The sequence below is a fragment of the Rhinolophus hipposideros genome, assembly GCF_964194185.1.
Source record: "Rhinolophus hipposideros genome assembly, chromosome: 8".
Lineage (NCBI taxonomy): Eukaryota > Metazoa > Chordata > Mammalia > Chiroptera > Rhinolophidae > Rhinolophus > Rhinolophus hipposideros.
The window spans coordinates 245,185-389,363 of record NC_138054.1 but is presented as its reverse complement, the minus strand read 5'-3'; positions in this window follow the sequence as shown (position 1 = coordinate 389,363).

Below are 144,179 nucleotides of genomic sequence, written 5' to 3'. Positions count from 1 at the left end.
TAGTGAGCTGAGCAGACATCTAAGAAAAACCCTCAGCAAGGTAAGGGCAAAACAAACATAAAACAATGAAAATAAACGTAATAATTCATTAGAAAACAAACACAACACAGAGATCCAACAACGTCAAAAGTCAGAGTCCTAACATGCTGACACAACTAAAATTGATCAATACTGGGGCAATTAATCAAGAAAAAGAAAGAGAAGGTTAAAACATGCGGTATCAGGAATGGAAAATGGGGCCATCCCTATAAATTCTACAGATAGTTAAAGATCAAAACATCATAAAAGACTATTACAAACAACTTTAGACCACTACATCTGATGATTTCAACAAAACACAGAAAGTCCTAAAAACAAAACAAAAGCCACTGTGTCAAATGGTAACAAGAAGAAACAGATATTCTTATAATTATTTTAAGAATTATTCACATAATTATTAAGGACTTGAATTCTTATATAAAATTTTTCTCACGAAGCAACCCTCCAGGCATGGATGGCTTCACCAGCAGATTCTACCATATATCGAAAGAACAAATAATGCCAATCTTAGAGAAATTCTTCCAGAGAAGAGTAAGAGATGGAACAAACAATCATTTTATGACTAACATAATCCTGGTATCAAAACCTGATTACAAAAGAAAATTTTATGTCAATCTCACTTATGAACATAGATGCAAAAATCCTAAGCAAACCGAGTCTAGTAAGATATAAAAAAACTCGATACCTTACAATCAAGTCAGGTTTATGCCAGGAATGCAAGGCTGGTTTAAGATTAACATCCATATAATTAACATACTAACAGGATAGATAATAAAAATGATGTCATCTTAATAAATGCGGGCAATACCTTTGATGGAGTTCAGCATCTAGTCACCCAAAGAATTCTTAGCAAATTAGAAAAAGAAAGAAATTTTTCACTTTGATAACAAGTACGTATCAAAAAACTATAAAAATCACCACACTTAACAATGAAAGACTGAAATCTTTTCTCTTCAAAAGGGAATAAGACAAGGGTACCTGGCCTGCCATCACCACCTCTATTCACTCTGCCAGTACAGTAAGACAGAAAAGGAAATAAAGGACACAAAAACTGGAAATAAAACTGTTACTATTTACAGTTTCTATGATTGTGTATATACATAATGCAAAGAAACCCCAGGAAGATTATTAGAATCCATAAGCAAGCTTATGAGCAGGGTTTCTTGGATGCATGGTCAGCACATAAAAATCGATTTTATTTCTACGTAGCAGCAAAAACAGACTATAACAAGTATTTAGTAGTATACTATTTAAAATAGTGTGAAGAAATCTCAATTACCTAGGAATAAATCTAACAGAAGATGTGTAAGACCATCGACACAGAAAACTAAGGCCTTACTGAAAAACAAAAGGTCTAAATAATTATATGAACGTGGATTAAAATCTGAATACTACATAAAGATGTCAGTTATCCTTAAATTCATCCACAGTTTTAATTTAATCTAAATCAAAATTCCAACAATTTTTATGTCTGAGTATCTTGACACGCTGAAATTAAAATATATGTGTAAAGGGCATGGGCTGAAATAACCAAGTGACTTTGAAGGAACAAGGTGGAAAGACTTGCTCCAGACTTGACACAAAGCTCTGGACAGGAAGACGGTGTGGTGTGTTGTCCTGGGGTGAGGAGGGTAGTAAACCGATGGGACAGAAACAAACCCCAAAGAGACCCAAGTACACAGACACACTAGGTTTTACAAAGGTGGCCCTGCAGGAAAAAATGTTCCCTGCAGGGAAAGAATGTTTTCAGTGAATAGAGATGGGTTGATGGAATAGACATGAGGGCACAAATAGGAAAACCACCTCCTAGCACCATGGATTCAGGTTCACGGAGGGTTGAAGCTGGGTACTGAAGCTGCAGGAAGACATCCCACGAGAGGGTCCCACGTCCTCAGGGAAGGGAGACTCACCACACAGGACACAAGCATCACTATCCCTGAAGGATAATAGCACCGGGTTGAAATGAAGAGCTTGTGTTCATCCAAAAATCTCACTGAGGGAGGGAAAAGGCAAGCGATAGGGTAGAAGGAGTCTGTCCCCCATAAGGAAGACGGGCTCATCCCCGTGTCTACAAGGAACCCTGTAATGGGCAGGGACAGGGCCAGGGAGAGGTGGACGGGGACGTGATCAGGCATTGGTGAGAGCACCCCCAGTGTGCCGTGATGTGTGTAATCTGAGAAGTCCAAGTAAACCCCAACCAGACACCCCCACATGGTCCAGAACGGCTGACAGTCGACTCAAAAAGGTGACAAGGACTCAGGACAGGGAGGGAGGGGAGCAACAGCCAAGTACAGGCACAGCTTCCAGCCGCCCTGGAGTCACCTTGGCCTCATGGACACAGCAGAGATCTGGGTGCTGAGGACCCACTCTGCACATGGGCGGTCACCCCAGAAACACTCGCGTGCTCCCTCCTGAGCGCACTGAAGGGGGCTCAGGCAGCTGGGCTCAGCACGGCCACAGTGGAAGAGCCACACGCCCCTCACCCACATGGCGGTGTACGGCGGTGGTGGGCTCCCAGCATGGAACATGTTCATACACAGGCTCCGCCAGCCCACACAAGGGGTCACTCACAGCAGAACCCAGACTCTGGCTTCACAAATACAGAGGTGACAAGCACAGTGGTAGGCCCTCAAACCACAGCAAAGGCAGACCCTTCCCGCAGGGACAGAGAAGAGAGTAGCCGCCACATCTGGCCTGGGTACATGTGGGAGCCAGCACCCCAGCCAAGGCCGGGCTGGGGCAGGAGGCCAGATGAGTTCTGTGAACTGCCGTCCTCCAGCCTCATGCAGGCATGGAGGCTTGCAGCTGACCCCGCACCCAGAGGCAGGTGGGACATCTGGCATGGTCACCCAGGAGCTCTGAGGCCACAGGCAGAGGGGAGTGGTCATGGCAGAGGCGCTGAAGGCCAAGGGAACTGACACGTGGGACAGGTGTGCAGACAAAAGGGCAGCCACCTGTGAGAGCTCAGTGGGCCGAATCATGGTACTGAGGTCTTGTGGGAGAAGGCCTGGTGGGGCCCAGAGTGGGGGTGGGGCTGCGTGGAGAAAACTCCCCGGAGATGAACCCATGGCTGTGTGGCCAGGTGGGGGGTCCTGGGTGGGGAGGCAGGAGTCAGCTGTGCGGCAATTCAGGCAGAAATTAAAGAGGGCTCACAGAAAAGGGCCGGGGAGAAGAAGACCCTGGCGCAGAGGACCTGATAGCCAGGAGGCAGACGCCGACCCCTAGGACATGCAATGCCAGGGACAAAGGACACAAACCAGAGCTGCCTGGCAAGCAACAGGAATCAGGACCAGGGCGCAGCGGGAAAGGTGGCCGAGGGGCCGTCTCCCCTTGGAGGTGGGCCCTGCCCCGAGGAAAGGAAAGCAGTTAGCCCAGGAAGGGAGCAGGTGGACGCCTGACCATGGGGGCAGGGCAAGAGGAGAAGGACAGGACTCGGACTCGCAGCCTGAGCAGGCTGCCAGTGACCATCAAAGGCTGAAGGCACAGGCGTGGGACACATGGGGCCCCCAGAAGCATCAATGGATCCGGGAAACTTTACCTCCCAGTGAGGCCACCTCATGCCTCTCCCACCACATGCCCTCCCCTGGAACCTGGCCACCTTGGTGACTGTCTCCACCACTGACTCCTGAAGTCACAGCATGAAGGGCAAGACTCCTGTCACCAGGTTCTCTCTGGGGACCTGTAACAGGGAACCCTGAACTGAGAGGTGAGGGGCCCCGCTTCCTGAAGCCTGCATTCTGGAAAGACCCCCCACCCCCCCCAGAGAAAGAGGAGCCCCCGCTGTGCCAGCCAGCCAAACCTAGATGTGTGGCTGAGCAGAGGAGCCTCAAAGCCCACGCAGCCAAGGCCAAGGTCAAGGCCGGGCAACAGAGAAGTCTCACAGGCTGAGCCCTGCTGGGCGGCAGATTCATGAGCAAGGCGAATGCTGTCACTGTCCTAACCCCTGGTTGGGGGTGGGCTGTTGTACAGCTTTAGAAAACCAGAGCGGGTGGGGAGCTGGGAGGGACTGAGGGTCAGAGAGAGGATGGCGGTGGGGACCATGAGACGCACACGGTCCTTAAGGGCAGCGCACGGCCCAGGGCTGCAAGCTGGTCAGACGTAGGGGGCGCCTGAGTTAACACTGAGTCTGGGGCAGGACTCCTAGGTATTAAGCACTCCTCCCCTAACCCCCCGCTGATTCCAAGAGAAGATGAGACAGCGGGAAGACAGGGCCTAAACAAGGCCACCTGAAGGAGGCTGGCTGTTTTGGGACATCCCCACTGGAGTGAGAGCTCCCCAGGGTGGAGGCCACACCGGCACCTGGCACCTGGCACCTGGCACCTGGCCCCTGGCACCTGGCAGGTGCCCAGCAGACATCTGTTGAACAAATGGGTACAACAGGGTTACAGGATAAGATCTTGGGAAAAGTGGTCCAGCAGGAGATTACGCAGAGCCCACATGGGGCGCCCCACTTATCATGCCAAGAAAATCAGGGACGAGGGACACACTGGGGACATGCTAAGACAACACGCCCTGGGAGAGGAGGACAGAGGAGCAAAGAGGGGCTCCAGGTGGTTTAAATTTTAGGCTTGAAAAAATGTAAGGACCCATTCTTCCCTTTCACACATCTAACTGAAAAAAAAAAAAATGGTGGCGTGCCCGGGTCTCACCTGGGTAAGCTCACACATCCCGCTGCTAAGGACAGCTCAGGTTTCTGAGCGTAAGGGGTGACAGAGACATCCCAAAGTGGTGCCAAAGTTAGAGAGCCACTCTTTTCTTATACTCTGAAAGACTTGAATTTCTTCACCAAAGAAGGGCCTGCATTTGCTGTGGCGGGCCAGCCGCCACGAATCGAACGGTACCTGAAAGGGGGAGTGGGAATGAAAAAAAAGAGACACACACAAGAAATAATGCGGCCGGTCTCCAGTGATTCTGAAGCGCCTGATTTAATCACCTTCACCAATATATACCCTATGGCTACATGCAGTTTAACAATCACAGGTATGTATTACCTCACAGAAAGTAAATTTTCAACTTCTACAAAGAAACTACAAAATCACTACAAAACTCCCCAAAGTAATTAACAAGACAAAGTCTACCAATTATTCTGATAGCCATCAGTTATCTGTATCCGGGAAACTGGCCGTTCCCACTTCATTCCTCAGCAGCTTGCAAGCTCCCTGGAGGGACAAGCAGAACAATGCCTTAGGACTTGAAACAAGTTAATCATGAACTAAGCCAGGCCGCAAGTTTCCAGAGAAACAAGAAATCATGGCTCCCCACAATTTGCACATTTAGTTAAGTCGCAAGTCACAACTGAGCTGTCATTGCATGCCATTGTACAGTTACAGGTAAAATACAGAAGCTGAGAATAGTGTTAACTGCCATATCAGGGACTGAGTTGTGGAGACAGTACGCCACGTTCCTGCGGGGAGCTGTCCTTCCCCCACATGTGGTGCTTGGGGGCTGCCAATGGATCAGAGACCCTACACCCTCCCCTGTGACCACAACAGGTCCAATTAAAGCCATCGCCAGGAACTGGCATTCGGATGCTGCCCAGCAGGTTCCGTCTGTGAGTGGGCATGCCATGATGGCAGATGGTGTGGGTCCTGACCCCGTGGCTGCCTCTCCACCCAAAGAGGATGCTGGCCTCCCCAGGAGGGCTGACCAGTAGAGAGGGCCCGCTCCTTCTTTCCCAGCAAACACCCATTTATTTAAGCAACAGGACTGGGTGGTTGTCCATTCTCCTGCTTAGTCCCAGTGTCGGCCTGGCCCAGGCTTTGCGGGTTTAGGGGGACTCGGCATCATGTCCAGCACCCTCGGTCCAGAGTGATTTCCAGACGACACCAGGCTGGGCTCAGAGCCTGGACCTCATGACCCGAGGGGGACCTGATACTCAGGGTGCAGGAAGCCCCTTGCCTCAGGACTCCCAGAGGGCATGTCTTGTGCTTGCTCCCCCCCCCGACCCCCTGCCCACCCCAGCAAATGAATCAGCTAGAAATAGGCCTGGCTCCAAGTGGGTGCCACCTCTCCCCAGGGAGATTGGAATTCTCACTCTTCTACAGGGAGCCGATCTGCTGTCACCCTACCCCTTAACCCTGTGGGAGACGCTCCCCTAAGGACAGTCTTCTCAAACCTCAGTGATGAGTGGTTTTAATTTTCTTTATGACATTCACACATTTTCCACCATGAGCATTTATAACCTTGTTTATACTTGAAACAGTTTATTGCAACTTTAAAGGAGTCAGGTAGACTTCTTCCTCTAATCTCTATAAAGATGAGGAATATTTTACTGTAGCCCTTAAATTATGGTACTTTTCTGAGCCATAGATCCCTTTGGAAGCCATTAAAGCCACAGAGCCTTTCCCAGGGAAACTGCATGCCCTCAGGTGGCATGCATTTTGCAGAAGCTCCCAGGAAGTTCACCTGCACCCATCACTCATCACTGTGATTCAGACTATGTGATGGGAACAGGGGCTGGTACCAGAGATGGGATCATGGAATTCAGCTGAAGGCATCTCCAGCCTTGCTGTCTGTTTCACTGCCCCCTTCATTCCTCCCCATTTCCTGCCTGAGCCAAACTCTCCCTCCTCAGCCCCATCACCCCATCCCCAGATGTGATCCCAGTGCACTGGAGCTCAGGTCAGTGTTTACTGATCACCTCCTAGGGGCCAAGGGCTGGTCTGTGCTCTGTGAGAACCCCACCCCACCAGCCCAGTTGTCAACCTCTCTCAGAGGTTTGCCATGGGGAGTGCTGGAAGGTAGGCAGTGGGGGCCATGGGAACTGTGTCTTTATATCAGCGACCCGCAGGGTCTCCTGAAGTATCCAATAAATGTCAGGGGAACCAGCCAATGAGTGCACAGGTGATGACAGCATAGCCGCTCATCCTAAAAGGTGTCTGAACCTCAGAGAACACAGATGCCTATCAAAATAGGAATCACGGCAGAGAAGCACGGATGGATTTTCTCCCCGGCCTTGCACGGCTTCGTTTGCATAACCGGAACCGCAGAATAAAGGGCTCCCGCGGAGGCCGCCTGCAAGGGGGCGCTGCTCCCAGAGGCGTGGGAAACGTCCCGGCGGCCGGCCTGCTGGTCCTGACTGCGGGTCACACGCTCACAAAATGCAATGAGAAAACACACCTCTCCGGGCAATGAGAAAACACACCTCTCCGGGCAGCTTCGATTTGCGCACTGCGGGCCTGACACTGTCTCCTGGACATATTGGTGACATCTGTGCCCACCGAGAGGAGCTGGGTCCCGAGAGGGGCGGCGCAGTCCTCGACCCAGGACCACGGGTCATTGCGGGCCCCTGCACACGAATGGCCCTTTCTGCGCCCGAGGGCCTCCTACAGTCCGTGCTGTCGCACAGCGGCTGCATTTCCAACCGCTTCAGCCCTAATTTCCCCATCTGGCTGGCAGCGCGCACCCCCACGCAGGGGCTTCCGTAAACAGAGCATATGGAGCTGACAATGAGGGGCCGGTCGGAGGCCGCGCGGAGCGGGGACGAAAGGGCTGCAAGGGGCACGGACGGGAAGTCACAGCGCCCGGCTCGGGGCCCAAGTATAAACCCGCCTTTGCACGGCGGTCACTTCCGCCCGCGTCCCCCGAGTCCACAGACCGGCGCCCGAAGTCACCCGAAAGCCTGGCATCCTCCGGGACCGGGCGGAGCCGGCCGGCGGGGACCCTGCGGCCCTGCGGGAGCGCCGGAACCGAGCCACGCGGCCGCTTACCTCCAGACCGCGCGACAACAGCGCCCCCGCCCCGAGCCGGCCGGGAACGCGCAGGGCGCACGAGGAGGCTCGGAGAGCTCTGTCTGCCTTACAGGCCGACCCCGTTGAGGCACCGAGGCCAGCGGCGCAGCGCGCAGGGCGCTGGAACCCCCGCGGGATGGCCCTGCGGATGAAGCTGGCCCTCCGGGAACCCTAGGACAGCGGGCCGTGTCTCCGCGGCCCCGCAGGACGCAGGCGGACAAGGGTGACGGCGGCCGGAGGACCAGCAGGCGCGCGGACTGGCCTCCCGGGTGGGGCGGTCAGCGGCGTTGGCCTATCCCAGGGGACGCTCGGGCCACCAGGGACACAGGGCTGCAGAGGCTCCGACCCCATGGACTTGGGCAGATCAGACGGGGGAGAGGGGGATGAGCCACACCCCAAGTTCAGAGTCACAGGGGCGGGGCCAGAGCACTGAGCACTTGAGTGGGGCACCATATGAGGAAGCAGATTTGTGTGAGACACCATGCACCATGCACAGCTGGGCTGCCTTTCCCGGAGGTAGGTAGCAGCTGCACCCCCACCTCGACCCACACTCCAGCTGAGGCCTTCCTTCTTCCTCCGGAAGGACGATGTGGGCATCCTCTGGTTAACTGTGTGAGAAGCGCCATCCTGTAAGCCTCTTCCAGTTTCTCCTCTTGCCCCTTCCCCACAAGGCTGGCTTTGCAGTGGGGAGAGGCTGTGTCAGCTTTCAGCAGAAGCTACTTGTTCAGCAGGAGGTGGAGGGGCAGGATGATGGGGAGGTACTGGCCTGAGTGCTGGGTCTTGGGGTACAGGGGTCTCCCTCTGACCCGCCCTCCCCGCACTCCTCTCCCACCCCTTCCCAGGACCCCTCAGTGGAAGAGCTCTCCTCAGGCGGTTGAGAGGCTCAGCCTCCTAGGGGAGGGTGATCTTTGGTCATTTCCAACTTCATTGCTATGGTTCCCTTGAAGCTGGCCAAGGAACCCCCACCCAGGGTCTGTCCTCACCATCCTGGCTGCAGATCGCCCACACACCACCCCCAGGTGTCCTGCTGGCAGCATGTCCCTTGAGACCCAAGTGCCTGTGGCAGGGCTCAGCATGTGGGAGCACAGTTTCAGGCTTCACCTCAGATCCCAGGCAGGTCAGGGAGACTGGCAAAGGCAGCAGAGGAAGTTGGGGTGCGGAGACGGGGAAGGGGCAATGGGTGTTGGCTGTCCACCAAGGCACCAGTCCACGAGTGAGAGGAGGTTGTTTCCTGCACTCAGGCAGCCAGGGAGAGGCAGGCAGAGGGCGGGCGGCTGGTGCTCAGCCCCCATCCCACCCCACAGTGGGCCTGGGATGTCTCCACCCCTCCAGTTTCCGGTGCTGCTCAAAACTGGCCCGAAAATGGGCTTCTCATTCTGATGGCTCAGAAAAGTCCCACACTGCAGAGCCAGGTGAATCTGAAAAGATCTGGGAAAAGTCTGGGAGAACGGGAAGCTCAGGTGTGTCTCCCAAGTCCCCGCTCTGCCGCCTCACGCTTCTGCTGTTTAGGTGGAAGCGAGGCTTCTGTGTGTTTCCACAGGGCCCTACGCACTGCTGTGGCCAGGAACTGACTATCAACAATGCAAATGAGATAAAAGCATCACTGTTATGTTCCCATCATCGTATTAGCCAGGTGACTGTTTAGTCCACTTTTCAGAACCTGCACAAGCGCTCTGACATCAACGCGGTGATTTTGCCGATGGTAGAAGTGCAGTGGGAGGTGAGCACTAGGCTTCAGAAGCAGAAATGTTACAGGAACGGGGCCACCTGGGAGCAGGGGCGAGGTGTGGGGAGGAGGGTGCTGGCAGGGCCCTGAGCCAGCGGGCTCAGCACCCGGGCCCAGGACGAGGGTGGAGCCTGGGCTGCCGCCCAGTGTTTCAGACCTGGGGCTCCCTCTGCTTCTCGACTGTCAGTGGCCCGAGCTGGGTTTGCTGTGTGTCCCCTTGTGCAGACTCCTGGGGGTCTGCGAGTCAGGTTTTATTGTGAGTTCAAGGGTGTGCTGTTTCATAACGGAGTCAGTCAGTCCACACTTAGAAAATCACCTACAATGATGGCACAGGCTCTTACCAAGCTGGGGAAGTCCCCTTCACCATAGAATTGCGCGGTTTATCCTGGGTCGGCAGTCAGACTCGCCCTGCCTGCTGGACACTGCACCCTGGCTCTTGGTCCACTGAGACGTGGATGACCTCCCTCTACCCTCTGGTTGTTAGAACCAGCTCACAGTGGGCGGGTATGTGTCTACACCTTGGCCACACAGAGGCTTTGCAGGTAAGCTGGAATCATCTGTGTTTGTAGGGCACTTTCCTGGCGCCCAGGGAACAAAGGAACACACGCTAGCAGTTTAAACCACAGAAATCCTCGCATAGCTCTGGGGCCAGAAGTTCCAAGTCAAGGGGTCAGCGGGCTGCCGTCCCTCCAGAGGCTCTAGGGGTGACCTTCCTGTCTCCTCCAGCCCAGGAGCTCCAGGTGTCCCTGGGCTTGTGGCCTTGTCACTCCAACCTCTTCCTCCATCTTCAAGTGCCCCGTATCCCACCCCACCCCACCCCACCCCACCCCCATCTGTCTTCCTCCCTGTGTCTCTCACAACGACACTCTCACTGGATTTAAGGCCACCTGGATAATGCAGGATGATCTCATGTCCAGGTCCCTAATTATATCTGCAGAGACCCTTTTTCCAAATGAAGTCACATTCTGAGGTTCTGGTGCTCTGTCACCCCAGTACAGATGCTCTTTTTGGTTCTCCCGCTGGTGGTCATCCCTGCCCAGCAGCCACTGCTGTCCACCGGGAGACGCCCCTGGCTGCTCCCTCTGGCTTCCTGAGTAGGTTTTGTGTCACACAGTTGGGAGCATGTGTGCCAGTGACTCAGGTGCGTCGGGCAGGAATGGGGTCCCACACCGGCTCCCTGCCTGCCCTCCACTAAAGGCCGCCTGAAAGCCAAAGATTTAAAATTTACTAAGATTGATTGCAGGTTTATTGCCATTAAGAATAATTTTTATTATTTTGTAGAACACTTTCTAAAAAACTGAAGAATTTCTCTAAAAGTTACTTAAACTCATAAAAGTACCAACATTACTAACCAACAAAAGTAAAAACGTTGCCTTGAAATCCACTGAAACAACCATGGCTACTTTATTCTAGGAGAAAAGCGGATTTAAAGTGGACATTTTACTCAGTTTGGAAGCCATATTTTAAGGGACATTCACAATTAGGAGAGCATGCCCATGGTGGGGGTGAGGGGGTGAGGAGAACATCTTGGGAGTCGCAGGCCCATCTCCTCCTGAAGCTCTGAATCTTCAGGTGTGGGCCTCTGGGGACTCAGTGCAGTGCTTGCTTCGGGCTCATCGGAAACCCTGGAGGCAGAGCCGAACTCCACGCTGTGGATCAGAGATGTGTGGGTCCTGGTCCGTCCCTGGCCTGCCTGGCTCGATGGATTAGTCCAGCAATGATACACCTGCTTTGGCATCTGGCTGGGCTCGCACACCTCGGGATGCCCTGTGCCTCCTCCAGCTCCTTTGGGGTGAAAAGTGGGAGGACATCACAATCGGGGCCTTCTGGCTCTCTGCGAGGGCATCCCTGGACGCTGTGATAGTCCATTCTGGCTGCAGCCAAGCAGAGTTCAGGAGCAGAAGGTATCAGCAGCTGGGCTGGCACAGGCCCCCCAGGCTCCTGCAGAACAAAGGAAAGTCACTGTGAGTGCCACGAGGGAGGGTGCAGGGGACTGTCAAGCTCTGGGCACACGGGAATAGAGCCTGGCCCTATTTACAACTGAGACCAAGGCCAGGTTCTTGGCACACCTTGCCGGAAGGCAGGGCCGCTCCTGGAGAGAACACCTGGGTTTACCCACAGAGCCCACTCACAGCTGGGTTGCAGTGGCATTCCCTATTGCACTCCCCCTGCCCATTGGGATGGGTGGCCAGGGAGCTTGAGGAATGATGTCTTCCACACAGGTGGTTTTCTGTTCTTATTGCGAAATAGGTCACATATGCAGGAGAAAGAGAGAGTGTATGAAACATACATTAACACAAGAGAGTGACAGCCCATGTGAGCACGCAGGGTCTCCTGTGTGTCCTCTGGTCATCTCCCTCTCCTCTCCTCCCCTCCCCCATGGCCAGTACAGGAACTGCCCCCATTTCCACAAATGCCAAGAGGACCACTCTCATATGACATGCCTCTCCAAAGCACACACCTTGTCTCTTACCTGGCTGAAATGCGAGCACACATGTTTCTTGCTTCTCCCATTCCGTGTTACGTCCTCTCATTCCAAAGTGCTGCAGCATTTCATCTCATGAATGTCCAGTTTGCTTGCCTGGACTCCTCTGCCGGGCGTCTGACCTGTTCCCAGCTAGGGTCTCATGAACAATGCTCAGGTCTCCTGGTGCATTCAGGCAAGACTTTCTCTGAGACTCACTCCTGGATGGGAAGCCGGGGGCCTCGGGCAGCTGGAGTTCAGCTGCAGGACAGGCTGCTGCTGGGTCTGCAAAGTGGTGCCTCAGTCCCCGCTCAGCATTACCTTGCATTTCCCTCTAGCCCCCTTGCCAGTGCTCAGGACACTGAGACTCATTCTGCTCGTGTGCTGGGCGTATCATGGACCTAGTGTGCTTTCAGGTAGCCTTTCCCTGATTACTCACACATTTCAGCGCTTTTTGTGTGTTTCTTGGCCCTTCAGGTTAGCTCCTCCATGAAGTCCCCATTCAATTGTTTCTTATTAAGGCAATATTTTTTATATATTCTGGGTGACAGTCCTTTGTCAGTTATGTGTTACAAACATTTTTCCAACTTTTGGAAAAAAAAGTTTTCACTTTTTAATGGCATCTTTTGATAACCACAAGTTCTTCGTTTTAGTGTAGTCTCATGCATATCTTCCTTTACAGTTACTGTCTTTAAAAGAAAAAAAATCTTACTTAACAAATCCTTATAGACCCAGAAGGCATGGAAATATTTTCCAATATTATCTTCCAAACACTTGTATACATTTTCCTTATGTTTTTGTCTTTGTTGACTTGGAATCGATTTCTGTGAGCAGTACTTGCAGGGTTCTAATCTCATTAATGTTTTTCCCATGTGGGTACCAGATTGTTCCAGCAGCATTTATTATGAAATCTATCCATCCCTACTCACCAATCATGTCTGCCAAAAATTCAGTTTCTGTGTGTTCATGGACTTTCTTTTTTTTTTTTTTTTAATTAATTTTATTGGGGTGACAATTGTTAGTAAATTTACATAGATTTCAGGTGTACAATTCTGTATTACATCGTCTATAAATCCCATTGCGTGTTCACCACCCAGAGTCAGTTCTCCTTCCATCACCATATATTTGATCCCCTTTACCCTCATCACCCACCCCCCACCCCCTTACCCTCTGGTAACCACTAAATTATTGTCTGTGTCTATGAGTTTTTGTTTCTCATTTGTTTGTCTTGTTCTTTTTGGTTTATATACCACATATCAGTGAAATCATAGGGTTCTCTGCTTTTTCTGTCTGACTTATTTCACTTAGCATTATTCTCTCGAGATCCATCCATGTTGTCACAAATGCTCCTATATCATCTTTCCTTAACGCCGAATAGTATTCCATTGTGTATATGTACCACAACTTCTTTATCCATTCATCTATCGAAGGACATTTTGGTTGTTTCCATGTCTTGGCCACCGTAAACAAAGCTGCAATGAACATTGGAGTACACGTGTCTCTATAGAGAAATGCTTTTATATTTTTGGGGTAGATACCCAGGAGAGCGATTGCTGGGTCATATGGTAATTCTATTTGTAATTTCTTGAGGAACTTCCACACTGCCTTCCATAGCGGCTGCACCAGTCTGCATTCCCACCAACAGTGTATGAGAGTTCCTTTTTCTCCACAGCCTCTCCAACACTTGTTACTATTTGTTTTGTTGATGAAAGACATTCTGACTGGGGTGAGGTGATATCTCATTGTGGTTTTCATTTGCATTTCTCTGATGATTAGCGATGTTGAGCATTTTTTCATATGTCTATTTGCCATTTGTATATCCTCTTTGGAGAAATGTCTCTTCAGGTCCTCTGCCCATTTTTCAATTGGGTTGTTTGTTTTTTTGTTGTTGAGTTTCATGAGTTCCTTGTATATTTTGGATATTAGCCCCTTATCAGAGGAACTGTTTGCGAAAATCTCCCATTCAGTTGGTTGCCTCATTATTTTGTCAATAGTTTCTTTTGCTGTGCAGAAGCTTTTCAGTTTCATATAATCCCATTTGTTTATTTTAGTTTTTACTTCCATTGCCTTTGGAGTCAAATTCATAAAATGCTCTTTGAACCCAAGGTCCATAAGTTTAGTACCTATGTTTTCTTCAATGCAGTTTATTGTGTCAGGTCTTATGCTTAAGTCTTTGATCCATTTTGAATTAATTTTGGTACATGGTGACAGATAGCAGTCCAGTTTCATTCTTTTGCACGTAGCTATCCAATTCTGCCAGCACCATTTATTGAAGAGGCTGTCTTTCGTCCATTGTATGTTTTTAGCTTCTTTGTCAAAAATTATCTGTCCATATTTATGTGGTTTTATTTCTGGGTTCTCAATTCTATTCCATTGGTCTATGTGTCTGTTTTTCCGCCAATACCAAGCTGTTTTGATTATTGTAGCCCTGTAGTACAAGAAAAATCAGGGAGTGTGATACCTCCAGTATTGTTCTTTTTTTTTAATATTGCTTTGGCTGTGTGGGGTCTTTTGTGGTTCCAAACAAATCTGATGATTTTTTGTTCTATTTCTTTAAAAAATGCCATTGGGATTTTGATGGGGATTGCATTAAATCTGTATATGGCTTTGGGTAATATGGCCATTTTAACTATGTTGATTCTTCCAATCCATGAGCACGGAATGTCTTTCCATTTCTTTGTGTCTTCTTCAATTTCTTTCAAAAATGTCTTATAGTTTTCAGCATATAAATCCTTCACATCCTTGGTTAAGTTTATTCCTAGGTATTTTATTCTTTTTGCTGCAATTGCAAAAGGAATTGTTTTTTCTATCTCTTTTTCTGAGATTTCATTGTTGGTATATAGGAAAGCAATGGACTTTTGTACGTTGATTTTGTAGCCAGCAACTTTACTGTATTCATTGATTGTTTCTAATAGCTTTTTGGTGGAGTCTTTAGGGTTTTCTATGTATAGCATCATGTCATCTGCAAAGAGTGACAATTTAACTTCTTCATTCCCAATTTGGATGCCTTTTATTTCTTTCTCTTGCCTGATAGCTCTGGCGAGGACTTCCAACACTATGTTGAAAAGCAGAGGTGATAGGGGACAACCTTGTCGTGTTCCTGAACGTAGAGCAAAGGGCTTCAGCTTTTCACCATTAATTATGAGGTTAGCTGAGGGCTTGTCGTATATGGCCTTTATTATGTTGAGGTATTTTCCTTCTATACCAATTTTAGTAAGTGTTTTAATCATAAATGGATGTTGTATCTTATCAAATGCTTTTTCTGCATCAATTGATAGAATCATATGATTTTTGTCCTTTATTTTGTTTATGTGATGCATCACATTGATGGATTTGCGAATGTTGAACCATCCTTGTGCCCCGGGGATGAACCCCACTTGGTCGTGATGAATAATCTTTTTAATGCATTGTTGTATTCGATTTGCTAGAATTTTGTTTAGGATTTTAGCATCTGTATTCATCAGAGATATAGGTCTGTAGTTTTCTTTTTTTGTGTTGTCCTTACCAGGTTTTGGTATCAGGGTAATGTTGGCCTCATAAAATGAGTTAGGGAGTACTGACTCTTCTTCAATTTTTTGGAAGAGTTTGAGCAGGATTGGTATTAGATCCTCTTTGAAGGTTTGGTAGAATTCACTGGTGAAGCCATCTGGTCCAGGACTTTTGATTTTGGGAAGGTTTTTGATGACTGATTCAATTTCCTTACTGGTGATCGGCCTGTTAAGATTTTCCAGTTCTTCATGATTCAGCCTTGGAAGGCTATATGTTTCTAAGAACTTGTCCATTTCTTCTAAGTTATTAAATTTGGTGGCATATAGTCCTTCATAGTATTCTTGGATAATCCTTTGTATTTCTGTGGTGTCCGTGATAACTTCCCCTTTTTCATTTCTGATTTTGTTAATTAGTGTCTTCTCTCTTTTTATCTTAGTGAGTCTAGCCAAGGGTTTGTCGATTTTGTTAATCTTTTCAAAGAACCAGCTTTTTGTCACATTAATTTTTTCTATTGTCTTTTTGTTCTCTATTTCATTTAGTTCTGCTCTGATTTTTGTTATTTCCTTTCTTCTGCTGACCTTGGGTTTCGCTTGTTCTTCTTTTTCTAGTTTTTTAAGGTGTAACATGAGGTTATTTATTTGGGATTTTTCTTGTTTCTTGAGATAGGCCTGTAATGATATAAATTTCCCTCTTAAAACTGCTTTCGCGGCATCCCAAAAATTTTGGTAGGATGTATTTTCATTGTCATTTGTTTCTATGTATCTTTTGAGCTCTCCTCTAATTTCTTCTTTGACCCAGTCGTTCTTTAAAAGTATGTTGTTTAATCTCCATGTATTTGTGTTTTTTCCTGCTTTCTTTTTGCAGTTGATATCCAATTTCAAAGCTTTGTGATCAGAGAATATGCTTGGTATGATTTCAATCTTCTTAAATTTGCTGAGGCTGATTTTGTGTCCCAATATATGGTCTATCCTTGAGAATGTTCCATGTACACTAGAAAAGAATGTATAGTCTGATGTTTTAGGATGAAGTGCTCTATATATGTCAATTATGTCTAATTCATCTAATGTGTCATTTAGGGCTGCGATTTCGTTATTTATCTTCTGTTTGGATGATCTATCCATAGCTGTCAATGATGTATTTAAGTCCCCTAGTATAATTGTGTTTTGGTCAATTTCTCCCTTTAGTTCTGTTAGTAGTTGCTTGGTATATTTCGGTGCTCCCTGATTGGGGGCATAAATATTGATGACTGTTATGTCTTCTTGTTGTATAGTCCCCTTTACCATTATGAAATGTCCATCTTTGTCTCTTGTTATCTTTTTCACCCTGAAGTCTGTTTCATCGGAAATCATTATGGCTACACCTGATTTTTTCTGGGTACCATTTGCTTGAAGTGTCAATTTCCACCCTTTCACTTTGAGTCTATGCTTGTCCCTGTAGCTGAGATGTGTCTCTTGTAGGCAGCATATGGTTGGGTTTAGTTTTTTGATCCAATCTGCTACTCTGTGTCTCTTTATTGGTGAGTTCAGTCCATTTACATTTAGGGTGATTATTGATATGTGAGGATTTCCTGTCATTCTGTCTTTAGTTTTCTGGTAAGGCTGTGTCTCCATTGTTTCTTTGCCTTTTTGTTGTTGTCTGTTATTTCTGTGTGGTAGTATTCTATGATGTTTCCCTCTGTTTCTTCTTTTATTACAGTATATATTTCAGATTTGGATGTTTTTTGAGTGGTTACCCTTGAGTTTATGTAAAAGAAAGTTTGATATTTAGAGTATTCCAGTTTCTTCAGTACGCTTACTTTCTCTATTCCCATATTCCAGTTCAGGCCTTTACGCTCCCCCTTTTTATGTTTCGGTTGCCACAAGTTGTCCCTGTTGATGGTGGTCTAATAGCCTCCTTTAGTATTTCTTGTAGTGCAGGTCGTGTATTAGAAAATTCCCTCAGCTTCTGGATGTCTGGAAAGGTCTTTATTCCTCCTTCATATCTAAAGGAGATCTTTGCTGGATATATTATTCTTGGCTCATGATTTCTCTCTTTCAATAGTTTGAATATTTGGTTCCATTCCCTCCTAGCTTGTAGAGTTTCTGCTGAAAAATCTGATGATAATCTAATGGGCTTTCCTTTGTAAGTTACCGTCTTCTTTTCCCTGGCTGCCTTGAGGATTCTTTCTTTATCATTGATTTTAGACAGCTTCAATACAATGTGCCTTGGTGAAGGCCTGTTGGGATTGAGGTAATTAGGTGTTCTATTTGCTTCTTGGATTCGAGGATCCAGTTCTGTCCACAAGTTTGGGAAGTTCTCATCGACGATTTGTTTGAATATATTCTCTGTTCCCTTCCCTCTTTCTTCTCCTTCTGGTATGCCCATTATTCTTATATTGCTCTTTCTGATGGAGTCAGAAAGTTCTTGTAGAGTTCTTTCATTTCTTTTAAGTCTCAAGTCTCTTTCTTCTTTCCTCTGTGTAAATTCCAGGTTCCTATCTTTGATGTCACTGATTCTTTCCTCCATCTGGTCAACTCTACTACCTAAGGTGGATATTTTATTGTTAATTTCTTCTATTGAGTTCTTAATCTCCAGAAATTCTATTTGGTTCTTTTTCAAGATTTCAATCTCTTTTGTAAAATGCTCATGGTGTTCTTTGATTGTGTTTCTGAGTTCATTAAACTGCCTTTCTGTGTTTTCTTGCATCTCGTTCAGTTTTTTCAGAATTGCTATCTTGAATTCTCTGTCATTTAAATCACAGAGGTCCATATCTCTAAGTTCCTTTTCTGGAGACTTTTCACTTTCTTTCTGAGCTATCTTGTTGCCTTGGTTATTCATGGCAATCACTGATTTACTATTTCTCTTCCTAGACATCTACAGGAGTGTCTTCTGCAACAGGTTGATAGGTATGCGAAGAGCTTTTGGAGTTCCAAAGCTCTTTCTGCACCAGATTCAGAGCCCGTTTGTTTCAGCAGTTCTGTTTACTCCTGCAGGGATCCGCCCAGATAGGTGGGGCCAGGGGCGGGGTGAGTTGTGAGAGGTGGCCCAGAGCAATGGCGGCGACCACCACCACAGCCAGTCCTGCTTCCACAGCTCCCTCCCCTTTGCCGGAACTAGTTGAGCTGCGAATCTGTGTCTGCGGTCCACAGTTCTCAGAGCAGCAAATATTCTGTCCTTTGATCCGACACTGCTACTTTATCGCTTCTAGCACCGGGCAGGTGGGGGCGGGGCGAGCTCTGGGAGGGTAGGGAGGGGGCGGCTAGTCTCCGTGCCTAAGGCTTCCGTTCTCCGCTCGGCAGTGAGGGCTTAAACCACCGATTTCAGCCCTCTTCCCTCAGTCCTTGCTCCGAGGTCTGCCGTGAGCAAGCGTTGGGTTCAGCCGTGTTATATGCTGCCCCCTCAGCCCTGTGGGCCGTAAGCGGAGCCCTAGCAGTCCGAGTCCTTCCCTCTCCCGCAGCAGCGGAAGATCCGGGAGCAGCGGGCTCCGAGCACTGAGCTAGGTCTGTGTCCTGCGCCCGCGCGGCTCCGTCTCCGCACTTCTCCTCTCCCTCCTCCCCCGCTCGCGCGATTCACCCACCTAGAGGTGAATTCAGTAGTCGGCCTCTTCGTCTTGCCTGTCTGCTGTGCAAGGAGTCCTTTGTGGAGTTGTTGTTGTCCGATTCGTTGTAAATTCCAGGGGAGCGTTACAGAGGCTCACCTCACGCCGCCATTTTTTTTTTCTCCTCTTCATGGACTTTCTATTGGCATGTCTCGTCCCCCTCACTGGTCTCTACGTTGCTTTCTGCATGAATACCACCCTGTTTTTAACGAACCAAGCTCTGAGGAGGTGGTCAGCCAGGTCTCCATTCATTGCCCTTTTCTTTCCTGAGCATGTTGGCTTAGCATTACATATGCATTTTAGATTCAGCTTTCCAAGTTACACACGTGTGCACTTGTGCACACTTGCACAAGCACATCCTGAGGACGGCGGTGGGGCTGGTTTCATTGACGTTGCATTGACTGGGAAATATGCTATCCTTCCAACGTAACCTGTACTGCATTGACGTTTACACATCCTTCCTTTGTTTAGGTCTCTCTACATTTTATATAGTTTTCTTCAGGTTTTGCATATTTTTTGTTAGGTTGATTCCTAGGGATGTTATTACTTTTTTTTAATATGCTGTTGTAAATGGTATATTTTTCATTTTCTAACATTTGTTACTCATATGTAGAAATGTCAATTTCCTCCTCATTCTTAAAAGATACATCATGTATAGAATCCTAGGTTGGCTTCCCCACCACGCCGACAGTCTGATTCAACTACATTCTGGCTTCCATTTGTGTGAATGAATTGAGTTAACCACTGACTCCTTGGAAGAGAATGTCTTTTGTCACTGGGTATTTAAAGTACATACTTTCTTCAACTCAGGGGTTTGTCAGTTTGCTTATGATGTCTCTACAGTTTGAGTCACCATTCTTAGATCGTTGGAATTTGTGAATCTGTGACTTGGTATCTTATAACAGTGTTGCCAAACTCTCAGCCATCATCTCTTTAAATATTGTCTCTTCACAAAGTTCTGAGTCTGGGACCCTGCTAACACATGCCATAGATTTCACATTCTATCTTCACTCACTTTCCTTTCTGTTTTGTATGTCTTTGTATATCTACTGAAATCATTTCTTCAACTCTAATTTCTAGTCCACCAATTCAGTTTTCAACTGTGACTCATGTGTTTTTAAGTCCATAAGTCAACTTTTTAACTTAAGCGATATTTTAGGCATTACTATAAGTTCTACTTGGTTCCTTTTTTGAATGTGCTTGGTAATTTCCAAGTAGTTTTCTTCTGCTATAGTGCCGTTGATTCTCGGCATAGTGCTTTGTTTCCATGTGCAGTCAGTCATTTTTTAATTAAAAGCTGCTTTTTTCCTTTGTAGTTTTATTGGTGAAAAGTCTGATGAAAATGCAGCCTGGAGACCAGCTCCCAAAATGGTGTCGTGAAGTGAGCCTCCATAAATCTCCCCTGAAATTTACAACTAATCGAACAAATATAACTCCACAAAAGACTCCCTGCACAGCAAACAGGCGAGACGAACAGGCCCACTCCTGAATTCACCTAAAAGTGGGCGAATCGCGCGAGTGGGGGAGGATGGAAGGGAGAAGTACAGAGATGTTGCCGCTCGGGCCCAGGACTCAGACCTACCTCAGTGCTCCGAGCTCGCTGCTTCCCGGAACTACCGCAGCTGCGGGAGAGGGAAGAACTCGGACTGCTAGGGCTCCGTTTATGGCCCACAGGGCTGAGGGGGCAGGATGTAACATGGCTGAACCCAACGCTCACTCACGGCAGAGACCTCGGAGAAAAGACTGAGGGAAGAAGGCGGAAAACGGTGGTTTAAGCCCTCACCACCGAGCAGAGAACGAAAGCCTTAGGCACTGAGACTAGCCGCCCCCTCCCTACCCTCCCGGAGCTCGCCCCGCCCCCATTAACCCGGTGCTAGATGAGGAATGGTAGCAGTGTCAGATCAAAAGAACAGAATATTTGCTCTTCTGAGAATTGTGGTCCGCAGACACAGATTCGTAGCCCAACTACTTCTGGCAAAGGGGAGGGAGCTGTGGAAGCGGACCTGCTGTGGTGGTGGTCGCCGCCATTGCTCTGGGCCACCTCTCACAACTCACCCCACCCCTGGCACCACCTATCTGGGCGGATCCCTGCAGGAGTAAACAGAACTGCTGAAACATACGGGCTCTGAATCTGGTGCAGGAAGAGCTTTGGAACTTCAAAAGCTCTCTGCATACCCACTCGGACACTGCACCCTGTGACCCAAGAGAACTATTAACAGAGAAGCCCGTTTCCCAGGGAATCCCCCCATTGTGTGAGAAGCTGGAATAGTGCAGAGAAAACATAGCACTACCATGTGAGAGAGAGAAAAAAAGGCTGCAGTCAGAGAAAAAGTAAGACATTCTACCAACAAGTATTGGAAAACAAAAGGAAGACCTCTTTCTATCAACCTGTTGCAGAAGCCACTCCTGCAGATGTCTAGGAAGAGAAATAATAAGTTAGTAATTGCCATGAATACCCAAGGCAACAAGACAGCTCAGAAAGAAAGTGAAAAGTCTCCAGAAAAGGAACTTAATGATATGTAAATATGTGACTTAAATGACAGAGAATTCAGGATTGCGTTCTGAAAAACTTCAAAGAGATGCAAGAAAACACTGAAAAGCAATTTAATGAACTCAGAAACGCAATCAAAGAATAACATCAGCATTTTACGAAAGAGATTGAAATTTTAAAAAGGGAACCAAATAGAATTTCTGGAGATTAAGAACTTAATAGAAGAAATTCAGAAAGAAATAACCAGCTTAGGTAGTAGAGTTGACCAGATGGAGGAAAGAATCAGTGACATCGAAGATAGAAACCTGGAAATGACACGGATGGAAGAAGAAAGGAACTTGAGACTTAAAAGAAATGAAAGAAGTCTACAAGAACTTTCTGACTCCATCAGAAAGAGCAATATAAGAATAATGGGAATACCAGAAGGAGAAGAAAGAGAGAAGGGCACAGAGAATATATTCAAACAAATTGTCGATGAGAACTTCCCAAACTTGTGGACAGAACTGGATCGTCAAATCGAAAAAGCAAATAGAACACCTAATTACCTCAATCCCAACAGGCCTTCTCCAAGACATGTTGTATTGTAAAAAATCAATGACAAAGAAAGAATCCTCAAGGCAGCCAGGGAAAAGAAGACAGTAACCTACAAAGGAAAGCCCATTAGATTATCATCAGATGTTTCAGCAGAAACTCTACAAACCAGGAGGGAGTGGAACCAAATACTCAAGCTATTGAAAGAGAGAAATTATGAGCCAAGAATAATATACCCAGTAAAGATATCCTTTAGATATGAAGGAGGAATAAAGACCTTTCCAGACATATAGAAACTGAGGGAATTTTTTAATACCCGAACCAGCACTTATTTTCAACATCATATTGTAAATACTTGGTTCCTTTGGCTACATTCGTCATTCTGTACAGAAAAAGTATAACTATGTCTAGGCCCAAAAATTGGAAAAAAAGAAATCGTATTTTGTATGGTATATATTTTTTATTTAGATTTTCTCTTTTCATTAAGAGTTTCAGGTTTACAAAACAACATAATGATTAGACATTTACACCCCTCGGTGATAATCCCACCGAACCTACAACCCCTTTGACATTGTACATAGGTATTACAATACCGTTGACTATATTCCTCATGCTGTGCTTTATATCCAGTGACTATATAATACTTAATTATAGTTAACATTCAATATCATTTTATATTAGTTTCAGTGCAGTGGTTAGGCATTTATATAATTGATGAAGTGATCCCCCTGATAGTTCTAATACCCATCTGACACAACAGCCAGTTTTTGCAACATTATTGACTATATTCCCCATACTCTATCTCATGTCTCTGCGACTTGTCTGTGACTACAAATTTGTACTTCCCAATCCCTTCATGTTCCTCTCCCATCCTCCAAACCTCCTTTCATCTACCAATCATCAGTTTGTTCTCGGTATCTATGAGTCTATTTCTGTTTTCTTTGTTTATTTTTTGTTGTTGTTCTTTAGATTCCACATATAAGTGAGATCATATGGTATTTGTCTTTCTCTGTCTGACTTATTTCACTTAGCATTATATCCCCTAGGTCCATCCATGTTGTTGCAAATGGTAAGATTTCATTCTTTTTTATAGCGAAGTAATACTCCATTGTATGAATGTACCACAGTTTCTTTATCCAATCATATATTGATGGGCATTTTGGTTGTTTCCATAGCTTGGCTATTGTGAATAGCAATGGAGCAAGCACATATTTTTTTGAATGAGTGTTTTGGATTTCTTTGGATAAAAACCTAAGAGTGGAATTATTGGGTCATAAGGTAGTCTATTTTTAATTTTTTGAGGAACCTCCATATTGTTTTCCATAGTGGCTGCACCAATTTGAAATTCCACCAACAGAGCACAAGGATTCCCTTTTCTCTACAATCTCACCAATGCTTGTGTTGATTTATTGATGGTAGCCATGTGACAGGAGTGAAGAGGTATCTCATTGTGGTTCTTATTTGCATTTCTCTAATGATGTGTGATGTTGAGCATCTTTTCCTACATCTATTGGCCATTTGTATGTCCTCTTTGGAGAGATGTCTATTCATCTCCTCTGCCCATTTTATAATTGTATTATTTGTTTTTTGGTGTTGACCTTTATTATATATATACATATATATGTATATAAATTTTAGACATTAACCTCTTATCAGATATATCATTGGCAAAGATCTTATACCATTCGATGGGGTGTCTTTTCATTTTATTGGTGGTTTCCTTTGCTGTGAAAAATCTTTTTAGGTTGATGTAGTCCCATTTGTTTATTTTTTCTGTTGTTTCCCTTGCCCAAGGATGTAGATCAGTTGAAATATTACTAAGGGTAATGTCTGAGAGTTTATTTCCTGTACTTTCTTCTATGACTTTTATGGTTTCAGGTCTTACATTTAAGTCTTTAATCCATTTTGAGTTTATTCTTGTATATGGCATAAAAAAGTGGTCCAGTTTTATTTTATTTTTTTGCATCTATGCGTCCTGTTTTCCCAGCACCATTTATTGAATAGACTGTCTTTACTCCAATGTATATTCTTGTTTCTTTGTCATAGATTAAGTGATCATATAGGCATGAATTTATTTATGGATTCTCTATTCTGTTCCATTGATCTTTGTGTCTATTTTTTTTTTTGGCCAATACTATACTGTTTTGATTACTATGGCCTTGTAGTATAATTTGATATAAGGTAGCTTGATGCCACCAGCTTTGTTCTTCTTTCTCAGGATTGCTATAGCTATTTGAGGTCTTTTATGGTCCCATATACATTTTAAGAATATTTGTTCTAGTTCTATGAAAAATGCCATTGGTATTTTGATAGGGATTGCATTCAATCTATAGGTTGCTTTGTGTAGAATGAACATTTTAACTATATTAATACTTCCTATCAATGAGCATGGTATATATTTCCATTTATTTTTATCTTCTTTAATTTCTCTCTTCAATGTCTTATAATTGTCTCAGTACAGATCTTTTACTTCCTTGGTTAAATTTATTCCTAAGTATTTTTTTGGTGCAATCATAAATGGGATTGTTTTCTTAATTTCTTTTTCTGATAGTTTGTTATTGGTGTATAAAAATACAACTGATTTCTTATTATTAATTTTGTATCCTGCTACTTTACTAAATTAATTTATCAGTTCTAATAGTGTTTTTTTGGTCAAATCTTTGGGGTTCTCTATCTATAGTACCATATCATCTGCGAATAATGACAGTTTTACTTCTTCTTTTCTTATTTGGATGCTTTTTCTTTTTCCGGTCTGATTGCTGTGGCTAGGGTTTCCAGTTATCTATGTTGACCAAAAGTGGTGAAAGCAGCTATCCTTGTCTTGTTCCTGATCTTCAGGAGAATGCTTTCCCCCAACATGATATTAGAAGTAGGTTTGTCGTATATGGCCTATATTATGTTGAAATATGTTCCCTCTATTCCCACTCTGCTGAGAGTTTTGATCATAAATACATGCTGGATTTTGTCAAATGCACTTTATATATCTACTGATATGACCATGTGATTTTTATTTTTCATTTTGCTTATGTAGTGTATCACATGAATTGATTTGCAGATATTGCACCAGCCTTGCATATTAGGAATGAATCCCACTTATTATAGTGTATGGTCTTTTTAATGTATTGCTGATTTTAGTTTGCTGATATTTTGCTGAGGATTTTTATATCTATGTTCATTAGGGATAGTATAGCCTATAGTTTTCTTTTTGTAATGTCTTTGTTTGGTTTTAGAATTTGAGTAATGGTGGCCTTGTAAACTAAGTTTGGGGACCTTCCTTCTTGAATATTTTGGAATAGTTTGAGGAGAATAGGTATTAATTCTTTCTTGAATGTTTGGTAAAATTCACCTTTGAAGCCATCTGGTCCAGGAGTTTTGTGTGTTGGGAGCTTGTTGATTATTGATTTTATTTCTTTAGTAGTAATTGGTCTGTTCTAATTTTTTGTCTCATTTTGATTCAGCCTTTGAAGATTTGTGCCTTCTAGGAGTTTATCCTTTCTTCCAGCTTGTTTAATTTGTTGGTGTATAGTTGCTTGTAGTGATTTCTTAATTTTTTTATTTTTTATTTTTTTGTATTTTTGTGGTGCACATTGTCACTTCTCCTCTTTCATTTCTGATATTATTTATTTGGGTCCTCTCTCTTTTTTTATTGATGAATCTGGTTAAAAGTTTGTCAGTTTTGATTATCTTTTCAAAAACATCGCTTGGTTTCATTTGTCTTTTACGTTGCTTTTTAGCCTCTGTTTTGTTTATTTCTGCTCTGATTTCTATTATTTCCTTCCTTGTACTCACTATGGGCTTTGTTTGCTGTTCTTTTTCCAGTTCTCTTAGCTGAAATTGTACACTGTTTATTTGAGATTTTTCTTATTTCTGGAGGTAGGCCTGCATTGATATGAATTTCCCTCTTACAACTGCTTTTACTGTGTCCCATAGATTTTTCATTTTCATTTGTCTCAATGTATCTTTTGATTTCTTCCTTGATCTTATTGTTGACCCATTCATTAGCTAGTAGCAAATTATATAGCCTCCATGTGTTTCTGTATTTTTCAGGGTTTTGGTGTTTTTTTGTTTGTTTGTTTTTGTGATTGAGTTCTAGTTGCATACCTTTGTGGTCAGAGAGGATGCCTCATATGATTTCAATTTTCTTGAATTTATTGGGACTTGTTTTGTGGCCTAACATGTGGTCTATCTTGGAAAATGTTCCAGGTGCTCTTGAAAGCCTTATGTATTCTGTTGCTTCGAGGTGAAATGCTCTAAAAATATAATTTAAATCCATCTGGTCTCCACCCCTCCTACAGGTCTCAATGTGGCCCCTTCTTTATATCCTTATTTATTGCAGATCTATTCAGCCTGTCTTCAGATGATTCTTGAGCTTTTTTTGTTTTACAATTTATTTGTAGTTTTGATGTGATCCTGGGAGGCAGTAGACATAGCATTTACCTAATCTACTATCTGGGACCTTCTCCTGTTAGAATAAAACAAAAAACAGAAACAAAAAAAAATCATCTTAATAGTAGCCTACAGTTTTCTAGGAACTCTGTAGCTTTCCATAACTAGACAAAATTACTTTCTATTTTTTTATTAAGATGGTATACTAGATAATGCCAATCATGGTCAACTACCTTCATTTTTATTCCATTTTTATATACTACTACAGCAAAACTCACTATTTTGGGGTGTGACTGGAAAGTATTTTTTTTTTTAGAAAAAAGTTAAGCATATAGATTATAGAATCATAGAAAAAAAGAACAGTTTTGGCTTCAAGCAAATGCAGTAACTTTTAATGGCTAACCTGTTTCTAGGTTAAAATCTCAATGGATTTACTTTAATTAACAGATTGATGAACTACATTTGTACTTAGTAGCATCTACATTGGTTTAAGCAGTAAGTCTTTTATAAACCCATACAATTAATTTGTTAAAAAACGGTAGAACTAGATTTAGAATTTTAGTGTTAATAATGACTTTGGAGATCATTTGGGGGAATCATCAATTTGTTTAGCAAACCTATTCTTCATATGGAGTGAAATGATGCATTTCAGTCCAGCTCTATTTGAATGATCAAATATCCAAGATTATGCTGCATTATTCAATATTAAAATATAGCAAATGACTGATTTTGCCAAGGGCGTATGTATGTATATTCATATTTTTATTCCTGACATGGAACATTCACTGTATCAACAAAAAAGAATTTTTCTTACAGTTAAATTATAATTTCAGAGTAGCAAAGAATTATTTTTAACCCAAAATAAAAATGTATGATTCCCCCCGTGACTTTTAAGTATCCTTATTTATAGTAAAAAAGGTAATTTTTCATAATTAAAAAGAGTTATTTTTTAATATCAGTAAAAAGTCTTAGAAGTGTTGAAAAACTTTGAGTTTTCAATATTTTTTCTTGAAAATATTTTAATCATGCAGTACTCAATATATGTTTAGGGAGTATAGAAATTAATTTTGATTTTAGTACTTCTGCACAATTTTTAGTCTAATTATTATTCAGTTAACCAAAGTTTACTTAACAGAATTCCAAGTAAGCAGTTTTGAACTTACTTAATAAATTCAGTTACAAATTACTCCAAAGAACAAGATCTCTCCAGTTAGGTATTTTCATGCCCACTACCTATTGGTGCTCCGATAAAACTTCTTGCTGTGATGGGAATGTTCTACCTCTGTGTTCTCCAAAATGGTAGCCAATAGCCATGTGTGGCTATCTAGTGCTTAATATGTGCCTAGCGTAAATGGGGATTTGATTTTTAAATTGTTTATTTTTTTTGTTTACATTTTTATTGGGGAATAGTGGGGGACAGTGTGTTTCTCCAGGGCCCATCAGTTCCAAGTTGTCCTTCAATCTAGTTGTGGAGGGTGTAGCTCAGCTCCAAGTCCAGTCACCATTTTCAATCTTTAGTTGCAAGGGGCATAGTCCACCTTCCCATGTGGGCAATCTTTTGGTTGAGTGATCATGCTCTAAACAAATTGAGCCACCCGGCCACCTCTCCAGAAGCTCAGCGGCAGCTCACTGTCTTTTAATCTAGTTGTGGAGGGCGCAGCTCACTGACCCATGTGGGAATCGAACCAGTAGCCCTTCTGCTCAGAGCTGGTGCTCTAACCAACTGAGCCATCCGTCAGCCTCTAAATCGTTTTATTTTAAGTAATTTAAATTTAAATTTAAATAGTCACATATTGTTAGTGACTACTTTATTAGACAGCACTGATTCCAGACTTTCATGTTCCTATCTGGAAATTCTATTTTATGCCATGAGTTCAGCTAAAAGATAGCTATTGTCTAATTCCTGACCTTTCTGAGATATTTTTAAGTTCAATAGCAATGAATTTTGTGTTCCAGTATCCCTTCATTATGATACTACCATTATTAGTTAAATGAATAAAAATGTTCTGAAACAGATGGTCAATACAAAACAATTTACTAATTTACTAATCATTGTTAGATCTTCATTAATTGTTCCAATAAACATTTGGCAAAATGATTGAGAACTGACCACCACTCTACTCATTAATTTGAGCTGTATCTGTTTCATACAAGAAAAATAAATAAATAGCACCATGAAAAGATGTGAAGTATCTGAGATCTGCATTCAAGTTTACAAAATAGGAAAATGCAAAACAAAAACAAAGCTAAAAAAGAGCCCTTTAACCTATGTTCTAACTCTGTTTGGGGACAGGGTCCAGAAGGTTCCCTGGGTTATCTGGTGACTGAAGAAATACCAATAAATAATCACATAGCAAGTATTTACTGAGCACTTTTGGTGTTCCCAGCATCGAATTAGGTAATGTGTAGACATAAAAGGAATTTAAAATATTTATTTTCTAATAAGTTTGCTATTTAATGGAAAGAAATTATATAAATAATAGTGATTGAATTTTGGAATGTATACATGGAAATAATAAATCCAGATGAAACAGGCTGAGTAAGAGAAGTAAGTGCAAGTGGAAGGCTAAGACCTTAGAGGAAAAAGGATGATTTGTGTGGATACCACCCTAAATAAGTCACACAGTCATATTGTTTCTAATCTGAATATTATATGACTATTTTTATTATGATTATGATGATTATGAACATTTGTTTTTCAACTGGAATGACTTCTGGTAATTAAGTTAAGCATCATTGCAATTGTCAGTGTAAATTGTTTAGCTGGGACACAGGGCAGTGCATTCTTTCTTGGGGTTTATTACCACGTGGAGGAAACTACGAGGTGTAGTTGATGGATGATTGTGAGTAGAGTCAAAGTTGATTTCCTGTCAGCTTTTAGTATCTTACTCTTTTCTCTTTAAATTGCATATACCGGGGAGTGACGTCATAGGAATGGCGGCAGCCGGGCACATTTTCTGAGTTCTCCTCCGGATTTTATTACAAACAGGACATATAACCCATCAAACAACTCTTCGCTCATCACGCAGAACAGCTAAGAGACTCCTAAGAGACTCGTGTAAGGATTACTTGAAGCTGCGCAAATTGGGCGAGCAGGGGAAGAAAGAAGGGAGCGGAGAGGAAATGCGCGGTCGCGCGGTGGAATCAAGCCGGCGGCGGCGGCTGCGGCGGTAAACTGCAGCTCTAAAGACACAGGGAGATATAGAACACGCAGAACAGCGGGGAGACTCGTGGAGGAATTTACCTGAAGGTGTGCGCGGATTGCAAGCAGGGGAGGAGGCAGGACAGCGAAGTGGAAGCGCGCGCCCCCCCACCCCCACCCCCGCGGAGCCGAGGCCGGCGGCGGCCGCCGCCAAGGCGCCAGGACGACGGAGCGCAGACTCGTGGAAGGTTTGCTTTGGAGTGCGCTAGTTAGGCAAGCGGGGGAGGAGAGAGGGGCGCAAAGTGAAAACACTAACCCCCCAGCAGCGGAGCACAGGCCGTACAGCATCAGCTGCGCTGCGCGGCTCCCAGGTCGGAACGGAGGCTCGTGGAAGGTTTGCTTTGAGGTGCACTAGTGGAGCGAGCGGGGGAGGAGCGTGCCCACGGAGGCGGGGGAAGGGAGCACCCGGGGCTCTGGAGTCCCACGGGAGCCCAGGGTCCAGCGGAGAGCGTGGGGTCCAGGAGGTGGGCTCTTTCCCTGTGTCCCGCGGCTGATCGCTCCCGCCGGGGCAGGCAGCTCGTGGGCCCTAGGGCAGACGAGGAACTGAGGCGCCACACCTGGGCCCCTCACTGCGCTTTTCGAATCCTCCCCCCGCCCTTCCAGAGACTTAAACTGACCCCTGAACTGAAGAGTAGTGTCAGATTACAGAGGGGCGTCTGTGCTCAGGCGCTGGGAAGATTGGCACCCGGCTCTGACCTTCGGAAGAGGCTGGGAGGAGGGGATTTTCGCTGGACGAGGAGAGAGGAGACTCCCACACCCCCAGCCACCACCTTTTCAGGCCTGCGGGAGGAGTGTGAGTGGCTGGCCTGGGAGGGAGGAGACCCCTCCATCCCCAGGCCCCACCCTTTCTGGCTGGCCTGCGGCGGGGCAAGGGCAACCGCGGAAGCAATCCCTGAGTTCAGCAGTAAGCGGCAGTCGCAGCTCCCGGCTTTCAGCAGCTTAGAGATCTCCCGCCCGCCCCCTCCCACTCATCCTTGGAAGGAGGGCCCTAAGACTCAGGAGTACTGGACACAGGGCTGTTGGAGCTACTCTCAGCGTGCATTTGTGCAGGAAAGGACAGAAACTGCATGGTCTCTCTGAAAACTGTCATCCAGACCCCTCAGCCCCTCGCATTTAAATCTACACTCCCAAATTCACACTGGGCACCAGGTGACTAGCGATGCCTGCGCACTAGGCAGGGAACTCTTTGGCACAGCGGAGGACAACCTGGAGATCACCTGGTGGGCTTAAGCCAAGACTGGTGTTGCTTTCTGTTTTGCTTTGCTTGGTGGTTTTTATTTTTATTTTATTTTTTTTATTTCTTATTTTTTATTTTTTTTTTATTTTATTTTTTTTTCTTTCTTTCTCTTCTTTTTTTTCTTTTTTCTGCTTGTTGTGATTTGCTTTGTTCTGTCTTTATTTCTTTGATATCTTTGCCTATGTTGAGTGGGGATTGTCGGTTGTATTTTATTTGTGAATGTACTTGATTTGTTTTCTTTGTTGTTGTTGTTGTTGTTGTACTTGGTAACTTGATTTGTGCTGAAACTGCCCTACCAGGGCCCAGCTTAAGAGGCACAAGATTCAACATATCCAGAAGCCAACTCTGGACCAAACCAGAGTACTACCGGGTTTGACCTACAAGTCACCCACGGAAGGAGGGCCCTAAGACTCAGGAGTACTGGGCACAGGGCTGGTGGAGCTACTCTCAGTGTGCATTTGTGCAGGAAAGAACAGAAACTGCATGGTCTCTCTGAAAACTGTCATCCAGATCCCTCAGCCCCTCGCATTTAAATCTACACTCCCGAATTCACTCTGGACACCAGGTGACTAGTGCTGCCTGTGCACTAGGCAGGGAACTCTTTGGCACAGCGGAGGACAACCTGGAGATTACCTGGTGGGCTTAAGCCAAGACTGGTGCTGCTTTCTGTTTTGCTTTGCTTGGTGATTTTTTTTTTGTTTGTTTGTTTGTTTGTTTGTTTTGTTTTGCTTTTTTGTTTTTTTCCTTTTGTTTTTGTTTTGTTTTGTGTTGTTTTGCTTTGTTTTTCTCTTTTTTCCTTTCTTTTCTTTTTCTTTTTTTTCTTTCTTACTCTTCTTTTTTTTTCTTTTCTTTGCTTGTTGTGATTTGCTTTGTTCTGTCTTTATTTCTTTGATATCTTTGCCTATGTTGAGTGGGGATTGTCGGTTGTATTTTACATGTGAATGTACTTTATTTGTTTTCCTTGTTGTTGTTGTTGTTGTTGTTGTTGTACTTGGTAACTTTATTTGTGCTGAAACTGCCCTACCAGGGCCCAGATTAAGAGGCACAAGATTCAACATATCCAGAAGCCAACTCTGGACCAAACCAGGGTACTACCGGGTTTGACCTACAAGTCACCCATGGAAGGAGGGCCCTAAGACTCAGGAATACTGACCACAGGGCTGGTGGAGCTACTCTCAGCGTGCATTTGTGCAGGAAAGGACAGAAACTGCATGGTCTCTCTGAAAACTGTCATCCAGACCCCTCAGCCCCTCGCATTTAAATCTACACTCCCAAATTCACTCTGGGCACCAGGTGACCAGCGCTGCCTGCGCAATAGGCAGGGAACTCTTTGGCACAGCAGAGGACAACCTGGAGATTACCTGGTGGGCTTAAGCCAAGACTGGTTCTGCTTTCTGTTTTGCTTTGCTTGGTACTTTTTTATTTTTATTTTTATTTTTATTTATTTTTTTTTTCTGCTTGTAGTGATTTGCTTTGTTCTGTCATTATTGCTTTGATATCTTTGCCTATGTTGAGGGGGGATTGTTGGTTGTATTTTACATGTGAATGTACTTGATTTGTTTTCTTTGTTGTTGTTGTTGTTGTTGTACTTGGTAACTTGATTTGTGCTGAAACTGCCCTACCAGGGCCCAGCTTAAGAGGCACAAGATTCAACATTTTCCAGAAGCCAACTCTGGACCAAACCAGAGTACTACCGAGTTTGACCTACAAGTCACACACCCAGAGGGAATTCTCTGAAGGCACAAGAGCCCATAGAGGCCAAACCTCATTTAAGTGGCCAACCCTCACCCAGCAGAACACCCTGTGGTGAGCAGAGCCAAGTTTCACAACTAGACGGCCTAGGAGTTAAGCCCACCTACTCACAAGCAAAAAGCAATCAAAGTTCTTCTTGAAGAGGACGATATACTAAACACACGAGCCACCTGTGGAGCACATGCAGAGAAGAACGAAGTAGTCCAAGTCAAATATAAAAGACACATACTACATAAGATAACCCAGCAAGAACTAAGAGCTCTAGGGGATCTTCCTACTACATCAAAGCAAGCACAGAGAGTCAGTCAGAATGGGGAGACAAAGAAACATGTCCCAAATAAAAGAACAGAAGAAACCTCCACAACTGGAACCAAACGAAGCAGAGGTAACCAACATGTCAGAGACAGAGTTCAGAACACTGGTGATAAGAATGTTTCAGGAGCTTAGAGAAGACATAAAGAAGGATATAGAAATCATAAAGAACAACCAGTTAGAACTAAAAAAGGATGTAGAAATCTTAACGAACAACCAGCTAGAACTAAAGAACACAATTACCGAAATTAAGAACTCACTTGAAGGAATGACCAGCAGGTTAGATGAAGCAGAGGATCGAATCAGCGATTTAGAAGACAAGTTAGCAGAGATCACTCAAACTGAACAACAGAAAGAAAAAAGAATAAAAAACAATGAAGATGGGTTAAGAGACCTCTGGGATAACATCAAGCACAACAACATGCGCATCATAAGAATACCAGAAGGCGAAGAGAAGAAGCAAGGGATTGAGAACATATTTGAGGTAATAATGTCCGAAAACTTCCCTAACCTGATGAAGGAAACCAACATACAAGCCCAGGAAGTGCAGAGAGTTCCAACCAGGATAAACCCAAACAGGCCCACACCAAGACACATTATAGTTAAAATGGCAAAGCTTAAAGACAAAGAGAGAATCTTGAAAGCAGCAAGAGAAAGGCAGAAGGTTACATACAAGGGAACTCCCATAAGACTATCAAATGACTTTTCTACAGAAACATTGAAGGCCAGGAGGGAGTGGCAGGAGATACTCAAAGTGATGGAACACAAAGGCCTACAACCTAGATTGCTTTATCCAGCAAGGCTATCATTTAAAGTTGATGGAGAGATAAAGAGCTTCCCAGAAAAGAACAAACTGAAAGAATTTATGACAACCAAGCCAGCATTGCAAGAAATACTAAAAGGACTTCTGTAAATAGAAGAAAGATGAAAACAATTTACTACAAATCTAAAAATGGCAATAACTATGTACCTATCAATAATCACTTTAAATGTAAATGGATTAAACGCTTCAATCAAGAGACATAGGGTGGCTGAGTGGATAAGGAAACAAGACCCTTGTATATGCTGTATACAAGAGACTCATTTCAGATCAAAAGACACACACAGGCTGAAAGTGAAGGGTTGGAGTAACATATTTCATGCAAATGGAAGCAAAAAAAAAGCTGGAGTTGCAATACTTATATCTGACAAAATAGACTTTAAAATGAAGAACGTATTAAAAGACAAAGATGGGCACTATATAATAATAAAGGGATCAATCCGACAAGAGGACATAACCCTAGTAAACATCTATGCACCTAACACAGGAGCACCTAAATATATAAAACAGGTACTGATGGACATAAAGACAGAGATCAACAGCAACACTATCATAGTAGGGGACTTCAACACACCTCTGACAACAAGGGACAGGTCCTCCAGACAGAAAATCAATATGGAAACAACAGCCTTAAATGATACTTTGGAGCAGTTGGATTTAATTGATATTTTCAGAGCATTTCACCCCAATGCTGCAGAATACACGTTCTTCTCAAGTGCTCATGGAACATTTTCTAAAATAGATCATATGTTAGGACACAAGACAAGCCTCGATAAATTTAAGAAAATTGAAATCATACCAATTGTCTTCTCTGACCACAGTGCTATGAAATTAGAAATGAACTACAGGGGAAAAAAACCAGGAAGATACACCAATTCATGGAGGCTGAATAACATGTTGCTAAATAATGAATGGGTCAAGCAGCAGATCAAAGAAGAAATCAAAAGATATCTTGAGACAAATGAGAATGAGAACACGACGACCCAAAATCTATGGGATGCTGCGAAAGCAGTCCTAAGAGGGAAGTTCATAGCACTGCAGGCCTACCTAAAGAAACAAGAAACATCACTAATTGACAGTTTATCTTCACACTTAAGGGATCTGGAAAAAGAACAGCAAAATAAACCCAAAGGGAGCACAAGGAAGGAGATAATAAGGATCAGAGCAGAAATAAATGAAATAGAAACCAGAAAAACAATACAAAAGATCAATGAATCCAAGAGTTGGTTCTTAGAGAAGATAAACAAAATTGACAAACCTTTAGCCAGACTCATTAAAAAAAGGAGAGAGAGGACCCGAATTAATAAAATCAGAAATGAAAGAGGAGAAGTGACAACAGACACCACAGAAATACAAAAAATTGTAAGAAATTACTATGAGCAACTATATGCCAACAAATTTGACAACCTTGAAGAAATGGACAATTTTCTAGAGGCGCACAACCTTCCAAAGCTAACTCAAGAAGAAACAGAAAGCCTGAACAGTCTGATTACCACCAGGGAAATTGAATCAGTAATCAATAATCTCCCAACAAACAAAAGCCCTGGACCAGATGGCTTTACAGGTGAATTTTTCAAAACGTTCAAAAAAGAATTATCACCTATTCTCCTCAAGCTCTTCCAAAAAATCCAGAAGGAAGGAAGACTCCCAAACACTTTTTACGAAGCCACTATCACCCTGATCCCAAAAGCAGACAAAGACACCACAAAGAAAGAAAACTACAGGCCGATATCTCTAATGAACATAGATGCAAAAATTCTCAACAAATTATTAGCAAACAGAATTCAGCAATACATTAAAAAGATCACACACCATGATCAAGTGGGATTCATACCTGGTATGCAGGGGTGGTTCAACATCCGCAAATCAATTAATGTGATACACCACATTAACAAAATGAAAAATAAAAATCACATGATCATATCAATAGATGCAGAAAAAGCATTTGATAAAATACAGCAACCTTTTATGATAAAAACCCTTAAGAAAGTGGGAATAGAGGGATCATATCTTAACATAAGAAAGGCCATATATGACAAACCCACAGCTAACATCATACTCAATGGGGAAAAGCTAAAACCATTCCCCCTAAGATCAGGAACAAGACAAGGTTGCCCACTTTCTCCACTTCTATTCAACATAGTACTGGAAGTTCTAGCCACAGCAATCAGACAAGAGAAAGAAATAAAAGGCATCCAAATTGGTAAGGAGGAAATAAAATTATCATTATATGCAGATGATATGATTCTATATATAGAGAACCCTAAAGACTCCACCAAGAAACTATTAGAACTGATAGATGAATTTAGTAAAGTAGCAGGATATAAAATTAATATTCGGAAATCAGTTGCATTTGTATATACCAATGATAAAATAGCAGAAGGAGAAATTAAAAAAACAATTCCATTTACAATTGCTCCAAAGACTATAAAATATCTGGGAATAAATCTAACCAAAGATGTAAAGGATCTGTACTCAGAAAATTATACAACACTGAAGAAAGAAATGAAAGAAGACATAAATAGATGGAAACACATTCCATGTTCATGGATAGGAAGAATTAATATAGTTAAAATGTCCATACTGCCTAAGGCAATATACATATTCAACGCAATTCCTATCAAACTACCAACGACGTTTTTCACAGAAATAGAACATATAATCCTAAAATTTATATGGGACCATAAAAGACCCCGGATAGCCTCAGCAATCTTGAGAAATAAGAACAAAGTGGGAGGTATAACGATACCTGATTTCAAACTATACTATAAGGCTACAGTAATCAAAACAACATGGTACTGGCATAAAAATAGATACATAGACCAATGGAACAGAATAGAGAGTCCAGACGTAAATCCATGCCTATATGCCCATCTAATCTACGACAATGGAAGCAAGAATGTACGATGGGGTAAAGACAGTCTGTTCAATAAGTGGTGTTGGGAAACCTGGACAGACACATGCAAGAAAATGAAGCTGGACCACCTCCTTACACCATATACAAAAACAAATTCAAAATGGCTTAAAGACTTAAATGTAAGATCTGAAACCATAAAATATCTAGAAGAAAATATAGGAAGAAACTTCATGGACATTACCCGGAGTAAGATTTTCACTGATATATCCCCTCGCGCGAGCGAAGTAAGAGAAAATATAAACATGTGGGATTACATCAAACTAAAAAGTTTTTTCACAGCAAAGGAAACCATCAATAAAACAAAAAGGGATCCTACTGTATGGGAAAAGATATTTGCCAATGATATATCTGATAAGGGATTAATATCACAAATCTATAAAAAACTTACTCAACTCAACTCCAAAAAAACAAACAACCCAATTAAAAAATGGGCAGAGGACTTGGGGAGACATTTCTCTAAAAAGGACATACAGAAGGCAAGAAGACATATGAAGAAATGCTCAACCTCACTAACCATCAGAGAAATGCAAATAAAAACCACAATGAGATACCACCTCACTCCAGTCAAAATGGCTATTATCAATAAATCAACAAACAACAAATGCTGGCGCGGATGTGGAGAAAAGGGAACGCTAGTGCACTGTTGGTGGCACTGCAGATTAGTGCAGCCACTATGGAAAACAGTATGGAGGTATCTCAGGAATCTGAAAATGGAACTACCCTATGATCCAGTAATTCCACTCCTAGGCATCTACCCGGAGAAATCCAAAACTCCAATTCAAAAATCTGTATGCACTCCTATGTTTATTGCAGCACTTTACACAATAGCCAAGATATGGAAACAACCGAAATGCCCATCGGTAGATGACTGGATTAAGAAGCTGTGGTACATTTATACAATGGAGTATTACGCAGCCATAAAGAAGAAAGAAATCTTATCATTTGCAGCAACATGGATGGATCTAGAGAACATTATGTTAAGTGAAATAAGTCAGAAAGAGAAAGACAAGTACCATATGATCTCACTTATATATGGAATCTAAAGAAAAGACTATGCGAATGAACTAATCAGAGACAGTTTTGGGGACGCGGAGAAAAAAACCGAGAGTGGTTAGATGGGTGTGTGGGAGGGGGTTGGGGATAAGGGGAAAGGTGAAGGGATTTGGAGGCAGCTGGTGACCACAAGATGGCCTCGGGGTTTTTTTTTGTTTGTTTGTTTTTGTTTTTTTTTTGTTGTTGTTGTTGTTTTTTGGTTTTTTTTTTGTTTTTGAAAATTAATTTGGGGAAGGTATTCTATAATGTTGTGGAGATTTTGTTGGGTATCCGATGGGCATGCGTCCTGTTTGGGAGACCACCTCAGGGATGCTGTGGATACCTGATCATGGCATTGGACACCAGAGGCTGGACATTAATGAATGCCAACTATAATTTTATATATATAATGTGATGGTTCGGTGTGGGGTCGGAGGGATGGTGGATGGGGGGAGGGGGGTTCACAGTGTGAGGGATATGGATGATGAACGTCTAAGTATTACCTTGTTTTGTACACCTGAAACTAATAAATAAATAAATTTATGAAAAAAAAATAAAAATAAATAAAAAAAATAAAATATAATCCTAAAAAAATAAATAAATAAATAAATAAATAAATAAATAAATAAATAATAAATTGCATATACCATATTTCCCCGAAAATAAGACCGGGTCTTATATTAAGTTTTGCTCCAAAACACGCATTAGGGTTTATGTTCAGGGGATGTCATCCTGAAAAATCACGCTAGAGCTTATTTTCCGGTTAGGGCTTATTTTTGGGGAAAAACGGTAGTAGTATTGATTGTTTTGGCATTGGATTCTATTAGTTGTAACACATGCATAGGTTTTTGCAATTATCATCTCACCATGATATAGATCAATTGGAACATGCCAGATATGCCCTGTTGTTGATTCTTTTAATTTATTTTTTTTATTATTAGTTTCAGGTGTATAAAACAGTGTAATAGTTAGACATTTACACCCCTCACAAAGTGATAATCCCCTCCCCCAATCTACTACCCCTCTGACATCGTATATAGGTGTTACAGTTCTACTGACTCTATTCCTTATGCTGTGCTCCACATCCTGTGAATATATATATATATATATTGTATTGGTCGACATTCATTATTACTCAGCTTCTGCTTCAGGTGCACACTGCTGTGGACGGTGTAGGTGCCTGTTGTTCATTCTTAATCAGACCCTCTCCCCAACCCTTAAGCCCTGGCAACCACTGATGTTTTTCTTTGTTCTAACTTTCCCCCCAGAATGTCATATCAATGGAATCATATGGTAAGTAACTTTTTGAGACTTACCTTTTTCACTCCACCAAAAGCCTTGAGGTTCAAATTAAGTACAGCAGTAGTTCATTCATTTTTATTGATGAACTGAATTCCTTTGAATGGATGCAGCTCAGCTTGTTTATTAGTTCACTCACTGAAGTATATTTGGGTTATTTCCAATTTGGGGCTGATATAAATAGTGCTGACATAAAATATTCATGTACATGTTGAAATTAAAAATATTTGCTCTGAAAAGAACAGTTATGAGAAAGGACAAGCCATGGACTAAGGGAATATATTTGGAAATCACATTGTATTCAGAATACAGAAAGTTGATTCTTCTTGAATTATATTAAAAAGGGTTTAGGGAATTTGAATGGTAATGTTAAACCACACAGGATTACATTTTGTTCTGAAATGAAACAATAATAGGAGCGTTATAATACAGCTATAACAGTAATGTAAAACAGTATGGAAACTGGAAAGACACCTAAATACAGGAAGGCTAGAGTTTGGTAGATGTTTATCTATGAAAAAGTGAAAAAGGACTAAGATATTTAATGCAAAATTTTAACAAGGGAAGAAAGAGGTCATTGCATTTATAGGGCTGCTGCCCATATTTAAAATATGAGAGTATCTGAGCATGAGCCTGGCATTTGGAGAGCTTTAGATGTGGGAAGCCAGGTCACAGAAGTGGTTAACCAAAAGGCCATTATTCACAAAATATGTAGGCAGGAAGGACATGTAATTTCTTGGTTGTTTTAAGCTGAACATGTTAATAAATACCAGAGAACGGAATGCAAATTTGAGCAGAATTAAATCATAAATCATCTGAAGCTTATAAGGGTAGTGAGGGAGGAATATTTTCCTGTGATTCCCCAAATGATGTAGATGATGTTGGATCTGCCAGCAATTACTGGGTGTGGGCCCGGATCGGGTTTCGTGAGACCGAAGAATGGAAATGCGGACTTAGGAGAGGCAAAGAGTTTTAAAAAGAAGATAGTTTATTGAAAAAAGAGTCTGAGCTCCTGAGCGGGCGGGAGTCCCAAATGGGGGTGCCCCATGACTGAGGCAAAAGCTCTTACTTTTATACCTTCCCTTGCCTGCTTGGGGAATGGGAGCTGTTTGAAGAAGGGAACTGAAGAAGGAACTGGCACTTTCTAATGAAATTCGTATACCAGGTTTGTTCTGCTTGCCCATCCTAAAGGAATTAGCAACGTAACCCACTCTTATCTATCAGATCTATTCCATTTGTCAGGCCAAAAGGAATTTTATGATTAACCTTAAGGCCTTGTTATATTATGTTGTGGAACAAAGAAGTGATTTCAAAACCTGGAGTTTTAGGATATGGCTGTCTTTTGTTTATTCTACCAGGGACCTCCCTGTCTACCTAGGGACCTGCTAACTATCCTGTATCAGTAGGTGATGGTAAAGGCTTTAGGAAAGAAGCATAAAAGGGTCTGTAGAAAGAATAGTAAATGAGGAGGCATTTACAAAAGAGGTGGAAAGAAAGGACAACTAGGTGGTAAGGAAAAATAAAAACAAGTGGTAGTTTGTGGCAGTGGGTATTTCTAGACACAGCAGTCCCTTTTCTGTGTTCTCTCCTAACTTCAAGGAAAGCAGCAGCTGTGCATAGAGAAAAAAAGAAACATTATTTTCAGAAGAAATTTTCTTGGAGAAGTTTGATGCTGGTTATCACATTCCTTTTCCAGATGTTTTCTGAAATTGAGCTGTGTTCAGTCCCTGTGTTTTTACTCTGATATGCTCTTGTAAATCCCAATGTAAAGTAGAGATTTCTAAAGAGAAAAGCATTTCTCCATAAGGATCTGTGTTATAATTAGTGATATCGATTAACTTGTGTATGACAAAAAAATATGTAGTTAAAACAAAGTAATAGGTGATAAACAATGAAATTTAATAAACATTTTTATATGCTGTTCTGGGGCTAAGTGCTTTGTGAACTCCAGTTATCATTAAAAATAGTAAATACATATTTCATATATATGTATGTATCTATATATGCAAAACAGGAGAAAAACATTCTTAAATAAGGGACTATCAGGAACAAAAGGACTGGTGGAAAAAGCATCAGAAATTTGAAAGGGCATCAGGCAGACCTGTATTTGAGTCCAAATTTCACCTCTTGGACAAAAAAAAAAGGAATCTTACAGACTGAATTTTCTCCTATGTAAAATGAGGGTGAAAGTACCTACTTCCTAACTTGTTCTGGAGATTAAGTGAAATAAGAGTGTAAAGAGCCTAGCAGAATGTCTCACACAGAGCAGTTTCCTGAAAAAATAGCCAATGATGTTTTCCTTCCCTGGCTTGTGGGGTACTGCTCTTGCTAAGCAACTGTAGCACTCCTCAGCTGCAGAGACTAAGTGTTCTAACTTTATATTTCCATATGTTGAACCACCTTACAAATAGTCTGCACCCATACTTTTTGTTGGGGTTGTTAGCAGATGTGCTTCTTCAAACTATCCATCTTCCACAAATTATGGAACACTCTACTTCAGAGGGAGTCCACATTAAAGGCCCTGCCCTCCATCCCCATGGAAAATCAGTCATCTCAAGACACAGAAGCTTTGGAACTCAGCAAAGGGTATTAGAGTCCTGTGAAACTGCTATGGTAATTCATGCCTGTGAGGCTTTCGTCTCCTTGTTGAGTTCATCTAGAAAACCTCCGCTTCCTTCCATCTCTCCATATGTGTCTCGTCTTCAGATGCCAGATCAAGGACCCTTTCTCCTTGAAGCATATTGTTACCATGTAACGCCTTGTCTTGGAATTTTCACCATACGGTCAGGATGACACAGCCCAGCAGGTATGCACACATACGTTATTCATGTGTGCAGGTGGATCCAACTGAAGTTTGCATAGACTTTGAAATTACTTGCGTGGCTCCTCTCAAGGGAAAATCATGCAGGTCTCCAAACAGATAAAGTAATTGTGGTTCATTTAATTATGTAGTCAGGTAGCTGGAGAAGATTAACGTTGCTCATTAGACAAAGTCCTTGAGAAAAATTCCTGAGCAGTTTCAGATAACAAGGAGGAAGACGGCTGGAACATCCCAGGCTATCTGTCTAAACTCACAGTGTCTTGTCAACCTCTCTGATCTCTTAATTAGACTTCTTCATTTCACTAACAGGTTACCATTCTGAAATATGTCCAGGACAGAACTGCAGTTTACTCTCTCTACTGCCGCCACCCCTGTCCAGCTTCCACCATCAATCACCTGGAGTATAATATCCTCTCAGTCAGAGGCCCTGCTTTCAATCCAGTGTTCCCTTCAGTTTATTCTTCACAGAACATCTGGAGAAATCTTTCTCAAATATGTAATTGTGTTCTCAGTCCTCTGCGCTCGGTTCTCCTCTGACTTCCTATCTCACTCCAAGTAAAAGCCAAAGTCTTTATAATGACGTCTAAGCCTAGAAATTTTAAATAAAGGGACTGTTTTATTTCTGTTTCTTCCTCAGTGTTATGCCTTCTCTGAGGCACTGGCTAACCAAATAAGAGAATGACCTAGGTATGTAAGGGAATTCAGAAGAAAAAAACATTAAAAAATATTCTACCCTGTAGTTTACCCCTGGAGTGCTATGGTATTACATCTGCCATTGTGTCATACTGAATAATAAGGTTTATTTAAGAGGAGCTTAATCAGTAATCCTGGAAGCAGAAACCTTACACCTGTTTCCTGAAATGATTACAGAAAATCCTTTAGTAGGATTACAGTTAATGGATCGAAGAAACATTTAGGAGATATTAAAAAATTAGGGTTTGTCCTTTTCCTCATTGTTTTAGAGATCACAGAACTTTAGCCCTAGAGGTATGCTACGACTTGGCAAGGAGAGAAAATAACGTAGGACAGGGATGTAGCCGGGGTCGGGGAAGGTCTTTAATCCTATAGTACAGCCTCCTATAAAATGGTCAGGAAGAAATCACTGTATCTAAGCATGAGCTGCAATCTGTACTCAGGCTTGGCCCGTGTTCGTGTCACAGTGGATCTACTCCAAGGCGGTAGTGGGGTAAGAGGCATCTTGCGGGTTTGGGGGAGGGGCAATCGTGGCTCTGGTTAGCTACATGATGGTGGCTTGGACTTGGAAGGTATCCGAGTTATAATAGGACCCCACCTAGCGGAGACTGGGGTGCAAAGCAGTGGAGATAATAGGAGTGACATAAGGTGCCAGGTACCAGCCAAATTGCGGTTTAGATAGGCCTCCAGGTTTTGTGTTTGTTTAGTTGTTTTGCTTTGCTTTACAAGGCAAACTAGACGGCAACCAAATTCATGAAGGCGAAACTATCATGGGGAAGGAGGAAAATAAATACAAACCCCATTGGTGTTAAAAAAAATGCTAGGATACTTATCAGATGTTAGATAATTTACACATCATAGCTCATCATAAGCTTTCCATTAAAGTTACTCAGAGGTTTCCCCCAGGCATAGCAGGCTTGGGGCAGGGAAATAAGTTTCAAGTCTGACTGAGGACACACCGCTGGACCTAGTCAGGCAGGCCTACTGCAGGCCTTGGATAGACCTGAAGTACAGGTTGGGGGCCGTATGTCCCCACAGCTGGGAGGAACCACGAAGGCAGATTGACAGTTTCCTAAATTCAGTGTTTCCCAGCTGTTTCGCTGTTTCAGGGTGTGCGCAGTATCTACCTGGGTCTGCTTCTTCACGGCCCCGTGGACTTGCTGGGGCAAAGGGAACTAAAGCAAACATGAAGTCATGCTGTTTGCTGTGCAACAAGCAATAAATGCCCCAAATCCATGCAGACCCGTTACGTCCTTGCCAGGCGAATCTGTGGAAGTGCGGCGGGCCCCTGCGCTGCTACTCGGGGAACCTGGACTGCTTGCCAGGCAGGAGGGAAAAGTACAAAACATCCCTAGGTGTGCCCTTCTTTGCCTCACCCAAGTCTATTAGTATGATAAGAGTTGCTTCCCAAATCTGGGGATTTTGACAAATGTGAATGTTCCAGGAAGTGCTCCTTAAGAGAATACAGAGGAGTTATTCATTGTCTCCAGTTATCTGTATTTGGATAACTTGGTTATCTAAGTTGGTTTGGCAGACTTCTATGTGGATGTTTTCCTGTTCTTGGTTATCCTTTCCCTCTTCCCTGCTACATTACCAGACAAAACTGGTTTCTGTTATTTAAAAATATCCTTAAAGGTTGATTTTCCAGAACTGAGCTTCACATATTGGGAAATTGAAATACCTTGTCTGACACTTGATACATTTTCTAATTGCATATGCTTCTGATTTGCTATGGTATGCTCCATTTTATCAGGTGAAGCAGCATGTGGACAGACACTGCTCTATAGGGCACATCTCTGAAGGCGACCAGCCAGGAAATGGGAAAAGCAAAATCAGTGTCTTCAAAAATCATGATCTGTTGTAGAAATAACTCGTTTTATGCTGAGGGGTCTAATGGGTCAAATTGATCTTTGAAGCATTAGGAAGGGATGGAGCACACCTTACCAACTTTCCTAACAGAGCTTCAAATGGACAGAGAATAGTTCCAAACTAAGGCCCTTGATAAAGATTTAATAGGGATTAAAAATAATGTATAAGTTACTACGTGGACAGAAATAATAGAATTCATATTCAAACTCAAAGAAAAGTTCACTAAAACTAAATCACAGCAAGTATTTCAGTTCTCTTTAGTATTAGAGAAGCATGAGTGCATGCCTCCTTGGGCGTATTTGCCAGTTTTCGATGGAGAACTATGTACTAAAATTTAAAACAAGGCATAGCACATGAGGCAAATACAGAAAACTAATAACTGAATATAATTAAATACGCACTGGATGAGAAGAAAGTAGAATACATAGAGATTCATTATAAAATAACATGTTAAAGAAAATTATTATTCATGGTGAGTAGCTGCTAAAGTAATGTCATATATGTTGAGAGTAACTGTCCAAGTTAAGTGCTAACAGCAGTAGAGCCCCCTCTGTACTATTAATATCGATAGGTAAGTGACACAATTCTGCACATAGCATTAGTAAATAAAAGTAGCACCACATTTCTTTAGGGAGGAAAGCAACAATTATTTTCAAATTGGAAGGAAGCCTTCAGTTCATTTGGGTCAATGGTAACTGCTCGGTTTCACGCATTTAACATATTGGGACCCTCAAGGGATAGCTTGCTGTCCAGAAAGACCAAGATGATGACACAACAAGTCTATATTGAATGCAGATCTCACAGCTTTCTCATTCCACCTCACCTGAGGGTTTCAGGCTCTTGGTCCATCTTGCCAATATCCAAAAGTGTTTACATTTGGAAACTTTAGCTGGCTTCTTGTTAATTGGAACTCAAGTAACCTTCCAGCTTTGTTGTATGCCTTTTTAAGTGAACTGGAAATCTTCAGCAGCTATGTCACTTATTCTTCAGAGAAAAACTGTTTGTGTTAATAATGAGAAAATGCCCCCATCTATTGTCAATGTATTCATTTTATTAACACATTGTGCCCTAAAAGATTTCTGAGTAAGTTCTTCTATTATTTAAATTTTACCCGGGAAGGACTTTAGTGCTGTTTTAGCCCCATTACATAGTCTATTCTTTTTTAAAAATTAAATTTATTGGGGTGACAATTGTTAGTAAAATTATACAGATTTCAGGTATACAATTCTGTAAAACATTATCAATATCTCATTGACAAAACATTGTGCGTTCATCTCCCAGAGTCAGTTGTCTTTCCATCACCATATATTAGACCCCATACATAGGCTACTCTTAAGAGCCATGATTTTTCTGAGATTGACAGAAGTGGATTCAGAAATGCCCAAGCTAGATTTTTCCATGGAAAAAAGACACTTCTTTTCTTTACAATGTTATGAAGTACAAAAATACCTATATATCTGATAATAGGAAATAAGGAGTTTTGAAAATAACTCTTCCCGGCTTTAACGAAAAAGTCTTGGAGATAATAATACTCCTGTGAATTTTTTCCTAATAATATTTTCAATAAGTAAAGTGCTGTTACTAGCAACTTAATTCACTCAGTAGAGATTTTGTCACCTTCTGTTACCATATTGGCTCTTATTTCCCTGGATAATAATTTTTACTTCATGCATATCTAAACATAGTTGGAGCTCTAAGGACTAAAAAGTCAATAGCCTTAGGAATATTAGCTAGACAAGTCAAACATTTTGGATACTGACTTGTTTTTACATAATTTGTTTACATTTATCATTACAATGGCTCTAAAGTAGGTATTATTTTAATGCCTAACAGTGAACAAAACGCAGACTCAGAGATACTTTACCAGGCTAAGTAACAGACACTGGATTCAAGGTCACATATTCTGAGTTCAAGTCCGATGCTCTTTCCACGATTTCTTAATATTCCATAATAAATTGGAGCTTTTTGGGTGTTGCAAGCCATGTGTCTTTATTTTTTTATATAATTTAATTTTTTTATTAAAATACAGACAATTTGCAATATTATATTAGTTTCAGGTACATGCAATAGTTATTCAATGTACATCTACACAAAGAAGTGATCACCACACATCCAGCAACGATCTGATACTGTACAATGCCATCACCATATTATTACTTTATTCCCTCTGCTGTACATTACATCCCCATGACTTATTTGTTTATACCTGCAGATTTGAACCTCTCATACCCCTTTACCTTCCCCCCCCTTTAAAATTTTTCAATTACAGGTTGATATTCAATATCATTTTATATTAATTTCACATGTATAGCATAGTCATTAGACGTTTATATAATTTAAGAACTGACCTCCTACTAGTCTAGTATGTGCCTGGTACTATACATAGTTATTACCATATTATTGACTATATTCCCTATACTTTACATCCCTGTGACTATTTTGTAACTATCAATTTGTACTTGTTAATGCCTTCATCTTTTTCATCTCCCATCTGTCACTCCAATAAATCTAGTACCCATCTGACACCATACATAGTTCTTACAATATTACTAACACCATCCTAACACATACTAACACCATATTACTAACACCATGACTTCAATATTACTGACAATATTTCTTATGCTACACCCTACAACCCCATGACTACTGTGTACACAACCAATTTGTACTTCTTAAACCTTTCCCCTTTTCACCCTTTCCCAAGCCCCCTCCCATCTGGCAACCATCATCAAGATGTTCTCTGTATCTATGAATTTATTTCTATTTTGTTTATTTTATTCTTTAGATTCCACATAGAAGGGAAATCACATTACCTCTGTCTTTCGCTGTCTGACATACTGCACTCAGCTTAATACTCTGCAGGTCCATCCATGCCGCCACAGATGGCAAGAACCCATTCCCGTCCCCGGCCAAGCAGTATTCCATTGTGTATATACCACTTCCTCTTCATCCATTCATCCACCGACGGTATCCCAGGCGGCCTCCACATCTTGGCCATTGTAAACAATGCTGTAATGAACATATGGATGCACAGGTTCCCTCGAAGTAGCGTTTTGGGTTTCTTCGGATAATTACCCAAAACTGGGATTACTGGGTCCTTCTTTGTATCTTGTTATAACCTTTGCTATGAAGTCTATTTTGTCTGGTGTAAGTATTGCTAGCCCAGCTTTTTTTGTTGTTGTTGCCACTTTCGTGAAATTTCTTTTTCCCATCCCTTTCTGTCAATCTGTGTATGTCTTGTGATCTGAAGTGAGTCTCTTGTAGGGAGCATATGGAAGGGTCTTGTTTCTTATTCATTCAGCCACCCTATCTTTAGATTGGAGCATTTAATCCATTTACATTTAAAGAAATTGTTGATAGATATGTAGTTACTGTCATTTTATTCTTCTTTTTTTTTTTTTTTTTTTTGTCTTAAAGAAGTCCTTCCAACACTCCTTGTATTGGTTTGGTGATGAGAATCTCCTTTCGCTTTTTCTTGTCTGGGAAGCTTTTTATTTGTCCTTGTATTCGAAATGATAGTTTTGCTGGGTAAAGTAATATTGCTTGTAGGTCCCAGGTTTTCATCACTTTGAGTATTTCCTGCCAATTCCCTCTGGCCTGCAAAGTTTCACTGAGAAATCAGCTCACAGTCTAATGGGAGCGCCATTATAGATAACTAATTGCTTTTCTCTTACTGCTTTTAAGAGTCTCTCTGTCTTTAACTTTTGGCATTCGAATTATGATGCTCCTTGATGTTGGCCTCTTTGGATTCCTTTTGTTTGTGACTCTATGCACTTCCTGGGCTTGTATATCTATTTCCTTTCCCAGGCTAGGAAAGCTTTCAGTCATTATTTCTTCAGATATGTTTTCAATTCCTTGCTCTCTCTCTCTCTCTCTCCTTCTTCTGGTACCCCTACTATGTGAATATTGATACACTTGATGTTGTTTCAGAGGCCCCTTAAACTATCCACACTTTTTTGGATTCTTTTTTCTTTTTGCTGTTTGGATTGGGTGTTTCTGCTGCCTTATCTTCTAAATCACTGACTCTGTCCTCTACTTCATCTAATCTACTGTTGATTCCCTCTAATGTATTCTTCATTTCAATTATTGTAGTCTTTATTTCTGACAGATTCTTTTCAATGTTTTCTATCTGCATTTTTATGTTTTCTACCTCTTTGTTGAAGTTCTCCCTGAGATCATTGAGTATCCTTATAACCAGTGTTTTGAATTCTGTATTGAATAGATTGCTTGTCTTCATTTTGTTTAGGTCTTTTTCTGGAGCTTTGTTCTGTTCTTTCATTTGCCACATATTTCTTTGTCTCCACATTTTGGTTGCCACCCTATGTTTCTTTCTATGTAGGGCTGCTATGCCTCCCAGGCTTAGTAGAGTGGTCTTATGTAGTAGGTGTCCTGTGGGACCCAGTGGTCCAATCTCCCTGGTCACCAGAGCTGGATGCTTCAGGTGTGTCCCCTGTGTACAGTATGTGTGCCCTCCTCTTGTAGTTGAGACTTGATCACTGTTTAACATGTCAGTGAGAGAGATTGACAGGTTGTGAGGACTGGCTGTGACTACATTGGAGGTGCTGTTGTGCAGGTGCAGACCCTCCAGAGCAGGATTCACTTCAGTGGGGTTCAGGTGCCTGTCCCATCTGCCTTTTAGATGTGTCATCCTTGGAGGTGACTACGTGATGCCCCGGCTCAGTTTAAACTGGTCACTGGGCCTGCCAGCCCCAGGGCCTTCAGGGAAGGGCCCCATGGCAAGCCAAGTTCAGCCAAAGTCTGTGCACTTCCTGGAGCCACCTGGCATGAGCTTCCAATCAACCCGCAAATGGCCGCCACCTGCACTGTACTTGGAGGTGCCTTGAGAGGCCAAGCTGCAAACTGACGCCACCTGCCACTAATGTCAGGCTTAGGACTGCTCGGCCACAGATACGGGTCATGCTGAAGCCAGATGTTGCTTGTTTGGGTTTTGTGAATCTTTAAGAGATTTTAGGAATGTCCATGGCATGAGCCAAAGTAGGTCATTTTAATGGAAAAGCAACTGGAAGTAGCTTTGGTGTTCCTGAAAGTTGGGTTGGGTGGGGTTTCAGAATCACCAAGCAAATGAACGGTATTAGCCACTTTGATGAGACTCAGATGGGACGTCTGTGTGTGTCTGCATGCAGGGAGGGGGAGGGCTGAACAAACAAATAATGGCTTTCGCCTGCTCTTCCATCCAGGAGAAAGCAGCCTCTCCAGCTTTCAGTCTGAAGCCAGACAACTCAGTTCTTCCCCATGTGTTCTCAGTACCTTCTGAGTTGCTATTCCAGTGCTGGAGCTCAGAGCCAGTGATTCCGTTGGTGGAGAAGTCCATATGTGGTCCCTTTAGGAGGAACGCCTAGCAGTGCAGCTGTCCTCTGTCTCAGTCATATCTCCCCCTGGTTTTCACAGCCAGAAGTTATGGGGACTTCTCTCCCCGGCACTGGAACTCTGGTCTGGGGAGGGAACCCTTCACTCCTCGGGAGGTGGGGAACCTGTGCAGCTGAGATATCCCTCCCAATTTTTAATTGTCATATGTTTGTGTGGGACCAGCCCATTCCATATTTCTGGTCTCTGCCCCTCCCCTCCAGGGAGAAGAAGCTTCTCTCCATTGTTTTTGAGATAATAAAACCATAAGAGATGATTTTCTGCCACAATTTAATGAATATTTTACAGGAGAAAAATTTCCAGCTTGTGGAGTGTGAATCAAGGCTGAATAGAGAAAAATGCAGCTCCTGAGAACAGGGAACAGGAGAATGTGGTAAATTATAGCAAAGTAAATGCCAGATCTTAAGATGACATGGAGAGTTTCATGTTCTTAAGACATTTCTGGTATCCTTGGATAGGTCTTACTGCCTTTCTTTATAGAAAATCTTCCTTTGTATTGTATTGACTGAAATCTTGCTGTCACTTGTTTTGTTTCTCCGATGGACAGTGTCCAGAATTAACGTAACCCCTCCCCCACACAAATGGTGTTTTGTACGTTTAAAGGCAGTAACTCTGATGACTCACCTTTATTTTCTGAGATTCCTGCTGGCTTTTGAGTATCATCGTTCTGGCAACTTTCCTCTGAATAGTTCAGCTTTACACACACTCTCTCAAGTATGTTGCTCAGAACTGAACATAGTAGTACTACAGCTGTGGTCTGGCTACAGAGAGAGCAAACAAGTCTGTATTTTCTCTTGTTCTATTGTCTGTCCATTTCTATTAATGCAACCTAAGCTTTTAATGGCTTTTTCTAGTAGTCGTAACATACACCTGACTCATTCATTCGAACAACATTCATTGAATGTCTACTATGTACTGGAGTCTCTTCTAGGCAAATAAAACAGTGAACCAACCAGCCAAAAATACATATTAGAGAAGGATATTTAAAGAAACTCCTCACTCTTTTTCATGATATCTGTCATTAAGCCATTCTCTGCATCTTGAAATATTGTAATTATTATTTATCTGAAAGAAGGACTTTGCATTTTTTAAATGAGTTTCATCTTGAAATGTATATTATTTTAACCTTCTGAGATTTTTGTGAAATTTTTATTCCATTATCCAATGCATTTACAATGACTTGGCTGTGTGAGTAAAAGTGATAAAATGTGTATCTTTATTCACATTAGGGATTAAAATGAATGGGAAAATGTTGAATGGGAAAAGGCAGAAGACAGAGCCATGTGGCATTGACTACAAAACTCAAGAATGATGCGTAACACATTATTCTGTACCCTTTGGGCGTGAACAATTAACTACATATTTGTCCTTTTGATTGAACCTTCATCCAACTTATGTTCTTGCCATGTCTGTGTGTGTGTGTGTGTTTGTGAGTGTGTGCGAGTGTGCGTGAGAGAGAGAGAGAGAGAAGACAGGATATCAGAAAAGACTTTCCCAAATGCGTTACTAAAGACTTGTTAGTCAAATTTTGAAATAACTTTTATATGAGGCATGATGTTCTGTGCTTGTCGCAGGTCAGAGCAGATGGATCAAGAGGATAAAGGACATGAGGAAGTAGTTCTGTTCCTCGTTTCTAGGCTAAACATCAGCTAATCTAACTACAGTCGCTGACTCCTGAAAGGAGCAAGACCGGACAGCTTATTGTCCAAGGGACTAACCAGCTCAGCTTAATGCAGCTACTGCTGGCATCTAACATTAAACCAGTTCAGGAAGTGAGATGAAACCCAAGCAGAGGTCAGTTCTTGGGAGTCAGGGGTGTGGGCGGAGGCCACTTTGATTCTCTGTAGAGTTCTCTAACCTGGAATTAGGATGGTATAAGTGAAAATGTAAGTAGGCTTGTTTTCTAGGTTTGTGTTTGGGGCAGAGATATGGTCTTATTGGGGTGCACAGAAGGTCACCAGTCAAAAGTAAGAAGCTATGCCATAGGGAGAAGCACTATAGTATAGCCTGGCTCAACTCAGAAGCAAAGAGGGAAGACAGATAAAGTGGAGAGTTGCTCCTAAGTGAAGTGGAAAGAACTGGCGAAAGGAGACTCGGGACACAATGTGACTTTGGTCTTTGGATCCGAAGTATTAGAGTATGGGGACTAAAGATTTTAGTTTGAGTCAATAATTATTAAGGTCAAGAAAAATGAATCCTTGTTCCATCCTAGATGCAGCAGGGAAGACTTAAAGGTAAATATATTATTATAACATGATATAAGCATTATAAAAATTATGTAGGGAGCACCTAATACTGTTACAATAATGTCACATCAGGAAAGAGGTGACTCTGGGATTGGAAGGTGATGATCCGATAATAGTTGTTTTTGGTAAATGGGGACAAAATTTGGAGGGATCAAGACGGAGAATTTTTTGGCGAGCAGACAGAATTTATTGAGCACCAACCATATATCAGGCATTGTATTGGGTACTGAAAAATACAGTGATAAATGACACTATGTACTTTACTCAGGGAATTTATAATCAAGCAAAAAAGTAATTGGGAATGTTGTGTTTCGGGTGAATGATGCATGGGAAAGGGCTGCAGTCAGGCCACAGATGGACCAGGCACGGAGGCTGAGTTTTAACCTGCAGACAACAGAAAGCTGTGAAAATATTTTTTAATAGAAGTTCAATAGGTCAAAATTTATAATATAAAAACATAATTTCTGACAGTGCAGAAGATAAAGTAAAGGAAAAAGGGTCTGAAGGAATTTTGATTTATGTCTTAAATCTTTTTATTCTCAACAACTTGAGAAATGAGCTGTGACTTGGGGGAAAGAGTAGGCATGGAAATAAGTCAGCTTTTATTCATTTGTAAGAATGGTGAACATGATTCATAAGAAATAAAACTGACATACTAGCTTAAAATAAACAAACCAAAAATTTAATATCTCACATAATTTCTGAAAGTCAGAGATATGAGAGAGGCTTAGATGAAGGGATCTTGCTCAGGGTCTTCATGAGGTTGCAGGAAAAATGTTGTCCGGAGCTTCAGTCATGGTAAGGCCTGACTGGGGCTGGAGAATCAGTTTTGCAGATGGCTTATGCACATATCCTTTAATTAGAGGCCTCAGTTTCTAATTGGATGTTGACAGAAGGCCTTCTTTCCTTAGTTTCTACCATGTGGAGTGGACCTCTTCTAACAGCAGCACATTTACATGCCCACCTCCAGTAATGCAGTCTATCATTTTGCACGTTACTGGTGGACAGAATTACTGGTGGACAGAATCCATCTTTGCCCCTTGTTGCCTTACAGCTGCCAAACCATTTGTTCCCCCAGGCTCTTCCCAGGATTTCACAAGGGAGTGCCTCAGCAAACTGAGGCCTGATGAAGAGATATCGGCAAAGCTCCTTTGAGGGGAAGTCTCAGCAACCTGAGGCCCGATGGAATTCTATCGGTCCCTCCCCTTCAATGGATTCCTTAGTGATGTGCGTGTGTGAAGGCAAAGTTCAGGCTAGAACACAATGGGAACTTTTGGAGAAACAGCCATCAGGCTGCGTAACACACAGATTTTGAGATTAACAATCATTCCCTCTTTAGAAGTTTACCGAGACATCATCAAAATGGTGGCATGACGTGAGCCTCTGGAAATCTCCCCTGGAATTTACAAGAAATGGAACTATAACTCCACAAAGGACTCACTGCACAGCAGACAGGCAAGATGAAGAGGACCACTACTGAATTCATCTAAAGGTGGGAGAATTGCGGAGGCGGGGAAGAGGGAAGGGAGAAGCGCAGAGACAGAGCCAGGAGAGCGCAGGACGCAGACCTAGCTCAGTGCTTCGAGCTTGCTGCATCCCAGAACTACTACGGCTGTGGGAGAGGGAAGACCACAGACTGCTAGGGCTCCGTTTATGGCCCACAGGGCTGAGGGGGCAGGATATAACACAGCTGAACCCAACGCTCACGGCAGAGACCTTGGAGAAAAGACTGAGGGAAGAAGGCTGAAAACGGTGGTTGAAGCCCTCACTGCCGAGCAGAGAACGGAAGCCTTAGGCACTGAGACTAGCCGCCCCCTCCCTACCCTCCCAGAGCTCGCCAAGCCCCTGCCTACCCTGTGCTAGAAGCAGAACAGTAGCAGTGTCAGATCAAAAGAACAGAATGTTTGCTGTTCTGAGAACTGTGTACCGCAGACACAGATTCACAGCCCAACTAGTTCCCGCAAAGAAGAGGGAGCTGTAGAAGCAGGACCGGCTGTGGTGGTGGTCGCCACCATTGCTCTGGGCCACCTCTCACAACTCACCACAACCCTGGCCCCACCTATCTGGGTGGATCCCTGCAGGCGTAAACAGAACTGCTGAAACATACAGGGTCTGAATCTGGTGCAGAAAGAGCTCTGGAACTTCAAAAGTTCTCTGCATCCCCACAGGGACTTGGCGTCCTATGACTCAGGTGAACTGTTAAAGGAGGAGAAGCCCGTTTCCCAGGGAATCCACACATTGTGTGAGAAGCTGGAATAGTGCAGAGAAAACATAGCACTACTGTGTGAGAGAGGAAAAAAAACGCTGCAGTCAGAGAGAAAATAAAACATTCTACCAAAAATTATTGGAAAACAAAAGAAAGACCTCTTCCTATCAACCTGTTGCAGAAGCCACTCCTGTGGATGTCTAGGAAGAGAAATAATAAATCAGTAATTGCCATGAATAACCAAGGCAACAAGACAACTCAGAAAGAAAGTGAAAAGTCTCCAGAAAAGGAACTTAAAGATATGGAAAATGTCACTTACATAAGAATTCAAGATTGCAGTTCTCAAAAAACTCAATGAGATGCAAGAAAACACAGAAAGGCAATTTAATGAACTTAGAAATGCAATCAAAGAACAACATGAGCATTTTACGAAACAGACTGAAATTTTTAAAAAGAACCAAATGGAATTTCTGGAGATTAACTCAATAGAAGAAATTAGGAACACAATAACCAGCTTAGGTAGTAGAGTTGACCAGATAGAGAAAAGAATCAGTGACATCGAAGATAGAAACCTGGAAATTACACAGATGGAAGAAGAAAGAGACTTGAGACTTAAAAGAAATGAAAGAACTCTACAAGAACTTTCTGACTCTATCAGAAAGAGCAATATAAGAATTACGGGCATACCAGAAGGAGAAGAAAGAGTGAAGGGAACAGAGAATATATTCAAACAAATCGTTGATGAGAACTTCCCAAATTTGTGGACAGAACTGGATCATCAAATCCAAGAAACAAATAGAACACTTAATTACCTCAATCCCAACAGGCTTTCTCCAAGGCACATTGCATTGAAGATGTCTAAAATCAATGACAAAGAAAGAATCCTCATGGAAACGAGGGAAAAGAAGATGGAAGCCCATTAGATTATCATCAGATTTTTCAGCAGAAACTCTACAGGCCAAGAGGGAGTGGAACCAAATATTCAAACTATTGAAAGAGAGAAATTATGTTCCAAGAATAATATATCCAGCAAAGATATCCTTTACATATGAAGGAGGAATAAAGACCTTTCCAGACATACAGAAGCTGAGGGAATTTTCTAATACATGACCTGCACTACAAGAAATCCTAAAAGAGGCTATTCAACCACCATCAACAGGGACAATTTGTGGCAACGAAAACACAAAAAGGGGGGAGTAAAGGCCTGAACCGGAATATGGGAATGGAGAAAGTAAACGTGCTGAAGAAAATGGAATACTCTAAATATCAAACTTTCTTTTACATAATCTTAAGGGTAACCACTGAAAAAAAAATCCAGAACTGAAATATATACTGTAATAAAACAAGAAACAGAGGGAAACATCATAGAATACCACCACAGAGAATAACAGACAACAACAAAACGGGGAAATATACAATGGAGACACGGCCTTACCTGAAAACTAAAGATAGAATGACAGAAAATCCTCACACATCAATAATCATCCTAAATGTAAATGCACTGAACTCACCAATAAAAAGGCCCAGAGAAAAAAAATTGTACTAAAAGGCACAGAGTAGCAGTTTGAATCAAAAAACTAAACCCAACCATATGCTGTCTCCAACAGACACATCTCAGCTACAAGGACAAGCATAGACTCAAAGTGAAAGGGTGGAAATTGACACTCCAAGCAAATGGTACCCAGAGAAAATCAGGTGTAGCCATAATGATATCAGATGAAACAGACTTGAGGGTGAAAAAGATAACAAGATACAAAGACAGATATTTCATAATGGTAAAGGGGACTATACAACAAGAAGACATAGCAGGCATCAATATTTATGCCCCAATCAGGGAGCACCAAAATATACCAAGCAACTACTAACACAACTAAAGGGAGAAATTGACCAAAACACAATTATACTAGGGGACTTAAATACATCATTGACAGCTATGGATTTATCATCCAAACAGAAAATAAATAACGAAATAGCAGCCCAAAATGACACATCAGATGAAACGGTCTTAATTGACATTTATAGAGCACTTCATCCTAAAACATCAGACTATACATTCTTTTCTAGTGTACATGGAACATTCTCAAGAATAGACCATATATTGGGACATAAAATCAGCCTCAGCAAATTTAAGAAGATTGAAATCATACCAAGCATATTCTCTGATCACAAGGCTTTGAAATTGGATATCAACTACAAAAAGAAAGCAGGAAAAAACACAACTACATGGAGATTAAACAACATACTTTTAAAGAACGACTGGGTCAAAGAAAAAATTAGAGGAGAGATCAAAAGATACATAGAAACAAAGGACAATGAAAATACATCCTACCAAAATTTTTGGGATGCAGCGAAAGCAGTTCTAGAGGGAAATTTCAATCATTACAAGCCTATCTCAAGAGACAAGAAAAATCCCAAATAACTAACCTCACGTTACACCTTAAAGAACTAGAAAAAGAAGAACTAGTGAAACCCAAGGTCAGCAGAAGAAAGGAAATGACAAAAATCAGAGCAGAACTAAATGAAATAGAGAACAAAAAGACAATAGAAAAAAATTAATGGGACAAAGAGCTGGTTCTTTGAAAAGATTAACAAAATTGACAAACCCTTGGCTAGATTCACTAAGATAAGAAGAGAGAAGACACTAATTAACAAAATCAGAAATGAAAAAGGGGAAGTTATCACAGACACCACAGAAATACAAAGGATCATCCAAGAATACGATGAAGGACTATATGCCACCAAATTCAATAACCTAGAAGAAATGGACAAGTTCTTAGAAACATATAGCCTTACAAGGTTAAAACGTGAAGAACCAGAAAATCTAAACAGACCGATCACCAGTAACGAAACTGAATCAGTCATCCAAAACCTTCCCAAAAGCAAAAGTCCGGGACCAGATGGCTTCACTAGTGAATTCTACCAAACCTTCAAACAGGATCTACTACCAATCCTGCTCAAACTCTTCCAAAAAATCGAAGAAGAGTCAGTACTTCCTAACTCATTTTATGAGGCCAACATTACCCTGATACCAAAACCTGGTGAAGATAACACAAAAAAAGAAAACTACAGACCAATATCTCTGATGAATATAGATGCAAAAATCCTAAACAAAATTCTAGCAAATCCAATGCAGCAATACATTAAAAGGATTATTTATCACGACCAATTGGGGTTCATCACTGGGGCACAAGGATGGTTCAACATCCACAAATCCATCAATGTGATACATCACATAAACAAAATAAAGGACAAAAGTCATATGATTATATCAATTGATGCAGAAAAAGCATTTGACAAGATACAACATCCATGTATGATTAAAACACTTAATCAAATAGGTATAGAAGGAAAATACCTTAACATAATAAAGGCCATCTATGACAAGCCCTCAGCTAATCTCATAATTAATGGTGAAAAACTGAAGCCCTTTGCTCTACGTTCAGGAACACGACAGGACTGTCCCCTATCACATAGTGTTGGAAGTCCTTGTCAGAGCAATCAGGCAAGAAAAATAAATAAACAGCATCCAAATTGGGAATGAAGAAGTTAAAATATCACTCTTTGCAGATGACATGATGCTATATAGAGAAAACCTTGAAGACTCCACCAAAAAGCTGTTAGAAACAATCAACGAATCCAGTAAAGTTGCTGGTTACAAAATCAACGTACAAAGTCCATTGCATTCCTATATACTAACAATGAAATCTCAGAAAAAGAAATACAAAAACAATTCCCTTTGCAATTGCAGCAAAAAGAATAAAATACCTAGGAATAAACTTAACCAAGGATGTGAAGGACCTATATGCTGAAAACTGTAAGACATTTTTGAAGGAAATTGAAGAAGACACAAAGAAATGGAAAGACATTCCATGCTCATGGATTGGAAGAATCAACATAGTTAAAATGGCAATAATACCCAAAGCCATATACAGATTTAATGCAATCCCCATCAAAATCCCAAAAGCATTTTTTAAAGAAATAGAACAAAAAATCATCAGATTTGTTTGAAACCACAAAAGACTCCGAATAGCCAAAGCGATCTTAAGAAAAAAGAACAATACTGGAGGTATCACACTCCCTGAGTTTAGCTTGTACTATAGAGCTACAATAATCAAAACAGCATGGTGTTGGCGGAAAAACAGACACATGGACCAATGGAATAGAATTGAGAACCCAGAAATAAAACCACATAAATATGGACAGATAATTTTTGACAAAGAAGCAAAAAACATACAATGGAGGAAAGACAGCCTCTTCAATAAATGGTGCTGGGAGAATTGGATAGCCACGTGCAAAAGAATAAAACTGGACTGCTATCTGTCACCATGTACCAAACTTAGTTCAAAATGGATCAAAGACTTAAGCATAAGACCTGACACAATAAACTGCATAGAAGAAAACATAGGTACTAAACTTATGGACTTTGGGTTCAAAGAGCATTTGACTCCAAATGCAATGGAAGTAAAAGCTAAAATAAATGAATGGGACTACATGTAACTTAAAAGCTTCTGCACAGCAAAAGAAACCATCAACAAAATAAAGAAAGAGGCAACCAACTGAATGGGAGAAGATTTTTGCAAACAGTGCCTCTGATAAGGGACTAATATCCAAAATATACAAGGAACTCATGAAACTCAACAACAAAAAATCAAACAACCCAATTGAAAAATGGGCAGAGGACCTGAAGAGACATTTCTCCAAAGAGGACATACAAATGGCAAATAAACATATGAAAAAATTGTCAACATCACTAATCATCAGAGAAATGCAAATAAAAACCACAATGAGATATCACCTCACCCCAGTCAGAATGACTATCATCAACAAGACAAATAGCAACAAGTGTTGGAGAGGCTGTGGAGAAAAAGGAACCCTCATACACTGTTGGTGGGAATGCAGACTGGTGCAGCCGCTATGGAAGGCAGTGTGGAGGTTCCTCAAAAAATTACAAATAGAATTACCATATGACCCAGCAATCCCTCTCCTGGGTATCTACCCAAAAAGTCTGAAAACATTTATCCATAAAGACACGTGTGCTCCAATGTTCATTGCAGCTTTGTTTACGGTGGCCAAGACATGGAAACAACCAAAATGTCCTTCGATAGATGAATGGATAAAGAAGTTGTGGTATATATACACAATGGAATACTATTCGGAGGTAACAAAAGATGATATAGGAACATTTGTGACAACATGGATGGATCTTGAGAGTATAACGCTAAGCGAAATAAGTAAGACAGAAAAAGCAGAGAACCCTATGATTTCACTGATATGTGGTATATAAACCAAAAACAACAAAAGAACAAGACAAACATAGGAGAAACACAAACTCATAGACACAGACAATAGTTTAGTGGTTACCAGAGGGTAAGGGGGTTTGGGGAGGGAGAAGAGGGTAAGGGGGATCAAATATATGGTGATGAAAGGAGAACTGACTCTGGGTGGTGAACACAATGGGATTGATAGATGATGTAATACAGAATTGTACACCTGAAATCTATGTAATTTCACTAACAATCGTCACCCTAATAAATTAGAAAAAAATTTTGTGCTAAGAGGAAACGTATTTCTAGAAATTATGAAATATGTTCATAATTGCATCAAGCTAAAGAATCCTGGTGTAGCTGCAGGATTGGTCACTTAGTTTTCACTGCTGATTAAGATGGACATTTGAATTGTTTATGCCTCTGCTATTGTTAAGAGCGCTTCTGTGGATTCATGTATCCGCCTTCAAAACCTGTTTTCAATTTTGGGGATATGTTTCTAGAAGTGGATCTGTGGAGCCACATGGGCATTTTTTGTGGGGTGGAAATTTCAAAGTGTTGTATGCAGAGGCCACACTATTGTAATTTTTCACGTTCAATGTTTAAGGGTTCTAATTTCTCTACATTGTTGCTGCCGTTTGTTACTTTTAGTTTCTGGATTATAGCCCTTCTGGTACATGTGAGGGGGTATCACACTGTGGTTTTCATTTGCATTTGCATCATGGCTGAGGATGTTTAACATCTTAGTCATTTGCAGGTCTCATCTGGAGAAGGTTCCATTCAAGTCTATTTTAAAATTTTAGTCATTTGTCTCTTTTTGTTCTTGAGTTGTAAAAGTTCTTTGTCTCCTGGATAACAGACTATTATCAGATATATAATGTGTACCTCTTTGGTTCCATTTTATGGCGTGTCTTTTCGCTTTCTGGATTGCTTATTTTGATGCATGTATGTTTTTAATTTTGAGGAAGTCCAATTTATCTTTTTATGTTGTATGTGCTGTCATATCTAAGAAACCATCGCTAATCCAAGGTCATGAAAATGTATTTCCACATTTTGTTTGAGAGTTTATACTTTTACTGCCTATATTTAAGCCCTTCGTGTATTTTAAGTTTTGTGTGTGGTGTGAGGTTGGGGTCCAATTTCATTTCTCTTCATTTGGATGGTCATTTGCCCAGCACCATTTGTTGGAAAACCTTTCTTTACCCAGTGTCAAGTTGTCTGCCCTTTGTGGGTCTGGACATGGCCCTGCAGCCATCACCCTGCATGGGAGCGGTACAACTGCGGCTGAGTTTTTATTTGACATCAACAACATGTTAGGATATAACATGCGTGCATACATCCACCTGAAACCTTGACTCCGATGCTGAAATATGGGCTCACCTTGCCTGTAACTACTCATCCTGAACTCATGAAATACCTAAATAATGTGGTGGAACAACTGAAAATTTCATTATAGAAGAGTTCAGTTCAGAAACTGGTGGCAGTCCTCTCAAATATTGAAAGGGGTGAGGTCCTTAAAAGATAATTGATATTGATTGTGACAAGACTGCCAAAAATGACAGTACACTCAGAGAAAAGGCTCAGAAAGCTCTCCAAAATGAAATCAGTTCTGTGTTCAGACAGATCACAGCTACAATGACATTCCTGCCACTATTGGAAGTTTCTTGTTCATTTGATCTACTGATTTATACAAATATTAGGTTGTGCCTGAAAAATGGGAAGAGTCAGGACTATAGTTGATCACCAATTGTGAGCACTTCTGCCTTCCTGCCTCACTGCCATAATCCAGAGTAAATCGCATGGTGGCCTACAGACTCCCTGGTAATGCCTGAAGATGAGAACACTAACGTAAATCCTCAGAGGTGCTTCTCCTGAAACCAAGCCAACTGTAGTTCATATATTTTATAGCTTAACTTTTAGATGAGGGAAAACTTAACATACTTTACAGGACTGTGTATGATTGTCCCATTTGGGGGTTATCTGTTTGACTTTCCAAGGTGTTGCCACAATTTTTTGCACAGTGTTTGAAAAAGGGACCCAGCAGATTACTTTGGCTTTGTAATGTTAATTCCTTGAAGGTGGTAACTATAGATAGGAAAAGTTTTGGTATGAAACGAAATGGCATCCCAAGTCACACTTTTTGATCAAGTGACTTGACTCAGAATACAGGTAGGGAAGTATTTAAATATGAAACACAACAAAAGAAGTCTGAATACTCAGAATCTTGGTTTAGGTCCTAAAGTATCTGATAATACATAGGTAACAAAATATTGCTACTAAGTCCTTTAGCCATTTATTTCATTTTTATAGTAACCATACTGAAAAAAAATTTCCAATTATTGGATTGTAATTTATACAAATTACACTTACAAAACTAATATTTCTAATGTTTAAATTCCAGTCATAGAACACTTTTAAAAATGTCTTTCTGGGGGTGACCTGTTAGCTCACTTGGTTAGAGCGTGGTGCTGCTAACACCGAGGTTGCTGGTTCAATCCCCACATGGGCCATTGTGCCATTGTGAGCTACTCCCTCCTTACCAAAAAAAAAAGGAAAAGAAAAAATAGAAAAAAACATATTTCTGTGTTTTATAAAATAAAGCTGTAAATGACAATGATACGTTAAATATGTATGTTAAAAAAGACATCTACTGACATAGACGGACGGGTTTAGTTCTGGGTCCTCAATACAATTCATTGATCTCTATGTATATTTCTATGCCAGTGTCACCATGTTTTCCTTACTGTGGCTTTGTACTAATTACGAATTACGTTTGGGAAGGGTGAGCCTCCAACTTGATTTGGTTTTTGAAGATCTTTATGGCTCTTTTCTTCCCTGGAAATTTGCTGTGAATATTAGGATCAGCTTGTGCATTTTTCCACAAAGGCATTGGGGCCTTTTCACAGGAATGACACTGAATCCTTACATCGCATCTGTTCTGTTGCCATCCTAACAATTTCCATCACCATGAGATGGCCTCACGTTTATGTAGGTAGTTTCCTTTAATTTCTTTCAGCAAACAAAGACATTATGTTTTGTAATTTTCAGTGTAGAAGCCTTGCACTATTCCTAAGTATTTTATCAACGTTGATGTTCCTTAAAATGGAATTGTGTTCTTAAATTCTTTTTTAGATTATTCCTTGCTTGCATATACAAATAAAACAGATGTCTGTGTATTGATATTTTGTGTCTTGACGTTGAATTACTTTACTAGAAATAATAATATTTTTGTTGATTCTTTTGGAAGTTATGTTTATAAGATGTGACGTGTCATCTGTGAATAGACAATTTCAGTTTTTTCTTTCACAGGGATGTCTCTCATTGTTTCCTAATTGAGCTTCTGGTACATTATTGAATGACAGTGGTGAAAGCCAGCATCCTGTTCTTGTTCCTGATTTCAGGACTAAGCCTGTCAGCTTAAACAATGAGCCACGAAGCTTGCTTAAGTATTGCCTCATGTTCTTGGTCACACTGAAGAAACTTCCTTTTATCCCTACTTTCTTGAGTGTTTCGATCATGAAACAGGATTGGGTTTTGTGATCATGGGTTTTTCCTTCGTACTGTTGTTGGCTATTGCGTGGTTGATTTCAGTTCGTTGAACAACCTTTGAATTTCTGGTGTAAACACAGTTGCTTACGGTGCATGATTATTTTAATGTGCAGTTGGTTTCATGGTCCTGTTTTATGGAACATCACTACATCTTTATAAGGGACATAGATCTGTATCTTCTGGTTTTGCGACCTTCTTCTGATTTGGCTGCTTAGGGGCTAGTAGTGTCCTACGGGGCTGAGGGGCAGTGTGGTGCTGAGTCAGGGATTAAAGTTAAGATTATGGGTTACAGTTTGGTTATGGTTTATGTGCATTGTTTCTGGCTACATGTATGTTATATGGTTTATGGGATTGATTATGGATTACATTTATGGTTTATGGTTTTGGTTATAGTTTATGGTTATAGTTATGGTTATGGGTATGGCTCATAGTTTGTGGTTTCTGGTGATAGTTTAGGAATATGTTGAGGGTTTAGGTTATGGTTTATACTGTTGGTTATGCTTTATGGTTGTAAGGTTTTACAGTTTATGTTAAGGTTTAGATTTAGGCTTAGGGCTAAGGGTTTAGTGTTTAGGTTTTAAAGGTTAGGTATTAGGTTTGGGGTTAGGGTTAGGGCTTAGTGATGTGGAATCTGTTGCTTTCTCTGGCCCCAGTCCAGCACCTCAGCTTCCAGGGAACTCTTCTCAGTTGCTTCCGGAACTACCTGACATATCAGAATCGAGACTTACTGGGTGGGGACCGATCTCAGGGGAACTTCCGAACTGCTTTGTCCCCTTTCCTTCCCTGTCCCAGGAGAGGGAACTCCAGAGCAATGTGACGAGAATAAGCGGGAGGATGAGGTCCTGGATGGCTCATTGGTTAGTATTTTCTTTATTTTAGGGTCCATTTTGTTAATGGAAATCACCCATTTCGACGCAATAGGTGTATCTTACTTTAGTTTTACTTTCTCCTCTCTTTCCAGAATTGTTACAATCAACGTACACATGTTGATGCATGACTGTTCACTGAAGTCTGTATTTTATTCAGATTCCTGCTTTCAGGCCCAGTCTCAGTGCTGACACCTCTATCTGTTAAAGCCCACACCAGACAGGTTAATGGTGACAGCTGGGGTACCTGGTGAGTGAACTGGGGTGTTATGATAGGAAATGAGACCAGAAGAAGAACATGAGGCCTGATAAAGTCGCAACACTGTGCTGATGACAGAGACTTTACTCTCCAGCCCAAGTGAAGCTGCTGGTGGTTGTAGGCACAGGAAGTGACGGGGTTAGACCCCTACCTTAGTTAGAAAGATGGAGCTGGTCCCAGTGTGCAGGTTGCCCTGGACGAGGGAAGGACGGCAGCAGGGAGACCCGTGAGAAGAGCGGTGAGAGGCGCTCTGGCCTGAGCTGAGACAAGGGCCTTGAATTTGGAGATGAGCAGGGTTTGAAGACCAGGGAGTGGCTGTGGTGAGCGCTGCCCTGTGGACGAAGCTGGCACAGATGCCAGAGTCAGCACTCAGGGGACTGGCTGTGTGGACACCAACAGGAGAGCTCATTCTGCCACCAGGAGACTATCTGCTAATAGTCTTTCTATTTGCTCATAGATCCTTCCAGCCCATGGAGGTAGAGAAAGGACTGAGAAGGGAAGAGGGAGGGGAGTGAGGGCCCATCTCCTGTGGGGCAGGAGCTGACCTGCATCACCTCACTGATCTCACAGCCACCCCGAGAGGGAGCCGTTATCCCCACCTGACAGGTGAGGACACTGACTTCCCATGTCTTTGTCTGAAGTCACACAGCTACTACTTGGAGGAGACAGAAGCCAGCTCTGCGCCTGTCTGAGGCTCAGGCACCCCTCCATAGGGAAGGTGTCACACCAGACTCCATTCTGAGCAGCCAGGAAGCTCTTGTCAGTTGTGACCTCAGAGGAAGGAAAGATGGGGAGAAGCAGACCCGTGCTCGTGGCTGAGGAGGAAGAGATTTTAAAAGGCCTGAGCACAGGCATCACATAGCTGTGGGGGAGTCGTTGTCATAGGATTTGGTGCTGCTTGTGCTCCTGTGAAGGCCCAGGCCACCACCTCACTCCCCACCTGCCTGCCCTGGTCCCCATCCCCAGCTGCCTGCCGTGGTCCCACCCCAAAACCTGCTTGGGTGAGTGCATGGCAAGCTGGACCATTAGGTCATGTGCAGATTTTCTTTTGATAGAATGACCATGATGCACCCCAGCGCTGCAAGGACTCTTTGTGTCCAGTGTGTGCAAGCTCTGTTGGCCCATCTTAGCCCTTTTTGGTCCCGGTTCTGGACTCAGATCTGTGTTAGAATCACTCTCCCGTTTAATTACCTGTGCATGGAGATTATAATTGTTTCTGCCTTTTCGGGAAAATGGGAGCAGTAGGTGCGTTGAGGCCTGTGAAGTTCCTGAAATAGTATTTATCTCACAGTGAGCTCAAAAAAACAGAAAACTTTTTTGGGGCTGCTTGATCTACCTTCCTCTGCCACGGCTTCAGATGTTACTTCTATTCAACTGGCTTCCGTACTTTATCACCTCCTCAGACGTCTTCATTCAGTTTTATCTCCATAATCATCCCTGGTTCTTGGCTGTTTTCATTTACATGGACCATTACAGCCTAAACTAAAATGTCCCAACCTGAGTTAATTCTCCTCTCCCTAAATATCTACCATTTCATGTTGACTTTCTAATTAGAGGCAGTTCCATTCTCCCAGTCACTCAGACTAGAACTTACAAAGCTCATTTCCTCCTTCTTCCTTCCTTCCTTCCTTCCTTCCTTCCTTCCTTCCTTCCTTCCTTCCTTCCTTCCTTCCACATCCTAATCATTGCCAGCCTCTGCAGACTTTGCCATGTCAATCTATCATGGTTTTGCAGAAAAACAGAACAAATAAGATATGAAAATATAGAGAAAGATTTATTTTAAGGTTTGGCTTATGAGACTATGTATGCTGAGAAGTCCAAAATCTTCAGGGTGAGTTGGCAGACTGGAGACCCAAGAAAAGATAATGCACCAGTTCCAGTCCAAAGCCTTTCTGCTTGATGCTGTAAACTATTGTAAATATTGTGAAATAGTGTGATTTCAAGTAATGTGTCTGTGCAGATGTTTCTCTGCAGTGGAGAGGTTATGCTTTCCCCCTTCTCTCCACTTATTCTTAGAATAGAATGAGCTGATGGTTTTTAAAGTAGGTGTTGATAAGTCAGAGACACCCTATAATTCAACATAACAGAAAACAAAATGCCATAATAAATCAATTCTTATTTCCCCAAGTTGCTCACACACTGAAGTGCAGCAAACTTAGTTAGAAGAGCATGAACTGGCCCAGGAGCCCCTGTGACATTGGGAGGATGACTCCTCAGCATCTTTACCATTCCCTTTTCTACCAATCGTATGTTGTAAAGACTGGTTTATTCATTCAAACGTTAAGTAATTTAGGTAAACTTATACACACAAATCTGCTAAGTGTTCTGCAATAAAAGCTTATGTTTGCAGACCTCTCCCCATTTCCCAAAGCCCTTTCTAGAGTACAGTATATACTGTATTTGATTTTTGGTTAAGGATTCAATCTCCTCATTTGTTACAGGTCTATTCAGATTTTCTATTTGCTTGTGATTTAGTGTTGGTAGGTGTAGCGTTCCTTGAAATTTATCCAAGACCATTTGTGGTTTTTAAGAAATTCCACATGCAAGGTTATTTCCCACTGCGTACATACTCTGTGTAAACATGATTGTAAATGGTTTTGTATATGCCATCTCATGTATATGTCGAAGGTATCTAGCCTTCCTCCTGTTAAATCTAGGTTGACTTTAATTATTTTTCTGCAATAAATATTCTCATATTGTCCACACATTTTATATTAGTTCCTAAGGATAAACTCCTAGCTGTAGAGTTTCTGTATAACTGGGTCTATAAGCACTTTTTCCTGCTCTGACCACGTTTTTCTGAGAGGATGCCAGGAAGGCGCTTAGGTTTAAAGTTCAAGTTACCAGTCGAGCAATGAGAACAATGTACGCAGACAGTTTTTTTCAGTATCTTTCTATTTCAATTCCACTATCCAGTAAATTATCTGCTCAATAGATGGAAAAATATGAGCATAAATATTAGTTTCGTCTAATAGCAATAAGTCTCAAGTACAACTTTATTTAAAGAAGTGTCACCATTATTTTTAATATGTTCACTCATGTAAGGTCTAAGTATCATCATCAGAACAATGAATGACACCTATTCCAGAGGCCTAATGCTGGAGTCCCCTCTCTCAGAATTCCTGCAGTCTCACATGAAGAAGTGAAAATTCGAAAAGGAGCCACTCTGGGCTAAGTAACATAAAAGATTCCCCCCAACCCCCTTGAATGAGAAGAGAGTAGGCTGGTGATCAGAGGAAAGGTTGGCCTTTTGGGCCAAACCAAGCCCCGCCTCCCCACCCCAGTAGTATCTTGTCATGGGAAACAATCAGTTTGTTCTCTCTCATATATAACATATATGAGTTCCAATGAGACTACTGGCTAGTCTCGTTCTCAGAAGGCCTGGAGTCTTGTACTTCTCTCCCTGAGTATGGGATTTAATTCACAGAGACTAAGGACTCAAGAGCCATTTAGCACAACCCTGCTGCTGTTCTGTGGTCATCAGTGTTTGGTGGTAGCTTGTGTGCGTGCCAAACCTTGGTAGAGTTCATTCAGCTGCTGTTTGTGCAGACACACCACCAGTCCCTTTGGGCCTACTGGCACCCAAGATGCTTTTCTGGAAGCAAAATCTGACCCAGGCCTAAGGCAGCCTCCTACTGGGCCCCCTGGGTTGCTGTGTTGGGTTCACAAGAGTAGCAGTGAGACCCAACTTTGAGAGGTCAGCATGTCTCAGAGTTGGCTTTGCTTAGCACAAGTCATGTGTGGCTTTTAGAAATACCTCCCCTTACACTGTTAACATTCCTGGGCTGACCCACTGTCTTATGAGCCCCTGGTTTCCTGTTGCTTTGGTTACAGTAAAAGCAGCAGTCATTCTGGGCTTCAGGTCAGGCCTTTTCCCAATCCACCGAACCTTACTTCCACCATGAGCTGGATTTCTGGGTGATACAAAAACGTGAGACACTTAGATAAATGTATCGAAACGAGGATAGTCTGTACAGTGAGAAGTATAAAATGTCACCCTTATAACTCATAAGTTAGGTAGTAAGACAAACTAATAAAAAGAAAAAAAACACCCAAAATATGTTACCGGATGCTTCACTTAAAAGAATACATTGGCTTGACTGTCCATGAAAGCCATGTAAAGAGGCTCAGCATTCATTAGTCACTAGGGAAATGCACATGAAAACCCAAGGAGATAGTACTTCACAGCCAGTAGCACAACCAAGATAAAAAATGTAATAATTGATGAGTACGGGAGCGAATAGAAACCTCATCCATGGCTGACAGGATTATGAAATAGTGCAGCCTCTAAGGAAAACAGTTTGGCATGTCTTTAAAAATGCTAAACCTACAGTTATCATATGATTCATCAAGTCCATTTCTTGAATTGAAAATCTAAGTCCGTGTAAAGAACAGATGTCATGTATAATAATTCACAACATGTGACTGGATAAACAAATTGGGGTATCGCCATATAATGGAATTCTACTCAGCAATAAAATGTAACCAACTAAGATTACTCGACTGCAAGGTTAAATCTCAAAAGCATTCTAAGTCAAAGAAGTCAGACACAAAAGAGTACACACTCTGTGACTCCCGTATATGCCATTCTAAAACATGATGTATCATGACAGCAGATAAGTCCATGGTTGTCTGTCCATGGTTGTCTATGGCTGGGGGTGGGAGAGCAACGGACTTCAAACAGGACCACAGTGGAACCACTGGGAGCGATCTGTCTGTTGATGGTTGTGGTTCCATGAGTATTCATTTGCTAAACACTTTAAATGGACCCAGTTTGCTCTCTGTAAATTGTACCTCAGTAAAGCTGATTTTAAGAAATACTCAGAAAACCAGGGATTTGGGGGAAACAAATCTTCAGCTCCAAGTGAATGCTAACAAGTTGTACTCATCATTGCTGATTTTAAAAACTACAGACAGCTGACTATGAGGTACCCCATCTGCTGAGCCCTTTACTGCATTAGGTTATTGCCATCTATAACCCTATGAGGAACACAGCATTCTCCCCCCTCTAGTTAAGGGAACTAGAGTTTGGAATTTTTAAGTAATTTGCCAAAATTCACATAGCTAGTAATGGTGGAACTTTAAAAATAACTAGTTAGTGTGTGCCTGGTGTCAATACTATAATGCCTGGCACGTGTTATAGAGTCTTATAAAACTAACTATTCAAATTGAAAAAGTAAATATGCCCTACCATCGTTATTCTTTCCAGACACAAAAATCACTCAGACCTCCCTCAAACACTGTCCTGTCTCCCTCTGTCATTGTGTTGATGATGTAATGACTTAAAATGCAACGGCTACTAAGTTGAAACTAGAATTTGAAGGGAAGAAAGTAATTATGTTTAAAACATCGTATGGCATGTGAGTTACACGCACCATCTCATTTAAATTTCACAGTAAATCTGTTCATATGTATTAACTTCCACTTCATGAGCTCAAAGTGACCCTCCCAGGCTGCACAATAAGAAATAGAGGGGCCAGGGTCACACCCAGATCACTTGGCTCCAGAATCCAGAGGCTGCACTGTTTTCTGAGACTCCTTCCTGCATCCACATCTGGCTGAGCATCTTGGTGGTTTCCTAAGAGGAATGGAAAAGCCCTGAGGAATTAAAAAACCCCAGCATCACAGTGTCCACAGCTATAGGCACATGGGGGGGTCAAAGTATCTTCTTAACATTCATCCCTTCATTAAGCACACACTGATGAAACCCATGGCATTGGCTTTCCTGTTACACGGCAGGAAGTGAAAAAAATTGATTTAGTTCACTTTGTCCTTAGCTGAGTTCCAAACTATGTTGCTAGTGTCTCAGCAGCTGTACAGGAATCAGGTAAAAAGAAAATAATGGTGCATAAAAATAGCTATTGGTTGCAGTTGGTAAGTTACTCCAAGAATGAGATGAATTTAAGAGATGGATGGCAAGGGAATAGAGATTCCACAGATTCTGGGCTTCACACAGTTTGAAAGACCAACTGCTTTTACGTCCACTAGCAATTACATTTTAGCTATTTTTAGTGGCAAAGGTCCCTCATCACACAGCCCCATGGAAAAAGATTCGATTTAGGGTGTATCACCTTATAAATAAATGAATTCTACCCTGCCTGCCTGTTATGCATTGAATTGTGTCCTCCCAAAACTCATGCTTTGAAGTTATATCCCCCAGAGGGGGATAAAAGGACCAGAATGCGGCCTTTTTTGGAGAAAGGTTCTTTACAGAGGAAATCAAGTTAAAGTGAGGTCATTAGATCACCAGTCCAATACCTCTGTTGTCCTTATTTTTAAAAAAAGGGTAAATGTGGACACAGATACACATAGAGTAAAGATGGTATGAAGACACAGGTAGAAGACAGGTCTACAAGTGAAGGAGACAGGCCTATAACACATCCTTCGCTCACAGCCCTCAGAAGGAAGCAATGCTACCAACACCCTGATTATGGGCATACAGCCTCCAGAACTGTGAGACAATACGTTTGTTTTTCAAGCCCACACTCTGGTGGTTGTTACTGCAGGCTTAAGAAACTAAGGCACTGCTTTATTTAACATTGCAGCTACACCACTGGCACTGCCAATCCCCTTTACTTGGTTATTTCTATTTTTTCCATACCACTTGTCACCTTTAAAAAAATCAATATCTAGCCTCATCATGGCATTGTACACCAGAAGCTAAACATTAATGAATGCCAACTATAATTTTTTTAAAAAATCAATATCTATATCATTTATTATGTGTTCTCCTGCCTCAATGAATTTATGACAAGGAATATTAGTTACCGATGTATCTTCTGTGCCTAATAATCGTGGCAGGTTCATACTTGGCATTCAAGAAATATTTCTCAAGTGTTGAATGAATCAATGAAGAAATCAACATTCATCCAGTGAATCACAAATGGCGAGGTGTCATAACTTTATCACCAACCAATAAGTAAAGACATAGTCATCTTTTAGCAAAGAGGAAAGGGAGAGGGTAGTTATTGGGTAATGAAGACACCGTGCTTGCTGGGCACATGGAGATACATCCTAACAGACAAACCACAATACACATAAAGGATTGTATATGTGGAAGTGGATGATCAGAGTGTAAAATGTGCATGCAAGACCAGAGGAATGAAAATAACCAAGACCACTTTGAAGAACAATAAAAAGTGTTTTGACCTACTACTTGTCAAGGCTTACCACAATGTTGTAAGAACAAGATGGTGATGTATGGGCCTAGCGTAATTCACCAGGAGTTGGCAAACTGTAGATCATAGTCCAGATCTGTCCTGCTGTCTACTATATTTCCCACCCATACAGAAAAGTTGAAAGAATTTTACAGTTATCATTGATAATCTGAAATTTAAGACATTTGCTGGATTTGCACCTATTATTTGTATTATTGCACTGGATTTGCAAAAGCAATAGTTGGTAAAACTATTGCCACTCATTATGCATCAAGGAAATGGTACTAGAGTTGATTAATTAGTAGCTATGTTATTCTTCATTACCACATTCACAGTTTTAAGAAATATGACATATTTCACTTCAGAATGTCCTTAATGGAACATTAAAAAATAATTTTATTCAATCTGAACTTTTGATTACCTGTTTTATAATAGCTGTGTAACAAATATTCTACAATTTATATTTAAGTTGTCTCTGGAAAGAGCAGTTGTGTGATTAGATTTGGAAGCTCAACTTTGCATGAAAAAAAAATTCATGCAAAATAAATAAGCATTGCTTGGCAATATCAAATTAGGCTTCAAATGAAAAATATAATTTTGGAAAAGTTGTATCTGCCACTGTGAATGTCACCGCTTCCAAATACTTAAGACTAATGATATTGATGGATATGAATATTCATGTTATAAAATGAAATGTGTCAACATTTAGGAGATCTGCATAGGTCATTGAACCCATAGTTTTGCAAATAACCAATGCATAATGTTACAAAATCATGCACGAAACATTGATTTAAAGTGCAAGTTAGACCAATGGACTGTGATATAATACAGCAAAAAAAAATTTGCCTGTGTAAAAAAAATGAAGACCCTTGCCCAAGAGTGGAATGGGAAGGACCTGTAGGGGGAGCTCTCACTGCTACATGGATGGCAAAGCTCTACAGGAAGAGCCCCTTGGTTATAACAGCTCTCCAAACTCCTAGAAAAGAATCTCCCCTTTTCTGCTGGGGACTGGCAGCACGGCTTTCCATGGCTGCACGTCCAGGGTGGCAATTTTCTCTTTTCCCCCAAATAAACCTTTTTTGGGGGTCTGTTGGAGGAATATCTAGTTGACTTTTTAAGGTCAACACCTGTATGATCTCAGATTGTACACTGCAACTAAATTATCCCTTGTTCAGCTTGTACTAGCTAAGAGCAACATCCACAGTTACTGGGTAAGTATATTAAACTACCTGTCCTTTTCCAACTACATACTTGGGTGTGTCCACGTTTCCTTTATACAATTCCACAAAGACAACATGTCGATTGAATGAAGAAACAAATATGAGAATCCAGCTGGTTGCTATTAAGCCTGGCATTTAAAAGATTGTCTTCCACAAGTACCATATGATCTCACTTATATATGGAATCTAAAGAAAAGACTATGTGAATGAACTAATCAGAGACAGTTTTGGGGACGCAGAGAAAAAACCGAGAGTGGTTAGATGGGTGTGTGGGAGGGGGTTGGGGATAAGGGGAAAGGTGAAGGGATTTGGAAGCAGCTGGTAACCACAAGATGGCCTCAGGGTTTTTTTTGAAAATTAATTTGGGGAAGGTATTCTATAATGTTGTAAAGATTTTGTTGGGTATCCGATGGACATGCGTCCTATTTGGGAGACCACCTCAGGGATACTGTGGATACCTGATCATGGCATTGTACACCAGAAGCTAAACATTAATGAATGCCAACTATAATTTTATATATATAATGTGATGGTTCAGTGTGAGGTCGGAGGGATAGTGGATGGGGGGAGGGGGGTTCACAGTATGAGGGATATAAATGATGAACGTCTAAGTATTACCTTGTTTTGTACACCTGAAACTAATAAATAAATAAATTAATTTTAAAAAAAATTAAAAAAAAATTAAAAAAATAAAAAATAAAAAATAAAAAAAAGATTGTCTTCCAGAACAATGGAAATGTAAATGTGGATGAGATGATTGTTGAAAAACTATCAAATTACTCAAAATCTTTTAGGTTAAAAAATCGCTTTTTTTATAGGAGGCCTATTGAGGTATAATGTCTATATTCCATAAAATTCATCATTTTAAAGTGTATCATTGTGTCATTTTCAACATAATCGTTCCCCTTTAGTTAGATGATACATTTCTAGACCCCCAAGTGGATGCCTGGTACCTCAGATAGTACTGAAGCATACATATGTATTCACCTAAGGGAAGAACTTTATGGCTTTTCTTTGGTGTATCAGAATTGCCAGCATCACTATTCTTGTATTTTGGAGCCATAATTAAGTAAAACAAGGGTCGCTTGAACAAAAGCATTGCAGTACCATTGCAGTCTACCTGATAACCCAGGTGGCTAATATACAGGGATAATATATATAGTGTGTATGTTGGAGAAAGGTATGGTTTACATCCTGGGTGAAACAGTACGTAATGTCACAGGATATCATCATGCGTCTCAGGACATTATGCATTTTAAAACTTACAATTTACTTAGTGGAATTTTCCATGTAATAATTTTGGTCCAAAGTTGACCACGGAAAGTGAGAAAACATGGATCAAGGGGACCCCGGTATTCACACAGTTGTGCAAATATCACCACTGTGAAATTCCAGAACATTATCACCACTCCAAAATGAAACCCTGTCGCCATTCACAGTAACTCCATTCCTTCCCCTATGCCCTGGCTACCATTACTCTACTTTGTGTTTTTATGAATGTACCCCAGAGAAGACATAAGCCCTCATGGTTTTCTTCATAATATTACTCCTCCCTCTCATGAAATTTTCCCTAGAATGACCCATACACTCTACCTCATTCATCATCTTTCACATACGCCTGCCTCCCCACCAAATGGACAGGCACATACATCCTCGTTTTTAGTGTCTCCAGATATTCAGAGCACCCCCAATAATCAATCTCTACCGCACCACATACACTCTCAAACTCAAACAAAGGCCCGTCTCCCTTATTCTACTCTTAGTGTCACTGAACATCTCTAGGGGGACAGCAACATGAAGAGCATGGCTAAGAGTCTTCTTACACCGCTTTCAAACCCTGTCACAGGCCTTGCCCAGGCCGAGGGAAACAAAGACCGCCACAAGAACCAGTAGAGCTCCTAGTGTATAAGAAAGTGAGGTCCATGCTCCCGCCCTCTCAGGGCCTCTAATCATTATCATTTTGGGTCCTAGATTTGGTCCCCACCTCCTCCGCCTTTTCTCCCAATTCCTCCAGAGACGACTCCAGGTGTTCACAAATGGAGCTGTCCATAAAATGCTTCACTTACAACATTACCAGCACATCCCATAATGCCCACCACCTCGGATGCCCCCGTTTCGCTCTAAGCAGCTAAGGAAGAGAGAAACGCCGGCCCCTCTCATTTTTAATAACAAACAAGGCGGGAATGGTAGGTCTCCGAATGTTACAGACCTTGACTTCATGTTAGGTCTCTGAATGTTGGGTCTCAGAGAAGTTGACTTAAAGACAGAGCCATGTCCGCTGCCCTGCACTTGTAGAGAGAACCAAACTTTCGATATATCACAAGATGCCACAAAACATTTTGCCACAAAACAACTTCAAGCTACTGGCTTGAAGTCAATGTTTTTGTCAAACTAGGCTACCCTGTCAGCATGTCCCCTATAAAACCCACTTCTCTCCCTCCTCCGGGCCTGCATCTATCCTTTAGACATGCCTCCTGGGAGCAAGCCATCTTTTACTCATCCCGATAAACGCTTGCTCTCTTAGAATAAAAATTTCTTAACTTGAGAGACCATGCGTGTTCCTTTACGGGCTGACCTATCATTTGGTGCCGAAACCCAAAGAGGGTTTAGGCCAGAGAATGCAAGATATCCCTTTCTCTTTCTCTTCTCCCTCCCCCCATGCTTGATCCACTCTCTGGCTTCCCTACTGGACCTGCCATAAGGACGCATTTCAGGACTTTCTCCCTTCCCTTGCTGACATCCCAGACAACAGCAGGCCAATTTCTCGCCTGGTGAGTGAAACCTCCTTCCGTGTCTCAGACCTTCTGTCTCTCCCTCATTGTTCTAGGGTTCCAGGAAGATCCCAGCGCCAGACCAGAAGGTTCCTCTTGCCGCAGGGGCCCAGACCCTCCCAGTCTTGGGGACGCCCAGTTTGAGAGTGATCTCTCATACTTGTGTTCATGGGGTTGAACACCGGGATTTAGGACCCCTCAACCTCTTATTCTCCCCTTAATAGGAAACTCCTTCCTCACCTTTCTCACTCCATCTATTGGGACCATGGGGATCTCACATTCGGTCCATGTGAAATCTACATCCTTTGGTTGTCTCCTCCACAGCTTACACCCTCAGGCTCAACTTACAGGAGATCCAAAACACGTGACTTATACTTTTACTACAACACTGTCTGACCCCTATCTAACTTCTGCAACCACAAAGGAAAATGGTCACAAATTCTCTATGTCCAAGGCTTCTTTACTCTTTGAGCTCAACCCTCCCTGTTTGGTTAAAAGTCTCCACATCTCTCCCCAGGAAAAAAAAAATAAAAAACGCTATTGCTTGTGTTCCTGTGAGTCGATTGTAGATCTTAAGCTCCTTTTGAAGTAGACAGATGTGTCACTCTGCCAGGACTGATAACTACTCATAACTAACCCCAGTCTTCTACAGCTCCTGTTAATACCTTTATCGTAAGAGCTCTAGTTTTCCTCATTACTTACAACTGCCTGGGATGCACTTCTCACTGTTAGGGACCCGACTTTAGTCCCTTCTCTCACCTTTACTTGTTCTACTTCTCATTATCCTTGGACTAACCCTATTTGGACCTTGCCATGTTAACATTCTTGTCAAGTTTATCTCTTCCAAAATTGAGTCTATTAAAGCTACAGATGACTACTGTGTGAGGTTTCCAGCCCATCCCCGTGACGGACTCTATAACCACTTTCTCCCCTTGGGTCAGAAATTAAGTTCCAGTTCAATGCCACTAACTTAGTTCAATCCATAGACTAGGACTCTCAAATTTTTGGGACCCAGTCGTTCCACTATCCCCCATTCCTCGAGGGCAACCGTACTTAACCTTACTTGTCACCCTGGCTTTCACACAGAGGACAGGACCCCGGCTCCCTTGCATCACAAAGGAGGAACCCAGGGAGAAACCTCACATGGCAAGGAAGCCCATCTCTTTCTTAATAGATGTGGAGGCCACTTTCTGTGCCCTCCCTGCATTTTTAGGGGCTACTCATCCCTGCTATTTCTCCGTTGGTGGGATTGATGGCTTTATCGCACAATGTCGAACTATACCAACCCTAACAGGCTCACTTCATAATTCGGCTATTACCACTCATTTCTTGTACTCCCCCCGGTGGCCCACACTCTAAATACAGAATCTTCTTTCATTTTCATCTGCCCAACCCTGGTCCCATCTTTCTCCTTGCTCTCTCCCTCCCTAACACTCTGATAGAGATCCCCTTACAGCCATCCCTTGTAGTTCCAGTTCTTTGGGACACCTTCTATGATTACACATGACAGTCCTGTTGAGATTTGGCTCTGTGATCTATTCTCGTTTCCAAACCAACTCCTGTACCCTTCTTTCTCGCGTCCCCACCCCTTTCCTGAACCTGCTCACTTCACTGTCCTAGACCTCAAAGACAACAGTCCTTCAAAGGTTTTTGGTTGAGCCCTGGTTTTCGCCCAGGCCTAGCTTCTGTCTAGCTCCTCTCCACCTCTCCCCGAACACGCCCCTACACTACGTGGATAATCTCCTTTTGTTCAGTCAGTCTCACTCTGTCTCTGCCATATCTCTACCCGTCTTGTGTCCATTGCCAACACGGGCTACCTGCTATCCCCAAGCAAGGCACAAATCTCTACTTCCTCTGTTGTCTACTTGGGTGTTCCTCTCACCTCCACCCCTGTGGCTATCATGGCCAACGGTATGTCCAAAATTAACTCCATACCGCACCTTGGGCCTCCCCCTTCCTCAGTCCTTTCGAGCTCCCTTATGTCGATCCTTCCTTCCAGACAACCTCATAGCTAATAGCTCAACAATGATCGACTACCTCCTAGCCATCAGCCTCATTCCGCAGATCCATGGGGAGTATGCACACTGCATTTTTCCCCGACCCCAAGACACTTCCTCGGTTTTTCTCACATTCCCTAAGCTCCAGGAAACTTGGTCCATCTCAAACACCTGAACCTGTCAGACTTTGACAAACTGGGAAAGAGCCTTGCCACCATCTTCTCACCACATCCACAGCAGCAATTGCTGGATCACCCCTCCTGCTTTCATTTGTCTCAGCTGCAAAAACAGCTGAACCCCCTGTCCTGCCACTCCACCCAGGCTCCATGATATGGCACCTGATTTCCACTCCACCTCGTTTTGACTTTGTAACATCCTGCAGGAAAAACTCAGAGACTAACGAACTGTGACCCCTACCCTCTCCTCTTTTCCTCATTGTGTGAACCACACAACTCCAACCTCACTCCAGCCCCTTCTTCTCTCCCCCTCCAAATCCTCTCCTTTATCTCTACCTTTCTCCTTATCTCTACTTGTCCATGTTAGAGCTCCTTTTCTTTGATTCCATCACCTTATTTTCAACCCAAAAAGACTTGAGTCCCATTATTATCTTCATTATATGACTCTTCCCTCTCATAACACTTTGCCTACCATTACTCCTTATCTCTACCCGACTCACAAGCTAATTCTTCATCTTCCACATATGCTTGCCTCCTCACCAAGTGTACTTACACCCTAGGTTTCCTTTCTCCAGATATTGAGATCACCCCCAACAGTCAATTTCTACCTCTCCCCACATATACTCTCATGCACCAAAGATGGTCTTTCTCCTTATCCGCTTTTAGTGTCACTGAACATCTCTGTGGGAGTAACGAAAGGAACAGCAGGGCTAGGAGTCTCCTTACATAAATTTCAAACCCTGCCACAGGATCTCACCCAGGCCCAGAATCACAGACACCACCTCAGGAACCAAGTGGCGATCCGAGTTTACAGCTAAGAGTGGCTCTTGATTTGTCCTCCTCATAGGGCCTTTAACTATTATCTTTTTTGGTCCTAGCCTTTGTTTGGTCTTTGCCTCTTCCACCTTTTCACCCAATTCCTGCAGAGCCAACTCCAGGTGTGCACAAATGGAGCTGTCCATAAAATGCTTCACCTACAACATTACCAGCCCCTTCCACAATGTCTCCCTCCTCTCACCACCTTCATTCAGCCTGAAGAAACTATAGACACAAGATGGCCCCTCTACTTTTTAATAACAAATAAGTCTGGAATGGTAAATCTCTGAATGTTAGAGACCTTCATTTAATGTTAGGTCTCAGAGACCTTGACTTACAGACAGAGCCATGTTGGCTGGCCTACACAAACAGAGCCATGCTTGTAACAACAAACAACACTACAAAAGAGCTATTAGCTTGCTGTCATTCAATATTTCATGTTCAAACAATGCTATCCTGTCTTCACAGCCCCTATAAAAACTTCCTCATCCTGTCTTCAGGACTGGAAGTCTCCTTTAGACATGCAGTCCGGATTGTAGCCATCTTTTGCACAGCCAATATACTGTTGCTCTCTTACAATAAAGCTTTCTTAACTTGCCTGACCGTGTGCATTCCATTTCAGGCCAACCTCTCAAAGAATACAAGTGATTCTTGAGTGACTTTTATATAAATAATGTTGTAATAACATTGGTTTGGAAAGTTTGGTTGAAATAAGCTCTAGACTTGGGAGCTGAGTATTCTTCAATGTAAAGGAATATGCCACCCAATTTTTGCCTTCAATTTAGAAAACCTGTCTTTTCTTATATAAGAGCTTATGAAATGGGCTATTTCACTGTCTGCCTCTATTGCTAAAAACCTTTCTTGGTGATTTAGCATTGCATTTGATAACCTATAATATGGAATGCATCTGATTCTTTCCTCTCTATACCTATGTATCTATGTATGTATGTATCTATCTATGTGTGCGTATCTGACATTTAAATAGATACCCACACATACACGTGTATATACTCATAAACACACAAAAGAATGTAAAGAAAAACATATCCACACTTATTTGTCTTGCCCATAATTTTATGGTTCTAACAGATTACTTGCTATATATTGCAAACAAAACATCTCCAAATGTCGCGTCCTGTGCAACAAGGGCAGTGAGGAGGCGAGAAGGGGCGGTTTGGGTTAAGTTTTTAAGAAAGAAACAAACAGAGACTTGATGCTGTTAAATCTCTCAGAAGGCCAGGGGTCTCTCAGTCTCAGAGGATTGGAGCCCTGAATAAAGCCGACTGGAGGCTTTTATTGATAAGTATACAAGGGAGTAGCAGTGTTTTTGGCACGGTTTGTGAGACTCACTTATCACGTTATAGAAACATCCCAAGCCAATTATTTTAACCTTCAAACAGCGAAGCACAAGTTCCCGTGATGTCTTACCTAAGGTCTGTACCTTCTCAGGGTCAAGTCTCTCATATTGTAACAGCTCCGTAGAGATAAGTAGAGAGAACTGATCTTTGTTGTCCTCATGACTTTTCTCACAAACAGCTGCAAGGGAAAAGCCAGGGCCCATAACAGACTTTCCCAGGCAGGGGGAAGGGGAGGCAAAGCCCCTACCCTTATTTTTCTAAGGTAGCTCATTAGGGGTCCCCAATCGGTTCCGCCTGGCTTAGGTTGTATCTCCTGTGAGATATCTTACCCGTCTTTGGCTGCAAACCATCTTTTGGGGATCAGACAGAGAGACATAAGGTATAAACACAAGGATGGAACAGAGTCCCAGAAAGCACAATCTCACAAACTCTTCTTTCCTTAAGGAAAGACATGGAGGGACAGTTGGCTAGGCTGTTGTGCGACAACATCCAAATATGTGGTAAAAGATCATAGGTTTACAATAAAGAACTAACTATACATGTGTGTCTCAATCTTGCCCTTCCTGTACAAGTCCAACACATGCCCTCCATCAGTTTTTCTTTTTGAGTTCCTTGGGTGATTAATGTTTATTCTCCAAAAACTGCTTCTGTATCTAAACGTTATTCTGCAATTGATGTTATATTTTAACTATTGCCTTCCTAATATGATAGATGAGGATGATCTCCCTTACATCCCCTATCTACTCCTTTTGGTAATTTATTGAATCACTATTCTGATTTGTCAACTATGCAAATTCAAACAAGATACGTACACCTGCATTTCCTATCCCACAAACCAGAGCCAAAATCTCTTGACTTCACATTTCATTAAGATGAGGACACCTGTAAGGCTCAGGAGGAGGCTGATGGTCGGTAAGTACATGAGTTCTCTCCCTACCCAAGAAGGGTGCTAGAATTCCATTCCCTACTCTGTAGGTCCATTCCTGTGACTCCTCTGCCCCACAAAAAAGGAAGTTCTGTCATGAAATTTAAATGAATTATCTGTCTTTCATGAATTTACTACAACTGGAATATTTTTCTAAGCTCTCAATAATTATATATTCTATTGAATCTGATTTTTATCTCTGGACCACATTTTCCAAAAATCTGATCTTCTACTGGTTTTCTTGGTACTTATACTAACTCATTTCAGTATTTCCTGGATTCCTTAGTGTCCTCAAATTCCTACATTTTGCCATACATTTATACATGTAAATAGCTTCTAATATTTTAATATTTTAGATTTAGAGAAGAGCTACAAATATAGTACACAGTGCCCTTATTTCCATTAGCTAGAATCTCCCAAAGTTAGCATGATCAAAATTAAGAAATAAACATTTTACCAGAGGGTAAGGGGAGAGGGGAGTGGTAGATAAGGGTAAAAGGGATCAAATATATGGTGACGGAAGGTGAACACACAATGGAATTTATAGATGATGTAATACAGAATTGTACACCTGAAATCTATGTAACTTTACTAACAATTGTCACCCAAACAAACTTCAATTAAAAAAAAGAAATAAACATTGGTACAATACTGTTTTCTAAACTCGAGGCTTTATTTGGATTTCACCAGTTTTCCCTAAAGTGTTGTCTTTCTGTTTCAAGATCCAGTCCAATCCAATCTTTGATTGCCATAGTTCTCCTCTAATCTGTAATAGTTCCTCAGATTTTCCTTGACTTTCATGACTTTGACACATGTTAAGCGTAATTCTCAGCTATTTTATAGGAAGCTCCTCAATTTTGATTTTGTCTGATATATCCTTATAAGTACAATACAGTCATGGGTTTTTGAGATGACTGTCAGAGAGGTGACATACCCTTCTCACCCCACAATTTCAGGGAGTACATGATGTAAATCTATATTATTACTGGTTATGTTAAACTTGGTCATTTTATTAATGTAATGTCCACCATGTTTTTTCATTGAGAAGTTCCTTTTTCTCCCTTGATAAATAATATTTAATGGAGATACTTTAAGACTGAAAGATACTATTTTTCCTTAAATTTTTGGCCTTCTGATTTTTTTGTTAAATCTTATCCAGATATCATATCCTTCAAGGCAGCATGCTGATCCTCTTAGTAATTCAAGTACTTTCCTGCCCCTCAACTAAGGATAGATTGTCTTGTTCTCTTCTCCAGCTGCAATCTCTTTTCACTAGTATTCTAAGAGCAAAGTGTTTGGTTCCCCTGCCCCACAGATCCCCTGCCCCACAGATCAAGGCTCCTATTCCAAAGAGTAGATAGAGGCAAGGTGTTCCAGTGGAGTCCAATGCTCCTTCTACAGCGGCGCTCTTCCCCATCGAGTTTTTCACCAGGAGAGGCATTTCTTAGGATTCTCCAGCTCTTCTCTGCGTGCCTCCCAGGGTTCATGGAGAAAAAACCATGCGAAACGATGCAGATTTCATTTCCCTGTGATTTGTTCCCAAGTTCTGATGTCTCATCTCATTATTTTCAGGCTTACTCATATTGTTTCACTTATATTCAAATATCTGATTGTACACATTTAAGAACAAAGAAACAAAAATATTTATTGCAAGCTCTATCTGTGGAGAAGGGCATGGCAGGCCCCACCTCAGAATGAGCATTTAAGACATAAAGAGCATAAGACAAAAATTCCTTCAGACCCTTTTTTCCTTCACTTTCCTTTCAACAGTATCAGATATTATGTTTTTACAATATAAGTTTTGCCCCATTCCACTCTTACTAAAAAATCTTTTCATAGCTCTCTGTTGTCTGCAGGTTAAAACTCAAGACTCCGTGCCAGGTCCATTTTGGCCTGACTGCAGCCCTTTCCCCATGCGTCATTCACCCTAACAAGAACAGCCCCAGGTTACTTTTTTGCTGGATTACAAATTCCCTGAGTAAAGGTACACAGTGTCATTCATCACTGTAATTTTCAGTGCCCAATACAGTGCCTGATATAGGGTTGGTTCTCAATAAATTCTGTCGGCGAGGCGAGGCAAGGCTGCCTTTAGGTGACATCTCATTGTGATTTTCATTTGCATTTCTGTGATAATTAGTGATGTTGTGCATTTTTTCATATGTCTATTAGCTATCTGTATGTCCTTTTTGGAGAAATGTTTATTCAGGTCCTCTGCCCATTTTATAATTGGATTGTTTGTTTTTTTGTTGTTGAGTTGTATGAGTTCCTTATATATTTTGGATATTAGTCCCTTATCAGAGGTGTTGTTTGCAAAAGTCTTCTCCCATTTGGTTGGTTGCCAATGGTTTCTTTTGCTGTGCAGAGGATTTTTAGTTTGCTATAGTCCCAATCATTTATTTTAGTTTTTACTTCCCTTGCCTTTGGAGTCAAATTCATAAAATGCTCTTTGAACCCAAAGCCCATAAGTTTAGTACCTATGTTTTTTTCTATGCAATTTATTGTTTCAGATCTTATATTTAGGTCTTCGATCCGTTTTGAGTAATTTTGCTGCATAATTACTAGACCAATAACAGTCTAGTTTCATTCTTTTGCACCTGGTTTTCCAATTCTCCCAGCACCATTTATGGAAGAGGCTGTCTTTTCTTCATTGTACGTTTTCGGCTTCTTTGTCAAAAATCATCTGCCCGTATTTATGTGGGTTTATTTATGGGTTTTCAATTCTATTCCATTGGTATAGGTGTGCCTATGTTCATTGCAACACTGGAAACAACCAAAGTGTCCTTCGATAGATAAATGGATAAAGAAGTTATCCATTCCATTGTGTGGTATAATACACAATGGAATACTACTCTGCATAAGAAAAGATGAAATAGTGCCATTTGCGACAACATGGAAGAACTTGAGATTATTATGCTAAGCAAAATAAATCAGACAGAAAAAGTCGAGAACTATATGATTCCACTGATATGTGGTATATGAAACTGAAACTGAAAGCAACAAAGAACAAGACAGACAAATAAACAAAAACTCATAGACACAGACAATAGTTTAGTGGTTACCAGAGGGTAAGCAGGGAGATGGGTGGTAGATGAGGGTAAAAGGATCAAATATGTGGTGATGGAAGGAGAAGTGACTCTGGGTGGTATCACACAATGTGAGATATAGATGAGACTGAAATGTCACTTACAGGCACTCATGACAACCCTCGAAACCTATGTAATTTTACTAACCATTGTCACGCCAATGAATTTTAATTTAAATAAATAATACTTAGATAAAGATGATAGGAGAAAAGAATGAAATTAGAGATGTCGATAGAGATTGAGGTGTTAGTATATATTGCTAACATTTATTAAGGTTTAACATAAATATATAAACATAAATTTTAATATTCTTTAGTAAACATCTTTAATATTCTTTAGTAAACATATTGATTTTTCAGTCAATATGAACAAATGGAAAACTATAAGGTCAGATATAGAACATCTCCAACATCCCAGAAAGCTCCTTTGTGTCCCTTTCCAATAAGTATGCTCTATTTTAATTTCCGTCACCATGAATTTTGCTTGTTGTATAATTGAATTTCAGCATGTTCAAGAAATCCCACTGCATAGAAACAGGTATATCTGGATTCTTTGGCTCAACATATAATCTGTGATGTTTATCCAAATTCATGAGTACTTGCTGTGACTTATTCTATTGGATTCATATGACACAAAATAGTTAGGTGCAATTAATGGCTTTTGAGTTGTGCCCAGTTGTTGGCAACTAAAAATGAAGTGCAATGAATGTGCATTATCATAGTTATCTGCACGTAGTTCTCCTGAAGATATACCACAGCACTGGGATACCTGAATCATCGAGGTAGAAATATGTTACATTTTACTAGATGCTGACAAAGAGATGTCCAAAACAGTTGTAATAATTTATCAACAATGAGCATGTAGGAGATTTCTAGTTTTCCAATACCTTTGCCGTCACTAAACTTTCTCAATGTTATTAATTGTAACTCTATTGGTGTGAGTTCACTGCTATTTCACTGTTGTTTAAATTTCATTTACATGAAAATAATTAGGTCAAACACATTCTTTAATTGCCTAATTGGCCATTTAGATACCATCTTTTGTGAAGGGCAAGGCAGGGCAGGACAGGGCAGGGCAACACATTTCTCTTTCTGGATCATTTACAGGTATATGTAGATTATCAAACGCATTTGTAAAAATGGATTGTGCCTAGGTGGGAAGGTAAGGTAGTTCCATCTGTTATGTTTTCACTGTTTAAATGAAAGTAATCTGACCAGGAAATCATCTGGACCTTATGTTCAATCTGAGAGAAGAGACTCATTATGAAGCAATGTTTTCTTTAAATGCTATTCCCAGTAAAGTTCAATTCTAACAATAAAAACTCAATAGTAAGAATTTTTATATTTACAAAATATAGATATAGAAATACTTGTGATTATATCTATGTAAATGCTGGTAAGATCAACTTGGTATTTTATATCTTCTTTTAATTTCATAAGTGAGGAGAGTTGGTATAAATTTTCAGAGATGGTAGCCATATTTATGGTGTAAGATACCAACTTCATTTAAGACAAATTATAGACATAATTCAGTGAAGATATTTTAAATCCCAACAACTACTATGATAGCAAATGTCATATTTCTATAGAACTTCTCTTTTTGTATTTCACATTGTTATATTTTATGAAAATGCTATTTGTGAAAGTGTTTAATGCATGTTTATTTGTATTACCTACAGTATCCAATTAGATTAAATATTTATTTCATGCAAATTAGGATGAAACACAATGATAAATGATGTCTACTGGAAGACCCAGAAAATAAATCGCATAAAAATGTATCATTCCTTTGTTGAGACATAGAAATGTAGCCAACACATGGCCTTATGCTCTCAGAGAAATGAAGAAAACCCAAAAGAAAAAGTACATGTCCCTTGTGTATATTGTCAGAGGCTCATAAACATGCACAGAATCAATATGGAAGTACAATGATGGTATTCTATTAAAAAAAAACTCTAAAATTTTCTCACAAATCTGTGTGTAGGTGTTTCACCATCTGTAAAATGTTTTAAAAGGAACATGAATATGGAATATGTGCAAAATGTGAGTGTGAGCTTTTTTTTTTTTTTTTATTAATTTTATTGGGGTGACAATTGTTAGCAAATTTACATAGATTTAAGGTGTACAATTCTGTATTACATCGTCTATAAATCCCATTGTGTGTTCACCACCCAGAGTCAGTTCTCCTTCCATCACCATATATTTGATCCCCTTTACCCTCATCACCCACCCCCCACCCCCTTACCCTCTGGTAACCACTAAATTATTGTCTGTGTCTATGAGTTTTTGTTTCTCATTTGTTTGTCTTGTTCTTTTTGGTTTATATACCACATATCAGTGAAATTATAGGGTTCTCTGCTTTTTCTGTCTGACTTGTTTCACTTAGCATTATTCTCTCGAGATCCATCCATGTTGTCACAAATGTTCCTATATCATCTTTCCTTAACGCCGAATAGTATTCCATTGTGTATATGTACCACAACTTCTTTATCCATTCATCTATCGAAGGACATTTTGGTTGTTTCCATGTCTTGGCCACCGTAAACAAAGCTGCAATGAACATTGGCGTACACGTGTCTCTATAGAGAAATGCTTTTATATTTTTGGGGTAGATACCCAGGAGAGCGATTGCTGGGTCATATGGTAATTCTATTCGTAATTTCTTGAGGAACCTCCACACTGCCTTCCATAGCGGCTGCACCAGTCTGCATTCCCACCAACAGTGTATGAGAGTTCCTTTTTCTCCACAGCCTCTCCAACACTTGTTACTATTTGTTTTGTTGATGAAAGCCATTCTGACTGGGGTGAGGTGATATCTCATTGTGGTTTTCATTTGCATTTCTCTGATGATTAGCGATGTTGAGCATTTTTTCATATGTCTATTTGCCATTTGTATGTCCTCTTTGGAGAAATGTCTCTTCAGGTCCTCTGTCCATTTTTCAATTGGGTTGTTTGTTCTTTTGTTGTTGAGTTTCATGAGTTCCTTGTACATTTTGGATATTAGCCCCTTATCAGAGGAACTGTTTGCGAAAATCTTCTCCCATTCAGTTGGTTGCCTCATTATTTTGTCAATAGTTTCTTTTGCTGTGCAGAAGCTTTTCAGTTTCATATAATCCCATTTGTTTATTTTAGTTTTTACTTCCATTGCCTTTGGAGTCAAATTCATAAAATGCTCTTTGAACCCAAGGTCCATAAGTTTAGTACCTATGTTTTCTTCAATGCAGTTTATTGTGTCAGGTCTTATGCTTAAGTCTTTGATCCATTTTGAATTAATTTTGGTACATGGTGACAGATAGCAGTCCAGTTTCATTCTTTTGCACGTAACTATCCAATTCTGCCAGCACCATTTATTGAAGAGGCTGTCTTTCGTCCATTGTATGTTTTTAGCTTCTTTGTCAAAAATTATCTGTCCATATTTATGTGGTTTTATTTCTGGGTTCTCAATTCTATTCCATTGGTCTATGTGTCTGTTTTTCCGCCAATACCAAGCTGTTTTGATTATTGTAGCCCTGTAGTACAAGGAAAAATCAGGGAGTGTGATACCTCCAGTATTGTTCTTCTTTTTTAATATTGCTTTGGCTATTCGGGGTCTTTTGTGGTTCCAAACAAATCTGATGATTTTTTGTTCTATTTCTTTAAAAAATGCCATTGGGATTTTAATGGGGATTGCATTAAATCTGTATATGGCTTTGGGTAATATGGCCATTTTAACTATGTTGATTCTTCCAATCCATGAGCACGGAATGTCTTTCCATTTCTTTGTGTCTTCTTCAATTTCTTTCAAAAATGTCTTATAGTTTTCAGCATATAAATCCTTCACATCCTTGGTTAAGTTTATTCCTAGGTATTTTATTCTTTTTGCTGCAATTGCAAAAGGAATTGTTTTTTCTATCTCTTTTTCTGAGATTTCATTGTTGGTATATAGGAAAGCAATGGACTTTTGTACGTTGATTTTGTAGCCAGCAACTTTACTGTATTCATTGATTGTTTCTAATAGCTTTTTGGTAGAGTCTTTAGGGTTTTCTATATATAGCATCATGTCATCTGCAAAGAGTGACAATTTAACTTCTTCATTCCCAATTTGGATGCCTTTTATTTATTTCTCTTGCCTGATAGCTCTGGCGAGGACTTCCAACACTATGTTGAAAAGCAGAGGTGATAGGGGACAACCTTGTCGTGTTCCTGAACGTAGAGCAAAGGGCTTCAGCTTTTCACCATTAATTATGAGGTTAGCTGAGGGCTTGTCGTATATGGCCTTTATTATGTTGAGGTATTTTCCTTCTATACCAATTTTAGTAAGTGTTTTAATCATAAATGGATGTTGTATCTTATCAAATGCTTTTTCTGCATCAATTGATAGAATCATATGATTTTTGTCCTTTATTTTGTTTATGTGATGTATCACATTGATGGATTTGCGAATGTTGAACCATCCTTGTGCCCCGGGGATGAACCCCACTTGGTCGTGATGAATAATCTTTTTAATGCATTGTTGTATTCGATTTGCTAGAATTTTGTTTAGGATTTTAGCATCTGTATTCATCAGAGATATAGGTCTGTAGTTTTCTTTTTTTGTGTTGTCCTTACCAGGTTTTGGTATCAGGGTAATGTTGGCCTCATAAAATGAGTTAGGGAGTACTGACTCTTCTTCAATTTTTTGGAAGAGTTTGAGCAGGATTGGTATTAGATCCTCTTTGAAGGTTTGGTAGAATTCACTGGTGAAGCCATCTGGTCCAGGACTTTTGATTTTGGGAAGGTTTTTGATGACTGATTCAATTTCCTTACTGGTGATCGGCCTGTTAAGATTTTCCAGATCTTCATGATTCAGCCTTGGAAGGCTATATGTTTCTAAGAACTTGTCCATTTCTTCTAAGTTATTAAATTTAGTGGCATATAGTCCTTCATAGTATTCTTGGATAATCCTTTGTATTTCTGTGGTGTCCGTGATAACTTCCCCTTTTTCATTTCTGATTTTGTTAATTAGTGTCTTCTCTCTTTTTATCTTAGTGAGTCTAGCCAAGGGTTTGTCGATTTTGTTAATCTTTTCAAAGAACCAGCTTTTTGTCACATTAATTTTTTCTATTGTCTTTTTGTTCTCTATTTCATTTAGTTCTGCTCTGATTTTTGTTATTTCCTTTCTTCTGCTGACCTTGGGTTTCGCTTGTTCTTCTTTTTCTAGTTTTTTAAGGTGTAACATGAGGTTATTTATTTGGGATTTTTCTTGTTTCTTGAGATAGGCCTGTAATGATATAAATTTCCCTCTTAAAACTGCTTTCGCGGCATCCCAAAAATTTTGGTAGGATGTATTTTCATTGTCATTTGTTTCTATGTATCTTTTGAGCTCTCCTCTAATTTCTTCTTTGACCCAGTCGTTCTTTAAAAGTATGTTGTTTAATCTCCATGTATTTGTGTTTTTTCCTGCTTTCTTTTTGCAGTTGATATCCAATTTCAAAGCTTTGTGATCAGAGAATATGCTTGGTATGATTTCAATCTTCTTAAATTTGCTGAGGCTGATTTTGTGTCCCAATATATGGTCTATCCTTGAGAATGTTCCATGTACACTAGAAAAGAATGTATAGTCTGATGTTTTAGGATGAAGTGCTCTATATATGTCAATTATGTCCAATTCATCTAATGTGTCATTTAGGGCTGCAATTTCGTTATTTATCTTCTGTTTGGATGATCTATCCATAGCTGTCAATGATGTATTTAAGTCCCCTAGTATAATTGTGTTTTGGTCAATTTCTCCCTTTAGTTCTGTTAGTAGTTGCTTGGTATATTTCGGTGCTCCCTGATTGGGGGCATAAATATTGATGACTGTTATGTGTTCTTGTTGTATAGTCCCCTTTACCATTATGAAATGTCCATCTTTGTCTCTTGTTATCTTTTTCACCCTGAAGTCTGTTTCATCGGAAATCATTATGGCTACACCTGATTTTTTCTGGGTACCATTTGCTTGAAGTGTCAATTTCCACCCTTTCACTTTGAGTCTATGCTTGTCCTTGTAGCTGAGATGTGTCTCTTGTAGGCAGCATATGGTTGGGTTTAGTTTTTTGATCCAATCTGCTACTCTGTGTCTCTTTATTGGTGAGTTCAGTCCATTTACATTTAGGGTGATTATTGATATGTGAGGATTTCCTGTCATTCTGTCTTTAGTTTTCTGGTAAGGCTGTGTCTCCATTGTTTCTTTGCCTTTTTGTTGTTGTCTGTTATTTCTGTGTGGTAGTATTCTATGATGTTTCCCTCTGTTTCTTCTTTTATTACAGTATATATTTCAGATTTGGATGTTTTTTGAGTGGTTACCCTTGAGTTTATGTAAAAGAAAGTTTGATATTTAGAGTATTCCAGTTTCTTCAGTACGCTTACTTTCTCTATTCCCATATTCCAGTTCAGGCCTTTACGCTCCCCCTTTTTATGTTTCGGTTGCCACAAGTTGTCCCTGTTGATGGTGGTCTAATAGCCTCCTTTAGTATTTCTTGTAGTGCAGGTCGTGTATTAGAAAATTCCCTCAGCTTCTGGATGTCTGGAAAGGTCTTTATTCCTCCTTCATATCTAAAGGAGATCTTTGCTGGATATATTATTCTTGGCTCATGATTTCTCTCTTTCAATAGTTTGAATATTTGGTTCCATTCCCTCCTAGCTTGTAGAGTTTCTGCTGAAAAATCTGATGATAATCTAATGGGCTTTCCTTTGTAAGTTACCGTCTTCTTTTCCCTGGCTGCCTTGAGGATTCTTTCTTTATCATTGATTTTAGACAGCTTCAATACAATGTGCCTTGGTGAAGGCCTGTTGGGATTGAGGTAATTAGGTGTTCTATTTGCTTCTTGGATTCGAGGATCCAGTTCTGTCCACAAGTTTGGGAAGTTCTCATCGACGATTTGTTTGAATATATTCTCTGTTCCCTTCCCTCTTTCTTCTCCTTCTGGTACACCCATTATTCTTATATTGCTCTTTCTGATGGAGTCAGAAAGTTCTTGTAGAGTTCTTTCATTTCTTTTAAGTCTCAAGTCTCTTTCTTCTTCCCTCTGTGTAAATTCCAGGTTCCTATCTTCGATGTCACTGATTCTTTCCTCCATCTGGTCAACTCTACTACCTAAGCTGGATATTTTATTGTTAATTTCTTCTATTGAGTTCTTAATCTCCAGAAATTCTATTTGGTTCTTTTTCAAGATTTCAATCTCTTTTGTAAAATGCTCATGGTGTTCTTTGATTGTGTTTCTGAGTTCATTAAACTGCCTTTCTGTGTTTTCTTGCATCTCGTTCAGTTTTTTCAGAATTGAGATCTTGAATTCTCTGTCATTTAAATCACAAAGGTCCATATCTCTAAGTTCCTTTTCTGGAGAGTTTTCACTTTCTTTCTGAGCTGTCTTGTTGCCTTGGTTATTCATGGCAATCACTGATTTACTATTTCTCTTCCTAGACATCTACAGGAGTGTCTTCTGCAACAGGTTGATAGGTATGCGAAGAGCTTTTGGAGTTCCAAAGCTCTTTCTGCACCAGATTCAGAGCCCGTTTGTTTCAGCAGTTCTGTTTACTCCTGCAGGGATCCGCCCAGATAGGTGGGGCCAGGGGCGGGGTGAGTTGTGAGAGGTGGCCCAGAGCGGCGACCACCACCACAGCCAGTCCTGCTTCCACAGCTCCCTCCCCTTTGCCGAAACTAGTTGAGCTGCGAATCTGTGTCTGCGGTCCACAGTTCTCAGAGCAGCAAATATTCTGTCCTTTGATCCGACACTGCTACTTTATAGCTTCTAGCACCGGGCAGGTGGGGGCGGGGCGAGCTCTGGGAGGGTAGGGAGGGGGCGGCTAGTCTCCGTGCTTAGGGCTTCCGTTCTCCGCTCGGCAGTGAGGGCTTAAACCACCGATTTCAGCCCTCTTCCCTCAGTCTTTGCTCCGAGGTCTGCCGTGAGCGAGCGTTGGGTTCAGCGGTTTTGTATGCTGCCCCCTCAGCCCTGTGGGCCGTAAGCGGAGCCCTAGCAGTCCGAGTCCTTCCCTCTCCCGCAGCAGCGGAAGATCCGGGAGCAGCGGGCTCCGAGCACTGAGCTAGGTCTGTGTCCTGCGCCCGCGCGGCTCCGTCTCCGCACTTCTCCTCTCCCTCCTCCCCCGCTCGCGCGATTCACCCACCTGGAGGTGAATTCAGTAATCGGCCTCTTCGTCTTGCCTGTCTGCTGTGCAAGGAGTCCTTTGTGGAGTTATTGTTGTCCGATTCATTGTAAATTCCAGGGGAGCGTTACAGAGGCTCACCTCACGCCGCCATTTTTTTTCCAGTAATCGACATTCATCCGAGTGTGAGCTTTTAACAAAACAACCTGGCAGATTATATTTGGCTTGTTCTGGGAAACCAAAATAAATATGTTTTTTAAATTTTAATTTATTCTATGTTGATGAACTAAAACAAAATAGCATAAAAACCATAAAAAGATGAAGGTAAACACAAATATCAAATCTGGAAACTTAGATGGTGAGTTTTTAAAGTGAATTTAATTGCAGGTTTTATGAATTGTTTTTTCCTTCAAAATTATATGTCACTCTTGGAAAATATTCAAATAAAATGAGTTGTTTTGTATATATATCATCCAGAACATGCCATTAATTCGAGAAATGTTTGCATGCCCTTTGTTTCAAGATTTACATGTTTTCACAAGAATGACTGGACCAGAAAATTAAATGCTTGGCAGCCAACAAGGGTTTGAATAAATTTTATCCATAGTGACTGTTTTGTTAAAAATACAGACCTCAAAAAAATAAAAATCAATAAACCTTCATTATATTCATTATCTCCACTTTATTGTGCTATGCACTCTATCCTTTTCACTTTTAAAAAATAATTTATTGTCTATTCTTTAGTATAATTAATCTAAAATTACATTTATATCTGGTATGCAATTTAAATCAATATTTTAATCTTCTGAATAGCTTGCAAGTTGACACAAGTGTTTTTTATGAAAGTATTCTCTTTAACCATTGTGAAGAAAATTCAAATTTGTAACTAATAAATTTATGTATTGTGTGGGGAGCCATGATTTCTTGTTGCTCTGGAGCCTTGTGGACTGGCTCAATTTATGACTAAGGCATTATCTCTGCAAAACACCTGGAGGGTGTTTACAAGTTGCTGAGGAATGAGGTGGGAGTGGCCGGTTTCCCGGATACAGATAACTGGTGGCTATCAGGATAATTGGTAGTCTCTTTCATGTGATAATTACTTTGGGGAGTTTTGTAGTGATTTGTAGTTTCTTTGTAGAAGTTAAAGATTTACTTTCTGTAAGATAACACATGCCAGTGAGTGTTAAACTGCACGTACCCAAAGGATATAAAATGGTGAAGGTAAATAAACTAGGCGCTTCAGGATCACTGAAGACCGGCCGCATCATCATTTGTGTGAGCGTCTCTTTTTCATTCCCACTCCCCCATTCGGGTACTGTTCGACTCGTGGCGGCTGGCTCGCCACACTTGGCGCCCGAACAGGGACCTGAATACGGGGGTAACAGTGAGGAACACCGCGTGGCTAGGATCCGGCTCACAAAGAGGAGCTTATTTCATTGGATGCGCGGTGAGTGAGACACAGTGCCCTCGGTCAAATGAGTGTGTGAGTGAATGATAGCTCCACGACTTCGTGTTACGGAGCTTGTTTGGGCTCGAAACTGCGGTTCCGGTTCTGTCATATGGCATAACGGCGATCGGACCTCGGTCCGCCTGTTCGGGGAATTATACCGAAACGCCTCTAGCTAAGACAGATCTAGTCTCGCGAGAGGCACGGCCAGACGAGCACCTGATTGCTTTCTTTGAGTGAAAGAAGGGCCAAGGTTAGGAGAAAGGGAAATGGGTCACACTAGCAGCAAGGATCTATATGTTGGAGGACTTAAGAAAGTACTCGCCGCCCGTGGCAGCAGGGTGAGCAGAGAACAGTTAGATAAATTTTTAGAATTTGTAAAAAAAGTTCGCCCGCGGTTTCCAGATAAAGGTACCGTCAGCCTGGAAACTTCGGAGAAAGTTGGAGAGCGATTGCAGGATTATTACACTGCCCGCTTTGCCTCGGCGAAGCGTCCCACTCCGGCCGCTCCTCTCCTCTGCGGCAGGAGAAAGGATTATTACTCTGCCCACGGACCTCAGCAGGTACCGGTAAAAACATTTGGGCTAATCAGAGACTGTCTGGATCTTAGACATGAAGGCTATAGGCTAGAAAAGATGAAACAGGCTGGGAATGAGGAACTTCCCATATCTGCCACCTCTCCGGAGGAAGGCGAGGAGGGGGAGGGAGCTCCTATGCATGATAAAGCTCCTATGCATGATAAAGAGCTTGTTAGCCAGGAACCATCAGATGAAAAGCGGGAAGATTTAGATTTGCAAGATAAAGAAGGCTTGGAGGAGGCTGCAGCTAAATATGATAGGGAAAAATATCCCCCAGTAGTGGCCGTAGCTCAAGAAAGCAGACAGCCTGCAGATCCGATATATACACTTACTCAACAAATAAAAATTCTTCAGGGGCAGCTAGTGACACTTAAGGTTACTCGAGAGGGAGAGAATCGTCTCGGACCTCCCCAAGTGCTTTATATTGGGGAAAACGTTTCCAAACCTCCCCTGATTGATTATACCGATCCATGGAATCCCGGGGGTAGGGATCCCCCTGTGAATAATTCCACTGCGCCGCCTCCTGAGGAGCCTCGCATATGGGATCCCCCATTTCCACCACCGCAGCCACCGATTTGGGATATGTCTACAAAGCCCCCGCCAGGATATGTTAAATCAGGGTCAGATTCTATTATGCGCTCTCCTCTTCAATTGGCCTGTGAGGAGGCTCATAAGCAGGGGGAGTCTACAAAAAGTTTTGGAGTATATCCTCTTTTTGATAGAATTGTTCAGGCAGGAAACAGAGTCAGGGAATGGAGACCTTTTCAATGGAAACAAATAAAAGAACTAAGAGGCTTGTACTCAGTACGGCCCCATTGCCCCTTTTACTATGGCAATCTTGGATGCTTTGACTAGTGAGGCTACTCCTCCAGAGGATTGGAAGCATATAGCTCATGCTTGCCTTTCCGGAGGCGATTATCTTTTATGGAAGTCAGAATTTTATGAAAATTGCAAAATGAAGGCTAATGAGAATGCATTAAGACAGATTCCTGTTACTTTTGAAATGCTCGCAGGAGAAGGCTCGTATGCCAATCTAGAAAATCAGATGGGCTTTATGCCAGGCGCTTATGGTCAAATTGCCACAGCAGCTAAGGATGCTTGGCGAATGTTGCCTGATTCTTCCCGCAAGGAGGAGCAGGTCACTCAAATAAGACAGGGCGCAGACGAGCCTGTCCAGGATTTTGTTTCTCGCCTTAGTACAGCTGCAGGGCAGACATTTGGATCGTCTGTGGCTACTCAGGCTTTCATAAAACAGCTTGCTTATGAGAATGCTAATTCTGCTTGTCAAGCAGCTATCAGACCATTCAGAAAGAAAGGGACTTTATCTGATTTTATCCGTCTATGCGCCGATGTAGGACCGTCCTTTTCTCAAGGTATAGCTATGGCTGCAGCTTTACAAGGAAAATCTATAAAGGAGGTTATGTATCAGCAGGCAAGACTTAATGCAGGCAATCGCACCGGAGCTTGCTTTACCTGTGGAAAGAGGGGGCATCGAGCGGCTCAGTGCCCGCGTAGAGCTGAGCCTGAGAATTCAATGGCTCCTACCACAGCTTCTACAAAGAAGCCTCCAGATGTGTGTCCTAAATGCAGGAGAGGAAAACATTGGGCCAATGAGTGTAAATCCAAAACAGATAAAAATGGAAAACCGGTTCAGGGAAACTGGGTGAGGGGCCAGCCCCAGGCCCCGAATCAACAATGTTATGGGGCACTGCAGGTTCAGGATCAACTACAGAGCCAAAAAGAAAACGAGTCCCTGAAAAAAAAAACACATCACAGATTTATTCAGGGCCACCGATGGCAGCGCAGGATTGGACTTGTGTTTCACCACCGACATCATATTAACTCCTGAGATGGGAAGGCAAGCTTTACCCACAGGGGTTTTTGGGCCTTTACCACCTAAAACTGTAGGTTTATTATTAGGAAGAAGGCAGGCGACTGGCTAGGGCCCGGCTCGGGAGGGCGGCGGAGCGGCAACTGCAGAAGCAGGCAGCGGCAGAGAGGGCATGGTGCCCGGAGGCGCCGAAAAGAAAGTGCAGTCCGTCCCTCAGGGTTAGTGAATGAGGCTCTCCGCCCGGGCCGGCCCGGGGACTGTGCGCTGCGGGTCCCAGCATGAGTGCGGGCCCCGGCTGTGAGGCCTGCACTAAGCGACCTCACTGGGGCGCCTCTGCAACTTCTCCGCCGGCCGCCTCGGACGCCCGGAGCTCCCCCCGCAGACAAAGGCGCGTCCTCGATCCCAAGGACGCCCTGGTGCAGTTCAGGGTCCCACCTTCGTCAGGCTGCATCCCGGGGCAGGCGGGACCACACCGAGGCAGCACCACCTCCCTTGTTTTCAAACAAAAGTCTATCACCAGTTGAAAAAAGTATACAGTATTTGAACTAGCATCAGACTGCAGCTATGTGTAAGTGACAAGATGAGAAAGGACATCAGGGAACTTTTCAGCCATATATTATCCCTGGCCTCCCAGTTAATCTCTGGGGACGGGATATTATGAGCAATATGGGAGTTTATCTTTATAGCCCAAGCACTCAAGTGACTCAGCAGATGTTTAATCAAGGGCTCCTCCCAGGACAAGGCTTAGGTACCGAGGGACAGGGACGACAGGAACCCATTTCGCCTAATCCTAATTTACAAAAAACAGGTTTGGGGTATTTTCCCCGGGGGTCATAGATTTACCTGTACTCCACCAAAAAACAGCAGAGGCTATGACTTGGAAATCTGATACGCCTGTGTGAATAGATCAATGGCCCCTTACTCAAGAAAAAATATCAGCCGCTCAAGCGCTTGTACAAGAACAGCTTGAAAAAGGCCATGTGGTTGAATCTAATTCACCTTGGAATTCGCCTATTTTTATCATTAAAAAAAAAAAAGTCAGAAAAAATGGAGATTGTTACAGGATTTTAAAAAAGTTAATGAGACTGTAGAGGTTATGGGGTGCCCTCCAGCCAGGGTTGCCGCATCCTTCTGCCATTCCTAAAGATACTTACAAAATAGTGTTAGATTTGAAAGACTGTTTTTATAATATATTACTTCACCCTGAAGATTGTAAAAGATTTGCTTTCAGCATTCCTAGCCCAAATTTCCAAGAACCTATGAAAAGATATCAGTGGCGAGTCCTTCCCCAAGGCATGGCAAATAGCCCCACCTTATGTCAGAAGTTTGTTAGCGAAGCAATTGATAACACCAGAAAACAATTCCCTTCTGTTTATATCATTCATTACATGGATGACATATTGTTGGCTTGCAGGAAAGAAGGGATATTATTAGCTTGCTTTGTAAACATGAAAGAAAACCTTCTGGCCTCAGGTCTTATTATTGCACCTGAAAAAGTACAGAGAAGTGAACCTTACTCTTACTTGGGATTTCAGCTGTTTGCTCAGTATTTTTCTCCACAAAAGATAGAACTTAGAAAAGATCATCTCAAATCTCTTAATGATTTTCAAAAGTTGTTAGGAGATATTAATTGGCTGTGCCCTTCTTTGGGTTTAACTACTGGAGATTTAAAGCCGCTGTTTGAAATTTTAAAAGGGGATTCTGATCCAACTTCCCCCAGGTCTCTTACTGAGCCTGCGAGGAAGGCTCTTTCTAACGTTGCAGAAGCCATTCAACAACAGCATGTTTCTGTTTTGGATTATTCTAAACCTCTGTATGTGTACATTTTAGAGACCAAACACACGCCCACAGCGGTGTTATGGCAAGAAGGGCCACTTAAATGGATACATCTCCATGTGGCTGCTCAAAAAGAATCTTACTCCTTATCATAAATTTGTAGCCAGTTTAATTCAAGAGAGCCGCTTAAAAGCTCAAAAATATTATGGAAAGGAGCCAGATTCAATCGTTGTTCCTTTCACAAAGACACAAATTCAAGGCTTGATACAGTTTACAGATAGCTTTCCTATCGCCTTGGCTCATTTTGAGGGAACTTTGGATAATCATTATCCCAAACATAAATTGCTTCAATTTTTTCAACATCATGATCCAATTTTCCCTTCAATTGTGTCTCATGATCCTATTTCTGCTGTACCTAATGTTTTCACTGATGGATCTAGTAATGGAGTGGCTGTTTATGCGCTCAATCAACAAATTATCAAAAGGATACAGACGCCTCCAACATCAGCTCAAATAGTTGAGCTTCGAGCAGTTCATATGGTATTGCTTGATTTTGCTCCCCAGTCTTTTAATTTATTCTCTGACAGCCATTATGTGGTCCGTGCAGTCAGGAATTTAGAAACAGTACCCTTTCTTGCTACTAGTAATCCTGTTATTCAGGATCTGTTTCTTCAAATACAACAAGCCATTCAGCTGCGCTGTAAAAAATTTTATATTGAAACATCCAAATCTGAAATATATACTGTAATAAAAGAAGAAACAGAGGGAAACATCATAGAATACCACCACACAGAAATAACAGACAACAACAAAAAGGCAAAGAAACAATGGAGACACAGCCTTACCAGAAAACTAAAGACAGAATGACAGGAAATCCTCACATATCAATAATCACCCTAAATGTAAATGGACTGAACTCACCAATAAAGAGACACAGAGTAGCAGATTGGATCAAAAAACTAAACCCAACCATATGCTGCCTACAAGAGACACATCTCAGCTACAAGGACAAGCATAGACTCAAAGTGAAAGGGTGGAAATTGACACTCCAAGCAAATGGTACCCAGAGAAAATCAGGTGTTGCCATAATGATTTCCGATGAAACAGACTTCAGGGTGAAAAAGATAACAAGAGACAAAGATGGACATTTCATAATGGTAAAGGGGACTATACAACAAGAAGACATAACAGTCATCAATATTTATGCCCCCAATCAGGGAGCACCGAAATATACCAAGCAACTACTAACAGAACTAAAGGGAGAAATTGACCAAAACACAATTATACTAGGGGACTTAAATACATCATTGACAGCTATGGATAGATCATCCAAACAGAAGATAAATAATGAAATCGCAGCCCTAAATGACACATTAGATGAATTGGACATAATTGACATATATAGAGCACTTCATCCTAAAACATCAGACTATACATTCTTTTCTAGTGTACATGGAACATTATCAAGGATAGACCATATATTGGGACACAAAATCAGCCTCAGCAAATTTAAGAAGATTGAAATCATACCAAGCATATTCTCTGATCACAAAGCTTTGAAATTGGATATCAACTGCAAAAAGAAAGCAGGAAAAAACACAAATACATGGAGATTAAACAACATACTTTTAAAGAACGACTGGGTCAAAGAAGAAATTAGAGGAGAGCTCAAAAGATACATAGAAACAAATGACAATGAAAATACATCCTACCAAAATTTTTGGGATGCCGCGAAAGCAGTTTTAAGAGGGAAATTTATATCATTACAGGCCTATCTCAAGAAACAAGAAAAATCCCAAATAAATAACCTCATGTTACACCTTAAAAAACTAGAAAAAGAAGAACAAGCGAAACCCAAGGTCAGCAGAAGAAAGGAAATAACAAAAATCAGAGCAGAACTAAATGAAATAGAGAACAAAAAGACAATAGAAAAAATTAATGTGACAAAAAGCTGGTTCTTTGAAAAGATTAACAAAATCGACAAACCCTTGGCTAGACTCACTAAGATAAAAAGAGAGAAGACACTAATTAACAAAATCAGAAATGAAAAAGGGGAAGTTATCACGGACACCACAGAAATACAAAGGATTATCCAAGAATACTATGAAGGACTATATGCCACCAAATTTAATAACTTAGAAGAAATGGACAAGTTCTTAGAAACATATAGCCTTCCAAGGCTGAATCATGAAGAACTGGAAAATCTTAACAGGCCGATCACCAGTAACGAAATTGAATCAGTCATCAAAAACCTTCCCAAAATCAAAAGTCCTGGACCAGATGGCTTCACCAGTGAATTCTACCAAACCTTCAAAGAGGATCTAATACCAATCCTGCTCAAACTCTTCCAAAAAATTGAAGAAGAGTCAGTACTCCCTAACTCATTTTATGAGGCCAACATTACCCTGATACCAAAACCTGGTAAGGACAACACAAAAAAAGAAAACTACAGACCTATATCTCTGATGAATACAGATGCTAAAATCCTAAACAAAATTCTAGCAAATCGAATACAACAATGCATTAAAAAGATTATTCATCACGACCAAGTGGGGTTCATCCCCGGGGCACAAGGATGGTTCAACATTCGCAAATCCATCAATGTGATACATCACATAAACAAAATAAAGGACAAAAATCATATGATTCTATCAATTGATGCAGAAAAAGCATTTGATAAGATACAACATCCATTTATGATTAAAACACTTACTAAAATTGGTATAGAAGGAAAATACCTCAACATAATAAAGGCCATATACGACAAGCCCTCAGCTAATCTCATAATTAATGGTGAAAAGCTGAAGCCCTTTGCTCTACGTTCAGGAACACGACAAGGTTGTCCCCTATCACCTCTGCTTTTCAACATAGTGTTGGAAGTCCTCGCCAGAGCTATCAGGCAAGAGAAAGAAATAAAAGGCATCCAAATTGGGAATGAAGAAGTTAAATTGTCACTCTTTGCAGATGACATGATGCTATATATAGAAAACCCTAAAGACTCCACCAAAAAGCTATTAGAAACAATCAATGAATACAGTAAAGTTGCTGGCTACAAAATCAACGTACAAAAGTCCATTGCTTTCCTATATACCAACAATGAAATCTCAGAAAAAGAGATAGAAAAAACAATTCCTTTTGCAATTGCAGCAAAAAGAATAAAATACCTAGGAATAAACTTAACCAAGGATGTGAAGGATTTATATGCTGAAAACTATAAGACATTTTTGAAAGAAATTGAAGAAGACACAAAGAAATGGAAAGACATTCCGTGCTCATGGATTGGAAGAATCAACATAGTTAAAATGGCCATATTACCCAAAGCCATATACAGATTTAATGCAATCCCCATTAAAATCCCAATGGCATTTTTTAAAGAAATAGAACAAAAAATCATCAGATTTGTTTGGAACCACAAAAGACCCCGAATAGCCAAAGCAATATTAAAAAAAAAGAACAATACTGGAGGTATCACACTCCCTGATTTTTCCTTGTACTACAGGGCTACAATAATCAAAACAGCTTGGTATTGGCGGAAAAACAGACACATAGACCAATGGAATAGAATTGAGAACCCAGAAATAAAACCACATAAATATGGACAGATAATTTTTGACAAAGAAGCTAAAAACATACAATGGAGGAAAGACAGCCTCTTCAATAAATGGTGCTGGCAGAATTGGATAGCTACGTGCAAAAGAATGAAACTGGACTGCTATTTGTCACCATGTACCAAAATTAATTCAAAATGGATCAAAGACTTAAGCATAAGACCTGACACAATAAACTGCATTGAAGAAAACATAGGTACTAAACTTATGGACCTTGGGTTCAAAGAGCATTTTATGAATTTGACTCCAAAGGCAATGGAAGTAAAAACTAAAATAAACAAATGGGATTATATGAAACTGAAAAGCTTCTGCACAGCAAAAGAAACTATTGACAAAATAATGAGGCAACCAACTGAATGGGAGAAGATTTTCGCAAACAGTTCCTCTGATAAGGGGCTAATATCCAAAATATACAAGGAACTCATGAAACTCAACAACAAAAAAACAAACAACCCAATTGAAAAATGGACAGAGGACCTGAGGAGACATTTCTCCAAAGAGGATATACAAATGGCAAATAGACATATGAAAAAATGCTCAACATCGCTAATCATCAGAGAAATGCAAATGAAAACCACAATGAGATATCACCTCACCCCAGTCAGAATGGCTTTCATCAACAAAACAAATAGTAACAAGTGTTGGAGAGGCTGTGGAGAAAAAGGAACTCTCATACACTGTTGGTGGGAATGCAGACTGGTGCAGCCGCTATGGAAGGCAGTGTGGAGGTTCCTCAAGAAATTACGAATAGAATTACCATATGACCCAGCAATCGCTCTCCTGGGTATCTACCCCAAAAATATAAAAGCATTTCTCTATAGAGACACGTGTACGCCAATGTTCATTGCAGCTTTGTTTACGGTGGCCAAGACATGGAAACAACCAAAATGTCCTTCGATAGATGAATGGATAAAGAAGTTGTGGTACATATACACAATGGAATACTATTCGGCGTTAAGGAAAGATGATATAGGAGCATTTGTGACAACATGGATGGATCTCGAGAGAATAATGCTAAGTGAAATAAGTCAGACAGAAAAAGCAGAGAACCCTATGATTTCACTGATATGTGGTATATAAACCAAAAAGAACAAGACAAACAAATGAGAAACAAAAACTCATAGACACAGACAATAATTTAGTGGTTACCAGAGGGTAAGGGGGTGGGGGGTGGGTGATGAGGGTAAAGGGGATCAAATATATGGTGATGGAAGGAGAACTGACTCTGGGTGGTGAACACACAATGGGATTTATAGACGATGTAATACAGAATTGTACACCTGAAATCTATGTAAATTTACTAACAATTGTCACCCCAATAAAATTAATTAAAAAAAAAATTAAAAAAAAAAAAAAAAAAATTTTATATTGGCCATATTAGAGCTCACTCTAATCTTCCAGGACCTTTAGCTTTAGGAAATCAAATTGCAGATTCTGCTACGCAGCTCATTGCCTTAACTCAAATAGAAAAGGCACAACAGGCTCTTAGCCTCCATCATCAAAATAGCCAGAGCCTAAGATTACAGTATAAGATCCCCAGAAAGACAGCACGTCAGATAGTGAAACAATGTCCGAACTGTTCACATTTACAGCCTGTACCTCATTATGGAGTCAATCCTCGAGGCTTACGTCCTAATGATCTCTGGCAAATGGATGTAACTCATGTATTTGAGTTTGGAAAGTTAAAATATGTTCATGTCTCCATTGACACATTTTCTGGATTTGTTGTGGCTACTGCTCAAACAGGAGAGGCTGCCTCTCATGTTATTAGGCATTGTCTTGCTGCATTTGCTATGATTAGAACTCCTAAGAAAACTTAAAACAGATAATGGCTCTGGTTACACCAGCAAAAAATTTGCTTTATTTTGCCAGCAATTTTCGATTAATCATGTTACTGACATTCCTTACAATCCCCAAAGCCAAGGGATTATTGAACACACTCATGGCACATTAAAGATCAATTTGCAAAAAATAAAAAAGGGGGAGTTATATCCCCTGACGCCTCATAATTACCTGTCTCACTCTCTCTTTATTCAAAATTTTTTGACTTTGGATGCCTCTGGTAAGAGTGCAGCAGACCGCTTTTGGCATCCTTCTGCCAGCCCCCAGGCCTTGGTTAAATGGAAGGACCCACTTACGGGTTCGTGGCAAGGCCCAGACCCGGTCCTTATATGGGGCCGAGGACACGTATGTGTTTTTCCACAGGATGCAGATAGTCCTCGGTGGCTGCCAGAAAGATTGGTGCGACATGTGGACCCTCTACCTACTGATGATGCTGATGACCCTCAGCAATGCAACAGCTGATGGACACATGAAATTAAGAGACTGAGATTGAACACGGAGACTGTTCCTTGGAAAGACTGTCCTGGCAATGCTTCTTTTCATTATGACATTCCTGGAACGGACAGATATATTATTGACTGGTCGAGGAGTAATCGGTCAGAATGGGACCGAGAATTGATCGCAGGACTCTGGATTTCTGATGCGCAGTATCAGCAAAATTCTTTATGGAAACTTATGGGAGTAATGGATGAGGTTGTTCAAATGGGTGAGTTTTGTAAATCAGGTACTCCTTGTACTCCTGTGACTGTTTTAAAAGATGGAACTGGAGACTGGTCTACTATTACTAAAATTGTTAATGTATCTGCTTGTGTTCCTTCCCCTTATGCATTATTGATTGGAAATGTTAATGTAAATTTTGTAGAGAATCAGTTTCATGTATCTTGCAATAATTGTTCTCTTGCAAATTGTATTTCATGGGTACCGCTGGGAACTCAAGTTATGGTACTTAAGCAACCTTCGTTTGTTATGCTTCCTGTTAATATTTCTGGACCCTGGTATGCTGAAAGAAGCTTGCAGATTTTTAAAGAAATTGAGTATGCCTTAGGCAGACAAAAGCGGTTTATTGGACTTTTAATTGCAGGAATTATGGCTTTAGTTACTATTGTTGCAACTGCTGCTACTGCAGCTGTAGCTCTTTCTCAAACTATTCAAAATGCTCATTATGTTAATACACTTACTAAGAATGTTACTTTGGCTTTAGGAACTCAAGAGGATATTGATGTAAAATTAGAACAAAAGGTAAATGCCCTTTATGATACGGTTCAATATATGGGAGATGTGATCCAGAGTTTAAAAGTTAGATCTCATTTAGAGTGTCATTCAGAATATCATTGGATATGTGTCACTTCTAAAAAGTATAATCAAAGTCAATATAATTGGAATCGGGTTCGTTTACATCTTCAAGGAATTTGGCATGATGCTAACGTATCTCTAGATATGCTTCAGCTTCATAATGAGATTAAAAATATAAAAGAAGCTGAGCCATTGAAATTTGATGCTGCCCAGGCTGCTTCAGAATTTATTGATGTTCTTAAGAATGTTATGCCTTCTATGCCAAATCTCACTCATTCTATTTTGATTTTTCTTACGTTGGGCATCTGTGTCTGTGTGATTCTGTGCCTACTTCCCATCCTCATTAAGCATTTCATTAATCAAATGCTAGAGTTGCGAGCTGATATTTATCAGCTGGAACTTAAGACAAGGCCTTGATTCCCTCTCCCCCCTGAGCTTAATGGGACAGAATAGCCAAAGACGGGTAAGTCTTAAGGAACCTTTCAACACCTAAGACAGGGCTTGTATTGTGTGTTACAAGTACCAATGAAGGGCAAGTTGATAAGGTTATCCTGAGACGCCTAAGCCAGGCACCATCACCTTGCCTTTCTGCTGTATTAAATTTTTACTGCATTAAAATAAAAAAGGGGGAGATGTGGGGAGCCATGATTTCTTGTTGCTCTGGAGCCTTGTGGACTGGCTCAATTTATGACTAAGGCATTATCTCTGCAAAACACCTGGAGGGTGTTTACAAGTTGCTGAGGAATGAGGTGGGAGTGGCCGGTTTCCCGGATACAGATAACTGGTGGCTATCAGGATAATTGGTAGTCTCTTTCATGTGATAATTACTTTGGGGAGTTTTGTAGTGATTTTGTAGTTTCTTTGTAGAAGTTAAAGATTTACTTTCTGTAAGATAACACATGCCAGTGAGTGTTAAACTGCACGTACCCAAAGGATATAAAATGGTGAAGGTAAATAAACTAGGCGCTTCAGGATCACTGAAGACCGGCCGCATCATCATTTGTGTGAGCGTCTCTTTTTCATTCCCACTCCCCCATTCGGGTACTGTTTGACTCGTGGCGGCTGGCTCGCCACAGTATTGAAATGTTTTTGATTCTCAATTCTCATTATTTGTGTATTTTGTAATATATAGATATATGTATATGTATACGAGTATATGCATGTGTATATTTTTAAATATGTATATTATATATTTGAATTTGGATTCAGGAACTATTCTAACCCATGGAGTATTCAGGCAAAGATAATGTATGCAGATCCCTACCATCTGTCTGGTATATGTTAAAATCGTAATAACATTCAGCTATTATTATTTGAAGAGAAAAATTGTAATAGGATTTGAGCCTCCTGAAGGCAGTTTTATAGTAGAACCACACAGAAAGACACAATCTTCAGAGAAACTTCTGGGCAATTGGAATTTAATGGTATCTTCTGCAGCTTTATTAGGTATAATTAACATAGAATACATTGTAATAGCTAAAATGTGTAACTTGATATTGAAAAAATGATAAATATATATCCGTGATACTGTCACCACAATTGATATATTAAATATACCCATCACTACCAAACTTTTCCTCATGTCCTTTGCAATTTTTTCAAATTTGTTCAAATGTTGTTCCATGCCTTTCATTAAGATTTTGTTTTATTTTCAAATTTTAATTTCTACGTATCTATTTTTTTTGGAATAGAATATGCAATTTGTTTTCAGCTTATGTAAAAATATTTTATCATTATATCTTAATTCAAATTAATTCTATTATTGCCTTTTGGGTTTATTTTGGAATGTAATTAAATCATCAGTAAAAAGAAATAGTTTAATTTTTTTCCTTTTATGAATTTTCTATTAGTTTTTAATTAATTTTATTGTATGTCAAATTCCAGACCCTCAAAAGTTTGAAAATGAATACAATTCTTTATATAACTCATGAAATTAGTGTTTTACAATTTAAAATGTTATTTCATCTTGTTTAATAGATTTATCATAAGTAAGTACTTAAGTACCCACTGGGCATCCTTCCCTACAGATTTATTGTTCTAATATACTTGAATTCTTCTGCATTGACTATCATTGTGTATATCTTTCATGTATTGATATGTGTGGGGAGCCATTATTTACTGTTGCTCTGGAGTCTGGTGGTCTGGCTCAATTTATGACTAAGGCCTTATCTCTGCAATAAAAACCTTGAGAGTGTTTTTGCAAATTGCTAAGAAATGTGGTGGGAGTGGCCGTTTCCCCGGACACAGATAACTGATGGCTATCAGGATGATTGGTAGACTTTGTCTTGTTAATTACTTTGGAGAGTTTTGTAGTGATTTGTAGTTTCTTTGCAAAAGTTAGAAAATTTACTCTCTGTAAGATAACACAAGCCAGTGAATGTTAAACTGCACGTACCTAAAGGATATAAATTGGTGAAGGAAAATAAACGAAGCGCTCCAGCATCGCTGGAGACCGGCCGCATCATCATATGTGTGAGTGTCTCTTTTGCATTCCCGCTCCCCCTCCCAGGTACCGTTCAATTTGTGGTGGCTGGACCGCCACAGATATGTACTTAGGATTACAGGTATGTCACATATTGGATACTGCTCTTAGATTGTTGAATTAATTCTGCACCATCAATAAATCAGCCCATGTCGCCCTTCAATTATAAACCTTTCCAAACATCCAGTGAAAATCAATACATCTTTTTTCTGAAATACTAAATAGTTTATTGCTTGTACTACTTATATTATCACTTTTCTACAATCCATAATGCTTTCTCAATGTTTCATGTATGACTGGCCTCTCACCATTGCTTACGTAGAAAATCTAAAGAGCAATGTTAAATATAATTGACTGTATGGGACTCTTCCTTAATTGTCATTTCTTTTTTTAATTTTTAATACAATGGACAAGAGGCTTAATAAATGTAATTTATCGAAGTACCTACCAAATGCAGAAAGGAATCCCTTAGGAATTATGTGACACAGATGTGGAATTAATTTGTGAAAACTATAAAGATCACCTGGCATAGCAGTGTACTGAAAAAGAAACATACAAAGTAATGTTCTTTGGTGAACACACACAATTCTATTCATCAAACATCTAAAAGAAGAAACAATAGATTTGTGACATGACACATGGGGGGAGCAGATACAGAAAAAAGTTTACTCCACTATCAATTAGGTGACCGAAACAATTTTTTCAGAGCAAGTAACACCTTATTATGTTTTGAAAATGACAAATGTACTATGCAGGTGGTAGTATTCCTATGGCCATGTGTACAGAGATGTAAACAAATGCTGCCAAATGTATATATATGTCTCCTGATTAACACCTAGTTCCTTCTTTACATAAAGGGCCATTTATGCAATAACCCATGCTTATATGTCTAGAAATTTGTATTAGCTGCAATGCAACATATATTTGCTAGAGAATAGTACATGGGTGTAAGAGGATTAGGTTAGAAAAATAGTCATCGACTGGTTTATGAAGGACGCTATATGCTGTGCTAAATGTCTAAGATGATAATCAGAGTTAACTAGATACAGGAATGTGTCGCAGGGTTTGCATTTTTTGGAAGATAACTGATAGTAACACCAAGAATTTAGAGAATGTGTAAAGGGAAAACGGGGAGGCTATTGTCAGAAATGATGAGACCCAAGTTCTGAACCAAAGTTCTGATACAAGTCATGTCACTGGGACAAGGGGAGGAGGATATGTTTGCAAAATATTTAGTCAGTAAAAGCTAAAATAATTAATGTTTTATTAGATGTGATTGTGAGATTTCAGTTTGATTCCCTAGAAATAAATACCTTACATATGTAAGAATATTTAAAAGGGACTATCATCAAGGAGAAAGGGAGTAAATACAGTAGGAGAGAAGAGGGGAAAGGAGAGCCATGACAATGATGCTTCATTGACTTGGCCTTCCCTGTGGGCAACTACTCACTTGTTCCTTTGGGACCAACAAAGAAGCAACATGGAATACAGCTTAGTAGAGGGTGGAGAAAGAGTCGCTCACTTATTTATTAGGTCACACTCTCCATTGATCAATGTTTAAACCATGTATAGGCAAGTCACCTCCATCTCTGGGTAATGCATGCATGGCTACAGAGTGGGTTTCTGTAACTCCCTGCAACAAATGAGATGGCTAAGGGTATGACACAGGAAATTCTGCAGCATGGAAACAGGGAAAGATACTGTCTAAAGGGGATTGGAATCCAGGCAACAGCTGAAATAAGAGGCAGGTGGGAGAGACCAACAGGATCATAACTGGTACATAGGAGGTGTCAGATTTAGTAAAGGATGGAAAAACAAAACAAAACAAAAAAACAGCAGAATGAATATGGAATGAGAAAGCCTCAAAAGTATTAAATTAACATGACAAAAAATGTGTTGAAATGTTTGTTGTCAGGTTCCTAGAAATAGGTATTTACAAAATAAGGTGGTTTTTATTGTAGGTGATATGGCTGCCATTCTGCCAGCTGAGTTGTATATAGATAGGAAGTAGACAATGTAAGACGCTTTTCCTACTTTCTAAAGTTGGTGGGCTCTTTTTCTTTTTCATTAAAGTTAGTTATTTAGGTTTCTAAACAGCTTTTCTAAGAAAAAGAAAAAAAGGCTTTCAAATCATAAAATGTGCCCATGGAGACCTGTTTTCAGACAATATTTGGGATTCTTTTTACCAAAGAAAATAATCTTTATAGTAGAACTCCAAGCTCAAAAGTTATTTTGCTTTTAGATTCTTTAGAATGTCGCTATGCTAAAAGAAACTTTTACAGAACGAGAATAAAGCTTTGAAACTTCACACATAGCAACAGGGATACCTTCCTTATGCATAGCCATGGGGACACCCATTGCTTTTATGCTAAGAAAAAAAGGCAGAAAAATCCCTGTACCCATCATACCATCTGCAGGACATTTACTACACACACACACACATACACACACACATACACACACACACACACACACACACACTTGGATAACGGCCCATAAACAGTATTGACTAACAATAATTTGGAGATAGTTTTTCTTTGCTTAAAGTGTAATTCAAATCATAGTTACTATATATTTCAGAGAACTTTGTAATTTGCCTTGTGTTTTTTCCAATTTAGGTATTCACTAAATTAATATATTCTTTTTTTAATTAAAGTTTATTGGGGTGACAATGGTTAGTAAAGTTACATAGGTTTCAGGTGTGCAATTCTGTAAATCAGTATATTCTTGAAATAAAGAATCACAAAAAATTGAAACTTATAGCAAGTGTCTGGGTCATTCCCTAATTGTATAGGTTATTTATAGTAAAAACCATAATGCTCAGGCAGTTACTAAGTAAAATCACCTACTTATTTACTTACCTGTAAATTAGAGTATTTACTAGCTACTTTGTGCGTTAATATCAAGTGAAATAGATGAGTGAAGAACATCTGGTGCAGATAAAACCACTTATCTTGACAAGAGAGAGGACAGGTCACTTGAAAGATTTAAATTCAGTGTAGCAGCATTGTAGTTTGAGGGAGTATAGAAACAGAACTTCAGAAAAATAAGCAGAGTCTGCATTATGAAGGATCTTTAGGTCATATGACAGTGATTTAAATGTCTCCTAAAGTCACGGGAGCCCCTGAAAAATTTTAATCATAAGAACCAACCTGATTGCTTATCAGCAAGCGTGACTTGGGGAAACGAATTGGACATCAATGCCCGAATTGGACGTCAATGCACATTTAATCTGGGACCGAAGCCTCACTAGAGATTGTTAAGGAAGGAGTAACATATAAGGAGCATCTAGAACACTCTTTCAAAAAATCATGTGAAAGGGACCCTAGAAATGAGCGAAGGCTGCCAGGGATATAAGACAGAAGTATTCAAAATCACATCCTTCTCATCCTGAACTGTTGCAATTGAGTTTTTTGTTAATGTAATTTACTATTTCCATCACTGTTATATCACGTTTAGTTGCAGTAGTTCATAGTGACTACATATTGTTCAGATCCTGAGACTACTGGCCAATCATTAGGGCTCCCTATTCTGTTAAAAACCTGACTGTCATCTATTGCCATTCAATTCTGGCACTAACCACCCAGAGTTAAAATTAGATGGCACAGTCGCCCGTATGAATGCTCTTCAGATCCCAGCTGTACTTTGCGTGTCTCCAGGCCACTGTCCGATTGGCTATAAATTTGGAATTCCCATGACCCCCTTACTTTTAATAACTCGCTAGAATGATTCATACAGTAACACTGTTATAAAGAAACAACATACGGTAAAAAAAAATCTGACACTATCAACAATTGGCAGAAATATAGAATAGTTTGCATTTTCAAATGATGATTGGAATGTACTTAACTACTCTTTTCTTTTCATCCTTTCCCTTCCTTTCCTTTCTATTCCCTTTCCTTTCCATTCTATGCTATTCTGTTTTATTTTATATTTATATACAAATATCACACGAATACATCAATGGAAAAAATCTACAGTTATACACAAGAACAAGAATAAATTGAAATAACATAACCCAGAAAAAAATCACATTTGATGATTTTAGGTATATGTAGTAAAATAACAAATCTTTCCTCTATTGTATAATGATGTACATATTTTAGGTGGTATCATTCTCAAAAAAATAGGGTATGGTTACATCATGACAGTGGTTGTCTATGGGTTAGATAAGTGTAGGTTATTGGGAAGGGTTATTCTAAGGAATTCTGGGATATTGGATATGTATTATTTGTTAACTATAATGATGATTTGAAGCCTGTTCAGTTTTTAATAATTTATTACACTATTTATTAACCATAAGCATACTGCACCATATGTATTATATTTCACAAATTAAAAATTAAAAATCAAATCATCATATGCATACTTTGAAACATAATTTTAAGCAATAAATCTATTTTTAGATTGTAAATTAAACAGATATTTCACCCAAAGAGAATAATTGGAGATATTTGTCAAATGCCCATGCTTTAATTAAAGCACCACACACTATAATTAGCACTTATCGTTCCTAAATAGATTACAAACTCCAATAATGTGGAGAGGAATATACTTTTATTGGCAATTTTGTTTCATAGATACTATATGTATTACCATCAGCAGCAGCAACATTTTCCAGGCATTGTTATATTTAAAACATAGGCCGCTTTGTTAAAAATAAAATAAAATGTATTTTATGAAATTTGGAGTTTTACCAATGAACACTTACTCTAATCTTGTATCTTTCCATGAATTATTTAAGAAGCAAACTTATTTTGATTAGAATACACGTTTTTCATATCAGAGCAGATGTTCATCTTTTCATCCTAGTAAAGTTTCCATTATTGACAGATTTTATTTGTGTTTTGTACTTAAATAAAACTACAACAAATGTTACGGGAAAATCTCAGTCATATTTGCTCTAATTTTACCAGTTGAAAAAGACCAGCTAGAATTAATTCGGATTCAAAGTAATTTGTAAAGGTGTTGTTATTTTTTATTTTTTCATGAAAGTGTTATTCCTGAAATACTTTTACACTAGAAAGGGAATCGCCTGTGCCATGATTTCATGCTTCTCTGTGGAGAGGATTCCACTGGAGGAACATTCCTGGCCCTCCAAAAGTTTCCATGTTTCTACCTAGGATAAGGACATGCCAAAGAACACAGCAGTCAACCTGAAGGGATCCAAATGTCCAAATCTGAAATAATTTGAGCACCTAAATAATGATGATATTATATCTTAACCCCAAGAATAAAATAAATGTCCACAACTCTATGCTGATATAAAAAACAAGAAAGAAAAGACAAAGCCCAATAATTTATGTAGATACTTCCCACCACAACTCCTGACCACCTCACATGAGAAGGTGGAGCTCAAGTCCCTTATCCTTGAGTGTATGTTCTAGGATCACATTGTATAATCTTCACTTAGTTTTAAAGTCAGCCATTTCCCCCAAGGAGCCCTGGTTCCTTTTACAGGAATATGATATTTAGAAACCAAGATATAGACAGTGGGTACTTTTTACTGCTGTCAGAATGCTCTCTCAACAGACAGAACTAGGAAATACATGTTACTAACTAACACATATGTACACACATGTCTGTGCTTAGCTCTATTAAACGTGAGTTCCTGGTGACATCACTTTTTCTAATCCAGTATTGCGTGATTCATTCTAGCCTTCCTCTCCCGTTTAACTGTAAGTTACAAATAACCTGAGAAACCTGGCTTCCATTGTCTACAGTGTATTTACTTATTTGATCAACTCTAGGATACATAAAAAGTAGTTTCAAAATTGTCAACCGATACCCTATGAGAAGCAAATTTACCAAAACCAGAACAGTACCGGGCTCAGATCGTTTGGTTTTTGGCTTTACAGAGTCCATTCAAATTTGATTTTCCAAAGTAACTTAAGTCAGTTCCTCTTTTCTCACCCTCCACTTTGAACTCGTGTCAAACATTTATAATACAGTTATGTTTGTTTGTCACTGTCTGCATTCTCTTATAGGATCATTCCAACCTCTATTAATTGTTCATTTTTTAAAAATTTTTATGCAGCAAAGTTCGATATGGATTTTGGCTGGTATCTACATAATTCCATGCATATGATATAAAATTTTAAAACTCAAAAGGATAAAAAAAAGCAAAACATAAAATCAAATATAAAAAAGTACAAAATGTACCTGACAGTATAGTGAATTACAGCAGAGTCTCACACACATACCCACAGAAAAAGTTAATTAATTTAAATAACTTTTGAGCACAGCACTCAAATGTATACCCTTAGCAAGATAAACAATCTGCCAGATAATTATGATTCTTTGCAATAAGTTATTTTTGGGGGTTAGTATTACCGCATAATGATTCTAAAAATATTTTGTGCATGTTGTAAAATTGAACAAGTGATTAAATAGAGAGAGATATCAAGAACCAGCATTTTATCTGTGTCCGTAGAAAAGTAAACATTTGTGATGCTAGAAAAGGAAAAATTCTGTGCTGTAAAGCTGGAATGGGAGAAATTGGTATGAAGCCATGATATTTTTAAAAAATACCTTACTTAGTTTTCTGTCCACTGAAAGATCCTAGAAGAAATAATACATGAGTAATAGTAAGCATACATATTGCCCAGACTTCAATGTCTAAATAACCATTCCCAATAAAAAGAATTAGATCTGCTTGAAGAAAGTATTGAATATAGATCTGGGGCTGTAAAAATATTTTTAAAAAATGAGGTTAGAGCATCTTCTGGGGATTGAAGTTAGGGAGGTGCCAAAAGATATATGTATGAAAAAGACACTACATCGACTTGCTAAATTTGGGGAAATTTTACCATCAAAAGAATAATACCACTTAGAGAAAGACTCCATAAGCACATCATATTAAAAACAAAACTACAAGCGGAGATAGAAAAAAGTGGAGAAAGTTTGCCTATATTGAAAAATGCCAGATAATATAGAATTATGAGAAAAGAAGAAAATCACCATTTTGTAATCAAAAGTGTATTAATTGATTCAGAAAATTAATACCTGATTTAATTCAAGCAATTAATAACTTCAACAGCTATTGTTAAATAAGATATTCACAGAGACTAACACAGTATAAGTATCATTCCAAAGGGAAATACAATACAATTTACAGTATTTCCAGAAAAAGCTGATAAAAACATCTTAAGTAAAGTGAACACTCTTAGTTCAACCAGTAAGACAAACTGCCATACAGCCGCATGATACGATTCAGTGGGAAGCATATAACATAACCTCTATAGTTGTCTTGCCAAATATGCTTTATTCTGAATTTATTCCCTTGAAAATAATCATACAAATTGAGATCATGTGACATTTTGGAAACATGGTATAAGTTATTCAAAAAATATAAAGTTACCCCCAAAATAGATATTTTAAGATATTAGTTATTATAATGAAGTCAACATACTCTTGAATTGTTACTATATTTTAAGAGGACACAATGAGCAAATTTGGGAAAGTGTACATGGACTCTATATTGAATAATATTATTGTTTCAATGTTCAATATCTTGGAAAGGAAAATGTTATTGTAGTTTTATGAAAGAATATTCTCATTCTTAGAGTCTACATAATAATGTATTTAATAGTGAAATACTACGGTTTCAATAAGTTTCATGCAACTTACTTTAAATGTTACAGTAAAAATACTAACAAGTTGTGAATGTACATAGAGGATATACAAGTGTTTTTGTACTTTTTTTCTACGTTTGAATTTTTCTTTTGTTGTTAGTGGGGAAGTACTCCATCTGTCTAAAATGAAAACATTTTTTGGGGGAGGAATAAATAAAGCAAGACAACAGAACATCAATAATTGCCGAAGCAGTCTGATTTGGGACTTATTATATGTTGATTTACTTTTATGGATATTTTAAACTTTTTATAAGGCAAAGGATATTACATATTACACATAATAGCTAATATAATCTTGATACACATATAGAATTATAAAATAAGTAAAATATGGTGGCTGTATGCATATACAGATTGAAGGAATAAAGTATAAATGTGAGAAAATCAAATTTGTGTCTTATAGAGCAGTTAATTCACAAACCAGAAGGTCACGGGACAACTAAAATGAGCGATTTAACTCAAAGCCTAAACCAAACTAATTCCCAGATAAGTTAGATAACTAATGTAAACAATATTATTATAAAATCATAGGTCAGAAATGACTTGTTCTCAAATTGGGGGAAATGTTCTAAGCAGAGGACCCAAAAATTAGGGAAAGAAGAAGAAAGACAATTATACAAATTCTGCATAGCAGAATTTTATTTAAGTGTATCAGAAAGATAGGATACTGATTGACTTGCGGAGATGATAAGCTAATGTTTATCATTGAAATCAAAATAGCCCCTGTAAATAAAATCATATAATAAACAATACCTTAATAGAATAATGAACAAAAGGCAGTAATATATTATTCAGCAAATAATAATGTATTCAGATATATTGAAAAAAGGTTTAACCTAATCTGAAATAAAAAAATAAACAAATTAAAGGGTAAAAAAGGATTCCATATGTTTTTATCAAGTTGGAAAAGAATATATTGTTATAATGCCAAATATTGTTGGTATCATATCATTATATATATATCAATATATATTGTATAATTATATAATTAATATACTGAATGTGCAAATTGAACATCCTTTTCTGGAAGGAATTTGACTACGGCTAACAAGGTATTTTAAAGTGTTGATATATTTAATCTGTACAAATATATATTAAGGAAATAATCAGGTATAGGGTTTTAAATTATACTCACATATATTGCTTATAATTTAAAATACAAAACATGTTTATTGCCTTAATATATGAAAAATGGTTATATGAATTTTATTATATCTATTAAATATGATAAAATGGGGGCCTAAAATCAAGTATTAAAAGCATTTTATGATATGCAAGATACATGAAGGAATAAGAAATGAGAAAGTGTTTATCATATAAAATATAATTATGACTTTAAATTATGACTATAAAGAAATATAAATAAAATTAGAAGCTAAAACACAACAGTCTTAAGAGCAGCAATCTGCTGTTGGCTATTGTATGATTTTCCTTATCAATGTGTTTGTTTTTCTTTTTCAATGAAAAGTAAAGTTTGCATATAGTACTTTAAGGCAACACTATTTTGAACACAACTCAAACAGAAATCACAGCATATTCTATGTCTTAACCTCAATGAAATGAGTGGCTCAGCATGAGGTTAATAAGCAGGAAAATATATTGAAATGTAATGCTAAAATAATGTTTAAGTATGAAATGTTGTACATTCTGCAACAGAAATTAACCCGATGAAGCACCATTCAGTAAGCATTTCCTTCCTAAACACTGTAGATATTAAGATTTCAAGGTTACTCTCACTTAAAATCATGCAGTTCAGGTTTCTCCCATTAGTAAAAGGAAAGATTCTTTTACAACAGCAGAAGCAATAGCAACAATTACACCCAGTGTTTAAGATTAGACCCACCCTGTGGAATCAAATACATACAGATAAAACTTATTTAACCTGCAATGCACCCAAATCAAACTATAAACTACAGTATTTTTGTGTGTTAATTATCAAATTTTCTTCCCAAAGAAAGTATTCAAATATTTAACTAAATTAAGCCATGAGAAACACTTTTGTCCTGGCCTTTTCTGGATCCTTTTTCTCTGCTTCATTTCTGGATATACCTTCCTGTTCCTTTTTTGCATCCCACCTCAGTAAAGGACCTGTCAATCGATACAACCACTTCAACGCTGGATGGGTCACTCTCTGTGCCAGAACTGATGGATACTAATTGCGGAGAACCATCTGTCTTAGTCAGCTCTTTTTTAAAGTGAAGACTGTAAAAAAAGAGAGAAATCAGTTGAATTGCTTCAGTGTGAGTTGTTTCTGTTTTTATTTATTGGTGCACGGGTCCCTGTGTATGTACGAACACAAAGTTATGGAGTTGTTCTCTAACAGGCAAAACAAATGCTTTCAAAGTCCTTTCTCTCCCTCTGAATTGCTGCACTGGGAAGAGTTTTATCAATTTTCCTGACATTGGAAGGAATGTAAAAACTCCTGATCAGAGTTCTGTAGATAGTGTCTCTTTAAACCTTGCAATGCCCTTTACACTACGATTATTTCCATTATTACAATTATTTACATTACAATTAAACTGTCTACTTTGGGCTCACTAGTTTTTACTTTTTAACTGCAAATGTGGTATAAAAGCAGAAAACACGAGAATGTGAATTGATTGCAGTTGTCTAAAATGTTTGTTTAGGACTCTTGTGGCATCTGGCTGTCAGGATCTGATATACCTTTCTTTAATTCCCAGCTATAATAATTTAAAAATGCAAATAACTAAAAAAAGTTCAAAATTTTAAAATAACTAAATTCTAGCACTTTTGGAGAAACAAATTACCAATAGGACCTCATGGAAATCACTGCTAACTTCCAATCAAATAAAATTAGTTAGGAGTAACCTATCAGGGCTTTCTGATATGACACCCCCAGGTTTCACCTCATGAAAGAGAAGATTCTTGAAGTGGAAAATAAAAACAGGTAGGATATTAATTCCTGCATTTCTCAGGATATGTCTACTGACTCCAACAGTTGAGTACCTATTGGAAAGGGTTGCTATTCACTTCTATATCAAAATGCTTCCTTCTTTTTTACAAATAGATGAGAGAGAGAGAGAGAGAGAGAGAGAGAGAGAGAGAGAGAGAGAGAGAGAGAAAATTTATTTTCTAGAATTGGGGAAAAGGACAGTATGTATTTACACAATGTTTTTTAAATGAAGAGTTGTAATGAAGTTCCTGAGTGCGTCATTATGGTTTTTGTATAACTAAGAATCTTCTAGTGTCATTGTTCAACATTTGTTCCTGAGTGTGTACAAGTCTGCTGTACAGACTTGTAGTTTGTACAGTGTACTCTGTATAAGTTGCTTTATCATTTTTATAGACTTTTCATGAGTTCTGCTATAACTACTATGACTTACTTATTTTTTATCTTCTTTACAATATTGTGAAAGTTTTAATCTTTTGTCATGTAACTTTGTTTCTGAATAACTATTGCACTTTTCCATATGATTAGACTGTTAATAGTAAATATCTACATCATGCCCCACTTAACTACAGGATTGTGTTCTAAGAAATGCATCATTAGGTGATTTCATCATTGTGAGATCATGGTTTGGTTGCACTTACACAAATCTAGATGGTATAGCTTTCTCCACCCCTAGCCTATTGCTTCTGGGCCATAAACCTGTACAGTGTGTCACTGTACAAAACATGAGATTAAATCAAGCACAAGAAAAATGATGCAATCAAGAAATGTAGTAAACATGAGCTATATAAGGTTGCTGCTGGTGAAACACACCATCCTGTTTTACAGCAAACACTTTTTTTTTAAGTAGAAAGAGTACACTCTAAAATAACTGCAAAAAGCATAGTAAATACATAAACCAGTAACAGTGTCATTCATTACTAAGTATTATGTACTGTACGTAACCGTATGTGCTATGCTCTTATGTAATAGTCTGTGCAAAAGGTTTGTTTATACCAGCAACACTGCAAACACATGAGTTATGTGTTTTGCTATGACCTTACGATGGCTACAGTGCCACTAGGTGATAGCAATTTTTCAACTCCATTATAATCTTATGGGACCACTATCTCATATACCATCTATCATCAACCCAAATGTCCTTATGCAGTGCATGGCTGTGTATATTTATATATCTACATACGTATTTCTTTCTCTCTCTTTGTCTCTTTATATACATATATACATGTTTATGTACATACATATATACACACAAACATATATAGAGAGTCATATAATTAATGTTATATACTTATATAATTAATGGTTTCGTTTCTTAAAAAGCCAATAGCCTCCAGTCTGGGTTTTATACTGTTCAGTTTTCTCTGTTCTATAATTTGTTATTCGAAACAGCCACAGATAGCTTTCTGAGCATGTACATGGATTACTTTCCACCTTGCTTAATGCCCATTGGTGTTTCCTTTTTTGGGAACCTATACATGGACTTTTCCCTCCTCTCTCCACTGTCCTTTTTTATACTATATTGTCCTTCTTTCTGGACTTTGGTAAGAATGTATAGTGTGCTACTTCGTATGTTAGTGTCTTGAACTTGATTTCTCTGACTTTTTCTTTTTGTATTTCCCCCTTTCCATTTAGATCAAATACTGCCTCTTTCGAAAGTCTATGCAATGTCCCCCTTCCTCTATTATTTTCTAGTCATTGAATGCATAATTATTTGAGGTCATACTCAGTTCCAGACACTGTTGTATACACTCTAGGTTCAGAAATACTATAATTGTGTTTTATCACAGTTTCTAATTATGATTTTTATTTCTTGTCTAGACTGTTACTATCCTCTTGCCAAGATCTCTGTATATCATTCTGTGCAATATTCTGGCACATAGTGAAATGCCCCACCATGTAATAAATACTCAGTGAATATTCTTTGAATGAATGTACCACGTTCTCATGTTCTGGCCCTGTGAACATAGCTTTTCTACAAGCCATGCTATAAGCAGTTTATACCAGGGCCGGCCAGAGGTATTCACTTAGAACCCACTTCAACCTACAAACTCTATTTATGCTTCATGATTTTACCTCCCCAGGTAAACCCTGCAACAATATCAGCAGCCGCTATCATTCTCTGTAACACTTGCAACTAAAGGTCAGTGGAAGAAAGGGGAAGCTTGAAAGAAAGAAGGCAGAAAGTGAAGACTTTGGGAAGTGGAGGAGTCTGGAATACCTTGAAGGTGAAAGAGTGATAGGAGATAATAACACTCTTTTGGCAAACTTACCATAGAACTCAGAAAAGGACACAGGTGAAGAAAGGTGGTATACACTTTAAATGTGTGAATTGCATAGTAAATGGATTATATCTCCATAGAAAGAGAAAAAGAGATTTGAACGGCAATTCAAACTCTCTTCTCAGAGTCTATACATTGGTTGCCCACTATTCCTTCAGTGTTCTCCTCCTGAGAGTTAGAGTACAGTCATGTGCTGCTAAACAGAATGTATCAATAGGTGGTATCTTCATGTGAACATCACAGAGTGCACTCACAAATCAAGATGGCATCGCCTAGTACACACCAGGGCTATATGGTAGAGCTGTTGCTCCTAGGTTACAATCTTCTACAGCGTGTTATTGTACTGAATACTGTAGGATACTATGACAATGGTTAAGTATTTGTGTACCTACACATATGTAAACATAGAAAAAGGTACAGTCAAAATATGGTATAAAAGATAAAAATTGCTACTCCTGCATAGGGCACTTACCATGAATGGAACTTGCAGCACTGGAAGTTGCTCTGGGTGAGCCAGTGAATGACTGTAAGTAAATATAAAAGCCTAGCATATGACTGTACACTACTGGAGAATTTATAAACCCTGTACACTTGGGCTACTAAATGTATACAATACCACCAGCATCACCGCAAACATGTGAGTAATGCACTGTGCTGACGTTACAATGGCTGCCTGTAATGAGAAGCGGAAAAAGAAAAAGGCGGGGCGCGTGCTAGAGTGGGGCTAATTAACTTATTTATCAAGCAACATCTAATGAATTTACTTAGCAATATGCAACAGCAAAAGACAAAGGCAATTAATAGAATGTGCTAATGACAGAAAGTAAAGGTGGTTAAGACTTAACTACATACATGACACCAATGTCGTGTCAGAGGAGTACACATACATATACATTTAGGAGAGCCCAACATATGTTTACTATTGATCAAAAATCACTTGGCTAAATACACAAATAACATCTGTAAGGGCTATCCAAAAGCAGTAATAAGCTCTATAGAATAGTAACTATTACAGTAGATGCCAAAAGCTCACCAAACTAGGAGAGAACAGCACTGGAAATGTCATAAATCAAAACCTTGTCAGGCCTGTAGCTGAGAGAAACCCAGGCATCTCCCACACCGCTGCCTGTTAGTTCCCAAGAATGTTGTTGTGGTGGTTTTTGTTGTTGTTAGAAGTTAGGACGTCTTCTGATGTTGTAAGCTGCAAGCTGCACACAAGTTTTCTAGATGCTAACAAGTTCTCAAGAAGGCTAACCGTGGGGAACAACACTGGAGGGGCCGGGAACCAGCCAGCCCTCACCAGGTTGGTGGCTGGAAGTCAGGACATCCCCTGGTGCTGTAAGCTGCACGTTGCTGGAAGTCTTCAAAATGTTAGAATGATGAAGAATCACCAATGACAAATGACCAAATGATGAAATAATAATTAATAACACTGTCAACTGAGATCTGTCTTATATATTTTCTCAGATGTACCTTAGAGCCAAGTTTCTTGTTCCTGCCTCCCCCTCCGGGAATGGCCAGTTCTGGGAGGGTCCAGCAGTTACTGAGATCAATGTTGCCCATCCGGCCAAAGGGCCAATTCATCCGGATAAGCAAAATCTACTGTTCTTGCTTGGGACCATCAGCCCAAGGTCTTCCAAAGCCTGGCAATGTGCCTGTCGCGTCGTCCTGATATAACTTAGCTACTTCTTTACTTCATCTGCTGATGTGGGTGAAACAGAACAAAGAGGGAATTCTCTCAACCCTTGATGAAGAATTTCTTTAACCCTAAGCTAACCATCACCTCACAGCACAGAAAGAACAGCAAACATCATCTCATATCTCCCCTACTCGGGAGAATGAGACCAAACAGAAAACCTCATCTCATATCGCCCCTGCTCTGGAAAATGAGACCCAGAAAGCAACCTCATCCCATGTCTCCCCTGATCGGGAGAATGAGACCAAAGTGGGAATTTACTCAACCCCTGATCACAGCACAGAAATCACCTCACATACAGGAACAGATAAAAGCTAATAGACAAAAGCTCACATCAACCAATGAAGGCAAATTTTCTTCAACATCTACCCTACACTCCTACATCATAGGTGACAGGAGTTTTTCCACTCCATTATGATTGTATGGGACCACCATCACGTATGTGGCGTATAATTGACTGAAAGGTTGTTAGTGGCACATGACTATACATACGTCAGTGTCTGGAATCCCTCTCTTATGTACTAATTGCTCTATCCCTCCTTCATTGCAGATAGAGCTGCACATCAGCACTTAGAAATGCTGACTTCTTAGCCTTCTTTGTACTCATTGGTGCAAAATGATAATTTTACTATATTTTCAAGTATTTCTTCATACAACGTATCCATTATTAAATTGATACAGATGCGTAGAATTATAAAACTCTAGTTTACAGGGTACTTTTTTAATGAAAAAAGTCCTACATACCAGAAATAATTTCAGCGGTGGATGAAGAATATCTGTAAAATTGTCATTCCATTTGTGAAAGGCTCTATTGGAAATTTTTTCTTAGAACAGATTAAAAAATGACTCCTTGGTATTTTTTTTTAAGATTTTTACTGAAATATAGCTAACATACATTATTGTATTAGTTTCAGGAATTCACCATAGTTATTCAAGGTTTATATACCTAAAGAAGTGATCACCATGATAAGTCCAACAACCATCTGACACTGTACCATGTTATCACTATATTACTATCTTCCCCATGCTGTACATTACATGCCCATGACTTACTTGTCTTATACCTGGAGACTTGAACCTCTTACTCCCCTTCACTTTTCCCCCCTTTTGTAATTTTTCAATTAGAGTTGACATTCAATATTACTTCATACTAATTTCAGGTTGCAGCATAGTGGTTAGACACTTATATAATTTAAGAAATGATATTCCTGACTAGTCTACTACCCACCTGTCACTATCCATAATTATTACCATATTATTGACTATATTTCCTAACTTTACATCCCCGTGAATATTTTGTAACTACCAATGTGTACTCCTTAATACATTCACCTTTTTCACCCTGCCCCCCACCCCATTTCCATCTAGCAACGCGATAAATCTAGTACCCATCTGACACTAAGTTTTTTACACTATTGTTGACTATATTTCTTACGCTATACCATATGACTATACAAAGTAGTATACCCCTAACTACTTTGTAACAAACAATTTTTACTTCTTAATCCCCTCTCCTTTTTCACCTTCTCCAATTCCCCTCCCACATCTGACAATCATCAAAATGTTTTCTGTACCTATGACTTTGTTTCTGTTTTGTTCGTTTGATTATTTTGTTCTTAGATTCCACATACAAGCAGAATCACATGGCATCTGTCTTTCTCTGTCTGACATACTGCATTCAGCACAATACTCTCCAGGTCCATCCATGCTGCTGCAGATGGTAAGAACCCATTACTTTCCCTGGCCAAACAAAATTCCTTTGTGTATATGTACCACCTCCTCTTTATTCATTCATCCTTCGATGAACACCCAGGCTGCCTCCACATCTTGGCCATTGTAAACAAGGCTGCAATGAACATATGGATGCACAAGTCTCCTCAAAGCAGCATTTGGGTTTCTTCAGATAAATACATTGAAGTGGGATGACTGGGTCCTTCTTTGTCTCCTGTTATAGCCTTTGTTTTATAGTCTATTTTGTCTAGTATAAACTTCCTTTGTTTGTTTGTTTGCTTCTATTTTCATGAAATATATTTTTCTCATCCCTTTATTTCTAGTCTGTGTCTTTCGATCTGGAGTGAGTCTCTTGTAGGCCGCATATATAAGGGTCTTGTTTTCTTATCCACTTAGCCACCCTACCTTTTGATTGGAGCACTTAATCCATTTACATTTAAAGTAATTGTTGATAGATATGTAGTTATTGCCATTTTATTGTTTATTTGTTTGTTTGTTTATTTATTTATGTCTTAAAGAAGGCCATCTAAGATTCCTTATGATATTGGTTTGGTGCCAAACTTTTTTAGCTTTTTGTTGTCTGGGAAGGTCTTTATCTGTCTTTTGATTCTAAATGATAGGTTTGCTGGGTAGAGTAAATTGCATGTAGGTCCTTCCTTTACATCATTCTGAATATCTCCTGCCAATCCCTTCTGACCTGCGAAGTTTCTGTTGAAAAATCAGCTGACTGTCATATGGGAGCTACCTTGTAAGTGAGTAACTGCTTTTCTCTTGCTGCTTTTAGGATTCTCTCTTTGCCTTTAACCTCTGGCATTTTAATTACAGTGTGCCTTGGTGTGGGCCTCTTTGGGTTCACCTTGTTTGGGACTCTCCTGGGCTTGTATATTTATTTCCTTCACAAGGTTAGAAAAATTTTCCATCATTATTTCTTCAAATTGGTTTTCAATTCCTCTCTCTCTCTCTCTCTCTCTCTCTCTCTCTCTCTCTCTCTCTCTCTCTCAACCCCCTCCTTTTGGTACTCCTATAATACAAATGTTGGTTCATTTGATGTTGTCCCATAGGCACCTTAAACTACCATATTTTTTGGTTGCTTTCTCCTTTTTGCTGTTCTGATTGCGTGTTTTCTGCTGCTACCTTATATCCTAAATCACTAATTCAATCCTCTGCTTCATGTAAGCTATTGTTTGTGCCCTGTAATATAGTCTTCATTTCTGTTACTGTATTCTCCATTTCTGACTGGTTCTTTTTTACATTTTCTATCTCTATTTTTTTATATTTTTTATCTCTTTGTGAAGGTCTCCCTGAGATCATTGAGGATCCTTATAACCAGTGTTTTGAACTCTGCGTCTGGTAGATTGCTTGTCTCCATTTTGTTTAGTTATTTTTCTGGAGCTTTGTTCTGTTCTTTTATTTGGGACATGTTTCTTTGTCTCTGCATTTTGGCTGCCTCCCTATGTTTGACTCTATGTAATTGGTAGAGCTGCTATGTCTCCTTATGTAGTAGATGTACCACAGGGCTCAGGGGCACAGTCTTTCTGGTTACACTTTAAAATACCCCCTTCTTTGAACCATAGCTCACACCTGACTGCACCAAATAAGTTGAAACGTGTCACATTGTTACTATGGGCCACTTCCCATATTGAAGACACCTGTCTTTCCATTGGATGGCACTCAGCAGCAGCATTCACCGTAGTTTTTGATCACTATAGAAAGACTCCATGTCACACATCACTTCTGGTACAGCAATTTCTGTCAAATAAAAACATTACGGTGTGTCCTCATCCACTTTATTCACTGGATCTGGCACCATGCAACTTCTGGCTCTTCCCCAAAGTCAAAATGACCATGAAAGGTAAATGCTTTGAATTGATTCAGGATATTGAGGGAGCCCCAAAAGTGCAACTAAAGACACTCATGAAAGAGGACTTCCAGAACTCCTTCCCAAAGGGGCAAGAATGATGGGATACGTGTTTTTGAAGTGGGGGGAGGGTATTTTGAAAGGGATTAATGGCAATGTCTTTTACTGTAAATTTTCTTTTAATTTAAACATTAAATGTATTTTTTGATCACACCTCACATATGCAGTAAGAATACAAATAATTAATGTACATTTTGGTAGCACAACTTCAAGGGCAGAACTTTGTGGTTTGCCCCAAATGCCATACTTATAATCATCATATTTTGAGTATGGTTTATGTAATGCTATAAATGTACCTAGCTAGAACATATATGCACCACATTTCTTCAGTATTATCTATAATTGTGTTACAAGGCATTTAAAAATTTGACAATTGACCTACACTGTCATGGTAAACACAGTACATGAAGTGAAGTCAGTCTGGCATTCCCTGTTTAGTGAACATAAATTAACTTTTATTATTCTTTATGAATTTATTTCTGGTCTCTCCAATTTAACAGAATACTTTCCTTTTAAAAAACTGTTATTGGGGTCAGAATATCCACCCATTTATCTATTTATCTATCTATACGTGTGTATGATTTTTTTGTTGTTTGTTTATTTGCTTGTTTTGGTGTGTGTGTGTGTGTGTGTGTGTGTGTGTGTGTGTGTGTGAGTATTTGAACTTCCTGAAATCTTCACATACAAAATCTGTCAAATACCTGACTGTGGTCAACATCTTATTCATTTCCTATTTCTAAATTTAACATAGTAGTAGTATTCGAAAATAGGAAGAAATATAAGAGAGGCAAAATTTCCAGTTGGGTGTCATATAATTTTGAAATTTGGAAGATAAGGTGATAACAGTGTGTTATTTGTGGAAAACACTTGGGTGGAGTAATTGAGGGGGAAAATGGGCATTATAGAAAAGAGGAGATAACCAGATACACATTTCACCTATTTAAATAGGTGTTGGTTGCAGTGTCACTTCTGGTTGTTGTCATGGTGATTATCATTATTCAGATTTCTAACAGTGTTTTTCAAGCCTCAGGACAGATGATGATGTGTTGAAAAAAGATAATTATGGAGGAATATCAGAGTACAACAAACATGGCTTTAAAATATTCTACTCGCTTTCCCTTCCTTTAAATAGGATTTGTATATTTACCTATTTTCCTTCTGTCCCGTATAGCGACAAATAAAGGAAAAAGACATATTTTTTTTTAATTAGTGGTTTCTCAGTTCTGAAGTAATTTTCCTAAGAGAAAACCTATTTTAATTTTTTCAAATGCACAGAAAAAAATATACAGCATTATAACAGTTTGCTGCTAGCATACTGATCATTGAAAGTTATTCAGGAGACTGTTGTCCAAGATGTCCTAGAAACTTGACCAATCAGAGAAGATGCTAACCAGCATTTTATATCAATTATGTGCAAAACCCTGCCAATTATCTTCTCATATTATCCACATCAATAACTGGGAAGCACAAAAGATATAAACTCAAACCATCTGCTCTCACTACAGTAGGCTACTGAGAGCTCAGACAATAACTCACACAGTAACATACTCTGGTACATTTATCGATGTTTAAGTAGAATTTGTGATTAAACATATTACCACTTTGGCCTATCCGCAATTAGAAAGTATGTTTTCCTTTTTTAGGAAAAGCATTGTCATTTCTGTTTTATCACAATGGTAAATTAAGAGAACTCCTGCCAGCTACCTATAAAGAACAAAAACTGCACTTCTGCTCATGATTCAACGTCATCCTTTCTCCTGTTGATATTAACAACAGGCTCTTACAAAAAGAAAAGTAAAAAAATAATAATTAATTAAAGTAAGCATCTAAAATTTCATTGTTTTGACACCTGCACAATAATCGAACCATTTTAAATGCCAGAATAAAACTATATTAAAATATGAAATGTTACCAAAAGTGCCTATGTGACTCAAGAAAAGGAAGTATTTAAAGACTACAACCACATAAAATGCCTGATATTTAAAGATAATATAATGTGACTTTTTCTAAGCATTAGAGACACAGGACTGGCAGTTAGCAAAAATAGATATGATTTGAAACAACGTTCCAACGTTCCAAAGTATAGAAGACAGACAAGTCTCTGCTGTTTTCCATCAGTGTCCCTATGTTACATTACAGCATATCAAGCCTGTCAAGATATCTCTATATTCCTCATGTTAACAACAAAAATATGTAAATGGCAATATTACACTGTCAATTTCCCTAAACAGCTCTGAGTTTCATTTGCAAATTATCAAATCAGTTTGGGGATAAATTAACATTTACAATTATAATTCCCATACACGTTAAAGAAACTACATTCTACTTGTTCCTAGACTTCAATAATATAATTCTGCAATCATGGATTAGAAATTATTCTGCTTGACATAGTTTTCCAATTGGTGATGCATTACTTTAGAGTGGATATGCTGCACTCTGTTACCAATGAAATTTACATTTTAATTGTAACAAAAAGTATGCCCTTGATGATAGGTAGAAGTCAGATGAAGAAATGTAGCAGCTTATATTCAGAGAAGAAATGTATTGTATCATTTTACAATAAGATATTCACATGTGTTTGGTGAGAATTGCAAGATTCTTATGGTTTGTGCATGAATATTATCTTATTTGGTTATCAATATGTATATACATTTATGATATACAGTTCAGCATTCTAATTTTACATGAGGAAGCTGACAAAAAATAAGAGGATATGCTTGGATCAGACATATACACTTGAAAAAGATAGTAAAATTACAAAATTCTTTAAGTGATAAGGTCTTATGAGCAACGTGGAAAATTCTGTCAATTCAATACACTTACACTAGTTGAGATTTTAAAAATTGAGGCTGGAAATAAATTAAGACATTATATTTTTAGATCACTATTTCTAAAGTACTATATTTTTCTTTCAATGTCAGAAAACTGATTTCTTTTTTCTTTTAACGACACATTAAATGTAATGTATATAAGATTGGGAGCTTTATGTACGTGTTATTCTCTTACATTTTATAGGTAAGGAGAGTAAGATTAGACAAGTTAATTAAGTCCAAGGTAACAATGGTTTTAAGGTGTTAGGTGGTAATTTTAACTTAACTTTACTTGACTTCAAATCAGTAATTTTTCCACAACCTTCTTTTTAAAAAATTTATTGGGGTGACATTTGTTAGTGAAATTACATAATTTCAGGTGTACAATTCTGTATTACATCATCTATAAATCCCATTGTGTGTTCACCACCCAGAGTCAGTTCTCCTTCCATCACCATATATTTGATCCCCTTTACCCTCATCTCCCACCCCCCACCCCCCGTACCCTCTGGTAACCACTAAACTATTGTCTGTGTCTATGAGTTTTTGTTTCTCATTTGTTTGTCTTGTTCTTTTGTTGTTTTTGGTTTATATACCACATATCAGTGAAATCATAGGGTTCTCTGCTTTTTCTGTCTTACTTATTTCACTTAGCATTATACACTCAAGATCCATCCATGTTGTCACAAATGTTCCTATATCATCTTTTCTTACCGCTGAATAGTATTCCATTGTGTATATATGCCACAACTTCTTTATCCATTCATCTATCGAAGGACATTTTGGTTGTTTCTATGTCTTGGCCACCGTAAACAAAGCTGCAATGAACATTGGAACACACGTGTCTTTATGGATAAATGTTTTCAGACTTTTTGGGTAGATACCCAGGAGAGGGATTGCTGGGTCATATTCTATTTGTAATGTTTTGAGGAACCTCCACACTGCCTTCCATAACTGCTGCACCAGTTTGCATTCCCACTGACAGTGTATGAGGGTTCCTTTTTCTCCACAGCCTCTCCAACACTTGTAACTATTTGTCTTGTTGATGATAGCCATTCTAACTGGTGTAAGGTGATATCTCATTGTGGTTTTTATTTGCATTTCTCTGATGATTAGTGATGTTGAGCATTTTTTCATATGTTTATTTGCCATTTGTAAGTCCTCTTTGGAGAAATGTCTCTTCAGGTTCTCTGCCCATTTTTCAATTGGGTTGTTTGTTTTTTTGCTGTTGAGTTTCTTGAGTTCCTTGTATGTTTTGGATATTAGCCCCTTATTGGAGGCAAGAAAAATGATTTCTAACTACTAAATTTCCTTCTCTATTTGGAAAAGTCTCACTGCATTAATATACCTTTAACAGCAGTGGATGATGCTGGTTATGTTGTATGGCACAGTTGACTTTAAGAAAGGGAAATTATCCTTATTGGATGAATGTAATCAGGTCAGTCCTTAAAAATACCTGGGTTCTTTCTGGTGAAAAAGATAAGGAAGCACAGGGAGATTTGACACACCAGAAATTCTTCATTGCTAGCTTGATAATGGACAGGTCATGGCAAGGACCTGAAAATGGCAGTGAGGACCCGAGAGTGACCCCCATCCAATGGCCAACAAGAAACTGAATTCTTCCAACATTCTGAATCAGTTTGGAAGAGGACCTTGGGTCCAAATGACAATGCAGCAGGCTTACACCTGGATTTCAGCTTTGTGAGAATCTGAGCAAAAAACCATCCATTTCCAAATTTCTGACCTACAAAACAATGAGCTGTAACAAATTGCTATTGTTTTAAGCTGCGAACTTTGTGGAAATTCATTATGTTGAGATGGAAAAAGTAATAAGCTACCTAACTGTGTATAACTCAAACTACAGTCTCCAACAGACTGTGTTATTGTTTTTGTTGAATATGTTGTTATTGTTCCATCTGAAAGGATACAAGATAACTTTTGAACAATCTGAAGTGCAATTGATGTAGATTACTTACAATAAAATTCAGTTTTCCAGTAATTTCCTCCATTCTACACATATCTGTTGAGAAACTACAACATCCCAGGCTCTTTCTCCATGCATAGATTACTTAGTAAGTATAGACATATTCTCAGCAGTTTTCATCCCTGCTTTTCTGGAACTACAGGGAAAAGTATAAATATTATTGCAATATGTTTTCATTAGAATGTTTTGCTTCTTTTTCTAAGTTTATTTAAATTAAAGTTTATTGGGGTGACAATTATTAGTCAAGTTACATAGATTTCAGGGGTACAATTCTGTATTACATCGTCTATAAATCCCATTGTGTGTTCACTACTCAGAGCCAGTTCTCTTTACATCACCATGTATTAGACCACGTTTACCCTCTTCTAGAGTCCCTCTACCCGCTATGTTTTGCTTCTTGAAAGAAGAACCCTTAAACTTTTTTCCTTTTAAAGTTTATTGGGGTGACAATTGTTAGAAAAGTTACATAGATTTCAGGGGTACAATTCTACATCATCTATATATCCCATTGTGTGTTCACCACCCAGAGTCAGTTCTTTCCACCATCATACATTTGATCCCCTTTACCCTCATCTACCACCCCCTTCCCCTCTTACCCTCTGATAAGCTTATTTTTTAATAACTTAGAAAATAAAGTTAATTTTAGTAATTGTCAAACTTTTAAATTATTTTATAAAGCAATTTTTCTTTCTCACAGAGGGAATCTGAGGTTATAAATTGTGTGTAAGTATGAAGTTGTTTGCCTAAAAATGGTAATGCATTTTCATGATACTAAAAGGTAAAGAGGAAAGTGGACCTCTCGGCAGTATGCTATGCAAAGAGTACAAAAGGGGGAGAAATCAAATTAGTTTTATAAGGATATTTGGGATAAACAATAATAACATTATTGGGTGTCTCCAGTGGAAAACTATATATTGTTTAGAGCACACTCATCCAGATTATCTGATTTCCCATAATCACTATATTTGAGCATTTTACAGCTCAAAATTGTAGATGGATAACTGATAGCAATGTAAATATTTCACATTTACAGATATGAAATGCATACTCTCTAATGGAAGTTCAATTTACTTTCTTCCTCCATCTTGTTTACAAAGCTATTCCATCCTCATTGGTGCTTTATTTGAACATTCTTTTACTCCATATACATTTGTAATTCTTTGATTTGTCCTTTGAGTTGGATATAACAACTGTCTGATTTCCTCATTAATGATGAGATATTCAAATCTTTAACACATGTTTATTTTATATCCATGTGAGAGTCATTATTTTATCCTTTTTGTTCTGAAAAATCATCATTTATTACTATTAGGAAATATCCAAAATAACAAGACTCAAAAATTAAGACAAGTCTATTTTAAGTAGAAACTTTGTCCTTATTTTCTGTTAATCTATCTGCCTAGACTTACTTAACCATACATAAGGATTGTCAAGGTCCACAGACTTTATTGATGTACATAATTTCTAATTCTGTAATTAGGAAATTATAATTCAGAAATAACATTATTACCACGATGAAGACTTCCACCAATAGACACCCCAGATTAACCTATCTTCCCCTGCTCTGTCAGTTTTTCTTAAACAATTTCTATCTCTCAAAAGCTGAATAATGATTCCCCAATGATATCCACATCCTAATCCTGGCAATATGTGAACATGTTACTTTACATGGCAAAAGGGGCTTTGCAGGTATGATTAAATTAAGAATCTTGAGATGAGAAGATTATTCCAGATTGTCCAGGTGGGCTCTTTTGTGCCAGTCTCAGCCTACTGTAAACCAGTGTTGTGGTTGGACCAGCCCGTGTAGTTCTTGTTATGATTGAAAGATGCCCTCAGAACAACAACCAGGAAACTCTGGGGGCTGAGGGTGGGGGTGGGGTGGGGGAGCGCTGAGCTTTATTATTCACAGGTCCTGAAAATTACATGGCACACCTGGGACCACACAGCAAGGTCGTGGGTACAGAGAGAGGGAAGGAGAGAGTGAGCACGGGTCTAGGGTTTTGTTTATATTGTGGTTGAGGGTGGGGGCCTAGAGTTTCACAGACTCATTCTTTACTGGTGAATTTAAAACATAAGAGCAGATATTTAAAGCCTGGGATGAGGAAGAAAAAAAATAAAAGAGCTGCCCAAATGATGGTCAGTTATTAAAATAAACTAAGCTCTCTAAAAAACGCAGGGCAGTTGGGGGAGAAAGGGGCTGGCCAGGCTCTTTGACTAATCATGTGGCTGTTATAGCCATCTTTTAAGTGCTGCCTCTTTTCAGTGATACTCCAGCCATCAAAGCTTAAAGCAGGCACTTGCATTGCAGTCAGAGCTTACACTGCATGGACCCAATGCAATCACAAGTATTCTTAGAAGAGGGAGGCAGGGCAGAAAGGGCAACGTGAAGACAGAAGATGGTAAAATAGGAGATGTGAAGATAGGTGCAAAGTCACAGAGAAAGAGCGAGAGATTGGTGATGCTACACTGATGGCTTTGAGAATAGAAGGCACAGCCAGCCAAGGAACACAGGCAACCTCTAAAAGGTAGAAAAGGCAAAGGAGCAGACTGCTCCATAGGACATCCATAAGGAACACAGCCTGTGGACCCTTTCTAGACTTCTGACATGATGACATGTAAATAATACATTTCTATTGTTTTAAATCACTAGAATTGTGGGAATTTGCTTTAACAGCATTAAGAAAGTAATACACAAAGTGGCTAAAATGAGCTTTGACTTAGAAGTTGCCATGGAAGTCTCTGGTACTGGGATGTCTCTGATACTGGGATGGTGGCATCAATATTTAATAGCTAAGAAATTCAATGATACACACAGATTCTAGATAAATATCTTCATTAGGTTTTCGAAGAACATGTTCAAGGGCATTTTATTGTGTAATAATAAACCATTTATAAGGCAGTTTACAAAGTATTCTAAAAGTACTTAATTACCTTTATGGCACATATTTTCATACAATGGCATTTACTGATTAATAAGTAGATCTCACAGATACTGGAATATTTACCTTTTTTTTTCAAGTTTTTATCAGTAGATTGCATAATTTAATTTCCAAGTAAATATAAGGTAAGGATTAGATGAATTCTTTTGTGTTTCTGACCTCACTCAGAATCATGAATAATGTGCAAAAACAGCAGCGGTATTAAATTAATACTCTTGAGTATTAATTATTTGAGTATTTGTGTATATACAGTAAATGCAACTAAGACATACAAAAGAGAGTAACTTACTATCTGACTTTCTTCAATCAAATGGTTATGGACTCTATTAAAACAGTGAATGCATATATAACCTTTTATGTCTCTGATTATTTAGTGTGGAGAAGATAAAAAGAGGAACACAAAATGGTAAGCATATGTATGTCTAATTCCACCTGGGTTGGCCAGAAAAATAAAATATCTGAGTATTTAATCCTAATTCCATTGAAAAACAAAATGTAACTTTTATTATCTCCAACTTCATGTATTCTCTGAACACTCAAAATAGCTTTAGAAACTAAAAAATCAAAACAGTTTCTAATGAAAAGTTGTCCAAAGATATATATTTCTCTATTGATTTAATTTAGCTTACATTTGCAGATTTACGTGGTATTAGGTCAGCTGCGGGCATGGCCAAAGCGGCTAGGCGCCAAGTCATTCCCCTCTGCTAAATTAGACCTCTCCTCGCCAGACAGACTGGGGCGCCCGGCCTTTCCCAGAGAAGGCAGCAGACCGCTGGTGCGATAAGCAACCCGGACACAGCCGCTTCCCCCGAACTGCTGCTAGCGGGGCCTGCTCATCTGCCACCTCACTCAGCCAACCTCCACCCCCAAATCCTAGATATGCCTCCCTCCCTCTGCCCTGGGCGCGACCTCGCAGGCCCCGTCCCGGTCTCCGGACCGGTGAACCTCGCCAGGGAGCGCAGAATAAAGCACTCACTTTTCTCAACCCGCCTGACTAGGCTCATTATTTCGCCGCAAGCCTTATATGTGGGAGAGAGTTTGTGAAGATACTCTCTATATTTTAGAAATTATATTATAAATTAATATTAATATGACTAGATTTATAAGAATCAACTAAGTATTGAAATATTAATGATGTATATGTGTATATTTATATATACGTTTTCATGTAAGATGGCATGTCAAAGGTTTTGTGTAATAATCACTTATAAATCAGAAGTTAGATGAGTCAATTTCAATAAGTTTTACAGTTGAATAAACAGGTTGCAACTGTGTGACATGGAATCTAGTTCTTAGCTGGAAATCTAGGTTTGTGATGATAAGGAGTCTCTCTAGTATTACATATGTGGCATAATTCTTAAATGACTGCACTATGTGTATTCTCATTATTATTTAAACAATCTCATAAATATTTTACTTAACATTCAAAAATGGAAGCTTTGCATCTGGACACTAATGGTATGGTTCCATCTAACTTGTTTTTCTATCAGATATAGAGTTATCATACTACCATAAAATATGGGAATGGTAGAGCATTATCCTAGAACAAAACGCTGAGGCTGAGAATCTAATGTATAAAACATAGCATCTCAACACAGTTCCAACCCTGTGTACTCTGTTCTATAGTCAACCATATGCACAGAGAAAGGGCTAAGAATTCAAGGATTCAACAGGGCGAATATAATTGTACATTGGAAACTTCTAATGGTAAAATGTTATTAATTTAAGACATACTAACACAAAGCTAGATAAGTTAAGGTTCTCCTAGGGCTGTTAACTTATCCTCATTTAATATATATAACATGCGGTATTTTAAATTACCAGTTAGGTTTCTAAATAAATATTTTATTGTGCAGGCTGTCTAATGCTGATAATATAATGTTACCATGAGAACTATAACTTTTTAGTTTTGACATGTATGTTTAGATTTGTAACCTTATTGTTACATTAGCATTGCCTTGTTTTGCATATATATTTCTTGTGGTTTTGAAAGAGAACATAAATAAAAAATAATTTTAAAAAGCACCCTGAGGTGTGGTAACATGCATACCAAATAAATTACATTGCTGGATAATACAAATCTATAATCAATAGCATTTCAAAAAGGACAACCATATTTTGTGAAAATAAAATGATATGTCACACAAGATATTTTGCTATATTTGTTTTTTAATTTTAATTTATTGATATAAGAATGAGTATTTTGAAATTTGTATAATTTTTCCCATTTACATTTTAATTCCTTAACTTTTAATATCTTCATATCTATAAACTGTTATTTATCATCTGTGAGACTTTTAAAATTAATATTTTATACTCTGGATTCTATTAATGTACAACTGTTTTCTAAAAAACATTACTTTAAATAAAATAAAATGCAGCAAAATTGATTAAAACATTTCATAGATAATTGTCCCAATTACCCATATTTAAAACGTATAGTTGAAAAATGGGAGGTCCTGTTTTATATATGTTCTGATTTCATTTTAAAATCATGGTGCTTTTTAATATTAACTACACTTATGACTAATTTATTTCCTTTGATGGTTGATAATAAAAATAAATTAGGACATTTGATCGTTTGTGATTCTAAAAAGTCTCAAGTGTGCACTGCTATATAAATTAATATTTTATGAACATTTTTAAACTAAGAGAAGTCATTTGATTACATATTTTAACATAATACTTCAATCCCAGGGCTCTTAAATAAAGTTGTCTATTTTGTGGTTTTGCTTAATCTCCTAACAAGCAACATAAAACCAATAGATTTTGAACAAGAGAATTGAAGTTATAGCAATTTTACTTCACACGCTGTGAAGCAGCCATTGAGTTTAAATAGAACATTTTCTGTGTGTGTATGGGTGGGGGAGTAAACTATCTCAGTCAATCGCCAAACACTTGATTTGTACTTACCAGATACACGCATCATTAAAATAACTGGCATGTCTTTTGCGAGTGCAGCACTATATCCCAAGTTAAAATAAACGAGTGAAGAACCTGTGGAGAATATTTGTGTTTCTTAGGCTAACTTGCTATGTAAATGTACTGAGTAAAAATAATAGACACCAGGTCTCTCTGACAAGAAATCTATGAGCATTTCTGGAAAATTCCATAAGTCTTTTACTTTCAAGAGATTCAAGGAACAAGCTTTTGGGGTATTGGCATATTTCACATGTGAGCTGTCAAGTAAGGGCATTTTAGAGTGAAATTTTTAGACAGAACACTGGAATGTGGTGTACTGGCTATAACTAGTATGGTTGGTTCTTTATTCAGGGAACTATAAAAAGTTAAAATTAGATGAGCTAGTAAATTGCAGAAGCAATTGAAATGTATTCTTCATTCCATATATAACATTAATTTTACTATTTGTGAATTTTATCATTCCTCTTTTTAATCAATCAGGAGTGGGAGACTAACATGTCAACAGTTCTATTACAAACAATGTGACAGGGTTTAGATTTGTGAAGAGACAGATATGAGATTTTTCAGGCCCCAAACTGAACTATTTCCATGTAAGAATTCCATATAGTACAATGACAAGTTTGACATAATTTGATGAATTTAGATAACTAAAAATTTTAGTATGGCTAGAATTATTTCAGGATGGAGAGAGAGGTGTCCAGCCCTTAAAGAATTGTACTTTGGGTTCTGTGTGGTGTGTGTGTGTGTGTGTATGTGTGGTGTGTGTGTGTGTGTATGTGTGGTGTGTGTGTGTGTGTGTGTGTGGTGTTTGTGTGTGTGTATGTGTGTGTGTCCATGTATATTTGCAATAGGGATGAAAGGGGGATCTGCCTGTAGGGAAGAAACAAGTATGGTAGAAAAGAAATTATCAGTGCACAATGAAAATTTATGTTTTGGACTCCTAATTGAAAAGAAGATACTTGCAGAGAAAACTAATTCATTTCTGATATTTTTTTCATATTAAAATTCTTGCAATGGACATTACTTATGAACGAATGTTATTCTATCAAATGTATATTTTATTTAATAATGCATTCTGTGATTTTAATGAATTATGAATTCCTGAATTATGAAAGATATAGCTACTTCTCCAAATATTTTACATATTGTTAACATGTTTAAATCAAATATTAAAAGAGAAACATTAAACCTAGGTAGTTTTATATATACATAATGTCCACTGAATTCCCCATTTGCATTCTGTGTCTTATTTCTCTACACAGATTTGCTCTTGTCTCATTTCTCCTCCCTGTTAAAAATATCCATCATATTGCATAATCCTCTTTCACTGCAACCACTACTAAAACAAGACCATGGACACCACGTAGAAAGGGCAGTGTAGCTCAGGCACTAAGAGATACAGAACTAAACTTTCTCTGTGAACATACATTCTACAGAATTGGAATTATATTTTAACCAATAATATCTGTGAGGATTAAATAAGTGAATAGAAACAGCATACCTGGAACAAATCCAGCAATATAAAAATGTAAATGAACGTTATCATTATTATTGCCATTACATTTTCTACGTTACTATTTATCAGTACAGCCTATTATTACAGTTTTAACATACTGGAAGAAGGAGGTTGGCTGAATTCATTTGGAAATTAAATCATTTTTGTTTTGATTATATTAATCACTTGAAAGGCATATTTGTTTATGAAATGTGGTATGCCATAAGACATGGGCTTTAATCAGAGAGATAGAAGGCACAGCAATGAACTTGTCCTTAATATGAAAACAGGCGAGTTTGAGTTGTTTTCTAGTTGTAAGGATTAAAGAGTGTCGAAAGGATTAGAGGACAAATATGATAATAAAGAGAGTAAGCGAAAGAAAATGATGAGAGGATAGGAACTATGAATACAGTGTCAAAGCATGATATCACCTGTACATTTATATTCATTGCCTGTTATACCAGAAGAATTTGAAATGGAATAAACATTCTCAGTTTAAATAATCTTGCTAAACTGGTTTGATTCGGGTACAAAAATAATGTATATGTAATTCAAAGTGCTACTACTTAATTAATGTCTTCCATTTGTACAGCATTATCTATTCCACTTTTTTCATATCACGTCTTTATTTTTCACCTAAAACAAGCACACTGCTACAAAATTGTATTTTTAAGGCCAATATATAGGAATTGTTCTTTAAACTTTACCAAACCCTTGGACTTAAGATTGTCGTAATTGAGAAAAAATAAAATTACATCTGTGTAGAGGTTACATTTTACAGGAACCTAGTGCATTATGTGAACTTCATTTACATTTAAAACATTGAAAAAAATCATTTGAATCACCCACTAAATTCTCCCTACATGGTTTTGCATACATAATCCTGCAAAGAAATATATGTAAATGTATACTGCGTGAAATAGTGAGATCGTGAAAATGGAGGCTGCATACCACATTTATTAGTCTTTCACTTAGCCTGGCAAAATTAAATTGTGCATAATTTAAAGAGAATACGGCACAATTTCAAAGAACAGTATTTAAACGTTAGCTACTCTGCTTCTAATATCTTTAATGTTACGTAACTAGTGTTTTTGATAAATACTAATCTAAATAAATTACCAAATAAATTACATAGTTTTCTTTTCTTTTTTATTTAAATTAAAATTTATTGGGGTGGCAATTCTTAGTAAAGCTACATACATTTCAGGTGTACAATTCTGTATTACATCATCTATAAATCCCATTGTGTGTTCCCCATCCATAGTCAGTTCTCTTTCCATCACCATATATTTGATCCCCCTTACCCTCTTCTACCACACCCCTCACCCCTTGCCCTCTGGTAACCACTAAACTATTGTCTATGTCTATGAGTTTTTGTTTCTTCAGTTGTTTGTCTTGTTCTTTTGTTGTTTTCAGTTCTATATAGCACATATCAGTGAAATTATATGATTCTTGACTTTTTCTGTTTGACTTATTTTGCTTAGCATTATAATCTCAAGATCCATCCATGTTGTCACAAGTGATATTACTTCATCTTTTCTTATGGCCAAATAATATTCTATTGTATATATATACCACGACTACTTTATCTATTCATCTACCGAAGGACACTTTGGTTGTTTCCATGTTTTGGCCCCACCTCACCCCAGTAGAATGGCTATCATCAACAAGACAAATAGTAACAAGTGTTGGAGAGGCTGTGGAGAAAAAGGAACCCTCATACACTGTTGGTGGGAATGCAGACTGGTGCAGCCATTACGGAAGGCAGTGTGGAGGTTCCTTAGAAAATTACAAATAGAATTACCATATGACCCAGCAATCCCTCTCCTGGGTATCCACCCAAAAAATCTGAAAACATTTATCCATAAAGACATATGTGCTCCAATGTTCATTGCAGCTTTATTTATAGTGGACATAGTTTTCTAGAATTTTCGAATCAAGCACCAGTTAGGTAGTCACATGGGCCCTCTCTATCCCCCACAGAAAGAAGAGGCAGTCTGCATGATAAAAAGATTTCCTGTTCTACCCTCCCCTCCTCCCAAAAAAAGATATCCTGGCTTCAAAATAATCCCTTTTCTTTTGTTAATAGCTTCCTTGACCCATCCCTCTTTTTATAAAATCTTGCCATTTTGTACAACCCTTGGAGACCCCTTCTAATTGCTGGATGGGATGCTGCTGATTCATGAGTTGCTCAATTAAAGCAAGTTACATTTTCAAATTTATCTAGCTGAATTTTTGTTTTGTAACAATATTATATGAATTTATTGGACATTTGATCAGGATATTGATACATTGCTTACAACTAAGATTTTAACACTATTTTATAGACAACTTAACACTATTTTATAGACAACTTAATGGATGCTTAGTAAGACACAAGCTCTGTTATGCATTCGCTTGCTTTATTACCTGATCTGACCTAAACATTAGTTTTACTAGAGTTAAAAACAGATGCTTTTCTTCGGTATACACAAATGGTAGTTGTTTTTACTTAATTTTTGTCAAGGCAATCAGATTTATATCCATTCCCTGAATTCAACATGAATAAAATTTATACATTTCTATGTTTATTTTTACATTCCCATATTTCAGAATTTTAACATTCAAAATTTTTGTGTAGGTGAAATTTATTGATTTCACATTAATCCTAATAAATAAACAGAAAGTTTTGTCAACATAATTACAGCTCTCATCTGTGCTATGTTAAACTTTACTCTGAATTATGTCCCTTCTATACGCTAAAATAATTCTTAGAAAAAAACTAAGAAAAATGCACTGGAGAAACAAGGTAAGAGTTAGAAATCTTTGAATAGAGCCTAAGTGCTCTATTATGTTAAATACAGGTACTTTTGCTAAAAGAAATTTTGTGAATAAATACTTTTAAACATACATTGTAGACTCATCCTTAAGTATATTCTAAAAGACTTTTATGAAAGTCTTAATGTAGAATTTCAATGTCAACTTCAAGTATGGGCTACCTATAAAAATGCTGAAAATATTAACTGCACTTTTTCCTCATTAAACACTTTTAACACTAACACTAACACTTTTAACCTCTCCTGTTTTTAAAGCAGCACTCAAATTACTGATAAAATTATAAGTGGCTGCAGGAAAGACATTGAAGTTTAGCTCTCATTTAACATTAAGTAGAATAGTGACTAAACCACCATAACCAATGTAATAGTTTTCAGGTGCTCTTGGGGCACAAAAGAGAGGGATGATCATCCAAAGCTGTATTTGAATTCACAAATTATTATTCAGCACTTCTCTTTTAATACATAAAATATCGCCTTCCAAAGTACTTTAAAAATTGGTATGTATGAGGTAAATATTTCTAAATAATGTTTGGCACTAGGCTAAAAAATGTTTTTCTACTTCTAAATTACTGCTCTATAGAGAGTAGAAGTCACTAAATGTACTGTGGGTGGAAATCAGGCTCACTGGTAACTAAGATGCCTTTCTTTATCCCACAAATTTTATATAGAATTTGAAAGAAAAGGAAATAATAAGCCTAAAAGCTAGCTTACTTGGACAAAGGAAAACTGTATTATTTGCTTCCTACTTTGTTATGTAGATGATAAGATGTAAATGATAAAATTAGCAGTGAGTACTTTGAGAAAAATATTTTTAAAAATATACTGACATGTGAAATTATATTTTTCATGTTAGTTATAATATGTATATATGTCTATATATATGCACATACATACATATATATTTATGATATGTATGTATGTGTGTGTATATATATAAACATATATATATATATTTTTTTTTTCCCCCTGTGTAAAATGCCCTTGGAAAATGAAAAGTGTAATTACTATCTTTCTCCATTGGTTGTTTTTCATCTGTGCAATTCTTAAATTCTCTGATTTACCTGTTCCTATTCCTTCTTTCATCCATACACATCTTTATGCTCAACATATTGTAAAACTAGCGAGGAAAAATATATGTTTAAATTCCTACACCTCTTATTTTCCTCTGATTTAAAATTCATTAGTGGTTGCCACAGAAGATGCCCAAGGCCTTTGGAAACATAAATGAGTTTCAAAGCTCTTTGTAGAATGATCTAGTTAAGAGCAAGGTGATAATACTTCAATTGATTCCCTTTTCCATAAAATGAGTATTATATTAGAAAGACATTTCATATAAGACTGAATGAATATTGTCCCTTAACAGTTGGACAAAGACTTATATTTAAAATACCAAATAGGTGCATGTCAAAGTCAGAAATACCTCCTCTTCTTTCCCAAACAAATCCTAGTCTCCTTATTTTTATTTATTTATTTATTTAACTTTATGTATTTATTTATCTTTTAAAGGGTTTAGCTTTACTTATTTACTCTAAGGCTTACTGAATGCCCTGTACCCAAACATACCCACTAGGTCAATTTTTCTCAAAATGTTTGACTTATTTTCTTTTTTAATAAACAAAATCTGAAGGGTCCCCTTAAGTTATTTGAAATTCAAAATAAATGGAATCCTGTGAGTGAACATAAAACAGTAAACACAATGCTGGTTTGTTTTCAACTCCCCCACACACCTCTTTCTGCCTCTAACTGCACCCCTGTTCCTTGAAAACTTGTGAGCCATTCCTGGGCATCACCCTTTGTGACTATGCCTGCTACGTGCTCTACTGTGCCCTCTACACAGTAAGCAACGTCTCCTGCCCAAGCTCTCTCTGGTCCAGTGATGTGGGTCCCTTGCTATCAAGTCAACTTTGCTGGTTTGAGTGACAGCCCCCAACCCTGTCAGACACAGGGAAGGCCTCTCATTTGTACCAGACATAGGAAGACCAAGGGAGAACCCACATGTATTCTTATGGGTATGAGTCTCCTATTGCTGCTATAACAAAGTACCACAAGCTTAAAACAACACAAATGTATTAACTTATAGTTCAGGAGGTCCCAAGTTCAAAATAGGTCTCCCTGAGCTAAATCAGTGTGTCAGCCGACTGAGTTCCTTTGTGGAGGCTCAAAAAGAGAATTCATTTCCTTGCCTTTCCATCTTCTGGAGGCTTCCTGCATTCCTTTGCTCCTAATCCCTTCCCATCTTCAAAGCTAGATTAAATGCCCTAGTCTCATTATTTTTAGAAGATGCCTTCTGACCTGAGGTCAATTGGTGCCTAGAAATGTAAAAATCCCATTTGTAAGACTCACTGAAAGGGATTGGTCAATTATAAGGATTTTGAGATGATTATACTAAGCAAACTGAGTCAGAAAAAGTCGAGAACCATATGATTTCACTGGTAGGAGGTATATAAAACTGAAAACAACAAAAGATCAAGACAAACAAATGAGGAAACAAAAACGTATAGACACAGACAATAATTTAGGGGTTACCAGAGGGTAAGAGGGAAAAGGGGTGGTAGATAAGGGTAAAGAGGGTCAAATATATGGTGATGGAAGGAGAACTGACTCCGGGTGGTGAACACAGAATGCGATATATAGATGTTGTATTACAGAATAGTACACTTGAAATCTATGTAATTTTAGTAACCATTGTCACACCAATACATTTTAATTTAAAAAAAGGAACGATTTATATCAAATGGGTGACATTAGTCTGTGATACTTCAGAAATTTAGACTCACCTATTTCAGCAAAGGTGAGTTTGGTCACCTATTTAATCCAGCTTTCTAGACTGATTTGAAAAAAGAAAGGAGTTAGAAGCATAAACTATGTGACAGGAATGTAATGTTTGTCTGTGAAAAGGGCAATCTTGCGTGTAGTTTAGGGAGTTTGGTGAACAGTACTATCAGGAACATAAGGGAATTGTTGAAATTTCCAGTAGTTTCTACTTATTATCTTAACAGGAAGTTGAAGTCATAGACTAGCTTTATAACCTTTTTAAGATGTCTTAGTTTTGTAACTTACATATGCTTGGTCCAATTAGCCACAAAAATCACCACTGGAAGTGAGATTCATTTGCTTGTCATGAAGGTTGCAGAAAAAGAGGGAATTAGAAAAGACTATCTTTGCTTCACAATCTCTGTGGTAGGAAATTAGAAGAAATAAATAGGATGGGGCATTTTTGAAGAGAAAACAAAGCAGATTGACACTCGGTTATTGCTTTAAAGAGAGGGAGCAGAAAATAGGAGCAGCTCAGTATTGGAGAAGCAGATACTTTTGCATTAATGCAGTGTCACTAGCCATTACCACTATTCTCTCTTTTCTCCCCACAAAAACAGTCTATCCATAAATTAGGACTTAGTGAAGCTAAAGGCTGTGATAATAGTGATAATGATATGGATAACAATCACTATTATTTACTTAACACTAATTGTGGCAGTCGATATCTAATGTTTCTATATTTCATCAAAACAAACTAGTGAAGTAGGTAAAACTATTATCACACTATATAAATAAAGAAGATTAAGCATAAAGAGAGTCGGGAAAATATCCAGAGTCACATGTTAGAAAAGTGCAGAACTGCCCTGGGATAGGTGGCTTGTGAGTAAGTAGCAAAATTGATTTAATCATTATCTTGGAAGAAGCTCTCTGAAAATCTGGCTAAAGTCTGAAAGTGTTGAGAAACTTCAGAGGTTCCAACTGATTGTGAATTATTTCAGACAACCAAAAATTCTCTGGACAGAGAGTTCTTTATATTAGACATCTTATATAAGACAGTATGTAGTCTTGAATAACAGAGAGAGCCCCTGACCTATACAGTGTAACGTTAATTGTAGCAGGTGACTTTCAGTATTTCTCAGGGTACAATCCTAGGTTGTTTTTTTACTTTATCACCACATCCTGGGTGAGCTCACGTACTTGAGTTATTCAAGACGGAAGACTAACACTACCTAATTACAAAAATTACTATTAAGCTAAAGTAATCAAAATGATGTGATCTTGGCATAATTTCTAGACATGTATAAATAAATTGAACATGATATTGAATTTAGAACAAACCAATACTGATAAGTTCCATTATTTTTCAACAAAGGGACCAAGACAATGCAATGGAGAAATAATGACCTCAAAATATGGGACTGGAATCTTTGAATATTCATACAAAAACAGCTCTAGATTAAAATGCAAAACAAAATTATAGAGGAAACCACAGACGAATACATTCATGCCCCTGGTTTAGGTAAACATTCTTAGATAGGACCAAGAAAACAAAGAATTAAATTAATTTATAAGTATACCCTATAAAATTTAAAATGTCTGCTGTTCAAATGATTTTTTTAAGAAATTAAAAACATAAGCCACTGACTGGGAGAAAACATGG